This window comes from Chenopodium album, chromosome 11 (genome assembly GCF_948465745.1).
Source record: "Chenopodium album chromosome 11, dcCheAlbu1.1, whole genome shotgun sequence".
NCBI lineage: Eukaryota > Viridiplantae > Streptophyta > Magnoliopsida > Caryophyllales > Amaranthaceae > Chenopodium > Chenopodium album.
In genome coordinates, this window is record NC_137844.1 from 59,694,849 (window position 1) to 59,804,277 (window position 109,429).

General features: G+C 34.5%; 10 protein-coding genes, 1 long non-coding RNA gene, 1 other non-coding gene and 1 pseudogene across 15 annotated transcripts; 4 read left to right on the forward strand and 9 right to left on the reverse strand.

Annotated features, from left to right (window-relative positions):
• Positions 1 to 709: 709 nt before the first annotated feature.
• On the reverse strand, positions 710 to 3,332 carry LOC145569493 (thylakoid lumenal protein TL20.3, chloroplastic-like). The gene is made up of 7 exons (XM_081628832.1): positions 3,037 to 3,332; positions 2,748 to 2,913; positions 2,600 to 2,629; positions 2,205 to 2,311; positions 1,560 to 1,594; positions 1,218 to 1,346; positions 710 to 1,079 (listed from the first exon to the last, which is right to left on the reverse strand). Exons 1-7 carry the CDS (start codon positions 3,170 to 3,172, stop codon positions 888 to 890), a joined length of 795 nt encoding a protein of 264 aa, XP_081484958.1. The 5' UTR covers positions 3,173 to 3,332; the 3' UTR covers positions 710 to 887.
• Positions 3,333 to 3,871: 539 nt separating this feature from the next.
• On the reverse strand, positions 3,872 to 3,943 carry TRNAD-GUC (transfer RNA aspartic acid (anticodon GUC)). The gene has a single exon. It is a non-coding gene; the product is annotated as a tRNA-Asp (tRNA).
• A 19,563-nt stretch (positions 3,944 to 23,506) lies between these two features.
• LOC145569494 (axial regulator YABBY 5-like) lies at positions 23,507 to 27,125 on the forward strand (annotated as a pseudogene). The gene is made up of 7 exons (XR_014096117.1): positions 23,507 to 24,016; positions 24,175 to 24,345; positions 24,426 to 24,552; positions 25,831 to 25,879; positions 25,993 to 26,068; positions 26,560 to 26,645; positions 26,813 to 27,125. The product of XR_014096117.1 is annotated as an axial regulator YABBY 5-like (transcript).
• Positions 27,126 to 32,138: 5,013 nt separating this feature from the next.
• Positions 32,139 to 36,512, reverse strand: LOC145569495 (monocopper oxidase-like protein SKU5). Its single transcript, XM_081628833.1, has 9 exons — positions 36,198 to 36,512; positions 35,769 to 35,878; positions 35,403 to 35,673; positions 35,191 to 35,326; positions 34,048 to 34,414; positions 33,493 to 33,858; positions 33,171 to 33,249; positions 32,795 to 33,012; positions 32,139 to 32,530 (listed from the first exon to the last, which is right to left on the reverse strand). Exons 1-9 carry the CDS (start codon positions 36,339 to 36,341, stop codon positions 32,440 to 32,442), a joined length of 1,782 nt encoding a protein of 593 aa, XP_081484959.1. The 5' UTR covers positions 36,342 to 36,512; the 3' UTR covers positions 32,139 to 32,439.
• An 8,739-nt stretch (positions 36,513 to 45,251) lies between these two features.
• LOC145567993 (acid beta-fructofuranosidase 2, vacuolar-like) lies at positions 45,252 to 49,682 on the reverse strand. The gene is made up of 8 exons (XM_081627432.1): positions 49,173 to 49,682; positions 48,454 to 48,462; positions 46,858 to 47,714; positions 46,593 to 46,754; positions 46,038 to 46,273; positions 45,842 to 45,929; positions 45,591 to 45,759; positions 45,252 to 45,454 (listed from the first exon to the last, which is right to left on the reverse strand). Coding segments are annotated over exons 1-8 (1,980 nt in total). The 5' UTR covers positions 49,630 to 49,682; the 3' UTR covers positions 45,252 to 45,452.
• Positions 49,683 to 52,716: 3,034 nt separating this feature from the next.
• LOC145569496 (uncharacterized) lies at positions 52,717 to 58,561 on the reverse strand. Of its 2 annotated transcripts, none has more exons than XM_081628836.1 (13): positions 58,430 to 58,561; positions 58,228 to 58,345; positions 58,072 to 58,150; positions 57,904 to 57,979; positions 57,718 to 57,801; positions 57,522 to 57,626; positions 56,126 to 56,206; positions 55,954 to 56,018; positions 55,264 to 55,333; positions 55,105 to 55,182; positions 54,333 to 54,430; positions 54,099 to 54,234; positions 52,717 to 53,206 (listed from the first exon to the last, which is right to left on the reverse strand). In XM_081628836.1, the coding sequence occupies exons 1-13, from the start codon at positions 58,481 to 58,483 to the stop codon at positions 53,060 to 53,062; spliced, it is 1,191 nt and encodes a 396-aa protein (XP_081484962.1). In that variant the 5' UTR covers positions 58,484 to 58,561; the 3' UTR covers positions 52,717 to 53,059. The 2 variants fall into 2 exon arrangements, with proteins under 2 accessions (XP_081484962.1, XP_081484961.1); XM_081628835.1 differs by having other exon boundaries at positions 58,228 to 58,348; positions 58,430 to 58,543.
• A 1,302-nt stretch (positions 58,562 to 59,863) lies between these two features.
• On the forward strand, positions 59,864 to 60,474 carry LOC145567029 (uncharacterized). Its single transcript, XM_081626258.1, has 2 exons — positions 59,864 to 60,058; positions 60,145 to 60,474. Exons 1-2 carry the CDS (start codon positions 59,864 to 59,866, stop codon positions 60,472 to 60,474), a joined length of 525 nt encoding a protein of 174 aa, XP_081482384.1.
• Positions 60,475 to 61,157: 683 nt separating this feature from the next.
• On the reverse strand, positions 61,158 to 62,988 carry LOC145569497 (uncharacterized). Its single transcript, XR_014096118.1, has 2 exons — positions 62,704 to 62,988; positions 61,158 to 61,665 (listed from the first exon to the last, which is right to left on the reverse strand). It is a non-coding gene; the product is annotated as an uncharacterized LOC145569497 (long non-coding RNA).
• Positions 62,989 to 66,724: 3,736 nt separating this feature from the next.
• Positions 66,725 to 73,392, reverse strand: LOC145569498 (putative trehalose-phosphate phosphatase G). Of its 2 annotated transcripts, none has more exons than XM_081628837.1 (13): positions 73,194 to 73,392; positions 69,725 to 69,824; positions 69,103 to 69,620; positions 68,641 to 68,781; positions 68,471 to 68,542; positions 68,264 to 68,386; positions 68,123 to 68,179; positions 67,930 to 68,031; positions 67,763 to 67,840; positions 67,579 to 67,648; positions 67,344 to 67,414; positions 67,163 to 67,255; positions 66,725 to 67,049 (listed from the first exon to the last, which is right to left on the reverse strand). In XM_081628837.1, exons 3-13 carry the CDS (start codon positions 69,385 to 69,387, stop codon positions 66,981 to 66,983), a joined length of 1,161 nt encoding a protein of 386 aa, XP_081484963.1. In that variant the 5' UTR covers positions 69,388 to 69,620; positions 69,725 to 69,824; positions 73,194 to 73,392; the 3' UTR covers positions 66,725 to 66,980. The 2 variants fall into 2 exon arrangements, with proteins under 2 accessions (XP_081484963.1, XP_081484964.1); XM_081628838.1 differs by lacking the exon at positions 73,194 to 73,392 and adding an exon at positions 70,347 to 70,483.
• Positions 73,393 to 91,370: 17,978 nt separating this feature from the next.
• LOC145569499 (protein INAPERTURATE POLLEN1-like) lies at positions 91,371 to 92,765 on the reverse strand. Its single transcript, XM_081628839.1, has one exon. It carries the CDS (start codon positions 92,686 to 92,688, stop codon positions 91,936 to 91,938), a length of 753 nt encoding a protein of 250 aa, XP_081484965.1. The 5' UTR covers positions 92,689 to 92,765; the 3' UTR covers positions 91,371 to 91,935.
• Positions 92,766 to 93,327: 562 nt separating this feature from the next.
• LOC145569500 (putative xyloglucan galactosyltransferase GT19) lies at positions 93,328 to 95,872 on the forward strand. Its single transcript, XM_081628840.1, has 2 exons — positions 93,328 to 94,358; positions 95,254 to 95,872. The coding sequence occupies exons 1-2, from the start codon at positions 93,427 to 93,429 to the stop codon at positions 95,675 to 95,677; spliced, it is 1,356 nt and encodes a 451-aa protein (XP_081484966.1). The 5' UTR covers positions 93,328 to 93,426; the 3' UTR covers positions 95,678 to 95,872.
• Positions 95,873 to 96,205: 333 nt separating this feature from the next.
• On the reverse strand, positions 96,206 to 102,453 carry LOC145569501 (beta-ketoacyl-[acyl-carrier-protein] synthase III, chloroplastic). The gene is made up of 8 exons (XM_081628841.1): positions 102,039 to 102,453; positions 100,089 to 100,237; positions 99,586 to 99,722; positions 98,473 to 98,578; positions 98,263 to 98,381; positions 97,438 to 97,502; positions 97,055 to 97,277; positions 96,206 to 96,884 (listed from the first exon to the last, which is right to left on the reverse strand). Exons 1-8 carry the CDS (start codon positions 102,236 to 102,238, stop codon positions 96,663 to 96,665), a joined length of 1,221 nt encoding a protein of 406 aa, XP_081484967.1. The 5' UTR covers positions 102,239 to 102,453; the 3' UTR covers positions 96,206 to 96,662.
• A 2,758-nt stretch (positions 102,454 to 105,211) lies between these two features.
• On the forward strand, positions 105,212 to 106,850 carry LOC145567030 (uncharacterized). Its single transcript, XM_081626259.1, has 4 exons — positions 105,212 to 105,811; positions 106,009 to 106,140; positions 106,456 to 106,475; positions 106,577 to 106,850. The coding sequence occupies exons 1-4, from the start codon at positions 105,212 to 105,214 to the stop codon at positions 106,848 to 106,850; spliced, it is 1,026 nt and encodes a 341-aa protein (XP_081482385.1).
• The last annotated feature ends 2,579 nt before the right edge of the window (positions 106,851 to 109,429 follow it).

The window sequence follows — 109,429 nt, forward strand, 5'->3', positions numbered from 1 at the left end:
AAGACAAAGTGAATATTGTTGCATGTGTGTTGGATTTGAAGCTTATGCTCTTCTATTTATTTTAAGTTTTGAAATTATGGATTCAATTAATGATCAAGATCGAATCCATCAAAGTCTCTCTCTCAAAAAAGTATCCAATAGATCATGATTGAAAAATGGAGCATATGTTTGGCACGATGGTAGAGAAGTGTGGTAGGTTAAGAGGAGAGGTTGACCTCATGTTCTCTTGGATGAGTAAAATGTTGCAATTTATATTGTTTTAAGACAATAAAAGTTGGGGCTCAACTAACTGTGCCTTTCACTAGGAAACAAGGTGTACGATACTGAAGAAGAGAGTGAGTACAATTCTGCTGAGGCGCAAGGTGGTGAACAAAACTACGTTAACGTTGTTGTCAATACCCCTTGCAAGATCTCTCTCAAGAACCTTGTAGACCTTTTCAACAGTCCTTTGAATAAGAAACGAAGGACAAAGAAAAAACATGAGGTCAAGAGGGTGGAAAAAAGTGTGGCACGTGATGAAGATGTGGAGGACAAAGGGGAGAAAATTCATGAGAATCTATTCTATTGTATTAGTTGCATCTAGACTTGTTAAAACTATTGTAATGGTTGTAGTTTTTGCGTCTTAAGACTTGTGTTACCACATTATTCCGGCCTCACAATTCTATTCTATTGTATTGTTAACTATGTTAGTGTTTTAAAGTTTCGATCAGAAGTAATACTTTGTATTGAACATATGATTTGCAGTTTGAATTAGTCTCTAAAAGAGATTGCTACAAATTATCTGAACTACATATGCTCCACATGAAAATTTTGGTCTTTCTAACAAAGCAACCTATATTTACATATTAAAACAGAATTCTTGCTCTTGTACTCTGAAAATTACCAGATTATTTTGCATCACAAAGGCCAGTTTCAGAATCACAGAATCCATCGCGGTCAAGCATCTTTTGAGGAGGAGCGCTTAGTAATGGAGAAGATGGACTACCATATGCATTTCTTCTCTTGTTTCCGCAACCTAGGCTTACCCTCGTGTTTACTCCTGTCATGGGATTCGTTCCACTTGCATACTTGCATAAAGCCTGTACACGACACATAGAAATTAAGCAATATTCAACCATTAAATAAACTCAAAAGAAACCTTTAGAAGCATAAGCATGTAATGTTTGCCGCCGGCTCTTCCTTCATTTGAGTCCTTTGGTGTGAAAAAGGAGGTTTACCAGTTTCTGAGGTAAGTCTAGAACAGCATCGCTAAAATCAGCACCTTCAATGATGGCACCAGCAAGGTCACTTCGAGTAAGGACTGATCTTACAAGGACAGCATTTGTAAGATTTGCATCATTTAGGACCTGAAATTTTAGGAAAACCTGCTTGAGTATGCAGAGAATAACTTCATCCTTACTAAATCAAGTTTTAATCAATGAAATTAAAAGCTAAATCTAAAGTAATTAGCATGATTTAGATAACTGTCAGATTTCTGAAACAGAACAAGGTGACAAGTTTATAGTAGGTATGCTCATAGAGATTATAAACAGTCCATGATCAGTAAGACAGTAGCTTACCATACGATCCATCAACGTATCACTAAAATCAGCACCTGGAAATTGGGAAAATTTTGACATCAGTTTATCAAAATCTACCAAGGAGCATTATACTAAACAATGTCTAATTCAAGAAAGCCGGAAATTCTTGTCTGATCTGGGAGGTTCTTAATGTCTATAGCTATTGGTAAGACCATTATTACTTGTTTTAATCATCCAATGGGCTACTTATAATGTCTTGCAAACAACTAATTAAGATAGAATCACCTTAAGATAGCCAATGCAGGGTGATTGGATTTGAATAAGTTGTAAAAGGTGACCATGTCCATTAGTCCAAGTAAACATCTTTAGTAATTGAGAAGACTATAATTGCTTTTCTTTTGATGATTTTATGGGAGGGAAGACATTGAGTTTATCTCTACAAACAGCATTCACACTACACTGAATTCACACCAGATAGCTTAAGCAGGGTGATTGAGTTCAAATAAGTTGTAAAAGGTACAAGTACGACCGCGTCAATCAGTCCAATTGAACATACACCAGTTTGTGATTTATTAGTTAACTGGTTCACTAGGACTAGATACTGCAAGTTCAATACAATGAAGTAGTAATGTATGTAAGATTGTATCCTTAATGTGGTAAAGCAATTGATGAATTGAACCATACCAGTGAAATTGGCTTTGTAAGCAACAGCTTTCTCAAGGTAAGCACCATTAAATGTCGATCCACTAAAATCTGATTCCCTCATATCAGCTGATGTGAAATTTGCCCTTCTGCAAAGTATACATTATAACATCATCAGTATCACATTTTTTCCACTTCTCCTGCTTAAGGTTTATAGTCTTGAATAATCACTTGTATTACAATCACAGATTATAATGTACACTTAAAAAAAGAAAAGATCAAATCTTTTGAGTAAAGCTTATAAGAGTTAACAATGAATGATCCCACTAACTGAATGCAACTAACCATTCGTCAAAAATTAATAGTCATGTCCATAGTGTAATTTGAACACTACAAGTCTACAATTATATTCAGACAGAAAGATAGATTTTTGTTACCTGAAATTTTCGTTGACATGAACCGCTTTCCTGCAACCAACCAAAACAAAAAGAGGAAGATCTCAATTAATTCAACCAACTCCAAATTTGTAAGAATTGACAGTAAAAATTGCAAGTGAAAAAATATGATCAAAGAAGAAAAGCAGACTTTAAATCAGCAGAACCATATTGAGCAGCAGAGCCAATCCCGAATTCGCCTCGCATTTCGGCTTCAAACTTGTTCAAATCAGCCAAAGCAGGGAAGCTAGTACTCAAACTCACAACTGCAGCAGCTGCTAATGCTGTAGAAACCCATGCTTTTAACCTCTTTGACTCTGCATTTACCAACTAACAATAATCAATTTATCTTTTATGCAACACCCAATTAAAAATAAGTGATCCCAATTCAAAATATAATTTTTTTAAAGCATTCATAAAATCAAAAAAATTTAAATTACCTGATAAAAGTACATTCTTGGGATTTTTTTGTTCCAATTGACAAATAATTGGAATTGAGGAATTTGAATTTTTGTGAGAAATTTTTTTTATGTAATTTGATTTAAGTGGTAATAAGGAAAACGAACAAGTTGCCATAATTTTTTGATTTGTACTAAATTCAAGCTTTATGATTTAAAATTTGAGTTTGATTGGAGAAGTATTAGAGAAGAAGGTTTGTTAATTTTCCCTCCAAACAATATCTGATTGTCTTAGGATGATGAATATGATTGGATTATTGGATGAGAAGAAGACACGTTTTACCATTCCCTTTTTCTCATTTTTGATTTTATATTCACTTTGCAAATATCAAATGATTTTAGTGAAGTTCACTGGGCTTTATTTGGGCCTATGCATTTTATTACAGTGGTATGATAGCCTTTTTGGAGACTGGGCTTGTATTCACAAGGCTTGGCCCAGCTTGGTTTTATACTGTAGATCCAAAAGGTTTACAATAGGCAGATTAATGTCAAAATTCAACTAGGTTCTACTTCTTATGTTCATCCATAAATTTTAATATAATTGGTTGAGTTTTCGAGTATAGAAGCAAAGAAATTTACGTTTTCAAAACAAAAAATTACTTGAATTTACTTAAAAATACCAATTTTTACGAAGAATGTGGATGCAATTGCTTAGCAGGACGTATTAGACTGCTGATACAGTCTGAATTCTCCAATTTGAGCATATTGTTAACATCCTAAATGAGTAAATTCATATTATTATGCAGTATTAGGTATAAAACAGTAATCTATGATAGTATGTTCCAACGAAAAAATAAAAAATAAAATAAAAACAAAGCGCCGTTGCCGGGGATCGAACCCGGGTCACCCGCGTGACAGGCGGGAATACTTACCACTATACTACAACGACCTGTTTGAACATAAGAGACCAATTTAAATATTTGTATTTTAAAATGTTTTACAGTAAGAATAACAGTCGCCTTGTCAGATTGGTTCGTAGAATACTTTTAGTTGTATCATTTTAATAGAAATAATTAGCAAAAAATTGTAAATATTTTGAGTATAGAATTATAATTTGTGTATCTGGGTGTCCAGTTGAAGTTATTGAATTAATACTTTACTCACTTAATATTATTAAGTCAGATGAATTTGTCCTATTCAACCACAATAATAAGATAGATTGTTAGATCACACGGCAAAATTCCTTTGTGTGCAACCATTTTGGGTTATTATTAGACATATATTCTTGTGTTTTAGGCTTACTTTGCTCGTATGTATATATTCACATTTTGTGTAAGAAACAAAATGCGAAGTATAATTTAAGATAGGTTGTCATGAAAATCCAAAATGATACATCAAGTTAATGGAATGGTCGACAAATTTGGCATTGCAAGCAGCAAACAACAGTGGGGTTATGCATAACATTCTTGTGGCTCTGGTTTCAGGCAACATGCTAAGATATACATTCTCATTATCTTCAATTATCCTTTCTTATATTATTTGTCCAAATAATATTTCAATTCCTCTATCGTCACATAGAATCTCATACTTAAATCTTCAAGCATAATAATGTGCTAGATGCTACTTGTAATTTTTAAGTTTTCTTTTCTTTAATTTAACAAACAAAATGTATGTTACACCTCACTATATACCAATTATTTTTTTTTAATTTTATTTTAATCAATGTTAACGATTAATTATATATCTGTAGCATGCATATGAACTAATTATATAACGATCTACTGAATAATATCAACCTTTATCTATTATTATCATTGGGTGGATGATTATGTTAGCAAATTCTACAAATGTATACGAATAATGAAAGCTGATTATTGCTAGAAGACGTTTCAATCTCACACACAGTTAAAATAAATTAGTAAAATGTAGATTGGCCCAGATGATATAGATCGAGGATTTGAGCCCGAAAACCTAGAAAAAAGAAGACGGATATCTCTAAACTAACCATTCAATCCTATATTATTGGTTTTGGACATAAGCTACTAATAAGGCCATTGAAGGCCGCCCTTACACGAATGGGTCTACTTTACTGAACTAAATTACTACGTACTCCGTAGCTCTTATAAATTAAAGTACTCCCCATAAACCAAGGTAAACATTAAAAGTCGATTAAATAATGATCGATATATGTTATTCTTGTTGGGCCTCGATTGTTGGAATCACCTTGTAGATTATATACGGAGTATTAGCTATAGCATGCCCATCCTCTATCATAAACACAAGGAGTGAATCCAATCAAAAAATTGATCGTGACAACAACTAATAGTACACACGCTAAGCACCAGAATTCCAACGCTAATACGAGTAAAATTTAGATTAGGTATCGAGAATACATAGAAAAGACAGTAGTCACATAGTCAAACAAACAAGGTGGTACAAACGTAGCTAATATTACTCGTAATATCCAAAGTATGAATATAACAAGTCAAACTAGAGAAAAAGCCAAAACTGAAAAAGGCTAATTAATTTAAGTTAAGATTCTCTGATAAATCTATGCACTGTTAAAGAAGGATGCATATGTTAATTTAGACCTACTTATGCCAAGACAATTTTTAGGCTGTAGCTAGGTATGCATGCATACATGCATGCTTCTGTTCATAGATCAATATTTTGTACTGTCAGCAAATTAAGCTTTATTTGGAGTCGCTTTCATAATTAAAAAGATGTATTAGTGTTACTACTTTATACTTGGTTTTATAATCCCTATGATTTATGTCATTTTATCCTTCATATTTAGCTCCCTATAAGAGGAACATTAGGAATACCTAGTATGGTACTTAATACTACTAGTTTTGTCATAAGTTTAAAAGCACTCCTTTTAATTACTAGTTTTGACTAGCTAGTACAAAGTATGTGAATTAGTATTAGGATTGTTCTTTTGAGCTAATGTGGTATGCTATGTTTTGCTAAAAATTACTATGCTCTATTCAGAAGCTCAAAAGAACGGAGTCTTACTCTATATGTCAGAAACTTCTGAACAAGTTATCACTTTTGTAAAATAAATAATTATGATTAGTAATTGAATTTATTTTTTAATATGTATTTGAAATATAAAATAATAAAGTATATTACCTACATATAATATAGGTGTGTAAATCCAAAATTATTTCGTATATATATGCAACACTAGGCACTGTACAAGAGTAATAAATCTTTATTATTGATCTTTCATATGAAATCAAAGCCTTAGGATTTTATTGATTAGGGAGATCATCTTGTACTTGTACATGTAAGAATTCATTTAAACTTATTAATTGATACATGGAAAAAAATGGTACTTTTTGATAGATATTATAGGATAATTATAATATTTGTCGCAGAGTAGGATATATTTGTATATATTTGTGATATAGTTTGTATTCTTATCGTACTAGGTTTCCTAACAAGATTAGGACTAGTATTGTAACACTATATATATTATTCAATGGTACACACTCCAACCCAAGGAGTTTTCCCGAAATCTAACATGGTATCACAGCCAAGATTTTTTAGAGTTCCACAAAATTAATTTTTTCTAAAAAATCCGATCCTCTTTTTCTTTCTTCCGCAACCTCTATTCTCACGTGGTAATTCATCACCTAAAATTGCTACTTTTATTTTGGTCCACTTTGCTGCAACATTAAGTTTTTAATTTGCACTTTAGTTTACAGTAGCATCCTTGTTTTGTTTTTATACTATCAATGGCCAAGGATGATGACCAACCTTCCACGCCTCCTCCTACTCCTCCCCCCTCAAACGACTACCACCCTGCCAACTCCATCAGCAATATCAGGAACGAAGTTCCAGAAATTCTTGACCGTGACAAAGGGAATTATGGTAGTTGGGTTGAGCTCTTCGAGATACATTGCCATTCCTGCAATGTTATTGATCATATATATCCCAAATCACCTCGTCCTACGGACCTCACCTCGGCGCAGTGGAACCGCCTTGACTCAATTGTGAAAAAGTGGATTTATAATACGATTTCTGCAGACCTACGAAGCACGGTGTTGTACAAGAACGCTACGGCACAGGAAACTTGGGATAGACTCGCTAATATATTCCAAGATAATGGTGAAATTCGTGCGATCTATCTTGAAAATCAATTTAACAATCTCTTTGTTGAAAATTTTCCGGATGTATCTTCCTACTGCCAGAAATTGAAGGAATTAAAAGACCAACTAGCTAATGTCGGTCAACCTGTGTCTGAAAGAACCTTGGTTCTTCGTCTATGTGCTGGTTCAATTGACTCCGACTACGATGGGGTGGCTCAATCCATCACTCAAATTCGACCTCTTCCCGGGTTTGATGAAGCACGATCAAGAATCTTGCTCGAGGAGTCCCGTAAATCTGTCAAAGACAACTCTGGACAGGCGTTTGTCACTCAGGCAAACAACAACACCACCACCACCACGGCAGCCGCTCACCAACAGCAGCAGCCGTCGCAACAACAGGGCAGGGGTGGTGGTGGTGGTGGGCGTAACAGTAAAGCAAGGGGTGGAAAGTCCAAGCCTAAAGGCCGTGGACGTGGCCAGCAGCAGAACCAGCAGCAGGCCCAGTCCGCCACTTCGAATCAGACTGGCCCAACCCAGCAGCAGCTTTGGGCCAGCTTCCAGCAGTGGGCTCAGCAAGCCACATGGGCTAGGCCCCCTGCTTCATTCCCTGTTCAACAGCAGCAATCAATCTTCGGCCAGCCCAAGTCGCAGCAGGCCTACACAGCCCAATTCGGACAGCCCATGACTCCTACGGACTTGGCAGCTTCGTTCTCAACAATGACTTTCCAAATCCCGACAATCAGTGGTACGTGGATTCGGGTGCCACATCTCACATGACGAATAATGCTGGTAATCTCTTACCCCTGTTTAATTTAAGCACTAAAAATCATATTTTAGTTGGTAATGGTCATCGTATTCCAGTAACAGGTTATGGTCATGGCACCCTTCCCCATACTAAAACACCTCTTGTCCTTCGTGACGTCCTCCTAGCACCTAAACTCATAAAGAACCTTATTTCAGTTCGTAAATTTACCTCTGATAATTCTGTATCTATTGAGTTTGATCCTTTTGGTTTTTCTGTGAAGGATCTTCGTACGGGGAACATAATAACGAGATGTGATAGTTCGGGAGACCTATATCCGGTCAAAACCACCAAGTCCACTCCGTCAACCCATCTTGCTACTTCTCTCACTGCTGTTTCTCCATCTACTTGGCATAGTCGTCTAGGACACCCTAGGGCTCAAGTTTTTAGCCATCTTAAGTCTAAAAATTATATTTATTGTAATAAGGAGCAAGCCTCCAATTTTTGCAATTCATGTGATCAATTAGGAAAACATACTCGTCTCCCCTTTGATAATTCTAATAATACTACTATTTGTGCTTTTGATATTATACATGCCGATTTATGGACTTCCCCTATTCGTAGTGTTCAAGGTCACAAATATTATCTAGTTTTATTAGATGATCATACTCATTTTGTGTGGACAATTCCTCTTAAATACAAGTCACAAGCTTTTCAATCATTTATCGATTTCCGAAAATATGTTGAAACCCAATTTGAACGTCAAATTAAATGCTTTCAATGTGATCATGGTAGGGAATTTGACAATGACCCTTTTAAGCAAAAATGTATTGACCATGGAATGCTTTTCCGCTTTTCTTGTCCACACACATCCTCACAAAATGGCAAAGCCGAGCGCATGATTCGCACTCTTAATAATATTAAGCGTACAATTCTTTTTCATGCGTCTCTTCCCCCCTCGTATTGGTTTTATGCTCTTGAAACGGCCACTTATCTTCTAAATATTTTGCCAACAAAAGCCCTTAAACACAATACTCCTGCTTTCGCCTTATTTGGAAAAACTCCTTCGTATGATCATATCCGTGTCTTTGGGTGTCTATGTTTTCCTAATTTGTCTGCAACAGCTCCACATAAATTAGCTCCTCGGTCAACACCGTGTGTGTTTTTGGGTTATCCTATTGACCATAGAGGGTATAGGTGTCTTGATCTTATCACTAATAAAATAATCATATCGCATCATGTCACTTTTGATGAAGCGACTTTCCCATTTCGAAATCTAGCCAATTTTCGTACCCAAGATTATGAGTTTTTATGTGATGAAGATCCCCCACCTCACTTGTTGCATCCCATTATCCACAATCCGCAACAACTAAGCCCACACTCTCCTCCTCTACAAAACAGCGGCCCACTTACAAGAGGCCCATCGGTCACCCCACAAAGCCCACAAAGCAGCAGCCCACACACTCCACACTCCACGTCTACCCAGCTCACACATCAGTCCACACCGCAAGTCACACCCACCCACCAGTCCACTCCGCGGCCTGGCTGCGGCAGCCCAGCGTCAGCCGCGGGTGGGCTGCGGACCCCACTGCACACACCATTTCCGGACAGCAGCCCAGCCACGCTTAGTCCAACTTATACACCGCCACCTTTGCGTGGCATTCCACCCATTCAACCCACTCGGCCACCACCTCCCTCTCCCCGAGTCACCCGTAGTCAACGGAGTATATTTAAGCCAAACCCGAAATATTGTAACCTCACCGTTCAACCTTCGGGTCCCCTTCACCATAAATCACCACTTCCAAAGTCCTATAAACAAGCTTTAAATGACCATAATTGGAATGCGGCGATGAATGATGAATATAGTGCTTTAATTAAAACAGGGACATGGGAATTGGTGCCTAGGCCTGCGGGGTTGAATATTGTTAATTGTATGTGGCTATTTAAGCATAAATACAAGTCTAATGGTGACCTTGAAAGGCACAAAGCTCGTCTTGTATGTGATGGCAGGTCGCAGGAAATTGGTGTGGATTGTGATGAGACTTTCAGTCCGGTAGTTAAACCGGCCACTATTCGTACTGTTCTCAGTTTAGCCATGGCTAAAAAGTGGTCGATACATCAACTAGATGTCAAAAATGCATTTTTACATGGTGACTTGCAGGAAACTGTTTACATGCACCAACCTCCGGGTTTTATTGATCAGAAAGCACCCACTCATGTTTGTCGACTCCGCAGGGCTCTCTATGGTTTGAAACAAGCTCCCAGAGCTTGGTACCAACGCTTTGCTAATTTTCTCATCAAACTAGGCTTTGTCATCTCTCAGAGTGACAACTCTCTGTTTATTTTTCGACAGGGTGATGATATGGCATATTTGCTTCTATATGTTGATGATATTATATTAACTACCTCTTCTGACAAGTTGCGTACAGGGATCATATCTCAGTTACAAACTGAGTTCCCTATGACTGATTTGGGTCCGTTGAGTTATTTTTTAGGGATTGCGGTAACCCGTACTCCCTCTTATTTGCTACTTTCACAGGAAAAGTATGCACAGGAGATTTTAGAGCGTGCAGGTATGGGCTCATGTAAACCTGCAGCTACTCCAGTTGACACTAAGTCAAAACTTAGTGCAGATGCAGGACCACCATTTCGGGATCCGACTTTGTATCGCAGTTTAGCAGGTGCTCTTCAGTACCTCACTTTCACTAGGCCAGATATTGCCTATGCGGTACAACAGGTGTGTCTTTTTATGCATGATCCTCGGGAACCTCACTTTGAGGCATTGAAACGCATTCTGCGTTATGTTTAGGGTACCATTGATCACGGCTTACATTTATATCCGACTGTTTCTCATCGACTTATTACTTACACTGACGCTGACTGGGGAGGTTGTCCTGATACCCGACGTTCCACTTCGGGCTATTGTTGTTTCCTTGGGGACAACCTCGTGTCTTGGTCATCTAAGCGTCAGCATACTTTGTCTAAGTCGAGTGCAGAAGCAGAATATCGAGGCGTCGCGAATGTTGTCTCAGAGGCATGTTGGCTTCGTAATCTTTTACTTGAGTTACATTGTCCTCTACGGCAGACTACTATTGTTTATTGTGATAATGTCAGTGCTATCTACCTTTCTGGCAACCCGGTACAACACCAACGCACCAAACATGTGGAGATGGATATTCATTTTGTTCGAGAAAAGGTTGCTTTGGGACAAGTTCGGGTTTTGCATGTTCCTACTAGATATCAGTTTGCAGACATTTTCACCAAAGGCCTACCACGAGATTTATTTCTGGAATTTAGGTCCAGTCTTAGCGTACGCCCTCCTCCCGCTACGACTGCGGGGGTGTGATAGATATTATAGGATAATTATAATATTTGTCGCAGAGTAGGATATATTTGTATATATTTGTGATATAGTTTGTATTCTTATCGTACTAGGTTTCGTAACAAGATTAGGACTAGTATTGTAACACTATATATATTATTCAATGGTACACACTCCAACCCAAGGAGTTTTCCCGAAATCTAACACTTTTATTAGTAGAAGACAACACAACATATACTTCGTACATAATAAGACAAAAACACATATGGAATTCCTATTTGTGCAACAATTTGATCATCATATAGGTTAAATTTCAAGGTATCAAAATGAAAATCTCTTTTCTCCTCTTTAATGTGGAGATCATGGAATCGAGTAAGTGAATTCGATTTAAGTTGACGACATGTTGAGTGGAAGAATAATCAAGGTATGTGAGGACTGAGAAAGGTGTGGTATATGATTCATATTGATCAAATAAACTCCAGTAACGTAATTGTTTGATTGCACTTTGGAATCAATTCACTATTTTAATTGCACGAAATTCTCCAAAAATGACAGATTTGTATTCTGTAATAAGCTAATAAAAGAAGCTAATGCAAAAATCAAAACTTTCACATCTATGTTCTCCAAAAGCCAAACAATTCCAAAATTTCATAGGTTGTCAGAATATATACCTATCTTATTAGTTGGGTTTGCTAAAACCATAAACTGTGAAGTTGAAGTTCTCAACAAAATCTGATAGACAACATCGCATTTTAAATAAGACGGTCAGCCATTTTTTTTACCTGCCTCCTTAGCCCTTACCCAAACAGAAATAATAATAATAGTAAAAATTGAATTAACCAATTGGTTTAGTGCAATAGTGATTGAGACTGCACTTGATAGGGAGGATCGTGTGTTCGATCTCCCGTAACAACAATTGAGATAGGACTGTAAGCTAACACCCAAGAACTGAACCTCGAATTCGGATTATCCCAAAGAGTGAACCAAGTGGAACACCAAACATTATGCTTAGATTAATAACCTCATTTAACTTATTTTCTATAACGCAGATAGCATAGTACACTGTACCACCATAAAAAATAAAAAAAAAATTATATTATATTTGTATCATATTGAAGTATATAAACAAAGTTGACTTAAGCTATGTATATTTACCAATCAAGGAACTATAACCATTCAAACACGTTGAAGATTAGTGAGTAGTTAGATGTTACTTCATAAAACTCACATTAATTAATAGATATCAATCTTTTAAATTAAACCGTTTTCCTTTTTTGTCTATACCTATTCCTTGAGTCACTCCGATTAGTTGCTATAAATATATACTCAAAAATCTCAATATAATTGCCCCTAGAGGGTGAATTGAATTGAAGAAGCTTTTGTTTCAATTTAATCATTCACGTAGCATATAGCTAGAGAGAGATGGCTAGCATTGGTGGTTCATTCGTGTTTGTCTATATATATGTTGGGTGTTCCTTGAAAATTGGGGTTGAAAAAAAAAAAAGGTTTGCTAATCTTGTTTGTAACTTTTCACAACATTAAATTTAGCATGGGTTAGACAGCACATAAATAAAATCCATCTAATGTTTTAAATGTCCCACATTGTCCTAATAAAGTAGATAAGATGCTGAGGACCACTTGTTGACAGCATTCAAGGAAAACGATTAAAATTGACTCATAATATCAAGGAAAACGATTAAAATTGACTCATAATATAATTAGTTTGGCTATACTATGGTCAAGTGGAGTGTGATAAGCCATGCCTTTAGATGATTTATAAATGGGGCGCCACACAGTGGCCAAATAATGTACAAACATGCACTTTCAGATGAAGGCCTAGGGTAAAAAAAAAAAAAGGTGGTTACATTACATAGTTCTGAGTTTACGATTTTACATTACTACCAAAAGTCTTCTGGTTCTGTTCGTGTGAGACGGATTAAAAACCAAAGTGTAAGGACTTAGGGCCTGTTCTGATTGACTGAGCTGAGCTGAACTGAACTGAACTGAACTGAACTGAGTTGAAATGAACTTATTGGAGCTGAACTGAACTGAATATTTTATGAGAGAAGAAAATTAAGATAAGAACTTAACTTAACTGAACTGCACTGCACTGAACTAATTGGAGCTGAACTGAACTGAACTAAAAATAAGCTGAAGAGAACAGACCCTTAGTGATTTACTACTTCCGTCTAAATTTAGTTTTGAGATGATTTATGGAGGAGTTTTATACAATATTTTATTTTATTTTATTTATTTATTTATTTTTTTAATATTGTAGGGAAAGATAATCTATCTTATATATGGTTTGGAATCTATATTCAGTTGTATTTGAAAGATAAAGATTGTGAGACTTAGATAAGATCGGACTAATTATTGTTCAATATATACCCGTACCCATACACGTTAACATACACAATGCATCTCTGCTATCATATCAACTTCTTACGGAGTAATTATTATGCTCTTTCTTCCATTTTAAAATTCTAAATTATATAATAGTACTAACCGATTCAAATTTCCGTCCAATAGACTTCTCTTTATGAAGTTAAAGACGACTCTCTACAATAATTGTACAATAACTCAGTCGCTACTCTCCATTGGACCCCATGACATCCCATTAGGTCATTTGGACATTTGGTAGTTGGAATTGCCAATTTAGTCATTTTCATGTACATTTTCTCAATTCTTTCATTAACTCAAGGTCACCACGAACCTTTAAGTGATCAACTATTGATCATATATGGTTCCAAAATGTCATATGATCCCGAGATGCATCCTCACAAATTTAAAAGTTTTGACATCAAGTCCTTAATAAAACGTCTAAAATTGGTGCTATTTCGTGTATTAGCCTCTAAGTTTGGCCTATAAATTAAAGAACATTTTGAACTCGAAAAGATCATGCATTAAGGTGATTCTAAGGATTTCCGAAAAGGATCCCAAAAGATCTACTTGGTGTTTGGAATCACGAAATAATGCACCAAATGGTACTCTATGTCATTACGTTTACTCCGAGTTAGCCTAAATATTCAAGATTATGGTTAATACTTAAGAGGAAAGGACTCAAACCAAATCTTTACATACACTCACACATAATACAAAATCCTCCGGTTAGCCTTCTCATGGAAAAAACAAATAAATAATCATATTGTCTATGAACGTTTAGATAGATGTTTAGTAAGTACTTCGTGGTTACAAAATTACCCGTATGCAACTTTATCTTACGAATATTTCTCTTGTTCAGATCATAGCCCTATTTGCCTATATGTGGACAATTATAGTACACATCAGCTATCTTCTTTTCGTTTCCAAAATGCTTGGACATTGGACCCTGAGGTAAAAAATTTGACTATTAAGAATTGGAAACAAAAATATTCAGGATCTCGTTTTTACTGTATCATGCAGAAATTATCACGGCTAAAAATTGATTTAAAACATTGGAATTTCCATAAGTATGGGAACATTCAAAATAAATTGACTATTAACCAAGAAAAATTACAAAATGTGGAACTACAACTTCAACAATTTCCCGGAAATCATCATATTGAACAACATCTAAATCGTCTAATTAAACAACGTGAAAAACTACTCCTTTTTGGCCAAAAATACTGGGGTAAATATGCTAGAAAAAATTGGTTAACACAAGGGGATTGAAATACAAGATTTTTTCACGAAACAATGAAAATACGAAAAAGAAAAACTCAAATTTTCAGGCTATGTAATGAACTAGATCAATGGGTTGAGAACCCAACAGATATTACTCGTTTATTTTTTAAGGAATTTTCAAATAGATTCAACTCAGATCATACTTGCGCTCGTAATATTTCCATTCCTTGGATACAACCATGTATTACTAGTGAAGACAATCTAACCTTGACACAACCTTTTTTAGATGAAGAAATCAAACAAGTCTTCTTCGATATGTCTCCGTATAAAGCTCCAGGTTCAGATGGTTTTGGGCCTAAATTTTTCCAATATTATTGGCCTATCATTGGAATGGATTTTTGTAAAGCAATAAAAGGTTTTTTTCATAATGGTATTTTATTAAGACAATCATACGATTATTACACTAATTCCAAAAACCGACAATCCAAATAAGGCACATCATTTTCGCCCTATTAGTCTTTGTACTACAATTTATAAAGTAATAGCTAAACTTCTAGTAAATAGAATTAAACCATTCCTAAAGAAAGTTATAGGACCATATCAAAATGTTTTTGCCCCGGAAAGAGCAATCCAAGATAACGTTTTGTTGGTCCAAGAAATCTTAAATATGTTTAATAAATCCAAAAATAAGTCAGGATGGTTAGCCTTGAAATTAGATATGGAAAAAGCCTATGATCGGGTTGAATGGGATTTCCTATGGGCTACTTTAAAAGCTTTTGGTTTTAATGAAACTTTGATTACATGGATTAAGTCTTGTGTTACTACGGTTTCTTACTCGATTTCTGTAAATAACAACTCCACAGAATTAATCACTCCTACTCGAGGCCTACGTCAGGGGGATCCTTTGTCCCCAGTTCTCTTTGTTATTTGTATGGAAGTTATTGCTCGAAAATTACTGCATCAATCATTAGATAAATCTTCTGGCATTGGTCTCAAAGTTAGCCCATCTGCTCCGATCATCCCTTGTTTACTGTTTGCAGACGATAGTTTATTATTTTGTCAGGCAAAATCTGGAGTATGTGCTAATCTTAGGGATATCCTTAATGAATTTTCTTTAATGTCCGGTCAATTGATCAATTTCCATAAGTCCTCTATCGTCTTTTCAAAGCTAGTAAATAACTCTAGAAAAGTTAATTTAGCAAGTTATTTCAATATGACTCCGAAATCATTCCTTGGCCGTTATTTAGGGGTCCTTTTTAATTCCTCGTCTTTTACTAAGCAGAATTTTCATCACCTTTTAGCAAAAGCAGAAAACAAATTGAATAATTGGTCTGTCAACTCAGTTTCTAAGGCAGGTAAAACTGTTTTAATTCAAAGTCATTTGGAAGCTCTTCCTTATTATGCTATGACTACTGCGCGTCTTCCTAAAACAATCACTAAATCTTTGGATCAAATTAACCGTAATTTTTTTTGGAAACAATCTCCGGATAAGAATGGCCTCCCCATGATTTCTTGGGACAAAATTTGTCAACCCAAAAGTCAGGGAGGTTTAGGTTTAAGGAAAACGGAAGCAATCAACTCTGCTCTCCTTGCCAAATTAGGATGGAAATTAATCTCGAATCATAATAATTTATGGGTTCGTAGTATTCGGGCTAAATATTTAAAACATAGCTCTTTTTTTGAATGTAAACCCCACACTAAGGACTCCTGGATTTGGAGAAAAATTTTACAAGTTCGCCCTCTTCTTCTTAAGGGGCTGAGATGGAAAGTTGGTTCGGGCTCTAATATTCTTTTTTGGCTAGATAATTGGTGTTCTTCTACGAATTTAATTACTTTATTAGATTTAAATATTTCTGATATTCAAAATCTAGACCTTACAGTTGATCAATTTATTACTGAAGATCATTCTTGGGATATTGCAGCTCTATCTTTAGTGGTACCTCCTCACATAGTTCAGACCATTAAAGGTATTCCTTTGCCAGTTAATGATACTTTTGATGAACCCTGTTGGGGTTTTTCTGGTAATGGAGAGTTTACGGTAAAGTCAGCAACCTGGTTAGCTCATAACTTTAGTTCTCCTGCAAAATGGGAATTTTCTTGGATTTGGAAACTTGATATTGCTCCAAAACTAAAGATATTTATTTGGCAACTGCTACTTAATGGTCTTCCAACTAGAAATAATTTGATTTACCATAATATTAATGTCCCTCATATTTGCCCCTTTTGTAATTCACATGCTGAAACACAGGATCATCTGTTTCTAAATTGTCCATTTATTAGACAGTATTGGGATGCAGATATCGTTAGTCATTGGATGGGAACTCAAGTTAATACCCCGAATCTCCTTACTCTTTTTCGGGACATTCGTCATAATGTTAACCTTCCTGTAAAAAAGATTATTGTTTCTTTATGGAGTATATGGAAAGGTCGTAATGCTCTTATTTTTAGTCATATCCCCTCTACTATAATGAGTATTTATTCTAGAGCTTTCAAAATATTTACAGAATGGAATATTCGTTCTCATCTTGATTCTTTTAATGACATTGTTCCCAAGACCCATTCTCCTCTTTACCATAAAATCATCCAAGTAGCTTGGTCCCCTCCTGCCCCTGGTGTTTTCAAAATTAATTTTGATGGTTCTGTTTGTAATAACTTTGGGTCAGCCGGAGTTGTTATTAGAGATTATACAGGAAATAATGTTGTTAGTCGTGCTTATAATCTTGGTACCTCGACTCCTATTATTGCAGAAGCTACAGCTCTGCGTAACAGTCTTCTCTTAGCTATTGAACATAATATACAAAAAAATTTTATTGAAGGTGATAACCTGTTAATTATAAATATTTTGCAGAATAAAGCACGCTGTCCTTAGAAAATTCAATTGCTAATGAATGACATTAAGAAGTTGTTGGCTCACTTTGAGGTTGTTTCTTCTTGCCATGTGTATCGAGAAGCTAATCGTGCAGCAGATTATGTTGCAACTATAGGTCATCAAATTTCAGGCTATGTAAACATTGACCCTAATGTAGATGTTAATTTTTCTTATTTTATTTCTTTAGATAAGTTAGGGTATAGTCTTGAGAGAAGACTTACCTAACTTTTGTATTTTTCTTATCAAAAAAAAAAAAAAAAAAAAAATAATAATACAAAATCCTCCAATGCTTTTCCAAAAGTGTTGGCATTTGTTTCCATATCTCAACGTATATCCTAACTTAGGTCAACATAATTACGTAGTTATGTAACATACACTTTTTGTCATTGTCCATCAAATCACTTCTTATAGTTCTCAAGGTACGTACCTTGCTTGTCGTCTGTCTTCTTTTGACTAATAAATGTCATTTCTTGCCTTCCATTACCAATTAGATTTATAAGAATGATTTATAAGCATACGTTTATAAATAAAAGTAAACGGAGGTCGGGAGTATAAAGTATAAACGATACAGGCAAATTAAAACATCAGTATTTCATAATTTTTCTTTTAAAAAAAATCACTTTATTGTTATTCGAGTGCGTATTAATTTTAATTTTTATTTATGGATAAAAGAGTAGTATAGTGGTAGAAAAGAATTAATAGGACAAAGCTGAGACAGGAAGGCAGATATTTGGCTTTACTGAATTAAATTCACATCTGCATGCAAAAGTAGAGAGTGATTGAGTGGTCAAATCGTAAAAAGTAAAATTAAAAGGAAAAAAAAAAACATAATATCCTAAGATTATTAAATTAAATAAGAGTAGTGTATAATGTATGATTGTATAGCCCAGATGAGGCGGAGACGGATCCGGAGGTTTAAAAATTAAAATGAATGAATGTAGGCTTTTTATCCGCGGGTTTTTGCTTCCGCATCAAACGCTTTCTGATCCAACTAATTAATTACCACTCGTACGTTTTTCTTTCTTTCTTTTTTATTTATTTTTTTTTATAAAATTCACCGTACACCAATACATCGTATATTCGTTATGAGGTGTAATGTTTATGTGTATAGCGGATAGCCCTAAAGTGGAATAAGAAATGTGAGATTTCAAATTCATTTGACTATTTAAGCATATGAGTGCCCATTATCTTAGGTATTTACTTTTTTTTGAATAGCATCTTAGGTATTTACTTTGTCTTTCTTTGCCTAATCAAAAATTTTAAAACACAAATTCTTGATTAAGTGGACTTTCGCTAAGACCCGATTTGATTTGATTTACAATATTTTCATCGAAAATGATTTTTTCATTATTTTCCATTTCCCTTTGTTTCAGCTGTGACAGGCGAAACTTAACATCCATAATGGTAGAAAACATATTTTTACCATTTTCCTTTGTTTCAACTGTGACAGGTGAAACTTAGCATCCATAATGGTAGAAAACATATTTTTTACAAAACAAGGGAAACCATAGTTTCTTTTTATTTTTCTCTTATTCATCTCCATGTTTCACTCCTATATTAGATTTTTCTTTAACTTTTCTTGTAAGAACAAAACAAAGGAAAGCTATCTTATTAATGTGTTTTCCTTGAAAACTAAATTTTCATTGAAAATATTTTACATCAAACCAAACGGGGTTTAAGTTATTGTAAAACGGGTTAAAGTTATTACCCTAAAACTATTTAAAGTTACCCTTATATTACGAAAATTACTATTTTCTAACATAAATTTTATCCTCAGAAAACACTTATAATGTATTACATTAATCATATCAGCCCTCATAGCATGTATGCATTAGAATTTACACATTAAAATACAATCAAACTCATTACAAATTTTTACCCTTAAAGGGAGTTAACATAAAAATTGTTATAGTTATCCTCAAACTGACTATCTTACAATCAGACATATTTTTTTTTTAAAAAAATTGTTAAAAGAACATTAAAATTCCAATAAATAACTATAAGGTTTTTGTTCCTCATTATGTTTTATTCCAATAATTGATTATGGATAGTTCATGATATAAAATTAATCATGTTTTCCATGATCCAAAATATTGAATATACAACCGAGTCTATTAAAATCAGATCGGATGTTCGAATCCAATACATTTATGTCTCTTGAGAGGATAAGGCATGTGAATGGGATCTCAAGACAAATAAGTCTTGCGAGGGAATGTGATGTATTGATATTGCTTATTAATGGTTATGAATTGATTAGTAACTTTATGGATTTGGTGGTTTCTTCTCTACTTGCTTGATATTTTTCAAATGGTTATACAAAAAATTATACTATACAAAACTTAATGAAACCTAGCTATATATAGCATATAAGACCAATTTAAGATTACAAGAAGTTCCATTGTTACCACATCTGGTACTAATATCTATATCAGCCAAGTAAATAATATTTGATTATTTCTTCAATTAGTTGTTAATCGTTTAGATGTTAGTCTTTCCTCTCGAATCTCCTTAACTCCCTTAGCTTGTCGAGCTTAGCTGATTCATCTAAATCAGCAATAAAATACACTCTCTTGCAACTATATATGAATCTAAATGACATATGCATGCTTATTGATAAATTGGTAATCTTAGAGTCCGTTCTGATTGACTGAACTAAAGTGAACTGAATATTTTACGAGAGAAGAAAATTAAGAACTGAACTGAACTGAAAATAATCTGAAGAGAACATGCCCTTAGAATGTGATGCAAACACTTGTTTGTGATAGATGATAAAATGTGACATATATGCATATAATCATAGTAAGACACATCATGTAACTACTTCGCATGTAAGAGGCCTCTTCCCTCGACATTTATCAACTTAGGTGTTTCTTGACTAATGTAACTATCTACAAATAATATACAATCGTACATACCAATGAAATCAAAAGAAAGTGGTAAGGCTAATTAATTGTTTGAAGTTTGGAGCTATAGTGTTACTACTTTACAAGTCGTCAGGTAAGGTATTATAAAGTAATAGTGTAAACTTGCCCATATTATAGAAATTACAGCGGGTTGACCTATTGAAAAAAAGAGTCATATATTGTTTTATCATCCCTAAGATTAATAAATTAATAAATAAAGGACGAAAAAAAGGGAGAAGAAAATAAGAACCACATAGAATTGAAGAAGCAAATAAAAGTAAGGTGGGGTGGTAGCCCCTAATTAATAAGTATGAAAGCAACAAGTGAATGATCAAAACATTATGCAAATGTCACTTTCTAAGTCTTCTCCCATATCTGCCGCTTCTGCTTCTTCTTCATTTTCTTCATCTCTCAATTCACACAAATACATGCTATTCTATAATCTATACTTGGATACTTTGGGAATACCGCTCTAACCTTCACATACTTCTATGGATCCAACTTCTTACTTGCTTGTTACAATCCCTAGATACATGTTTTCACATACTCTCTATCCCATCCATCTTCTGTTGTTTAGGGATCCCATGTAATCATGTGTCTTCTCTACCAATCTTCACTTTTTCTTATGTTCTTGTGTAGTTTCTCACCATTTCCCAATTTCTTAATGGTGCGTTCACTTCAATTGACGTCTTATGAACTTATCTGAAGTTATTAGATATGGTTGAAGCTTGTTGAATCTAGCTGATTGGATCTTATTAGATCGACCTGATTGCACCTTATAGCTTACTAGAATTCAATGAATTGAACCCATTTGCACTTGTATATTGGACTTGTTTCTTATTTTATAAGGTTAAAAGAGTGACACCTCGAGACATATACACAATTTAATTTGAAATGGCAACATTTTTTTTTTCTTTTTGTTTGGTCAGTTATCCCTTTAGTTAGCAAATAATCGACATAAGACTATTTGGAATGTTGAAAAAGATCATATATTCTGAATAGCATGCACTAGTTATGATTGGATTCAAAGATATTATGCAGAACAATGATTGTGTTAAAAAAATCAATATTGTTAATTAATGAGTTAGGACAATTTATACAATGGCATTAAGGATTCGCTAGAAATTTTTGGCATACAAAGGAAAGTAGAAGATCGTATATGTCATTACTATTGTCCATAAAACCATAATAAGTGTCTTCTCTGACTATACACAACTAGCACATCAGTTATAGCCACATCTCTAACACTAATATAAATGAGTAAAAGGTACTGTTATAACAATTGTTACAAATTATTAAATTTGGGATCAATCGGATAGTAGTCCGAAAACGTAGAGGTCATTTTATAGTGAGATTGAGTAAAGTAACTCACATACGTAATGTTAGATAAACTGAAGTATACACCATATGCATAACATTAGACAGAATGAATGAAGTAGTATACACCAGGGCCAGGCCACATACATAATGTTAAACACAATGGAAGAATACATCACAATATCACATACTAGAGAAGTGAATAATACGTCACATACATAATGTTTAGACCAATGAAAACTACGAGTTAATCACATACACAATCTTTGACAGAATGAAGAGTATATTACATTCATAGCTTTAGACAGAATGAAGTGTACATCACATACATAAACATAACAAGAGACGAAATGAAGTGTACATCACATACATAACATTAGACTGAATGAAGAGTACATCATATACACAATCTTAGGCAGAATGAAATGTACATCACATACATAGGCTTAGGCCGAATGAAGTGTATATATGATTTTAGGGAAAAAATGAGGTTTACGTCACATACATAACGTTAGACAAAATTAATTGTACATCACATAAATAGCTTTTAGGCTGAATGAAGTGTTTGTCGCATACATAACATTAGATGGAATAAAGCATACATAAGTAAAAAAAAAAGGTTTAATTTAGGGCCTGTTCTGATTGACTGAAATCAACTGAACTGAACTGAACTGAACTGAACTGAGCTGAGCTGAGCTGAGCTGAGCTGAACTGAACTGAACTGAACTGAACTGAACTGAACTAAACTTATTAATTAGTGATTTTTAACTACGGATTAGTGGTCTTTGATTATATATTACTATACCTATGTGTATATACAAATGTACTATTTCATATGACATAATTATAAAATTTATAATATAATTATAAATTTATGGAAAATATATTAAAAACTTGAAACCTCTAAATATTTTAAACACATATACTATTTAATTTTAAAATAAAATAGTATTATGACAAAAGAACACAAAACACTTACATGTAGCAGAAAAGCAGCTATGGATATTGTCCGACAAGAAATAACTGATCAGATATGGGAGTCAGTTCAGAGGAATGCCGAGGTAATGGAGGAGCTTGGTGGACAAGAAGAAGACGAAGAACTAACTGATTATGAAAATTAGTTTAAGTTGTGTAGTACTCTAATTTTCTCAATAAGATTAACAATAGAAATGTGTATCAAAAAAATAGAACCATTTGAACAATGAATTGTATCGGTATTATTATTATTATTAATAATATTAATTATTGTTATTATTATTATTATAATTAATTATTGATTATTATTATTAGTATTATTGTTATTATTATTATTATTATTTATTCATGATTATTATTATTATTATTATTTATTGATACTAATAATAATAATAATAATAATAATAATTATTATTATTATTATTTGTTGCGTCGTTGTAATAAGAGTTTAAAAGAATGAAATTTGGTTTTATATCATTAGCAATATCATTAGACATAAGAGCTGAACTGAACTGAACTGAACTGAATTTCAACGGAAGAGAACATGCCCTTAATTTACATCACGTATATAATGTTAGACAAAATGAAGCGTACACCACATACATAACGTATGTTTGAGAAATGAATCAAAGTACATGACATTTATAGTGGTAGACATGACATGCATTAAGATAATATACAAGTAGAGGGAAATGGGTTATAAAAGGAAACATAAAGGAACAAATTAGAGAATAGGGATGAATGGAAAATGAAGGAGAGATAACCAACTATCTACTTCTCTCTCTTATAATTAAGTAGTACTCCGTAGATGAAGAACATCTCTTGAATTCCCACTATCTACTTCTCTCTCTTCCCACTCAGATCACCTGTCTTTGATTTTGAGCAGAAAATTAAAAGAAACACAAAGCTGAAAAACAGTACTGGTACTGTAATAATAAGCTCAAAAGAAAAGGGAAATTAATAAATAGAAAGGATCCAAGGTGTTGGGGTTTTATCTGTCAAAGCAATCAAATCAAATCAAATCAAATCAAAGGATTGATCAAATTTCAAATCAATTTAAAAAGAAAGAGATCCAAGGAAATGTCAAGCTCTAATACTTCAACAACAACAACAACAACAAGCTTGTCATTGGACCACTTCCAACCTTCTGAGCAACTCTGTTATCTCCAATGCACTCGCTGTGAGACCGTCCTTGCGGTATTCTTTCTCCTCGCTCTTTTCATCAATCATCATTCCCTTCCATCAATTTCTTCATCACCTCAATATCTATACTAGTTGATTTTATTTTAGGGTTTTAATTTATGATGAAAACTATTAAACTAACTATAAGAAAATAAAAATTGTAATTTGGACAGGTAAGCGTGCCATCAAGCAGCTTGTACAAGACGGTGACGGTTCGATGTGGGCACTGCACGCATCTCCTGCCGGTGAACACACGATCTCTACTACTTCAGCCGCCGCCGGCTAGTCAGTATCACTTGCCTCATCATCATAACTACTACTCTCCCAACTCCCATTATCGTCTGGTATTACTACTATCAAATTTATTAGCTAGGGTTTCTATTTTTAGTAATTCTTCGTTGATTATATTTTATTGTTATTATAGGGGGAGATGCCAAGTCAAGCACCAAATTTCTCACTAACACAAGCAAATGGTGCATCCAGCTACATGAATCCATCATCAAGCCGAGGCGGTCCAAACGAGCTTCCGAGGGCTCCTACCACTAACAGACGTAATTCATCTATCACAACTAGTACATACTCCATGTTAGTTAATTAATTAATTTAATTTTGTTTAAGGAGGAGCTGAGAAAAGGGGGGTGGGGATATGGATGGATGTTCTTTTAATGCCTATGTCAACTTTTTGCAGCAACTTTGTCATTGATTCAGTGTTTATTTCAGCACTGGATCAACACTTTGTTACTCTCTACTTTGGCCTAGCTATTGCTCCATAATCAATTTTTTGAAATTTAAAGCAACAACGAACTTGTTTTTGGTCAATTTCATATTTTGATTTCTATACATATATATTTTTATATATATATAAATGTCGCAAACTACTATATACTAGCTAGTGGTCGCTGATATGCAATATATATCATCAGTCACAATTTTTATTTTTATATGAGTACTGAATTTTTCTTATGATAAATTGTACTCTGTAGTGAAATGTGTGAAAAGTCTGGGCAAGGTACAAACGTTTAATCTATTTTTATTTACATAGATGAAGTCTCTCTCTTTTTTTTTTTCAAAATCGGAATTCTTAATTGATTGCTTCAATAAATGAATTGGTTAGGGCACATGTCAATTATTAGTTTGTTCACATTGATCGGATCAAATGAAGAAGACATATGAAAGAGCAAAGAAACATGGATGTTTCTTTTAGAGATGATAGAGGGGTTTGTTTGAGGTTCATAACAAATGAGTTAACATGATAGAAAAGGATAATACTGTAATTAATACCTTCTTTAACCAATAAACCATGGACAGGTTATAAAGATGATATTGTTTTTGTGTTTGTCTTTATATGTCGATCAGTGAGTGAATGAAAGAGATATTACTATCATTGTCATCCGGAAGATTAGGGTAAAGTATTAATCATTTACTTGTACAGTTGTATGTGTCTATACAATCATCATTGCATAAACTTAATATAACAAAGTTAGTTTTGCAATATTCCTATAAGTTTAGGAAGTTTATGATAGGAAAATTGTAAAAAAAATAAAAAAATTAGATTTTCTAAAGGTCTCAATACGGAGTATATTGAAAATTATGCATGATTTGTTATTATTAACAACTTTATACTTTAAACATGTTATGCATATAACATATTAAGAAAATATCCATATGTTTGAACTCTAGAAATTAATTTTTTATTTTTATCTTTTGGTTAACTATTTTGTCATATTTAAAGTGTTTCTGTTGCTATTCATATATAAACTTATTGATTGAATAAAAAAAAAAAAGTTAGTAAATATTTTTTGCTAAAATTTGCATTTGGTTTACAACAGCACCGGAAAAAAGACAAAGAGTGCCTTCAGCTTACAACCGATTCATCAAGTGAGTAATCAATCGTTCTCTTTCAATTTAACTCTTTAATACGAGTAATTTGTTTTTCGATTAAATACGTGTATGTCTGAAACCTCAAAATGAATTGTACTTCATATGTGCAGAGAGGAAATCCAGCGTATTAAGGCCGAAAATCCTGATATTTCTCATAGAGAAGCTTTCAGTGCTGCTGCCAAGAATGTAAGTTTACTTATTGTACTCTTCACTAATCATCTATGTTGCTCTTGGCTTAGTATAACATGCTTCAAGCATTGTACTGTATTCATTTTCTGCTGTAATTTGTGAAAAAGATCCCTAGTTTCATAGATTTTTATGGTTATTGATTTTGCTAGCTAGTCTTATTGGATTCTGATTCCTAATATTTTTTTGTATATATATAACTCAATTCTATAACGAAACTAATAAAACCCCTTCTTGGCTTCATTTACATGCTAAATAGTAAATGAAAATAAGTGATGTAAACAAGATTTGATAACGAATTCTCGGAACCAACCCTGTGACTTTAACTGCCAAATAAAAAATGCTGGATTATTGCTAGCATCTACTTAATTGTGTTAAGTTCCAAAGTCAAATGTTAGGGTTTCATGGCAGTTAACTGTAATGTATGAGTAAATTTTTTTTTGCAAAATAAATGGCTGAAAAATATATTCTGGATATGTTAAATCAAACAGTGGGCCCACTTTCCCCACATCCATTTTGGATTGATGCCGGAACGACGGTGAAAAGGACAAGTAACATGCGCCTTCACCATCCCCAGGTAATTCTTCATACCAGTCATCATTCTCATTTTTAGGGCAAAAAAAATATAAAACCACACTTTAAAAAAAAAAAAAATTATTTTCTAGATTCTTTTATTTTATTTATGAATAATTTTTTTTTTAAACTGAAACTTTGGCTATTTATGTTATTAATGGAAGTAGCTAGGAAGCTGGAGAAGATATCCTCCTAAGGAGTGGATTTTTGGCTGCTCAAGCTAAAGTTGGCATCGTCTCTCCTTAGTAAAACCAAAACTTATATATGCTGATTATGCTTTTTAATTTCTGTAGCTAGCTAGGCTACTTCTTCTGTATGTTCTTCATAAGAGTCGCCATCGTTGTCGTTAATGAATGTAATTAGGTGGGTTATTAATTTTGATATCCAGATGATTGGCTTATTATTAAGCTCTCTCAGCTTTTGTGATATCTTCATAACCCACCAGTAATATTCAATGAAATCTGTTTGATGTTGTATAATAGTACACCTTTGCTTTATTAAAATTGACCTATTACTCTTTAATTCCATGAATTATTTGTTCGTTGTACTTGTTAATATTATTGTTTAATAATTCACGCTACAATAACGTATGTAGATATTGTGGTGTGATTGTAAGGGTATCAATTAATCAAAAACATTTGCTAGTACAAAACAACCTTCCTTAATAAGAATTGATACATAATTAGGAAAGTAATTGTACGTGGTAGTTGGTTTAGGGTGTTTCTCAATTTCAAATAGATGCATGTTGGTTTGTACTTGAACTAGCTTGTGTGTTTTGCTAACTTATAGGAGAAATTGGTGTATATAAAAATCAATTTTGTCAACTAATAAACACCACACATTACGTGCATCTATACGTAGTGCCATTCTTTTTGTCATCTTGAATAACAAAGAACTTAACATGTGTTGAACCAAAATAAATTACAAACATTTGAACTAACAATGCAAAGGTTTAAAAAAACAAGTTTTATGAACATAAAATAACACAAATTTTAATTATGTTTCTTGAAATTAACTAGTTGCAAGTACAATGCGGGCGTGTTCATTCACCTGATTTTCACTTATCTGAACTTAACTAAATTTATTTGAACTTATTAACTTAACTTATCAAAACTTATCTGAACATAACTGAACTTATTATAACTTGTCAACAACAATGTGATTTTTTTTGTTTATAACAATATACTACGTATCATTTTATATTCAACAACATGTTATTTACTGACACTGTACATCGTCGTGTTAGTTATTTATTTTTGTTTTTATAATTTTTTTGCTACATCAAGTTGGGAAGTGTAGAGTAGGATGCTCTCAAGAGCATTATTTAAAATTTGTAGATGTTACAACTGATCGATGTTAAAAATTCGAAAAGAAATTATTCACCACATGTAGGTTAAAGTGATCAACCTAATATATAAGGTATCCTTGCTCATAGAACACATGAATATGACTCTACTCTTCCTAGCTACATTTACTTCTTTTTATTTTGGTCTTTTAAAAAAAATCCTAATCAAAGAAGTAAAGAACAATAATGGAACAAAGTGAGTGTATAAAACTATTATTCGGATATCTTATTTCTTAATCCATATATAAATTATATAAAAAAAAAAAAAAAAAAAAAAAAAAAAAAAAAAAAAAAAGGAAATTCATATATATGTGGGCTATCCCCATTACTCCTATATATATTCAAATGTGATATGATCCTTTTTCTACAAGGACATCCTAATTAAAGATTTCTCAACAAGCCTTATTGGTAGTCCTACCTCCTACTGAGTGCCTATTAGGGTTCTAACTCTAATGCAATCTTATCAAATCCTCCTTTTCAAGACTGATAGATAAGCCATGATGTACACCTGCAACTTTAATGAAGTTAATTTTTTCAAAGGGCTTACACTCAAAATCATCCAGGAGGAGAATGAAATTAGCCTAATGACGTTCTAAATCGAATATTGTTCCATCTTACAAACAATTAGGTTTCCATTATTATAAGAACTTCAACCAACAAGGTAATGAACAATTGCTGATCATTCAGGTTTAGATTAAATACACTAAGAAACTATCAAACCCTAACTATTAATTTACTTTATGAATATGCAAATATCAATTGTAATACCTCGATCAATATCTCACATTTGATTTATAACAAAAATGTAATGATACTTCATATAATTCGAATTGTAAGGGTTCGACCAATAGTTCTTAGCTTATTAAGCATATTAATACACATATTAGATCTTATTATCAAGAGCAAAAAGACATTTGTAAATAATTGTATTTTAAAATGAAAGCTCGTCAACGAAAACATGGCAAAAGCTAATAAGAGAGCAAAAACACACACACAATTATTATTATTATTATTATTATTATTATTATTATTATTATTATTATTATTATTATTATTATTATTATTATTATTATTATTATTATTATTATTATTATTATTATTATTTTTAAATGGCATTTGCATGCCTACCATTAAGCAATAAAATAGTTTGCATAGTCAATAATTTTCTTATTTATTTTGCTTCAAAGTTTGTTGAAAAAGAATGTGTCTTTTGCCAGGGAGACCTAAAAGTAGAAGTGGAAAAGGAAAAAGGCATTCACAAAGAATGATGGCATGATAAAGATGGTTTAAATGAATTTGGTTCTGCAGGTGCTCAGGGAGCAAAGACAAATGCACTATTCCCACTATTCATAAATAGTACTCCAATTTAGTTTTTTAAATCCATACTGGAAACTTTGATCATACCACTATAATTAAGACATAAATTCTTTTAAATGTGGATAGATAGAATAGTGAAGTAATACAAATTATATGATCAAGAATCCATCTCACAAATCGCAACTAAAGGAAAAAAATTATTAAGCACTTCGTATTTCCTATATTAAATAAACTTTAATCATACCACTATAAGACATAAATTCTTTGTAATGCAGATAGAATAGTGAATTAATACAAATTATATGATCAAGAATCCATCTCGCAAATCGCAACTAAAGGATTTAAATTATTAAGCACTTCTTATTCCCTATTTCAAATTAACTAGTATAGACCCCTTAGATGAGACTAACAAGGACTACACGTATGTAACAACTAGTTGCTTTTTTTGCTATATTTCATAAATAACTTGTCATTAATATAACAAGTACGTCAATGTAGTCAACTTTCAACAATACCACAACAAAAACAATTATATTAATACATTTCCATAAAACATTATTGATTTGCATGAAACAACAGTATATCTTCTGTGGCTACTTAATCAATTAAGTCCAATTAGATTTCTCTGGACTCCTTAAAAAGTCATTTGGTCGCAATAAAGCATTAGTTATAAAATTGTTAGGAATCACTAGTCCATATGATTTGCGGAGGGAGGGTAGAATGAATACTTTACATGATTACCTGAAGATATTGTGTGTGTGGCTAGCTTTGTTTTTTTGGATGGGGTCAATATGAAGCTTTTGATAATAGAGTAGACAGTAGCCATATATTTGACATGACCTATAAAGTCCATCCAAAGTCATTTGCAAACCTGTTTTTTTTATTTTTTGGTTGCATTGGATGCTTACCACTACTCTCATCTATCCAAAAAAAAAAAAAACTTCTTACTTGTATGCTTGTATGAAGCAGTTTTTTTTTTTTTTTTTTTTTTTTTTTTTTTTTTTTTTTTTTTTTTTGTGTCATTTGAACAATTGAGAGAAAAAAATAGTTTTATCATGAATACTTATCAATATATAATAAAATTCGATTCAATATGTGTAAGTATTAATGTTGGAGTAGATTAGTAGATATAATTGCTCAAATATGCATAAACAAAAAAAAGTTTGTATAGGAGTATAGGACAAAGATTTAGGATTGATTAAAATTACAAAAAGCTTGTTTGGGGATCACCTTTTACTTTGATAAAGGTTGGCCAACATAAATGAAGGGAGAATAACACACAACTTGTCAAACATGATCCAGTCATCCAGTGACAAAGTAACGGCCCAACAGATAAATACCCTGGGCCCAAATTATCCATCGCACCCAGATTATGCGAGTCCAGTATGTTGGCTATCAATTTCTAACGCTTACATGTTTTTTGTTAAGCTCTTGAGCTTCTTGTCTTTGGCTCTTGATGAATGTTTTAATTCATTTTTTTAGTGCATAGAAAGTCACAAAGGCATTGCCAGAAAAAATCAACAAGAGTTGGTTCATGTCGTTTAAGGAGGTCTTGGGTTCGAGTCTCACCGTATGCAAAAACTCTTGTTGGGAGATTCACCCACCATAAGCCAAGTGTGCGACCCTGGTTGGATTCGGATATAGTTGGTGCTAAGTTCCGGTGAAACAGATAGACATCCTTAAAACAAAAAAAAAAAAAAAAAAAAAAAAAAAAAAGGCATTGCCAGAAAAACCAATACAAAATTTTTTTAATGCCACTACGTAAAACTTTAATCACAATTTTTTATATGTGGCGAGCCTTCACATAAGGCCTAGCTCCTTCTAAGGCCCAAAAAATCATAGACCCAAACTTCTGATCCCATTTCTTGTTGTTGTTGAATTTTATTTTATTTTATTTTTTTTTAGCAGGAGTTGTTGAAATTGAACCATTTTATTTCGAACTTTAATGGTTACACATTCACTTAACCATTAGTATTTCTGTATTTAGAACATTAAAGATATGATTTTTAATTTTTAATTTATTTTTTGTACTTTGAAAATTAAAGTTCTGGTGATAGCTTTTTTAGGCTCTTCTTAGAACTCCAGATTTAACCTAGAACCATAATCTTGCCGGAATTGAAAGCTATTACGTGAAATAGGACCCACTTTCGGAGCTTTTGGGATCCAAAGTCAAAAAATCTCAAGACTATAGAATTGTATCTTGAAGTCATATAATTACTGTTTTCATTAATCGGTCACATAAAGGTCCATGGCGGCCTTGAGTCAATGAAAAGAGACTTATACGTAAACGGTATAAAGGCAGACTACAATTCCAACAATCCAAGTGGCCACCCAGAGTGTTATGGTTCATAGGAAGCGCCCAGGCTTATTTCTTTTTCGGATTAGGAAAAATAAAAAATTGTCCAAAGCTAAAGGTTAGGTTAATCCACAAAATCAAAGCAATTTCAATGGTTGTTGAATTTCGTGAGGCTGTCACAAATGGTGGAAAATTGTTCTACTGTTTCATAATTTATGTCTTTACATTTTGTTATGGTCACTGATGTGTAGGACAGAAGACATCGAAAAACTCTAATTCAAACGAGAAATTGCAGATTTGCAGTACATTAGAAAATAAAGGGGCTGTTCAGCTTCTTTCGGACTTCTGCAGGAATACATTATACTTGTATAAGGTTGTTACAGCATGATAGATAGTATCTCTGATTTCTGACAACTATAGTCAGGACTAGATGTATGCTTCCCAATGCATCGCGACAAGAATACAAACAGTTAGGGATGTTGTATCCAGAACCTTCTTCAAGAATGACAAGAAACTTATAAATAAACATGACATCTTGGTGACAAGGAGAAGAACTCTATTGAGTATTGAAATTTAGAAAAATAAATAGTCATGATTACATTTGATAAATAAATCGTGGAATAGAAAGAATGATTACTCTCATGAATTAGGCTACTACAGAGACTCTGGGAGCATTAAGAGTATTAAAAATCTAAGATGTAAAAAAAGGGGGGCCGAAGAAATGTGGATATCCATATTGACAAACCTTAAAAAGAAAACATGCACACTCTAGAAGCAAACCTCACCAACAGTCCATGCTCCCGAAAACTAAACAATCACATCCATCCGGGTTATAATGCCTCAATGGAAATGAAATATGGTCGCGCATATCATCAACAACGTAAAGATGAGCTGGATAGGATTTATTGCTGCAGAAGAGATATCTTGAGGCCTGTACAGAAACAAACAGCCAAAAAAAAAACAAAAAAAACTTATGAGTCTCCTTGTACATTCAGATAAGCAGACAACGAGAGTCTGGCATTGCCCAACAGTAGGACAACAAACAGGCCGGGGCAAAATGTTGATAATACCCTCACTTGAATCCAACAACAATTAGCTCATTCAAGGTATCTAAGACATTTTGCCCCATTGGTTTGCTGAATTGTTGGGCAAATACGGAGTTAAATTTAAGGGACATCGAGGTACAAGAACATACTTCTGCAACTTCTTGAGTGCACCGCAGAACAGGACATTGTCAGGAGCAGGCAGCTCAGTTTTCAACGCCAACTGTGGATTGCCTGCAGTTTCTGGATTGACTACCCTGATATAGGTCTCTTGTCCAAGATACCACGAGTCAAGATTGGTAGTTCTCAAATTCCAAACACCGACATTGTCGAGTGAAACCAAAATAGCAGTCCAAGCCCCAGGATAAACCTACAGAAGGGAATTTCAAGGTTTAGTATTTTCATAAGATGAACTTTTTTTGAACTTACTGGTAGCTTTCAAGTTTTCCACAGCTTACTTGATTGATTTCAAAATGGAGTAAGATGAAAAAGGAAGCATGGATTAGTAGAATAAAACAAGATCGATACCTGTGCTGTGGTGCGAGCAATTCCATCCCATTTGTTGTATGTTCCTCTACTGTTATTCGACCACTCACCATAATCCATACTGTATAGAAAACATCCAAAAAAAAAATTAAGAATGATTAGTACAGATAATATATAATCACATAGCTGTGTTCTCTTCACTTGAAAGATTAAGGGTTAAATTAAGATGAACCAATAAGCTCAGATGAAGGGCAAGGCTACTCAACTTCAATTCAAAATTTTCAAAAGTTCAAATAAGTTGAGGGCTTAGCAACAAATTAAACGGTGACATAATTCAAAAGGCTACAGAAGTGAGGATCCTTACCCAACCACGAAAAAGTTGTATCCATCAAGGTGGTAAGTGTGGACCTTGGACGCATTGTTTTGAAGGATGATCTCCAAAAATCCCCTGTAAGTACCATTGATAATTGATGTTTCCATGCGAGGGGCACCTGTCAAGGGTTTGTGGGGAAAGTCCATCTTATAGATGCCTTTCAAATGATGCTTATCAGCAAGCCTCATTGGTGTGGTAGGATTGACAAACGAAACCCCATTAAGTGCAGTGCGTTTTTTCCCACCTATCTTCACTGGGGGCTTGTTTTGTATGAGGAAAACATCAGTCACATTTATGTCACCATATCTGAAGGAACCCTGTGGGTTAGGACGGGCACCACTAGCAGACACATTCCACCTACACAATATGACCACAGAACATTTCAGCTCACATACATGGTATAGAAAGAATAACAAATTATCTAATCATTTCCTAACACAGTAATGCTCTAGGTAGAATTAATTTTTATATGTACCCAAATCTAAAAAACTGAAAAGATCCGACATCTGAAGCGTATCACATTTAAAATTAACTTTAAGGGCAAACCTGATTGATCTGGCCTGGTTCATGGAGAATGTCTTATCATTTTCATCTTGTGGAGGGTCTGGGAGGGGGCCGTGTGCCTTTCCTTTGGAATTTGAGTAACGCAAGATTGCAACACCAGTAACTTTCTGCCAAGTCGTTTGATTGACCATCCGAGCACTGGCGACTATGTAGTAATCAGAGCTGGCATTTTGATCAGTCGTTAGCAAAAATGAGTAAGATTGTCCCGCATGAATGTCCAAGCTAGTGTAATTTTGCTGCACAGTGTAGGATCCCTCAACTTCTGCCAAAAGCAGATTGTGGCTCTGAATTCTGAAGTTCAAGCTAGTTGAGACTCCAACATTGTGTACACGAAGACGGTATGTTTTCCCTGAATATTGTTGTTTGATGTTAAGCTAAAATAAATAATCATTTGGACTTAATCCGACACTGGTGTAGATAAATCAAATACAGAAAAAACAAGCAAGAGCATTCCCAAGAACATATAATTTCTATAATCCTCGTGCAATTAGTGAGTGAATTTTTTCCTAATTATTTTGGTTTATAGGAAGCCTCAAAAGATCGTGATGAGACAGGACGCACTTCGAAGTCCTGGATACAACCCCCCAAAATCTTAACTAGCTCCGATAATTAAATATACAAGTTTAAACAATTTTTTAAAAAGCTTCAATAAGATTATCTTAGTTGTCATGACAGCAAAAAAGTTGAAAATTTAAATTATGGTGCAGGCAAATAGGGTCCAAAACACAAAGAAGGAAGACAATATAACCATAAGCAACAACAATAACCCCACCAAAGAAATAAAATTACCATTATAATGAGGTTTAGTCAGCAAAAGAGTTATTACATTCAAATTAAATATAATAGGATTCATTTATACAGTGTATGAAGCACATGGCTTCTGAATTAAGCAAGTGAGGCACAAACTTAGTCAACACATTATGTGGAAAACACTAAAAGCAAAAGAACAACTCTAACCCAGCAAGCAGAAATCTTGACCAGCCAAATAAGGTTAAACTCTCAAGTAAGCTGTTTTAATTAACATTATTCACAATTAAATATAGTAATAACATTCAATCAAATATAACATGCAATGAACTTAAATTTCCAAAAATAGAACTTAAAAACTAAGATCTTATGATTTACCTGGATGAACATCTATAGTTTCATAATCAATGCCATCGGGAACACTGTTATTATATTTGTAAGGACCTTTTCCATTAATAAGAACACCATCTGGCATTCCTAGAGATTTGCCTCCATTAAGGGTTTTCCTCAAATCCTGAAAAATTCGAAGTTTTCACTCAGAAAAATGCATACATTACCAAGATTACATTAAGGGTATTTGTAACACTAACCGAGTGGCTCTTAGAGTACCAATCTCCGATCATGAGGATGATATCGGCCTCGGGCGTGGCGAAAGGAATCGGAATAACTGGACGATTGTTAATAATAATTCCACCATAACCACCAGAAGCTCTTTGGAAATTGAGAGAAGGGAAGTAAAAGAAACTCCCAATTTGATCCTTAACTTGGAATTGGTAAGTCCAATTCCACTTTGGAGGAATTGGGCAATTAGTTCCTAATACTCCATCTTGCCAGTGAGTTCTCCTTTGAAATACTCCTGCCCTGTAATGTTGCCAATATTATACATCTTTTTGAATATATGGTACTGATATTCACTCAAATTATAACCAAAAAATGAAATGAAATTGAAATGTTACCATGTCATTAAGAGTCCTTCATCCAATTTGTTGTGCACATTAACAACTACATTGTTGTTAGTAGTGACATTGATGGGAGGTCCTGGAAATTTACCATTAATAGCAATGACCTACATGCAAAAACAAAAAAAAAGCCAAAAAATTTCAAAAATTTTCATATAAAAAAAAAAAAAAAAAAAAAAGCTAAGAACTTTAGCAAAATTGCAAATCATGAACATGAACAGTTCAATACAAAAGATTGCAACTTTAGATGTTTAATGGTACAAATTAAAGCACATTTTATAGATCTAGAAGAAAGACTACTTATTTTTACATAAATTTGAGTAAAACCTATCATTTAATACAAAATTAAAGCAATACCCAGATAATTAAATGACCAAAAAATTGAAAATTTTAAGCAAGAAATTAGAAGATCTGAAGAATGTAAACCTGCTCAGGAACACCCAATGGAGAAGCAGTGATGTATGAGACTTCAAAATCATAGTAAACAAAGGCATCACCAGCTGAAGATAAGCTCACTAACACTGATATTAGGAGCCCAATTAACACTATTGTAGTGCTAGCTGAAACCATTTTATTTTTCTGTGTTCAGAAAAAATGGAGGTTTTTCTTTGATGTTTTTAAGAGTTTAATGCCAAATTTATTTGAGTTTTGTGTGTTTACATTATCAGCTTTTGGAGAGAGAAAAGCAGAGGCAGGGGAGCAAGAGAGAGAAAGAGACAATGATGAAATTGTTATTTACAGAATATGAGGTTTTTATTATGGGGCAGAAATAAATAATCGTTTTTTTCTTCTTTTTTTAGGAAGAAACATTTTTTAATAATGAAAATGCTACACCTCATTTTTTTTAAAATTATAATTTGAAGTATGGTATAAGTTCACGTAAGCATAAACTTTAGATATACTAGTCTCTTCTGATATCTAAATTTTTGTTTAGAAAATTTTAAGCATATGTGTTTTGTTTTCACATTTGTGTTTGGTAGTTTTGGGAATAAATGAATATTGAAATTCATGCAATTTATAGCAAAAGGGAATTGAGATCAATTGTGCATTGTGGTACATTTTACAACAAATTGTATACTTGTTTATCATTACGATAATTTTTACAATTCTTGTTCACGAATTAGCTAGAATTATCTTTACAAAATATTTTAAATTATATAGTATATCTAAATGAGGAGTACAATAGCTTTTTAGCTAAAGAAGTAAAGGTGACATTTACATGCACCAAAAAATTAAATAAGTTGCAAAGTTTTTTTTAAAAAAGTAAAATGTTATGCATAGCCCGTTCTTAGGGCTACATATAAGCATTAAATACACATTAGAAAATCGTAAAAGGTAAGGAAATCATAAGAATGAAACACTAGTTACACTGATTTACACGTGTTTTTGTCATGAATTCCTTATATATATATATACTTCCTCCATCCCCAAAATTTCGACCCTTTTGGCCTAATTCTAGTCCTAAAATGATCGACCCATTTGCATTAAAATACCCACCAATTTACAACAATATTTGTGCAAAATTAGATTCCCCATATAAAAGTTTGTAAATTTATCTTTCCAATATGTTTTTATTTTTTTTATTTAAGTTTCTTAATAACCGCGAAATCAACCCAAAAGGGTCGAGTATATATATATTATACACATTATTTACTAGAAATTCACAAACTTAAAAAAACAGCAATGTTTCTATAGATAAAATAAAATAAATGCATTTTTGATCTATGAGGTAAATGAAAAGCATTTTGTTACTAAAGTAATTTAATTATGACTCTTTCTTAATTATGATACTTTTTAAACAATATGCTATGCTTTTAGCATAAAAAGGTATATATCCTTGTTTAGTAATTACCTTTCCAATTAGCTTTTGACATATTCATATAACCATACATCAATATTATGTTAGTAACAAGTTTTTTCACACAAAATGAATTAGCAAAATGGGCAATTTTTGTCATTGTCTTATGGTTTAATTTGGCGTTTGGTCCACAAATTGATAATTTTTAATCTTAAATGAAAAATATACATTTACATTTATATAATCCATAATTTTTAATCTTAAATGAAAAATATACATTTTCATTTATATAATCCATTAAATATTCCAACAATTAAATACATAAGAAACATCTGATTTGTTAAACAAGGTTATCTTGCACAGTACATTGCTTAATTACTAGTTTATGTTAATTAATATAATTACAATACCGGCTAATTATAATTATTAAAATGATCAAAAACCTTATCGGAATAAGGAAATGAATCAACATGTCAATAGAGAAAATTACGCCGGAGCAAGAGCAAACACATCGAGAAGAAGATATAATTAAGAAAAAAAGTTAGTGATTATAAAACCATAATTATGATTTAATTAAATATTAAAACAAATAAGGGTAGTTGGATATAGGCTAGCATTTGTCGGTCATGATATAAGACTATCTTGATGGAAGAATAATGAGAGAGAAAGTAGCATGGCCATTGTTAATTGACAGCAAATTGACAGGTCAGATACTGTTTTTTTTTTATTATTATTATTATTATTTACTTTTTTTTAATTTTTTTTATTTACTATCTCTATTTTATATTATTTATAATGTTTAGACACTTTACCTCTATTATTATATTTTGACTATACTGGTATCGGTGTTATTAGATTCGTCTTGAATTGAATTTGCTATATACTTCATATCAATATTACAAAGTATTTATAATTACGAGTATTATTCAATACTCAAATTATATTGAATATATTTGTGGTTAAAAATGTATATCGAAGACGGTAAAGTTGAAGTGTGCTCCCTACTAGAAAAAATGGGAGAGAAAATAGGTAAAGCACACGCGCACTTACCTGATTGACCGTTGCTTCCTAGCAAAAGGGGACCTTTTTAAAAACAGTAGAGCCTTTTCTATTTTGTTTGTTAAATAATGAGCTGTATTATTATACATGCGCCCTCATTCATTTCCTCCTGTTGCATCATGCACTGATCATCAGCTATTATATTTGTTATTATCCGTCCACCTTTAATTTCCTTTTTTTTTGTGCATGCATTGCTTTTCATCTTTTCACTGTTAGCTCAACGGTCGAGCTAACTGTCAGTTTATGGAATACTCGTATTTGAATGTAACTGTAATTTTTAAGAATGTAACTCAGCAAGTTGCCAGGAGGGAAAGGCATAAGCCCTATATATATTGCCTTGCTACTAATAAAATCAGGCGAAGATAAACTCATACTTGGTATAAGGGCTAGTGTCTAGTGAGGATTATTTAATTTAAATTTAAGATGTGTTTTATTCACCTAATTTTTACTTATGTGAATTTATTAAAACTTATTTAGTTGTAATTTGTACTTTAGTAACCCTTGTTAGAACTTATTATTCCTGACTTATTTGAATATATTACACCTGAAATAAGTGAAAATAAGGTGAATTGATCAGATCTTTAGGGCCTGTTCACTTCAGCTTAATTTCAATTTAGTTCATTTCAGTTCAGTTTAGCTCCAATCAGTTTAGCTCTTAATTTCCTTCTTTCATAAAATATTCATTTCAACTCTATTCAGTTCAGATCAGTTTAGCTCTAATCAGTTCAGTTCAGTAAACATAGTTTAATTTGATAATTTCAGATAAATTTAGTTAATAAAATTAGGTGAACCGTTTGTCGGGAAAACATGAGGTCGCTAACGATCATCAACAACAACAACAAAAAATTGTCACAAAAATGATGTAGTGGTAAAAAAAATTTGGAGAATGAAATTTTAATTTACAATTGCTTGGTACCATTTAATGAGTGTCACATCATTTGAATACTGCTCTTTGTAGTTTGCGTTTGTGACCTTTTAACATTTTTGTGTGAAATTATTTCTCCCTTCCTTTTTGAGCAAGTTATAATTGCAATGAATTTTAGTGGCTTATTTTATTTCCCTTTTTATAACAAAATTAAATTAGAGAAACTCTAATAAAGAGACAACTTTAGTGATAGTTGAGACTTTTTCCCCTTTGTTCTTAATTATATGTCTTTATCCACTGATTATGACTATATAATTAATGGAAAAGTATTATATCAAATAATTAATACTCCGTATTATGGAATAGAGGCCATCACTTGAAAGAGAAGCATCAAAGTTGCGAAGAAGAATTAAATTGACCATTTCATGCCAAATTAATGCATAAAGCTACAAATTGAGGTTATAAAGAATAAAAGATTATGTATAATAAAGAATTAGATGGACAACGAAATTTTTGGTACAAGATTAATAATGCATGTAATATTTTGTCTATTTTTTGAGGCATATCCATATGATGATGCAAAAAGTGTAGAGAAGCAGATAGCCAGACATTGGCAACAAGGTCCAGCCAATTAGCCAACGCGACGAGCCCACCATACATGCAACCCTCTTCTCATTTTTAATTTTATTTTTATAGTCTTAATTTTATTATTTTCATACAATGATAATTAATGTATGCGGTGATTGGCTTTGAGTTAAACTAATTAATTACAATCATGTGGTTTAAATTAGGTGATTGAGAGTGAATAAATAGCAACGAGGTTTGATTGAAAGGCAGAAATGAGAGTTACGGTTGGAGAACAATGAATAGAAAAGCATGAAATAAAAGAGTAATGATCATAGACTCATAGTAGTATATCTTTGCTGTTGATTGATGAATAGGGTATAGGGGGACGCGGAAACATGTGGGTACTACTGGAATAATTTCTCTTCACATGCTCTCTATTTCTGGCATTTTTTCATTTCATTGGCAACTCATTCATATTCACTCAATTTTTGGGTTTTTTTTTTTATTTTTTTATTTTTTTTATTTATTCCAATCTGTATTCTTTTTGAGGAAAATTCCAATCTGTATTCCATACATCATTATGGAGTCATTAATTTCTTTATTATTAATATAAGTCAACATTCTAATGTATGGACTCAGTTTCTAGAATTTGACTTGCTGCATCTCGTACATAACATTGGCCAACAACAGTCTACAGTTGCCAGTACATACATTCATATGTTGGCCCAAAACTCACCTTACATACACGGCTAGTTTAACTTGAGTTTGTTAATTTATATACATGTTTTTAGTTATAAAATACAGTAAGTATTTTCTGACAATCTTTCTGACATACTAAATGAAATTTTTTTTTTGAAAACAAAATTAATATGAAAATGGCGAACCTAAGGTAATATGTGAATTCTTTAAATTTAAATTTTGCAAGTACATTAAGTTTTCATTTTATTTACTCCGTATTTATTAAAATAATTTAATTACACAGCAATAGAAATCTTATATTACTTCTGCTTCTTATTACAGAGGTAGTAATACTAAAGTGGGTCTACATTAGAAAAATCCTTTTTTTTTTGGATACGTAGAAAAATCCATTTAAGAATTGTATAAAATGCTTCCTTTTATCATTAAAAGTAATAAAAGACCTATTAAAAAAAAAAAAAAGGTAAGATAAAACCGCAATTTCTATAGTACTCCTGGAGTATCGTGAGCATGGTACTCCAGGGGTCAAATACTAGCTTTTTATTTAAAAAATCCTTCCTCTATTTTTGTTTTTCTGCTCTTCTTTTTGTCTTACTTTATTTTTCAAAATTCTTCAAATAATTACTCTATTATTAAGAAATTTTGTTGAATTGAAGAGCTAATTGTTCAAATTATCAAAACAGAAAAATTAAAACCCTAAAAATCAAATTAAGTGTTTTATATTTGTGAGAATCTGATAAAATTTGAACAGCAATTTGAATGAAGATGATTATATTTAAAGAAGAGAAAAATAATCGAACAAATTTATGAGAATTTTCTGAAGAAATTTTACGTAGAAATTAATTTACTTGAAAATTAATTGAGCTCATTTTTTCGGAGAGGGTTATTAACATATTGTTCTGTAAAAGTAACATACATTTGAAAATAACAAAAAGTTCAAGTAAGATAACACAATAATCTTTTAGTAAAATAACAAATGAATTAAGTGAAATAACACAAGGTTTGTGTGAAACAACACATGTAACACTAGAAATTATCAAAATAACACATGGTTTACGTAAAGTAACACAATATTTTAGCAAAATAACATAAGGTTACTTTAGCAAAAATAACATAAGATTATTTTAGCAAACAACAACACAAGATTTGCGTAAAATAACATAATGTTTTAGCAGAACTACATAGTATTTTAGGGTGTGTTCTATTCACCTGATTTTTACTTATCTTAACTTATCTGAACTTATTTTAGTTATATATTAAACTTGGCAGCCCTGATTTAACTCTTATCACAACTTATTTGAACTTATTTTTCCTGAACTTATCTTATCTGAACTTATTAACCCTTATCTGAACTTATTAACCCTGAAATAAGTGAAAATAAAGTGAACATAACAGGGTCTTAATTAGTAAAATAACATAAAGTTTTCATAAAATAACACAACATTTTGGAAAATTCAAAAATAACATAGCTTCGATTGAATCAAATCAAATTAACATATTTAGTTCAAATTAACGATATCATTTTCAATTAATTAAATTAAAAACAAAACAAATTAAATCTACTTACTTTGTTTTGCTTATTCTTGTTCATGATTGTCGTTTCTTTATATTTTTCATGAATATAAACCATTTTTTATGTAGTGAAATTGATTTTCAACATTGATTGAGCAATTTTGTGCTTGTTTGAGTGGTTAAAATAATAATCAAAAGGAATTTTGTGATTTTTGTTGAGAAGAATGAAGGATTTGATGATGCTAAAACGGTGGGTTGGGAAATTAGAGAGAGAAAAGGTGGGGAGAGAGAAAGTGGAGAGAGAAATGAAATTGAAATTTTGCTTATTTTAGATTTATATTCATTTATATACCCTTACAGCTTTTTATATTATTTTGTTTTAAAGATATGTTATTTTATTTAACACAAATATTTAAAAACATCCGGTTTACACTAATTAGTGTAAATCAGGCTGAAACTCACACCGCCAAACCACCACTCCCTTAGCTTCTCCCAAGAATCCGGCGTCCCCCTCCGATTTCGACCTTGCTGACCACCCCAATTCCAACGCTTCTGACCTCCTCCCATCCCCCGATTTGTCGAGTTTGAAGTCCGGGATTACAACAACTCCGAATGCCTCGACCCCAGTTGCATATACAGTATACCTTATTGTGGGTATCTATCATTTCACCTCATCTACTTTGATGGTGGCAAACATGGCAGCGTCGGAGGTGGTGATGACTATGGCGGCAGAGGTGACGATGACGACAACTATGAAGGGAAAAATATGAGGACTTGCAGTTGGTAACGGAGAGGGAGATGGGGGTTGAGGTTTTGATGGAGGAGAGAGAATTTGAAGGTTTGTTAATGGTGGAAATGTTTAGTTTTGAGGAGAGATAAAGATACGGGATGAAAGTAGAGCCATTGGGTTACCTTTTGCATTTTGTGTTTATTTTTTTTTATTTTGATACTCTGTTTTTGTGAAAAAAAAGGGTCACTTTTGTGTAAAAAAAGGGTCACTTTTGTGTAAAAAAAGGGTAACTTTTGTAAAAAAAAGGTCACTTTTGTAAAAAAAGGTCACTTTTGTGAAAATAGGGGTCACTTTTGTAATAAAAAGGGTCACTTTTGTAAAGAAAAAAGGTCACTTTTATAAAGAAAAAGGGTCACTTTTCGCAAAAATGTTCGATGTACAATAAAATTATTGTAAACCGGGGGCATGCAAAAGGAGTTGTTTATTTAATATGTTAGTAACTAATACTAATCGGATAAAACAGAGATAATTAGGTAAAAGAAGGATTATTGACAGTTTGACACCATAAATCTTGCAGAGATTATAACCGATGGTGTTTAACAAATGTAATCATGCATGCAAATCTAACGTGGGAAGCACCGAAACTTGCTTTGCAAACGCCACAAATTTCGCAAAAGAGCCGTTATATAGTAGAGTAACTAACCACGCAATCTTTCTCGTAAATGCTAAACTTCTTGTCGAGTCTTAAATGACATCCAAACACTATTAATCCTTGTTTATCTAACAGTAATTGGGTAATCTTCTCCTCTCATGCTTAAATTTGCTTTAAAGAAATTATTGGACTAGGGGTTATGTTACTTATGTATTGATTAGCAGGATAATAATGTCTATCACTACGTATTGTTTTTCAAAAGTCTGAAACTTCAAACTATATACTTCCTCCGTTCTTTTTTTATTGCACCATAAGGGATTTCACGCTTGTCAATATATTTCTTTAGCTATTAATATCTTCAATTATACTTTTGTAAAAATTATAAAAATTTGATATTTGAAAAGTAGAATTCGATACGAATCTAATTAGATCCCACATGACAATATTTTTCCTAATGTATAAATCACAAATGATGATCAAAGAAGATTAAGTGAATAGTGTAAAAATTCTAATGGTGCAATAAAATAAAAATGGAAGAAGTATTTATTTAAAGATTGTAGCCTCTTACACGATCAATTTAAATTATCAAAAGAGTTATGCAAATTATATATAAGATAGATGAACTTTTTAATGATCACTTAATTTATGACAAAAACACGGCTCCCAAAGTTGAGGAGAGTATAATATACTACGAGTAAAACAATCAGGTAGTAGTGTAGTACTAGAACAAACGTATTAATTAAATAACAATGTAAACCAAAATGTAGCATGGTCCATTATATTTTAATGCAGGCGCTAAATTTGGGTGTAAAAGGACCACCACATGGTAGTTGTTATATCACTATATCGTATATACCCATCTTAATTCAACTAGAAATTTGTAACAATTATTTTCTAAATTAATGAAGACTTTGAAGAAACTATACCAACTAATCTCTCCTACCTACCGACGAATCCAATGATCAGCAGACCTCAACTCAATTTTAGTATGGCCCGCATTTGGGTTGGGCTCTGTCAATGGCTCCGAAAGCATATTCAGCATTTTTGTGTGTCTTGTTATGTGAATGAAATATTGACACTTGGTTGCGTATAATAACTTTTAATACTACTTCCGTTCCTGAAATTAATCTCACTAGTCACTAATCACATTACATAAATAAGGGTAGTCACTCAACTGCTCAAGTAGCTAGGAGTCGGTATGTATTAGGGAATAATGGGGATCACGTACATGTCTCTACACATAATGACTTATGTAGGAAGAGAGTTTAGTCATTGTCATTTGTCAAACATATATCGGAGAAAAATTCAAGAGAGATCCATCGAAAGTTAAATCATCAAACGAGCTTTAATTTATGAGCAATGGGCTTCTTGTTATTATTAATATCAAGTCTTTGTAATAGGAAGCTGATAAAGAAACAAAATTTGCTATTTCTAATTCTCAAACAATGAAATAAATAAAGGATGAATGAACATCAATTTAATGAGCTGATTTAAGAGATTGAGTAATGGGGGGAGCCATCGAAACTAGTGTGGGACAAACGATCACACCATTTAACCAAAATCTCAACGATTATGGAGAATATGTTTATTAATTTTTCCCCCAAAATTGTGATTTTCTTGTGACCAAGAAGCATATGTATGTGTATGATGATTGCTGTATAATGAATAAATGAATGAATGAACGGCATTGCATGGCATGGCTTGTGATTGACTCAACTCGACTCGACTTCACTCCACTTCCATTGCTTATCCTCTTCCATCAAATGAATTGCAGACTCTCTTTTCTTCTATATGTTATGGTTTCCTACATACATAAACACGATATAATGATTAAAACAAAACGAAAAGAAAGGAAATTGTAAGAGCCTATGTTCCGTAAAGAGAGACCAATAAAGAAGAATGTGGATGAAATTTTCATAAATTGGAATAGTAGAACGTACATGCAGAACTTATTTGCCAGGTCTTGACAGATGCTGTCACACTGGCCTCAGTTGCATTGTTGAATACGTATAGCTTTGCGTCTTTGTATATTGCGTGTGTTGGGTAAACCCGGGATGTGATGCAGGTTCTACCTCCTTGAGCAAAGGCTTCTACTATTGAATGATCCACCTGTTTCCAAATGACATGATGTTAGATTTTGGCTAGAAGCCTGAAGGGGAGCTTTAACACAGAGTAAATCAGGTCAGCGTACAAGAATTCTCATGGATAATTTTTCGCCTTTGAGTACTGGTACTGTGCTACCTAAGATGTCTTTGGCAACATCAGTTGCTATAGATGACCTGCATATATATCGTCAACCAAAGAAGAGCTTAGACATGTTCACAATTTAAGAAGAAATGATCAAGAACAATCAGAGAAATGATAGGTTTTTCTAAAGATGTACCGACCTTGATAAATCAGTGCAGAAGAAAGTTTTGAAGTTGCCACTAGAGGTTTTGACCACATAGAAATAGATGGGAGTCTGTTCAGAGAGATCATTATCAGAAAGAACCAATAACCCGAAAGGACCAAGAGCACCCCTCTGAGCGGCTCCCTTGCTAGCAGGGCAGCTATACTTCTCTCCTGTAACAGGTAAGCTTTCCAATGCCTCTTTTTCAATGTCGAATTCTGCAGTTATATCCATCTGTAGAGTAACCAAAGCATGAGATTATAAGTTTTTGAAGCAAGGCAAGATTTTATCTAATTGGCTCTACAATATAACCTATGTTACTCGGACTCGGGTACCCATGTCCGACACGGGTACGTGTCCAAGTGTCCGACTCGGCTATTTTGTGAAAAAATTCTATGATTTTCAACTAAAATGAAGTGTCCATGTGTCATACCCATGTCCGAGGGTCGAGGGTCCGACACGGGTACTTGAGGTAAAATGAAGAGTCCAAGTAACATAGAATATAACAAAACAAATGAGCTGATAAAAAAAAGGGTTAAAGAATGATCAGAACCTCTGTAGCTGCGCTGACATCCAGTTGCACAACAGATCCTGCAGTAACTTCAACCCTGTCAAATTCCTTGCTGTTGTGTCTAAGGGTTTCTAATTCCTCCACAGGCCATTGAACTAAATTGGTTTTAGTCTTCTGGTCGTACAGAACAGTTCTTGGAATTCCCTGTATAATCATCAAGCAATATAAATTACAAAATTGACTTATAATTCTTGTTAGTAAAACTAAAACAGAAAAAATAAATTTGTAGAAGATACTTTGAATGTACCTGGAGAGATGCCCATCCTTTCTTTACATCAGCTGCTTCACTGTCACCTTCTGTGATCCAACCCCACAAGATCCTTCTCTTCTTTTCTTGGTCGTAAAATGTCTTGGAAGCATAAAATCTTCCATAGTCATACCTTAGTCCAATGCCAACATCAATGGCACCATTATCAGGAACCCATGTACCATTGGCCTCACTATAGGTTCCCAACGCATAATAATCATTCCTATCATCATCCATGCTTGCCTTGAGCACATGTTTCACTAATGGACCGTTAATGGAGGTATCAAGCCCATTTGTCTCAGTCAGTGAGACTGGATAGAAGTCAACACACTCCCACATACCAGTGGTTGGCACAGCATGGAGAATGTTATCCAAGAGCTCAAAGTTCTTAAAGTCAGTGGTCTCATACACAAGAGAAATGCCTGTTTTGTTGATCTTGGACCCGATTGTGATCCTCCATTTTCCCTCCGAGGTCAACCAGGCAGTTGTAGGGTCACGGAAATCCAATTTGCCAATTCCTGGGGGAGGAACGAGAACTGGGTTACCAGGGTACTTGACCCATTCCAGGAGAAGTGGGTCAGACAAGTTGGCTGGATAGGCAAGATTTTGGACTTGAACTGACTCGTTGGTAGATCCAGTGTAGAGCATCATGATTTGACCATCAGGAAGGATGGTGGCTGAACCAGTCCACACGCCGTTGAAGTCATACCAGCGATCTGCCACCATGGCTATAGGAAGGTGGATCCACTGTATGAGGTCCTTGGACACAGCGTGGCCCCAAACAATGTTACCCCAGACTGCACCTTCAGGGTTGTACTGGTAGAAGAAATGGTACCACCCATTGTAGTATAATGGACCTGTTTAATAGTTTTAACTTCATCAGATTTGGGATGCAATTTTCAATATAAGTTTGCAAGTAATTTAATCATGTTTTTGAATGAAATTCGGGACATCTGTGCAAATATCTCTAGCCTTGCAGCCCTTGCTAGTGCAATCTAAGTGAAAACAATGAAGACTTGCATATGCTAATTTGATCATAGGGAAAAAGGGTAGTCACTTTGGTTACAGCATATATTTAATAGTTCTAATTTGAAGTATCTACTTTTGTCAGGTGAATATTATCCTTGTTGGATAAAGTATGACACTGATGTCATGATCTATTTAACTAAACTCAACTGATTATACTCAAACCAAAAATTAAATTCCTAGCTAATTGTTGCTCATTAACTAAAACTAAAATTTTTACTGACTATATCTGATAAATTCTGATTGTAAAAGATGTTTGTAAACCGAGAGAACAAGGTTTTCAGAGGGTTCAAACAATGACAACAGTGAAAAAAAAAAAAAAATATTCATTTTTGAAGCTATGCAATGATAGGTTACAACATATGCTACAAACGATTCAGATTGGAGGATATTTCTAACTTGTTAGTACTCATACTTATGAAGTTTCAACACAATCAAAATAATGCATATTGCACAAATATATTAAGCTGTAATCCATCATGCAGGCAGCTGCTATATTATAAACCTTAATTCTTTGTCAAGCAAATTGAATACATGACAGATCATAACTTAAAGGAGGAGCAACTTTACCGTTTGGATCTGATGGCGAACAATTCAACATCCACAACAAGACCAATCATCAACAGCGAAGATTAAGAAAAGGAAAAAGATAATGTTAGAAAGTCCAAAGTTAAAAAATCATTAGAGCCATACATTGGCATTATGCAGTTTAGAGATTATATACCATACTTTAGTGTTTTTATTTGTATATAATATGCTTATACCGTTATGCCAGATAGTAATGCAACAGAGCCAATGAAGCAGGACACTTCTTCTTTTTGGTATTTTTGATCCAAGAATATACTTCCACTTATAACATCATGGTGTATTATGTCAATCTAAACCTAAAGTACTAAACAAATCATTTTTTTAAGATCATACACTGTCATATAGATTTTGTGACACCCCCTTTTTTTTTCTTCTTTTTTTTTTTTTTTTTTTTTTTTTCACTTTTCTATGATCTGACTACCTTTTTAAAAGTATTATTAAAACCCTACCATTTCCCTAGTTACATTGTCACATGATTGCATTGCTAGCTGTTAGAGCTTATTCCCATTGGCCGGCTCATGTCCATTTCAATAAATTAATTTCGTAATGAATTAAAATTAATCAGGGAAAAATCAGTTTATGGCTTATTAAGTCTCAGTTTTGACAGGTCTATCAGCTATTACAGATTATGATCGTATTATGTTAGCAGTATTAAAAATATATATATATAATATTAAGTTAATAAGATTAAAAAAAAGTACCATTCATCCAATTCTTCTGTGGTTGAAAGTGAAAAGAAGTTTTCTGCCAAGCTAACTGGAGATCATTCCAATCAAAGAAAGGCAGCCTAAGGCCGCGCAATGGAAACCCATTAGCCTTCTCCGAGACACCATGAGGCTTACCACGCGTAACCTTAAACAACAACTCCTCTGACCCCGGCACAACTTCTACACCAGCCAAATTCTCAGGTGGTGGCCTCGACAACTTTAAATCATTAGGCTTCACACCTTCATTGTCGACCACAATGGGCTGATTATTGTAATCCAGAAAACTGACGATCAATGCACATATCATTAGGCCGGAAAAGATGAGCACCCCGATCTTTAAGGACCGTCTCCTTCGTTGTTTATCATCAGCCGAACCAATGTCACATTGGTCATGGCTAGGGGCCAATGGTGCGTAGGAGTAGGGGAGGGTAGAATCCGAGGATTCAACCATTGTAGTGTTGCTTAGATTTGTAAGGTTTGTTATACAAAGTATTTGGATATTGCTAGGAGTTTGAAAGAAAGAGCAAAAATAAATAAAAAAAAGACAGGATGACAAATATAGGTGATTTGCCAACAAGTAATAATGAATGTGAATGAGAGGAAAAGTTGGTTTATTTATAGTGTATGTTTGCTTGAGATTTGAGAATCACATAAAATATTAATTTACCTAAAGAATGGCCGCTTCTTCCCGCTTGATTAGAGAGAGAAATGGAGACATTGATCCATGTTAGGGAAGTTGCATTATATTATTGATTATAATGTAACAATGAAAATCTTAGATTCTATTGCTTCTGTTTTGTGTGCATGAATATAACCCAGGAACAACTGTAAACTTTCAGAATATTCAATATATTTAATTCACTGCCCATTAGGCCAATTGTATATGCCTTACTTTTTTTTTCGATTTTTTTGCGTCATTTTTGTTACTATGAAAAAGGTTTATTTATCCTTTAAAAAAAAAAAGAGGTTGATTTATCCCTTCATAAAAGTTCCATATAGCCCAAAAAGGTTTAAGTTATATAAAACTACATAAAAGTTTTCATTTGGAGTTGCAATTCTAGAGGATAAAATTTTGAAGAGGAGACAAATTTGAGTAAGTAAGGACTCTTCATTGATAGCAATTATTCTCAAAAACCCCTTTAGATAAGGTATGTAGCTCCTCCACACAATTTTCCAGTTATCTTAATAATGATAATGACAATTTATAAATTTATATACACGTGCAACTCCGGATTTGTATAATGTTCAAATTAGGTTTTAGATGCAAATAATGTACAGTGTTTTAAAACATTTACCAAACGGAGTACTCTCTCAATGTTTTGTTAAGGTAACAAGAAGTTAATTATTAAAAACGAGTACAATATAGATAAAAATCAAATCCTCAACCTCATAATAGAAGGGACATTACTTGATCACAACCACTATCGACCACTTGATTCTTCTTTCAATATATTACAAAATATTAGTTAATTGAAAGAAAATCATGGCCAAAAAGGTTAATCTTAGACTAATAAAGTAATAAACTAATAGTATTCTGCATTACCAAATAATTCAAATAATTTGGAATTGGTAAAACCAAAGCAAAAAATATAAATTTTGGCGATCTACAGTATCAAAAAACATGCTATGTATTGTGATGAATGTGGTTAATATTGAAGAAGACAAAAGGAAAAGAATAACATAATCCAAAACCACCAATGAAGCCAAAGGTAGCCAGTATGAATAGTAAGTAGACAGGTTGAATGATTGATGGGGTGGCCTGGGTTTTTTAAGTTGGTATTAATAATTGATAATAAGGGCAGACAAACCATGTTAATATTGGGTCCTATTATGCACATGTTTGCTGTGCACAACTCTCTAATTCCTAATTTCTTAGCTCCCTCACATCACATGCCCCTCTCATTTTCTATCCATAATTGTAGCAATCAACGTACATGATACATCAACAGCAGAACGTGATCTGGATTATGGATCCACCCACCTTATTACGAACTCGGAACTCCTACTATTAACTTACACGTATTGCTTTGTGGTTAATTTATCTCCTAATCCCTTGATAATCGCCTTATTTTATTGTGTATGTTGTACTTGTGTTATTTTAGGAGTAAAATGGGGAGGGAATAGAGAAAAGGACTTTCAATCAATCTGAGCTTTAAGGTGTTTTAGTGTAGAGTGCCCTGTTCGACAACTGGTAATTGGAATTTAACTGGTTTACTTAGCATGTTTGACTAACGCGTGTAAGCTAATATCAACTTAAATCTTTGTTTTTAAGATGTTTTGGGTATTAAGACATCAAGGTGCTATATAAACCTTCTCATGTTAAGCAGGCCTGTCTTATTTGTTTAAGTCAGATGCAGTCACTAAGACCATGTTAAAACTTGCAAGTAGTTTTAATGTCAGTAAATCTTTCACAGAGAATAAAGATGGGGAATGTGGAAACAAGTTGTTCAAAATAAAAGAGGATATTTATATTTATGTCAGCTAAAAATGATTACTGCAAGTTTCTTATCCTAGTTAAATGATCAGACACAGCTCAGATTATAGTAGTCAGTGGATTTCGTTCAGATAAATTATTTCTACAGAATGAATCTCATAGCTGGGATAGTAGGTCTTAAACCAATACAAACAATACTGATGAGCAGTGAGGGGTGAGCAAACCGGGTACCCAGTCAAATTTTTAGAAACTGGACCCGGAATTGGTTGGTACCAGGTCCTAAAATTCGAAGTTGGAATTGAAACCACTTCAACCGGATCCTAAACTTTAGGAATTGGAATTGGAACCTCCGTGTACCGGATCCGGTTCCGAATACCCGCACATAATTATTAAATTTTAATACAAATTTAATACTTATTTGATCTATTTTCATTTTTAGCGTTTAATATTTATATATGCATGAAACTATTTTATTTAAGTTAGATATTAATAATATAATATTTTTTTATTTTACTAACTAGATATATTTAACACATCTTTTTTTTAAAAAAAGTATATTCAGTTTAATGTATATTGGGTAACTGGGTACCCAACCGGCTCTGGTCCAAAAAAAATTGGGAATTGGAATTGGAACCGGTTGCAACCGATTTCTAAATTTATTACCCAGAATTCGAACCACCGGGTCCAATTCCAAATCCGGACCCGCCGGTTGCTAACCAATTCCAGTTCCAATTCTGGGTACCCGGACTTTTTGCTCACCCCCTCCAAATAATGGATCTCCCTTTCTCTATCTCTCTCAACAAGATCCCTTCCACATCTTTATCCCCAAAAACTCTATTTTCATGTACATACACCATATCACGGTCACCTAAAATTTGACGTGCTATGAAGACTCGTCAAATATATTAAGTGGCTCTTGGCCAAGAGTCATCTACTCGACCACCAAGATAAATCTCACCGCTACATGGTTAAAAGACTACCAGACTAGACGTATAGAGTTAATATAGTGAATTAAATTCTTCCAAGTACCATCACGGATGTTTTTCCAATCTAAGTAAATTTAAGACCACAAGCTGAGGATAAGAAGCCGAGGGAACTCATTCATTGTATATCACAAATATTTTCCTTGAAATTAATGAACAGTAAACCATTTATGTTTGTGTCAAATGACATTCAAGAGATGCCCCCCAACTGGCCATCCCCAAAGCATAAAGAAACAAGATAAGTCTTCTAGTTAATATTTGACAAGCCAACAGTCTAGATAAGTAGAAAGGATAATATTGTTTATTCGAGATAGCATACCATCTCTCATCCAATAGAGGAAAAGAAAGGGAAGGCTGTTTATTTCCAGAGATCAAAAGGTTAGCCAAGTCAAGTGGTGAATGCATCATTTTACTCTTTTGGAAGAGAAATTTAGTCCTCACTTGCGAGCAAGAGCATCGAATATTCACACATTCGGGGGTGGCCAAATCTTTCCGAATAACTCCTCAACTCTGTTTGCTTGATTAGAATAACCATCAATCCCGGCAGTGAGAAGCTCAACTGCAGCAGGCCCCATCGCTGATGCCAAGCTTCTTTGGTCCCACTTCACAAGCTGACATAAAAGAAAAGATCAGCATCTCCACCCTCAAGTGTGCTAATCAAGATGTAAAAATTTAATTTATTGGTAGCAAATAGCAATGCTAATACAGCCTTTGGGGGGTGGATTTAAATAATAATACCTTCAGGGAATCCTACATACAATGATCCCTTTTGATATATAATACAGAGTACTTCGTATGTCTTTACCACATAAGACTTTCTGATTTTCTAGATGGGGTCTTACTGTCTCATCTAAGATTATTCTTCTTATATTTCTAAGTTCTATCTATTACTTTCACTGAAATTTACGAGTTCAGATTTACTAGGTTAACGCAGGGCACTTTTCATTGACTAGGGCTTTTGGAAACCAGCTCCAATTTGACCACCAAAGATCAATAACAAGGTCAACCAAACATAATGGGATAGCTAAGGTCTAAGGCTGGAGGAAAAGAAAACCTAGCCCACCTAACCCAAAGTCCTAGGCTTCCTAGCTCACCAATCAATAAGTCTATAATGGCTAAAAGCAGGGGTCAATTCCACAGTACCACTAAGATTTAAACATTTGTCTTGGTGGGTTTGTGACATACAATCACCAACAATGAACCAACTCAGCTTATATAAGATGAATATTCCTACTAATTTAAAGTGAAAAAATCAGCCCAAATTGCCTTTTATTTTTCTTTTATTATAAGAATGCAGCAGAGACATATTAGAAAGGCCACATAATTACTATACAACAAGATCTCATCAAGCAATTACTTCATCCTTAAATTCATAGATTTGGATTAAGCAAAAAAATGTTAGATTCATTTCAGATCACAAGCACTCTACTACAGAACCGTTATAATTTGAAGATCTCATCAAAAGCTCAACAAGTACATATGCAAGCAAAGATGGAAGCAAACCTCTTCTTTGCTGAACTCATATGTAGCAGCAGATTGTGGGGATAGCCTCCTCGTGAAAGCATATTTCTCATCAGGAGAGGTTATAGATTCTTTTAGCGACCCCAGTACCTTAAGAGGTGCTATAACGTAATCAACCCTGAAGATTGAGAATAGGAAACAGAGTAAAAACAGGAAGTACTTCAGAACTCAAACATTTAACAGGTTTAGCATTTTAAGGCTAGTAGGTACTCCTACCCAAGAAGACTATAGAGGTCCTGCTTGTTGCGAACTGCAGCTGCCATTAGCTTTGACTTGTGACCATATTTATGAATATAATTGTATGCTTTTGTCACCTGTAACGGTTCCATATAATGAGACAAGGCTTAGTGTTCATCTTTACCTTTAACAAGTGAACATCAGTAACATATTGTTCCAAAAGACCCAACATGGTAATGTATAATTACAAACCTAGGTTAATCCAAATTTCATAAACTACTTTTATGAGAGCACAAGGCAAAACAAGATTGTCCACTCAACTGCAGACGAGCTTAATGATAAACTGCTTTTACAACATGAACTGTACGGTAAATGACATGAGGGCAGCTTTGCTAGGCATGTAATAAAAAAAAATTGTGTAAGAGTGGAGGCAAAAGTGTAATTGTAAAGATTCAAGAAAGCAAAACAAATCATTCGATTTCTTCCCAAGCATCATTGACATTTAGTGATACAGAGCTGACATCCCCCACCCCCCCTCTCGTTCAGGAACACAACTACACAAGGTTATACAATACCAATCACTAGGTTCAGTAAAGATAATAATCCCCCCCACCCCCCCTCTCGTTCAAGGTAAAATCCGTCAAGTCTAATTGTATCAGTGGCAGCTCATTCACACGTCTCAAAGGATATTCTTTCGTAGTTCAAAGATCAAATGTCTCATTTCAAATAAAACTAATCAGTTTTGAAATCACTACACATGTAGACATTAGCAGAATGGAAGCAGTAATTTAGGAAGTCATTTGTAACTCACCAAAGCCAACCCAGGATCTTCCCCTCTTTTAAGAGCAGCATCAATCTCAGAGTCACCGGAATGATTACGTGCCCAATCCTGAATAACTACACAATATTAACAAAGAAACGAGACACAAAATTGCATCCAGCTCAATGCTTCCTTCTGGCGGAAATTTACCCTTACGCGACCAACAAAAATCTGAATAACAGATGCTCCAGCTTGGGCTGCTGCAGATGCTTGGGCAAAGCTGAATGATCACAAAAAAAACAAAATAAAAAAAAAAACTCATAAGCAACATGTAGCAGCAGCCACATGCATAGATTTGTATATCATGAAAATCATGCATACCTAAGTACTAACCAGAAAAAATCAACCTAATAAATCCGTCAATCAGAATATTTACCACCTTTGGAATCAGCGATTTACAAGGTGGCAACAATTGAGAGGTGGAAGGATTGATATACACCCCCCAAGATAATTAAATCCGAAACAAATAGAGTTTCTTTTTTCCTAGCTTCACACATGAGTAACTCTATAGTCCTAGGATTTTATTATTTTAATTTTAATTTAAAGCTTGAACTCAATTAGAATGAAATCAGTTACTGTGGAGGTGGTGCATGAAATATGTATTAGCACAGTGGATTTAAAACGACACAATATGAGATATTGACGAGATTTAAGACAAACAATTTGCAACTTTGGAGATGGATAACATGGTTGTAAACTTATAATTCAGTCAGCTTATATCCATTACTTACAAGAGAAACAATCTAAATTTTCCCAAGTGGTGGAAAAAAAAGAACTATCATATAAAATATTTGATCCCTACAAATCACCAAAAATGCATGAGTTGTTATATATCCATGCCTGTAAACACAAGTCAAGTGGGTTTGTATGCCCTCAGATTCCAGCACCCTTGCAGCCTCTATTCCCTGAGAGCATAAAATCAACAATTGTAACATTAGTTACTAACAATTGGTAGGTTCACACTTACACAGTGAATGGATCAAACAGATTAAAAGATATTGCTTCTAAAAACCTGCCATGTTGAAGGAATCTTAAACAGCAAACGCTCTGCGGGGACCTCAACATCATTGTATAGCTTCAAAAGTTTGTGCACCTGAAATTTTGATAGCAAAATAGTTGTGATTTTGAACTAGAAGAATTATTTCATGAATGACAATCTAATGTTATTGAAATCTACTGCTCCCTATATTCAACACTGTTTGCAAGGTTTGGAATCTGAGACTTTAGTTTGAGTCAATTTACAAAGCAGCTCGAAATTGATTTGTGATGGAGCAGATTTCATTTACAAAGTTGTATTTTCAAAGGAAATCATACCATGTCAGAGGTTCACTCCTTCCAACATAAACAAAAAAAATGATAAAAATGAAAGTAATCCCTCATTTATCACAAAGGTGTCTTTTCTAGTTGTGCATAGTCAAAAAATTGTATGGCTCCGTTACATCACATTAAGTTGGTATAAGATACAATAAGGATATCAAAGTTCAAGTCACAACTACAATAAATTCAGACAAATCAAATTCAAGCGAATAGAACATACCCGAATTATTTTATTGGCACTCTAAGCTGACATATAAAATTACAATGATACTTTTAAACTGCCATGTAAAGTGCATCAATATGAGTAACATGCAATGTGATTTTTCTGTTTTTTTTTGTCTGTTAGGTGGACATATAACAAGAAATGAAGGAAGTGCATTTCATAAACAATGTAGCATAGATAAGTTCAAATGGCACAGTGATGAGATGGCTGGATGCCTGAATGGCCATCAAAGCTTAAAGTGGTATAGCACTTCCACCTCTTGCCCACAACAGCTGTACATCATAAGTTGATGTTTTTTCTCTTAAGACACCTTGAGGAAGACATCAAGAATGGGGAATGGATGATTTACCTTTTTAGTGCAAAAAGGATGTACTATGTACAGATAATTTGAACCCAGTATTCCATATATTAAAATATCAGATGCTTGACCGATTGTAAAACATTACCTAGGTTTTTGCAGTAACTTAGCACTCCCCAATACTTTTATCAGCTCATGCCACGCAAAGACACTCAGTGTTGAGAATTCTTTCCTTTATTGAATTATTGTAATGCTTTGAAGATTTGGAAGACATGTATGCTTGTCAAAGGAATAGTTTCTTTGTTTGGGGGGGGGGGGGGGGGTTGGTAAGACTGTGCTAGAAAGTGACAGTTCATAAGGAATGAAAAGATCGAAAAAAGGTTTGTCAATTACTGCAAAAAACAAATATATTCCATTCACAAAGAAGAATTGTTGATGCTCATCCATTAAAAGCACTCCAATGGAGCAGAACAACTTTATTCATATTGCTACATTAAAAGGCATTGACAAGTTTAATTGAACTTTATTGATGCACCATTCAAAGAAGCTCAGAGTATGCAAGTAAGTAACCTTGTGAACTATCCCATGAGTGTCGTAGGCTAGACGAGAATCCACTTCAGTCGACACCCTACCAGGCACTAGCTTAGCCAAATCAGCACCACAATTGACCAGGGCCTATACATCCCCAAACAATCACAAATCATAAACTTGATCCAGCAAAAATATTCAAAAATTTTCATATGATATTAAAGGAAATAGGTGAAACCTTGTCGTAAAAACATGACAATCTAGCATCCGACTTGCCAATACTAGCACACTCAGAATCTGCCAAGGCAGTATCAACAGCACTCTACAATCAAATTAAACAAACATTTTCAAATTAATCACATAATCAACAATTCAATTTTCTTTAAATCTTCTCCAAATTTTCGAAATACTATAACCTTCATACCTTGAAAATTGTATCAGGAAGACTCAAAATACCTAGCAAAAGCGATGAACTAACAGTAGCAGCAGTAGGTGGAAACCTATGATTACACATTTAATCAAAATCAAAGATAATTATACAATCGAAACGGAAAAAAAAAAGGCAAAAACAATAATTTAAAAAGTAAATAACCTTTGGAAATCATCGAAAATGACGGTGTCGGGAACAATCTCACTGAACCTCGAAACAGCATCAAGTTCAGAGTTCAAACCTACAAATCAACACAAAACAACCATAATCACAAACTGATTCAAAGCATCAAAAAGATGAGCAAAAAAGATGAATTACCAGAATCGAGAGAAGAAGAGAGATTGTTAGCAGAAGCACGAAGTTGAGGAAATGCAATTGATGATCGTCGGAAGTTGAAGGTGAGATTAGGACGAAGAGGCAGCTTGGATCCTAACCCCTGCTGCCATTGAGATTGCAGAGATGTTGATGAAAATGGAAATGGAGAAGAGGAGAGAGAAAATGAAGAGAAGAGAAGAATTACCTGAAGAGGAGAGGAGAGAGATGATGGCGGAGAAGACAAAGTTGTTGCAGACATTTCTCTTTCTGTGTGCGCGCTAACTCTGATACTGTGTTAGTGAGTGAGTGAGTAATAAATTTGTCAAGAGGTTTTTTTGGTCATTTTGGCCGATTTTGGGTAAATATTTTCTTGATTGAATAATGAAACCAAATGATCAATAGGTAATTGGACATGTCAAAAGCATACCTGATCCAATTCGATTTGAAACTGATTTGGTATGACTTAATTTTAAAAATTGACTCGGTCTCACCAAACTTGATTCGATCTTTCGAATTGACACCTCTAATGATAAGAGTGGTTTTGTAATCTTTTATTAAGATGATAATTGAATATGTTACTTAGACTCGTGTGTTTATGTCTGACACGAGTATGTGTCCAAGTGTCTAACTCGGTTATTTCATGAAAATTTCAATAATTTTAGTTTAAAATGAAGTGTCAAGGTGTTATACTCATGTTCGAATGTTGTGGATCCATTAACCTAACATAGGTTTTTGAGATGAAATGAAAAAATCGGGTAACATAGTGGATTGATACATACCTTATAAGCTATTGATCTATTACATGCTTTGTTTGTAACTAAGTTTGAACTATGACATGGTTTGATCAGTAACTATTTATTAAAGAGTAACATAATTTCATTCATAAAAAGAAAAACCTTATGAAATTTATCATGTGTTATAAGAATTCACCAAATCAGCTTGCATATGGTTCTTTAATAAGGAAAAGGGAAAAACATTCAAATCTGATGAAACCCCACCAATCTACAATATTCAATAGATAGGCTGAACTACATATGAAAGATACTTGTTGTAAAACTAACTCATATCATTTTGAAAGACCAGTACAAAAGAAAGATTGTTTTAAGGGAAGCACTTCTGAACTATTAGCATATGTCAATGTGTAGCTGTAATTAATATCATTGTTTAATCATTCCCTAGGAACTTTGTATATATACTCCTATACTAAGCAATGATAGACCGCGAAACATATTCCTACATGGTACTACACTAGGTTAGGGTTTCTGTCCTTTCATCTCCCATCTCTCTTCTCCTCTCTTCTCCTCTCTTCGTCTTCTGCCCTTTCTTCTCCCCTGTCTCAATTCGCTGCCATGGCAGACTAGCCCAAATCCCCTGCTTTCCACCCTACAACCGCAATGAACAAAATTAAAAGTCTTATTCTTATCACATTAGAGATGAAAACGTGCTATACTCCTCTTGGGCTGAGTTATTCAAAATTCAAGCACGAGCTTATGATGTTATCGACCACATCATCCCTCCCTCTAACAAAGAAGAACCAACCGACCCGGCTCTTTGGACTCGTCTCGATGCTATTGTGCTTCAATGGATATATGGCACCATATCCAATGATCTCCTCCAAACAATTCTTGGACCCGACTCCATGGCACAACAAGCGTGGGAACGTCTTCGGGACATCTTCCAAGATAACAAAAGCTCTCGTGCGGTGCAATTGGAAGGTTTGTTCTCCAATGTCGAAATGAAAGATTTCCCTAATGTCTCTACTTACTATCAAAAGGTAAAAATGCTCGCCGACCAACTAGCCAACGTTGGTGCACCGGTTAACAATCACAGATTGGTATTAACCCTCATTTGCGGCCTTTAAAAATCGTTTGATGGCGTGGCTACTGTCCTCCATCAATCTAACCTCTGCCTTCCTTCTAGAAAGCAAGGTCCATGCTCACCCTTGAAGAGTCCCGTCTTGCGGATCAGGCTGCCAATGAAGCCATCACAGCAGGCTCCGCTTTGATTGCTACCGGAAACGAAGCCGCTCTCTATAATGATGACTCATCCTCTGCTCATGAGACAAACAACCGATCTTCTCACCGCGGTAACAAACCACAGGGCCGTGGGGGCTGCAACCGCTGCGGCGACGGCCGTGGTCGAGGTCGCAACAACAACAACCGCGGGGGTGGGTCGAACCAAGGCAACAATCAGCAGCAATGCAACCCTCAAAACTCTCAAAACTGGAACTCCTGGGCGCCTTGGTCGTAATATCCTCCCCCTGGTCCATGGGGCCCCTAGGCTCAGCAAGCGTGGGCTATCCCACCTTGCCCCTACCCCACTGCCAATTGGACCCGTCCCCCTGGCCCACGACAACAAGGCGTGCTAGGGCCTACACCACTGAATCAGGCTTACTCGGCACATGTTCCCCCCCTCCAGTTATGCTCCAACTGACATTGATCATGCCCTCCACACACTCTCTCTCACTCCACCGGATGATGGGTGGTATATGGATACCGGCGCCACCTCCCACATGACTGCAAATTCAAGTACTCTCTCGTCTTATTTTAATTTGAGCAATAATCAACGTAGTATCATTGTTGGCAGTGGACATAAAATTCCAATTCATGGCATCGGTAGCACCTCTCTCCCTTCACCTCACTACAAGAAAAACATTTATTTACAGCGGTTGAAAATGATTTATTTGTTGCGTTTTTAGAGGGGCTGCAAACGCCAGGGCAGCAAATCAATTGAATAATTTGCTGCGGTTAACAGCTGCAGCAAATCAATTCATTGATTTGCAGCGGTTAATGCCATTAACCCCTGCTAATAAATATTTTTTTACAATTAAAATAGCTGGATTTTTATTTATCAAACCTGCTGTCAATCTGATATTCAACTACTAGAAAAGAAGAAAAAAAAAAAAAAAAAAAAGACTGAAATCTTATTTGCAATTGTGTAAAAAAATTATATTTCCATTAATTATAGCCTGTATAAGTACACTTTCATCATAAAAATAAAAATTACAATTGGACAGCATTAGAAATTACAGAAGCTTAACATAATACAGCAAGAGCACAGCCACAACAGACAATATTACGAACTCTGAGATCTAATAACCAAAGAAGTATGGAAGGCCACAGCAACAATGGTGTCGATTGGGCAGTAACGGCTAAGGCGTCAAGTAGGCAGCAACATAAATAGCGTTAAGTAGGCAGCAATAGCACGAGCAGCAGCAACAGCAGCAGCAGCACAAGTAGCAGCAACAGCAGCAATAACACGAGCAGCACCAACTACAACGACACAAGCAACAGCAGCAGCACCTCTGAGATAGAAGACTGTAGCAACTACCTTTTATAGATGTTCAATTGCCCTTGAGTGAAGGATTCCACCTGCTACTAAAGGAAAACTTCTATGAGATCATCGTTTGACACTATCACTTCAAAATTTATATCTTTTATCCTGCATATAATTAGCAAAATTCTAAATTAAATTTGGTTAAATTAAAACAAAACCTTAAAGTTATCATATGCAACAAGTTTGAGCAGCACATTATATTATTACATCAATGAGCTTTCCTTTACCCTCCCATCCCACAAGTCTAATGCTCTCAAATCCTCCTTATTTCACTCTCTCAAACACATTCTTTGTCCTCCATCTCTCCTCCCACTAACACAAACCCATTTTAGCTTATCTGCAACAAACCCAACCCAAATTAAAATAAAAGCATAAAAATCTCGGCAAAACAAATACTAATTCACCACCAAAATAAACTTATTTAATCACTACAGAAAAATTTCCCAATTAAATAACACACACCCAAATAAATTTCAAATTAAAGAAAATCAATTCACTACAAAGAAGCATAAAATAATGTTATAATTTTATACCATGAAAAAAATGGGGTGACAACTATACTATCGCATATCTTCATCAATCCAGGTACAACAAAATTCCAGTAACAATTAGCTTCGTCGGTTCATCTTACTTGAACTAGGAACCATAATAACAGAGGTAATAAGTGCTCTATGACCTTCCGATTTAGTTTCCAGAAAAAAATGAGATAAACAGCACAACAAAGTATCATATTATTATTACTACAAGTGAACAATCAGCCTCCAAAAATGCCAAAGCAAGACACAATTAAATGGGTGCATGACAAAGAATTGACAAACAAGGAAAATTGCTAAATATTAAATTGAAACATAATACGAGTACATATGAATGGCATAAAATTCAAAAATCTATTTAAAAATTGGAAAAATCGATTATCTTTTCGAAACTTGAGCACACTAAAGCAGTCGTATTCATCAAGCTAAGTTAACCCATTAGAATTTCAAACATGCTGAAATCAAATTCTTCACAAACTCAAATCAACATTCACCTCCTCAATTATCACAAGCAGTAATACCCAAATCGCATTTCGGAAAGGAATTCCTCAAAAAATTCCGACTCCCTATTTCGTTCTCAATTAAGGAAATAAAATATACAATTAATTACCTTAGCTTTGAGAGTGATAGTCGGCGAGTGAAGGTGGTGGTGAGCACATAGGTTAGCCGTTAGATCGGTGGAACGGTGAGACTTTTGGTTGAACCTAGACCCGAACACTGACAAGGGTGAGTAGGTGATGAGTGGGTACTGGGGTGAGTGAGTGAGAAACTAGAAGTGTCGATGAGAGTGAGTGACAAAGTAGAATCTCTGGTGAGATTGGTGAGCAATCAGCCGGTGAGGTAAGTGAGAGAAGATGAAGGTGGAAGAGGGAGAAAGAGTGTAATGAATGAATTGGGCGGCTAAGGAATAAAGGGGCTAGGGTAAATGTAGGATAATTGATTTGCAGCGGTTTAATAGAAAAACCCCTGCTAATTAATAATATTCATAGTACCTATGTGTAAAACCCACTTTAATTTGCAGCGAAATGCATAAAATGCAGCAAATTAATAGCAACAAATTAATTTTTTTTTCTAGTAGTGCCTCATCATCCCCTATCCTTAAATGATGTACTTCAAGCCCTGAAACTTATTAAAAATCTGATTTCTATTAAAAAGTTCACATATGATAATTGGGCTTCCGTTGAGTTTGACCCGTTTGGTTTTTCTGTGAAGGACCTTCCGACGGGGACAACAATTTTGCGATATGATAGCTCCGGCGAACTCTATCCCCTCACCAATGCCGCACATCCAGTCCACTCTCCCTCTACTTTTGTTGCTCTTTCCCCTTCTCTATGGCATGATAGGCTTGGCCACCTCGGCGCTAATATTTTGCATACTCTTAGAAAGAACAATTTTGTTGAATGTAATAGACGCTTAAGTTCTTCTATTTGCTCCTCATGCCCTCTTGGTAAACATGTGAAATTTCCATTTTATGCTTCTATGTCTAATACTCTCATGCCATTTGACATTTCCATAGGGAAGTTTGGACCTCGCCGAAAATGAGTTCGGCAGGACATATTTATTATGTTCTATTTTTGGATGATTTTAGTAACTTTCTATGGACTTTCCCTCTATGCAAAAAGTCACAAGTCTACTCCTTCTTTATGCAATTTCGTGCTTATGTGTCTATCCAATTCGAAAAACAAATTAAATGTTTTCAATGTGAAAATGGTAAAGAATATGATAATGGCCCGTTCCGTACCTTTTGTGACAAAATGGTATGCTCTTCCGTTTCTCTTGCCCTCACACCTCTTCTCAAAATGGCAAAGTGGAACGAAAAATACGAACCATCAATAATATGGTTCGTACCCTTCTTGCTCAATCCTCCATGCCTCCCTCTTTTTGGCATCACGCCTTACAAATGGCCACCTATCTCCACAATATACTTCCATCAAAGACAATTGCCTCCAAATCCCCCACTCAAATGCTATTTCACAAGGATCCCTCTTACTCTCATCTTCGTGTCTTCGGGTGCCTTTGCTATCCCCTCTTTCCCTCTACCTCCATCAACAAGCTTCAAGCTAGGTCTACTCCTTGTGTCTTCTTAGGTTACCCACCCAATCATCGAGGTTACAAGTGCTACGATATGTCAAGTCACAAAATTTTTGTTTCTAGACACGTTATATTCGATGAGACACAATTCCCATTTGCAAAAGTTCATACTCTAGCAGCTCATACATATGATTTCTTAGACATTGGGCTTTCTCCTACTATTCTCCATCAACTAAGTGCACAATCTGCTACTCCTCCTAACCCACAAGTGGACGCGGCCCATATGCCGACCTCACCTGGCCCAGCTCGCACTCCAGCCCGTCCCTCCCCTCCACCAACCGTGGGCTCCCCAAATCAGCCCACTCCCCTATCTACTCCTCACCAGCTCGTGGGCTCCCCCAGTCAGCCCACTACTTCACCTCATCCCACAAATCACCACCCTATTTCCCCATCTACTGTTCAAGCCCAGGCCCAACCTCAACAACATCCCCAACCCACCAAAATGGCCACCAGAAGTTCCCATGGCATTTTCAAACCAAAACGCCACTTCAATCTCACTGCCTCCTCTCTACCATCACCCCTTCCCCGCAACTCAATTGCCGATCTATCCGGATCGAATTGGTAAAATGCTATGCTTGATGAATTTATTGCTCTAATTAAAACTAAGACGTGGGAGTTGGTGCCCCGCCCTTCTAATGTCAATGTTATTCCTTGTATGTGGCTCTACCGCCATAAGAAAAATGCTAACGGTGATTTTGAGAGGCACAAAGCCCGTCTTGTTGTTAATAGCAGGAATCAACAGGTTGGTGTCGATTGTGATGAAACGTTTAGCCCCGTGGTCAAACCGGCAACTATCTGCACCGTTCTTAGCAATGCTCTCTCCAAGTCATGGTCCATCCACCAAATGGACGTAAAAAATGCCTTCTTGAATGGTACTCTCAATGAAACCGTCTACATGCACCAACCACCCGGGTTTAGGGACCCCGAAAAACCTTCTCATGTATGCCTTCTCAATAAGGCTCTTTATGGTCTCAAGCAAGCCCCAAGGGCTTGGTATCGCCGGTTCGCTAACTTCATCTCCACCATTGGCTTCATTCATAGCAAGTCTGATCACTCACTTTTCTTATATTGTCATGGCAAAGAGGTTGCATACATTCTCCTCTACGTCGACGACATTATTCTCACGGCCTCATCTCAATCTCTTCTGTTATCCATCATGGTCAAACTCAAGTCCGAATTTGCAATGAAGGACCTCGGTTTACTCAATTCTTTTCTTGGCATTTCGGTTACACACACAACAATGGTCTCTTTCTCTCTCAAAAATCCTATGCTGAAGAAATTATTGCAAGGGCAAACATGTCATCTTGCAAACCATCTTCGACCCCGGTGGACTCCAAGGCCAAGCTCAGTGCTACTTCGGGTTCCCCCATTGAGGACCCTACTCTCTACCATAGCCTTGCCGGAGCCTTACAATACCTCACTTTCACTCGCCTCGACATCTCATACGCCGTCCAACAAGTCTGCCTCTTTATGCACGATCCACGATAGGAACACATGCAAGCTCTTCGCCGAATTCTTCGCTACCTGCAAGGCACACTCAAGCTCGGGCTGCATCTTTACCCCTCCTCCATTTCAGCTTTAATCTCATACACCGACGCCGATTGGGGTGGCTGCCTGGACACAAGACGCTCCACCTCTGGCTATTGTGTGTTCCTCGGCGACAACCTCATCTCTTGGTCTGCAAAACACTAGCTAACATTATCCAGATCAAGCGCTGAGACGGAATACCGCGGCGTTGCGAATGTGGTGGCAGAATCGTGCTGGCTCCGCAACCTACTCTTCGAGTTAAGATGCCCCATTCGGAAGGCAACTGTGGTCTATTGCGATAATGTAAGTGTCGTCTATCTCTTCGGCAATCCCGTTCAACACCAACGAACAAAACACATCGAAATGGACATACATTTCATTCGAGAGAAGGTTAGCCGTGGCCAAGTTAGAGTTCTTCATGTTCCCTCTCGCTACCAAATAGCTGAAATATTTACAAAAGGGCTGTCGTAACTCCTATTCGAAGATTTTCGTGACAGCCTTAGCATTCGTTTACCTCCCGCTAAGACTGCGGGGGTGTATTAGCATATGTCAATGTGTAGCTGTAATTAAGATCATTGTGTAATCATTCCCTAGGAAATTTGTATATATACTCCTATACTAAGCAATGATAGACCACGGAACATATTCCTACATGAGCAAAAGCATCAATTTAGTCAATCCCTATATACAAAGTGTTTGGGAAAATTGGCTCACCCTCAATAGAGTCTCTTGGCAATGTATATATAGATAAATACATAAGACTTACTACACTAGAAATACTATTATGTCCTTTACATGTATAAATACCCTAACACAATAGATTAATAAAACCACAATCTTGAATAGAAAAGGTTTATGGTGGTGTTGTAGGGTAGTTGGGTTGTACAAATTTTGGAACCTTTATAATGGTTTCAAATACAACGCTCTAGAAAAATTGTTATGCACTTTAGAATGCGAACGCTCCATATGAGAGGTGGGGTGACTGAGGGGACGAGGCAGAAACAGAACACTACAACGAACACAAAAGCCTTGGGATTAATCACTTGACAAAGATTATAATTGAGATTGCTCTCCACCCTTGAACATACATTTACTTGTGAAGGTGGGAAAGACAAGGAAAATTTTCGTAAAAAATAAAAGCTTAGAAAAGAAGAAGAAACTAAAATTACAGGTTCAACTGGAACTTGTGAAAAATGCAGGCAGCCTTTGCTGCATATAATGAAAATTCTTATCACTAGCCTAAAAATATATAATCATAAAGCCTATAAATTAATTTGTGCTGCTCTTTGTACTGTGCTGCTCCTTCCACTGCACTAAAGCCTCCAAAAATTGCTTAACCTGCTCATCCCAAGTAGTATGGAATATACAAAGATCAGATGCATGTTGTCTAAATGAACATAATCTGAGTTTCACATAAGTAAATAACAAATTTAAGGCAAAAGATTAACTACCTCTGAAGTGTCCCTGAGAGAATAAAATGCTTTGGTTTCTTTTGGGATTGGGGATACTAGAATACCATAACCTTGGTTTCCATTCCGTAGCACCTAGCAAAAATTAAAGCAGACATTTACTACGACATTGTTTAACAGTAAAAATTTGAGGATAAAATGTGTAGCAAAATTATATGCACACCTTAAATGCATCTTCATCAGTCTTGTCATCTCCTATGAAAATTGGCAGCACATCGTCACAATCACTTAGGCCTGCATTATATTTGTTCAAAAGATACAAGAATTTTTAACAAAACATTTCACAATGCAGACATTTAGCCAACAGAAGAGGGGCTTGACCTCGCCTGAGGCAGCCAGGCCTGGGGGTGGGGGAAAAAGACATAAAAAAGAAGCATAGTGAGAGAGGCGGAAAGTACCAAGGGATTCAAGCAGAAATTCGACTGCTTTCCCCTTATCCCAATCAATAACGGGTCGAACCTCTAAAACCTGCATATTATAAATCAGTTGCCAAACACACATCAAATCCCACATAGCTCACTTCTGCCAAAAGTCTCTAATACAGAAAACTAGAGAAGAAATTGCTGAGATGCCTGCCAGTACCTTTCGCCCGTGAGTTAAGTGTAACCGAGGATAACTTTTGAGAATGTCATGAACAAGCTGAGCAATAGTAGGCCAATTCTGCAGTTCAGATTACAAAGCAGATACAGTAAGGTAATGTCATAATTAGAGAGTCATTTGTTTAAAAAAAATCAATGTAATTTACTCACTTTCTCATCAACATTACGGTAATGTACAGATGCACAAAACTTGTGATTCTCAACTTTTGCTCCTTTAATATCCTTAGTCATGTCAACAAGGTTTTTAAAAACCTGAAACGATGGATGACAAACGTTAGCTGCATATTCAATAACATGTTAACCCAAGTGGCAAGAAAAATTTTAAATGCAAGAGATAACCCACCTTATCGATCATGGGTAAAAATTCACTAGCAGGCTGAAACAAACTAACTTCCTTATCCTGCAAAAGCAAAACAGATGGATATAAATAAAATTGATACCATACATGTCAATTTTACATTGAAGTAAAGGCTCCAAATCTCACCTGCTTGTCGGTAGAGTTATTAGTGTTAGAATTGCCATCAGACACTTTGTGCACTGGGCTCATTATATCCATCCCATGACTACCGGCATAGTGTAATTCGGATAGACCTACCAACTCACATACCTGAGGAAATGCATAAGGAAGACTATACATTAATCTCAATAGCACCGGAGCATGTCTGAAAAGAGATATGGCTTTGTTAATTACCTTGTCACGATTTCTTCCACTGATTATCGCTGTTGGAAAATACTTGGCAACATTTCTCACAGCAGAGCGCATCTGGTTATTTGACAAATTTTGCAGAGATGATTTAGACAAAGCTATAAATACAAATAAAGTAAAATAACAATAGATTACCAACAATTAGAGATCCTTACATCATCAGACATAAGTGCACGATCAGGGTCGTCGACAATGGGAGAAAGGGTCCCATCATAGTCCAAAAAAATTGCAATCTTCTTACCCTCAGCAGAATCGAAGATTTGCTCAAATGAAGTTAAGGCGGATGGATGCTTCTTCTATAGAATAAGAAAAACAAAAACAAATTTTAAACTTATTATAATAAAGCCAATGCACACTTGCTACTAATATACTACCTCCGTTTTTATATAATTGACACATTTCTTTTATATATTACGCTTGTCAAAACAATATTTTAACGATTAATATCTCTAATTCTCGACATTGAAAAATTATAAAAAATGGATATTAATAAAATATATTTTGAGATGATTCAAACAAGATCTCGCTTGAGTATGTTTTATCGCAGCTATAAATCAAAAGCTAGTCAAAGCATAGTTTGTAAATGTCAAATAGTGTCAACTAAAAAAATGTGTTACCATCCAAGAAGAGTAAACAAAATCAGTGTCATCTGAAGCAACCCCAATATTGAAGTCCTTTAGCAGCTTCTTGCGAGGAGGGGACGAAGACTTCATGGCATCTAACCAACCACTAGACATAGCATCTTCAAGCTTGCCAGATTTTTTCTTAGGAATTGGTATATACAACCCCTTTGAGAACGATGTTCCAGTATGTGAGTAAGGCATTAGGCTTGGATGAATACCTACTCTCTCATTGATGGGAGTGGGATCAGCTAGAACAGGTGAGGTTTGGCCTGAAATCATGTCCAACGAATCCAGTTTCGGTAGTAAAGGGTACCTTAAAACTGGAGACTAACTTGGCTTGCTTCTTATATGAATGTATTAACTAATCAGAATTTAGAAATTGAGCTATGAAAATGATGATTTAGCTAAAAGCTCAACTATCCGACCCTCTTATCGATGAAAAACCACTTCTTTAACGTTTTCTTATCGCTGCAACTTGAAGAACTGTCCATCAAGCAAACATTCCCTGGAGACTAGTAAAAGCAATAAACATATCTATCAATTCCAAATTGTTAAATGCATAAAAGCAAAAAAATAACATAATACAATACAATGTGAAATCTGCACAATAAAGTACCTTGTCATCTCGAATACTAGGCTGCATTTACACAAGATAGCTGCAAATCATTTCCTCCCAGCTTAAATAACACAGGGAAGTTTAATTTCTTTGTCTGATCCTGAAGCAACATGCAATTAGCTTAACTAAGTGCACGCTTAAAAGTCGCAATCACACACAATGTGGTTATCATAATATATTGTTTTGTTTTGTCAATCCTTACATTGTCACTTCTTGCAATGGAAGTGGCACCAACAAAGGAAAGATAAGTTGTAGGGAGGGGACAACTTTGTAGATTGGGGAAACATGCAAAAAGTTATGGGGCTAGCAACCAAGTAGTGACCATCATTTATTCAGCAATAAATTAATTAATGACCATCACCTTTCTAAGCTTGGTTTATTTCTCCTATTCTACTCATTTATACAAACCCATATATATATACGCTCAACTACCGATGACACGCACAATCTAAATGACCATGTAACTATGATACACCATATCATAAACTTGACATAAACAATGCTTTTTTTTTGTGTAAATTTCCAAGTTTCAAAGCAGAGTTGGATCACTACTAGCTAAAAGAAATTAACTAAATAAGACGTACTAGCTTACAAAAGCATGTAATCATGTAAATGTACTTACTTACATACGAGGAAGTAAATCTTCTCAAAGATTTCAAAGTATTGGCAAAAAAAATCCAATGTCACATGCCAGTTGGTAGGATTATAAAGTTTAGAGTAAAATTTTTAATGGACCAAACATGTGGAAAAGAAAGAGGAAAGCCCTCAATACCCTTATTATAAAAAAAGTAAGGTACACATTTAATATGCTACTCTTAATAATTTGGTCCACTTTGTCCCAAAGAAACTATTCACAGCTATGTCACCAGAACTCAAGCAGTCGGCACATTAATACACACTACAGAAAAATTATGGAATTACTTCATATGAATTGTCATTGTAGGTTGTAACGAAACAAAGTTGATTGTACAAAAAAAATTTATAAAAGACAACAAAAAATAACATATAAGAAATAAATGGACCACTTATAAATCCCCACCCTCTGTGTTAAAACAGAATAAATCCTGAGAAATTAAAGAGTTAGACTCAAAGAATTATGCAGTGAAATTTTAATTTCATCTGTAATGTGGTAAGAAAAGCCAACATAGCATATTATTATACATTATATATAAACTTCCAATATAGTGTTGATACTTGATATACATACGTTAAAAGTTTCCAGCTGGTATTCAAGAAAAAAACAACACCTTCAATTCCTACATCTAGTTTAAAACCACAACAAGCTAAGAGACACCAACACAGTGGAAAGTATCCTTGGACTAACCTCTTCCTATAGCCATACCATTAGGAAATAGAAAAGGCCAAGATGGAAGACAGTTCAGCAGAAAATATCGTAATCTCTCCAACCTAAAATAAGCCTCCACATTATGGTTATACGAACTATGGAAGTATTATTAGGGTTTAAATTGTCGGGTTCTCCAAAACAAGATTTCAATTTCCTTTTTTTTGTTTTTTTTTTTTTTTTTTTTTTTTTTTTTTTTTTTTTTGGGGGGGGGGGGGGGGGGTGTTAGACGAGGGGCTAAGCAGCTTTCAGTTTCCTTTGTATTGCAAAGGAGATTTGATATGCAGTTTTTTCCAAATCTATCCAAGTCATAGAAAGGCCATTCGTATCAACCGTATGTGGATAGCTAGCAATTTGGGATGGACGGAGTGCATACTAATTTATTGACACCATAAATAATAGGAAGTATAACAACTGAAATGTGCATGCTTGAGAATAAGACAAGGCAGGTATATATGCATATCATCACAGCAGCCCTTGAGTTGGAAAGGCTTTACAAATAATTAAACATGACAATCACACATATAAAGTTGAAATTCAAGATAGACCAAACTTTTGACAATGTAACTTGGCTGAAAGTCAATAACACCCAAGAAATTTTTGAAACATCTTGTACAAAGTCTTCTCCTTTATAAACTTTTTCCAATAAGTAGTACACTCCTACAGTCAAAAAGGCGTCTAAAATTCTATTGCCAAACAATTACAATTACGATTGGTGCACAAACTTATTAGAAGATGCAGCATGATTTGATAACTAATTCATATTTTAAAATTGATATTAACCATTAATATATACTTGTATAATATAAAATCAAATAATATTAGCTAGACTTGAGTGTGACATAAATTAGGTGAAGCATAAAAGGCTACAGCTAGCAATTAGTTTAATGCTCTATTTAATTAATTAACTAATTAATACTCACAAAACGTATTAATTAAGAAAGAAAATAACAGCTGACTAAATTAATAATGTAAAATTTTAATGATTAAGACATGAATGTTTGTGGAAACTTGGTCATTTTCAAGCAATGTCCAAGAACAAACTTCCAAACTTATGCAAATGAGGAGTACTAAACTAAACCCTTTCTATGGACCGACCCGTATCAGGTCACTGTAATAACATACATGTATGATGTATGGCTCTTGGAACAATAACAAAGACCACCTGAAATAAATACATTTTTTTTTTCTAATGTAATTGGGGGTTGGGTAAACTATCATTTTCCATGACTAAAAAATTGCAAGTACTAATTGTCATTTTCTTAGTCGTTTATAAGAAATGGGACCCACTTTTTATATCCCAGTTATTAATGGTAAAGACTAAAACTTGCAAGACTAAATTAATCAAAGAAATCAACAAACTCTCACGGGTAGTGATCTTCGACCATGCAATAATTGCTTGTGATTAAGACGCTATTAATTTTTCAATTGCATTTTATATTGATGTAGCCAAGAATATTTTCAAGAAAGAATTAATTTTTGACAAGTTAGTTAAAAACAAATTTACAAGAAAAGGTCAAGCTTCTACCTTTAGAAGCACCCAAATAAACAAATTAACTCATTAATTCAACGACCAAATTTCCGGGGGGAAAATAAAGTTTAGAACTACCACCACAAAATTAATACTTTATTGAGTTATTCTATACATCTATGAAACATAGAACCAAAAATTAATTAAATAAAAAAAGGTATGAATAATAATAAATCACCCAACATGCGCCACGTTCACCGCCAAAATGCACAAATCAATTACTTCTTCATAAGTTAAACAAAAGGGCATAGATTTCACCATTAATGAAAGTCAGCTGATTTGCATGTTTCACCAAAAATAAATTAATCTTTATTAATTTTATGAATCACGGAAATAATTAAAAGAAATTAAATCAACAGCTGTCATTATTAACCATCAACAACAACCATAAACATGATTAGAAAATTGCATCAACAAAAATGAAAAAAAAAAAAAAATTAAGATCTAAAATTGATTAAAACATAATTACAATGCCAAATTCAACATCAGTTTATCGATAATCAAACAACATTGGATCATAAAATATATACAAATTATCAAAAAGATTAAAACTTTCAAGAACATTAAAGAAGAAAACAAAATTTGCACCATTTTACCTGAATCAATTGAGGCCGGAAATGCAGAGTTAATCTGAAAGACAGGAAATTTGAGAACGAAGCCTTTAAGGAAAAGCCTTATAATCTGAAAGAAACGGGAGGAGAAACGGGAATGAAGGAGAAAAAAACGAGCTTTTGAAGCGACGGAAAGACGGCAGAAGAAAAAAGAAAATAGACAGCAAGAAATGAGTTGAGGGAAGAGAGAGAAATTTTGCAAAAAACTCTTTGTATTTATAGACTTTCATAGGTTTTCTAGAAGACGTGCTTTACAAGGAAATTTGGACGGGGTATTTTTGCTCCAATTAGAAAGAATATTTTTCACATTAGTTTTTATCGGTTTTTAATTTCAATATTATATGTGTATATATATATTTCAATCTTTGCTACTTGTATTAAAATTATAATTATGATTTATGATTATAAAATATTCATCACTCCTAAAAAAATATGACTGATATGAGTGTCACCATGTACTTCACCAACTTTAGGGTTAAATTAGCATAATATTCTATCATAGCTAGGCTAAACACATGAATAGAAGATTTCAAATTGTTGCATTGATTTTCAATCTCATGAATTATATGATGTGATTAGGATGGTTGCATCGTGTTTGAATAATGAGGTGGACATTAGTAAGAAATGAGTTTTTTTTTTTTTTTTTTGATTTGATTGGTTGCCTTTTCATAAATTTACTACTTCGTATTATTCTTTAATAGTAATTTTTTTTAATACATTAAAGATGCTAATTAATGTAAGAAGATGTGATTCTTATTTCATGTGAGTAAATATTTTGGATACTTTAGTTTGTATATATTATACTCTTTAAGTCGTAGCAATCACTTTTATAAATTATATCGGATAACAATGTTGAAAGGAAAAAAAAAAAATTATGGTCTTATTCATGAATCATCACAACACTTTTAATGATTTAACATTTATGCATCTTTCTTTGCAAAAGTGATGCCAAAACACGGAAACTTAGCTGATAGCTATACGCAATCTTAAACATATATATTTCTTCACAATACTTTTGATATGAGTACAGCGTGTACTGTTCTAGTTTGCTTTATCGTGACTTCATAAGATATCATTTTCTTGTAGGTGTTTTTTTTTTAATATATAAATTACCTTATACATTATATGTTGTGTTTCACCTTAGAGTCACTCTAGCTTCTTTATACGTAGTATATAAGTGGTCCAAATTAAGAGTCACTTTGATTGTATCAATTATTTGGTACATGAGGAATTGGCCCAATTAGAGAGTAGAGGAGCAATAATAATTTGGCCCTAAAATAATTATGACTTATTTAATTTGATTCAATTGAGAGAAAAATTAATTTGAATAGCATAAAAAAAATAATATTTAGCTATGAATTGAAATAAACATACAATAACTCATCAGTAATTCTTACAAACTTATAAGAACTAAAATGAATGAATTTAATACGATTGGAGTATCTATTTTGTTTGTAATAGTCAATATTTAATTATCAATTACGAAGTATGACTTAAGTCAACTATTAATGTGAGATAATTGATGTAGTGTCTAGTGATACTTTCTTAATGTTGGTCAGTTATATTTACTGATTTACACAATACTTGTACGAAATATAATATTGGTATGCTGCATGACATTTTTGCTACATGTATCATTAGAGGGAAAAAAGTACTCTGTTACAACTAAATCAATCGTACCACATGACCATAACGACCAAAAGGCTCAAATAAACAAATTACTCCGTAAGAAAGATGACGATTAAGACTTGAATGCAAAATGGGCAAATATCCTGATTACTATGGAGTATTTATTACCATAAATAAATAAAAAAAAAATATACAAAAATTGGCATAAAGGTGCAGGAGTAGTTAATGTAATTAAGAATTTACTTTTGCATATTAGGCCCCATTTTTGAAAATAGTTTTCATGTACGAGTACTTTTTATTACTCCGTACTAGATGTCAGTTAAAGAACTTAACAACTACTTCGTACGGAGTAGTAAATTATGGTACGAGTAAATTAAAGTAAACTACGTAGAATTTTTTTAAAAAAACTTTTTAATTTCACTACTCTTGGAATGAAAATTTAACATTGCCAAAGTAATTTCTTCTGGCTGATGAACGAGTAATTAAAAAAAAAAAAAAAAAAACACCTGTAAATGAGAAAGAGGAATGCGAAAGCAATGGAGGAGCACAATAATGCGTGATGTGGTCTAGTGTCAGACGATATTAACACCTTTGACTTTTCAGTTTTCACCATCGACGACCGACGTTGCCTCCCTCTAAGAATGTTCATAAATCGGTCCGGACCGAAAAAATGGATCGGACCACCTCAGACCGAATCTGGACCGAATTAATCGGTCCGATCTTCGGATCTTGAAATTTATTTTTCCGGTCTTCGGTTCGATCCGGTCCAAAACCCTATAAAAACCGGTCTTGAATCGGACCGATTTTTTTATTAAATGCGTGAAACCTTAAATAATGGTTAAAATTATTCTTATTAAACTTAGAAAACTTTAATTTTATAAGTTTTTAGGTACTAAACATACAAAAAAAAAGACGTAAAAATGATGTTAAAATATAGTTTTTCCTTTACTTTTTTCGTGTTTTCCATAACTTTTATTAAAAGTTTAGTATTTTTTTAAAAAAATTCTTAAATCGGTCCAAAGCGATTCGGTCTGCGTTTTGGACCGATTCTTTTGGTCCGGTCCGGGTTCGGTCCTAGCTTAATCGGTCCGGTCTTCGGTTGTTAAAATTCTATTTTTCGGTGTTCGGTCCGGTCCGATCTTGGACCGATGAACAGCCCTACCTCCCTCCACAAAACCAACCGAAAGCTGGTGTCTTTGCCAACCGACGACGTCGTTTCTTTCACATCTTTAATGGTACGGTGTCTCTCCCTCTTTCCACGTCAAGTCATAACTAACTCATCATCATACGATCCAACATTCACTCTTATTGCAGTATCAGATCTCACTTGTCACTTAAAAGACCATATAATAATTAAAGTTGCGCTAATATATATTGTCTAATAATGGATAAATGCATATATAACATTTGTTGTTTTGTGTTACAATTCCATTCTCACTCCAAACCCCAAAGCATGCATCTCATTTGGTCATTTCTCTCTCATTTACATTTAATTTGATGCAAGAATCTAATTCCTTATTGGCTCATTGATTATCTCTATTCGAAATGGTTTTTTATTTTTATATATAATACTGTATCACCTTTATTCAATGGTCGCGTGTTAATATTTTTATAAGATTTTAAATGTCATTAATATTGTGAGGTTTAAGTAGTTAAATTGATTTTTGCCTAAAAAAAAAAAAAGTAGTTAAATTGATTTTGTCAAAAAAAAAAGTAGTTTTTTTTTTTTTTTTTTTTTTTTTTTTTTTTTTTTTTTTTTTTTTTTATGAAAAGGGTAAAAAAAAATAGTTAAATTGATAGTTTGTGTAATCTAAACACCTATATAAACTAAAGAAAGGGGGAGTATATTGTATTGATTTATTCAAATTAAAGTACTTGGAGGTAAAAAAAAACATTGAAACATATTGCAAAGGAGAAAAAACTTAAGTAAAAAGAATGATTGATTATATTATATTCTAAATTTTTTATATAATTGGAAGAGTTTCAAGGAGGAAAAAAAAAGAAATTCCAAGGTGTAGCTAGGTGAACTATAGTGATAAGCAAATTTAAGGATTTATTTATTCAATATTATTTTTTAAAAAATTAAAAATTTTCCGCGTTTATTAAAGATAATAAAAATAATAGTTCTTTCGATCTTGCTATGTTATCATAGATAGAGTGATGTGTGTGTAATGACATTTGTATATGTGTTTAACTTGCAGAGATGTAATAAGGCTTTGTTATTAGTTTTTGTTTTGCATTAGTATATAGATTGTGGTAAATATTCGTTTCAAATTATAGGTTTCTTGTTCAAACCATGCAGTGACAATAAATATTTAAAACAATTATTTTCCTTGTTTCTTTTATTATTCGACCTATTTTTAACGAATAATAATTTTATCAAAGTATCAATTATAGAAATTAGATAAGTTGATAATATTTATTAGATATATATTACACGATTTCATGTGGTTATGTTTAATCTTTTCACATAATTATGGGTTAAAAGGAGAGCAAATGATAGAAATAGTGCATATTGCATATAATATATAAGTCGTAACAAGTCAAGTATAAAAAATAAAAAATAAATAAAAAATGAAAAAAGTATATATTTTTTGTATAATGATTTTATGATCGAAATACTTAGGGTCTGTTCTCTTCAGATTATTTTCAGTTCAGTTCTTAATTTTCTTCTCTCATAAAATATTCAGTTCAGTTCAGTTCTTAATTTCCTTCTCTTATAAAATATTCAGTTCAATTCAGCTCTAATAAGTTTAGTTCAGTTCACTTCATTTCAGTTCAATTCAGTCAATCTGAACAGGCCCTTACTTATTTGGATCAATGTGAAAAGTATGCCTTTACTAAAAATTGCCTATCATTTGGTTTTTGTTTTAAGTCAATGCTAAAATTTCTTTCAATATTATTAAGGGAATCTTGCTACATGCCTACATGTATTATAATTCTATGTATACCAACCGGTCCAATAAACAATAGGTCGGCGAAAAAATGGCACCTTGACCTAAAACAAATACGTACAGGTACAGTAATAAAAACAAGGCTCTAGGAAAATGCGATTGGAGTTCCTTGATACAAGATATTCTCACCTGCTTTTCCTAGGTTGGAGAATAATGATGCATAATTCTATATATAGATCGAATGACTCACTAAACGATGGACTTCGTCGAACATGGTGAAAGGGCATTATTTTTGGTAGGTTTTGTAGAATTTGTTGATCTTCTCTATCAACCACCGACAATCAACTAGAGATCATTTAGTTAGTTAACTATTTAAGTTAAAATATATTACCAGTCTCTAATTTTTATTCATATTGATGTTTTTTTTATAATCACTTATTGATTGTTAGCTTGTTATATATTTGCTCATTTGATGACTAAATAGTATGTTAATAGTGTTAGTTGTTTGCCTTGAATATTTTAGCTAACAGGTAGCGTGATAGTAGTCCGATATTATTGATTAGCACGAAAAAAAAAACAAAAAAAAAATATCTATTTTAATACATAGTGAGTACATAAAAGCATCAAGTACCATGTATTGATTTAAAAATTTAAATGGAATATTCCATAAAACATTGTAAATTCAATACTAGTATGATTCCCTTTTATGTGAATCATTAAAGTATAGAAGACAAGTATTACTTAAGGATTGAAATAAACCCAAAAAGCTGATGAATTTGGAAAAGGAAATTATAAAAAGATGATCCTAAAAAGGGTTTGACTTTAATTAGTTTTACCCTGAAATTAAAAGTAATGCATGTATCATGCATGTATTGCGCTGAGCCGTATGAGTCGAAAAATTGAGCTGACAACTAATTACGTACTACCTTTGAAAATTGTCTTTTGAGAATCCCACTATTACCGTGGATTTGGATTACTTTTATTCTCGGGTGATGATTACTGAAATATAATAATATGAAAACTTGATCACCATTATTCTTAATCAACTATATAATTATATATACATATATCAACTTTGGGTAAGGTATGCATGTTCATATGATACACATTGCTATAAATGGAGCACCTTTTTAAGAAAGGATATTTTGTTATACTACTTGTATGTAAAGGCTAAAACAATTCTAGTTGAATACATAAAACTTTTAAATTATATTTGTCCTTATATTATTATAATATACTCTGATTACTTTGATAGATTTGTTTCAAATTAAATTAGGTAATCATAAATAACAATCAAAGATTTCTATTAAGCACCTAAAAAAAATACTACACTGTTTATTAGAAGTTAAGTGTACAAAGTAATTTCATATTTTGATTAGCCTAGAAGGATAAACGAGACAAAGTCTCCGTCATACATACTTCTCTATCTCTCCCACTTTGTGGTTTGCTTGTAAATAATAATATTGCATGCATAAAGCTAAGATAGATCTCCAAAAAAGGAAATTGATGAAAATTGAAGTAATTTTTTTTTTTCTTTTCTTATCGTGACACAAGTTTCAATCTTAAACTAATTAGTCTTAGGTCTTTAAGGACTACTACAACAACAATAATACTCTATATACATATTTCTCAAAGTTGACAATACTATATGGTGTGTTCTATTCACCTAATTTTTAGTTATCTGAACTTATCTGGACTTATCAGAACTTATCTAAACTTATTAACCCTTATTAGAACTTATTTTAGTTATAAATTAAACTTGAGTAGCGCTAATTAACCCTTATCACAACTTATCTAAATTTATTTTATTTGAACTTATCTTATCTGAACTTATTAACCCTTATCTGAACTTATTAACCCTGAAATAAGTGGAATAAGGTGAACAGAATAGGGCCTACTCCCAATTCTAATTAATTTTAATTATCTTTTACGGAGTATATGACTTAATTACTTACGAAGTATATAGTTGTATTATAGTAACAAAAAATCAAGGAGAATTTGAGAAATGCACCTCTCGATCTTATATAGTTATATGTGGGTAGAATATGAAAATAACAAGGGAGTAACTGAAAGCAAATGTATTATACGGAGTATTATATTCATTTGTTATAAATGACTATAATATCCTTCAACCTCAAGCCCTAACTTTTAGCGCTTAAAAAGTCGATTTAATTTGCATAACTCACAATAAATATAAATAGTACAAGATAATAAATAATTTGACATCGGATTTATGTTAGAAATTAGGTTAGGAATTATTTCCTCCTCTTTTCTCTCTCTAGAAACCTCTCTCTCCCTCTCCCAAAAACCGCCGTCCCCCTCTTTTTTCTCCGGCTATGAGGCTCGCCGGCGGGCGTGTGGCTCACCGCCCATGCCACAGCGTCGGCGAGCCTCCGATCTACCCCTTTAGTTTGTTTCTTTCCTTTTCCGTTATGGTTTTTCGTTTTTTCAGCCTTTCGTCTTGCGCCGCGCCGCTTCTTCGTCCGCCGCCGCTGTTCTTCTTCGACCGTGCGGCCGGCCAGCCGTCGTTTCTTTGTACCGCCTCCCCGCCGCGCCTACGCCCCACCCCCTTGTTCGTTGCCGCGACGTTGAGTACGAGAACGGGGAGGGGGAGTTTTCTCCCTCTGTGTCCCTCGTGTAGGGCCGTTCTAAGTCCCTCGTGTAGGGTTGTCGTTGCCGCGGCTCAGGGGCGTGTGGGGTTCGGGCTTCTCAGGCGGGCCTCGGCGGTCCGTGCGTTTCTTTCCGGCGGTTCGTGGGCTGGGTCGGTGAATCCCGGAGCGTTGATGGTGGGGCTCGGTTTGGCGGCGGGGTGGGATGTTAGCGTTTCGTTTTTTGTTTTAGGTTTTAGTTTTCTTTCTGTTTTTCCTTTTAGAAGTCGTTGTGTGCTATTTAGTTTTATTATTTTTTCTGTTTGTGTGGTGTGTTGGGGTGATATGGGGCTTGCAGATCGGTGTACCGATCTTCTGGTGCAGGATTTAAGCCGGGTTTTTTGGCTATGGGGCTTCGGTTTGATCTTCTGTTGGTTTGGGCTAAAGGGTTTTGCTTCCATGCCGATATCCGTGTTTGAATCGGAGTTTGCCTTGTCTATGGTGAAGTGTACGACACCAATTTTGATTTCAGGTCGAGGAGTACGGGATTCTGAGCCAATGAACGTTCTCGTCAGAAATTACATCATATTGCCAGACCCCCTTGCAAGAGGCTGCATAGGACAGCGTTATATGAGCCAAGGGTACTTAAGAAAGTCATTTTGCCCGAGCAATTGTAGTTTCTTTTATTTCGAACTTGTAATTGGTTCGGTTGTCTTTGTATTGTTCGATTACGATCTCTTATGTAAGTGCCGTATGGCTTTTTATTAATGAATTTAATCTCCCCCCTTCAAAAAAAAAAAAAAAATAATTTGACATCGACAAGCAAAAGTAGTCACTATCTTGTTTCCAAACAAATTATGGACTAGAATCCCATTCAAAAGTACTAGCATTTTTATTTATTTTTTTTAATTTTTTTTTTCACTTCCTTTTTAGTTTTCTTCCCTACATTGATGTAAACACGGTTACAATACAATAAAATGGGTTACATCTGAGTCAGCTCCTCATCACTTATCATTTTCATTTCATAAGGTCCACATCAATTTTGTAGTTTCTTACTACGAAGTAGTTTAATTAATTATTAGTGGGACCTTTTAGATTTGTAAAGGAAAAAAAAGAAGTTCCATCAATCTCTTAGAAAAGCACTAACGTTTGTTTAAATTGGTGCCCATTTTTGATGGGTTTGCTTTTAGGTTTTTTGTTCCACACGATAACATTTCGCCTCATATCATATTTATTTTTTTGCAATTGGCTGCCTTGATTTTGTGCTGCGACTCTCTAATCTATATTGCTGTCTTCTACTACCACTACAATTATTTACGTACTGCCCTAAACTGTTGAAAACAACAAAAAAAGGAAACTATTCTGAAATGAGCATTAATCTTTCAAAGTATATAATGTGCCATGTTAACGTAGGTTAACAACTTTACCCACCTTAATAATGGACCATATGTATATATATGTCTCTTTTTATTTATAGACGAGTTAACAGTATGTCTCTATTATTAAGCCATTTTTTATAAGTAGTATTTCGTTGCATATTAATTTACTTATTGCGCAAATGTCTTGAATGAAGAATTAAGACTTTAATTTGATTATGTGTATTCATTGATTGATTATAAAGAAGATTTTTTTTAAATAAAATATATATGGTACATACAATGATATTAATCACATAGTACTCGTTTAATTGAGCTAGACAACGCGCAAGGGGACAATTAGACTAGCAAATATGGTAATATTACATCACTATATATATCAGCTCCGTGGCTCCTAACTTCTAAGCATCAAAGGTATAAGTGTAACGTAAGAAATGGCTTAATTGGCACCCCTTCAATCTCAAGCTAAGGTTTACAACTCCACCAACTTCAATTCATGTGTTGTACTGCACGCTACTACGGGTACAACATCATAGTAATAGGCCAACAACGCAACACTAATATCTCTATCATAATCACTTGATACACCATGTATGTATGACTACCCGTGAAGACTATTTCTAGCACAACACTATTATTCCATGCATTTGTACGTCATAATTTATATTTATAATTGGAAGTTGCCTAGTACGAGTAATGAGTTGAAGAAGTTCAAAAATATTGATTTGATATAAATAATTATAATGTACAAATTCAAGATGTATGTATATTTTACTACTGTAAAAAACACGATCATAACATTAAACATTAAACATTAAATTCTAAGAGCGAGAGCTATTGAAGTCTTTCGTAATCACTAATTTATTATTAAAATTGTCTTGATCCAGAACCTATTTAGCAGTCAAGTCCAAGTAATAATGTAATGGTTAAACAAGTAAGCTTTAACCGTCACAATTTGCCAAAGGACAACATCTTAATAATTCTTATTTCTTAATGATGTCAATATCATGTTACACGCTTACACCAAACAACCTAGCTAGTGCTAGTCGTTTCTTAACGTTGTCAATGACTTTTGTTACATTGAACAATATAAAGAGAAAATGGTTATGATTGTACCTTACATGCACTATTTCATAGAAATAATTGGTCATTTTTTTGCGTAAAATCATGCACGTCTAATGATTTGTCCATGTCGGTGCCTAATTACACTTTCAGGTAATTGTCGGCGGAGATGGACTTGCTTAGTTGTTTTTGCTTTGATTTGTCATATATACTCTCCTTTAACTCCTTTTATTTAAAAGTTTTTCTCTACGACAAACCTTAATACCTTATGTAATCCGAGTCTCCATCCCTACATGTTCTTTTCATTTAGACGTGTATGTTTATCAATGCAAATCTTTGATCATAAATTAAATATCATTAGTTGCTTATTAGGAAAAAAATATATAATAATTAAATATTTATAAATTATTTATTGTATGAGACGAATTAAATATAGACTCCACATGAGTATATTATGTCTTATATATTAAGAGTAATTTAGAAAATTCTCTCAACTTATAAATAGTATCAAAATTACAGATGGAAGAACACAAAGGAGCAGAAGGAGTACAAGTATACTATTTTCATCAATCAATTAATAAAAAAGAACAATACTAAAGTTCGTATTATGTTCTTCCATGCAATATAAAATGCCATCGTATAAAATCAATACTCCATTACTCCGTGCAACTTGGAGAATAATGCATGAGAAGTTGAGCTTGTTTTTTTTTTTTTATTTTTTTATTTTTTTTTTTAATTCTCATTTTAAGTAAAAAAGATGTAACATATCAAAATAGTCAACATATGCGTATTTTTAGTTAGTTTTTATGTTCGTAATTTATTTTTCTTATGATTACAATATCGAAATTAAATAAAATATAATAGGTAATTTTGAACAGATTGTTTGATATGAAATTGAGCCGCACCCATTTTCAAAAAGAAAAAGTCTACTTTATAAACCCAAAGGAAGTTTCACCAAAAATTACTATGACAGTATGCAAAATAGAATAAACAAGCTTTCACATGCTTATAAAGCTATTAACTTTGCCTTCTTTTATAGACGTGTGAGACATAGCTCTAAAATCTTTAATGTGTACTTCGTATGAACTAAGAAGCAGTAAGAGTTGTTAGATATAAAATTATATTACAGTTAATAAACTACTTCCTCCGTTTTTTTATAGTTGCAACACTTTTCTAAAATGAAAATGTCATAATAATTACAACACACTATAATGGAAAAGTATTTTATGTCAAAAGTTATACTATTACCCTTAATAATCTCGTGAAACCCACTTTCTTAATAATCTCTCTCCTCCATCTTAATTGTTTTAAATCACATGAATACCACTTTCTTAAATACCGTGAAAAATGATGTGTTACAACTATTAAAAAACGGAGGAAGTAACTTGTTAGCAACTAGTGTTTATCACGACCAAACTACAAAAATAAAAATTAAATTAATAAGCTTTTATCACACAAATTATTTTGTTGAGGATTGAAAACTTGGTCAAAACTCTAAAAACTACTTTTACAAAACGTTGTTTAGGCGGGGCGTGGGGGTGGGCCTGGAGGGATGCATTGATTATCCCAGCTTGATTGAAGAATCAACAGCCATGCAGATTTGATGAGTGGGTGGTAACACACGTTGGCCAACTTGTAGTGAGGAATACATTAATTTTTGAATTGGACTCCTTTGGATCAGTTACTACATACAGTGATGATACTGACACAGTAACACTTGGTAGCCTAAGTAGTACACTCCCAGATGAACTCAAACGCAGAAACAACAACAGACAACAACCAAATCGCAGAACCTAAGCAACTAACAAACAAGGCAAAAGAGATCTCATCATGTCTACTGTCTTCAAGTTCAAAAACTTCCACAATAAGCCCAATACTAGAAACAAACTTTTATTTTATGAGCATGCATGTTGCTGATCATCTGACAAATCTATGTAACATTATTCTATTGTTATTATTATCAACCTGCAGGAATCTGATATCCAAATCTCTGTATATATGACAACAAAAATTACAAACACATGATCTGGAAAAATATACATCTTAAATTGTTGACCTACTTTTACTAGACATACTAGCCAAATACCAATGAACAATTTTAACCATAAAATTCTTTTACCATATGTGAATCCAGTAATATTCTACTACGTATATTGTAATATTTGTTTTCAATTATTAATAAAATTTATGGTCAAAATGGAATTTACTTCTATATAATTAGTGCAAAAGGTCAAAATGAAGTACGATTTAGGATAACTTCTAAGAGTAATGTCAAGTTTACCTATTACTAGATCCAATTTCAGGCATATACTGATACTTTATCTATATACCTAGTAACTTCAGAGCTAGGGACTTGGTGTTGCTGGCTTACTTCTGTCAGGTTCAAGTATGCACGGCGTGTAAAGCTGGAGCAACATGCATCAGTCTAAGTCTCTGTAAGAACCATTGCTCTCGCATTCTCGGAGTGCACTGTAATATGCTTGCAGAATTATGTATTATATCCACAATAGTTCAAAATCATGAAACCATTTACCATAGCAACCACAGATTTCGGACTTAAATCATATGTCCAGAGTCATTTTACATTCTGGCAGCTAATACTAATCTAATCAGGTAAGGGCGTCTGATCAATCTCTCAGCTAGCTCTTTCAGGGTGTGTTTTGACCCTATTTAGGGCACCCATTTGTTGTTTCAAAGGTCACGCTCAAACAGCAAAAAGAAGATAACATATGATAAATACACACAGGAGTTTCTCTTCAGGTTAATGAGGAGACAGCAGGAACTGGATAACATAGAAAAGCTCCACTTGAAAATTATCACATCGAGAAGGCATCGTTTCATAGTGTTTCTATTATCACTCTTAATGATGAAATTACTACAAAAATTGCAAGTGGCAAGCTTAAGAAAACACATGTTCTATGAGCTGTACTTTCACATTATTGTATCGATGTTTAAGGCAAGTCTAAGGATTCTCATAGACAATGTGGAAAGCTCTGCAAATCATGGGGTTTTTGTAATGCAGATCTAAATACCTAATGTTTAAACTAAACCTTAATGTGAAACAAACAGCATAAAACTCGGTGCAAGCAGGCAGTCATCTCAAGAAGCAGATGATATTATATAATAGCTGGTGGTAAAGACTGTACCAATTACTAACTACGCTATGGGCATATAATTCAATTAAGAGGCACTATAGATCCAAGGGAAAACATTGCAAGATCGATATACAAACAACCCTTACTTCGCAAGTTGCACATAAAATACTCAACTGAACAGAGTAAACCGAATATCAGCATTAGGATAAAAGTTGATCACATCAGATATCAAGCTCAGATTGCTGAAGTATGTTCAATTTTCTGAATCTAAAAGCCACGTAGAAGAGCTAACGGCCCATCTCAGATGAGATGATTAAATGACAATGATAAACGGAATTTCTACTGATATTGGGAAATCTTATCCTAAAAAGTATAGCACTACAGGTAGTTCTTTTTAACGAATGAGATACAGTTACCATGGTTCTATCAGAACAAATGAGTGAAAAGGGGTGAAAGAAGTTCAATAGAGACAATCCCTTACAGAGTTATACATCTGATAAGCAGTAAATGACTATCTTAAGATAATGCTTTTCATATAATCCTAAATCAAAGCTTAGATCATGTGTGAGAAAAGGCACTCATGCTGTCACGCAGTTAATGGTAAATATATTAACAAAATGGACATAACTCAGATAAGTTAGCCTAAGCAGAAATGATTGGTCAACGGTAGCTTTTTAATGCCACTTGCGCAAAGTGTATTATGAACATGTAAACATGTTGATTATATCCATTCTAACAAAACAGGAAATTTCATGCAGTACACTTCATAAATTTCAGTCTTTCAAGGTAAAGTCCATTCTATTTCACAGATGAGTTGTACTTAAAAGTTTCTCTATTTAGAATTGTAAATCAGGTACAAGTCAAGTACAGTCATACAGTAATTATCATTACAATAAACAATGAAATTCGACAAGAAAAGAGAATCTATTTGGACTAGATCGAACAATTACGGACATAAAATCAATGCATGCATGAGATGCGGCATGCAGGGCATGGTCATAATTTTCTCGCAGAAGGTGTAAATTGATTAAGGTAAGACAACAAGTACAAATTTCCATGTTTGGTAATGACAACATTGATATGCAATGAAAAATCCAAGGAGACAAAATTGCTTTGACTGAAATACAAAAAAGCAACTAGGTTTAGCCCAAATCTAAATAATTAAAAAAGTAGCCACTAGCGTAGAAGCCTTCATGACAAGAAAACAATTAGTCATCTGGCACTTGATATATTATTATGATTGTCACTACTATAATTAGTCCAGAGTCCCTCTGAGGGAGCTGAGATGCAGGTGGTAAGCATATTTTTTATACTTCAATTGCTAAGCAAGAATTTATATAATCTGTCCAGTGTCCACTATTGGCTTTTACACTATGTTAATAAGTATTTTCACACATGACATTTTGACGAAAGGATTATATCTCTGATGACAAGTATCCTAACTTAGTTCTGTATCAGGCAAAGAGCAAACTCTACAGCAATAGACCACTTATTCCAGAAAATATTTATAATTAGTATAACAGTGATATGTAGCTGATATGCATAAACACAAAAATATGAGAGCCAATATGCACAAACATAACCTGATATGTAGCTGTGTAAGTGTGTGTTCCTTAATTCTATACAAGCCACCAATGAAAAGAGGACCCTGTTCAGAAACCACGAAATATCAGGAAATATGAACAGTACAACTTGCAGATTTCAGATAATGTTTACTATTAACTACAAATTGCTCCACTTGTACTTTCTTAATCTCGTACAACAATATCAAGAACAAGCAACTACCTTGTTCAGATGGCATTATTAGCTTATCTTTACGTGCTCACATGATTAATTACACAAATTTATTAACACTGAGATTCAACCATAACCTAGATACGGATCGGCATAAAGCATATACTGTGCCCCTACATTGTATGGAAACACCGGAGGAGGTGGGAGGCAATGCCTCTCAAACACCTGGGGAAGGCCTTATCTGACACGTCTTAGAGGATAAACAAGTTTTTAAATGACTAATGAAACATGATTAAGACGAAAGTACACACGAAAGGGTAGCTCTATGTTTCAGCCATGCATTTCAATGATGTGATCTGCACAAAGAATACACCTATACATTCTGAAGAACTCATGCACAGGTTGCTTTATGGAAAACAATTCATATAATGTCGAAAATAATACTGTCTTAAAGAAAATCTTGTACTGATACAACCTTCAAGTGGAACTAATTTGAGTTCAAATGCAGCTTGCCAGCTCAAGCCTCAGATAAAAGTATGGTGTAACTTCTTCACTCACTTGACTTAACATAATCATGTACTACGTAGTAATTTAGAATGAAAAAAGAAAATTGCAACATCTTGTTACTAAAGCTGATGAACAACCGGTTGTATTATAATAACAAGATCATTCCAATTTACTGCTTCATCTTCAAAACAGCTAATTATGTCTGCGATTATGTTATGGCTTATGAATCCTAACTAAAATAACACATAATACATGAATACAAGATAATAAGATGCCATATGTTCTCTTAATGATCTTAGGGCTTATGTAATCCAAAATACATATTTAAGACACTACAGCACAAAATACTGCACAGTGATCCTTATCAATAAGGCTCACATGGTCACACCTAGAGCAGGGTGAGGTTCATATGTATTTTGCACCACTTAGCCCAGGCAGAGATGTTAGCTTTGGCAGAGCATTGATTGGAAGTACAATTAACAGACCTACTACTTCAAAGCAGACTACAAATCTATAAAAGGCATTGAACAGCAGCACAACAAATAATTGAGGATCAATCCAAAGCTGAAATTTACCAAAAATATTTCACTTCGCTGAATATAGCAGCACATGAAAAGAGTTCAATTTCTTTTTTCGAAAAAGAACTGCTAAATTACATGGAAACATTAGTTTATTGTACACAAATCATTTCTTCAATCTTTTTTATATTTTGCACAGAAATAATTGACACTGACTTTGGTTTATCCTTAATGAAAACTCTTTCTTCCTTGGGATTTTCATCAATTCATCGACATCTTCACTCAACAATTGATTGAACATACTGAGGATACCATCTAACGATAGTGAACTCACAGAATTTTCAGTATTTAAAATCAATGTTGCAAATCCTGCCTCAGCTACAGTCGTAGTGCTACATAAATTTAGCTTTGGCCGAATCCCATCACCAGAAGCTCATAGACAGGATTGATAGTCAGGTTCCAAGCAATCCAAAGCACACATGATTCCAGCATGACTAAAGGCAAAAGATCTTGAAATACAATTAGCATTCTCAAGCATTTACCCTGACCTAATAAAGCGTATATAATCAACTACTCATCATGAGTTCATGACCAAACAGGACAAACTATCTTTTGGAATATAAATATAGCATTATAAATAGGTCTCTAGTCAAATCATGCAGCAGAATAAATAGGCTTAGGGCACAAAATGACAAAGTAACCGGCCATGAAGCATAAAAAAGATAGAGAGCGGGAAAGTGGAAGAGCAATAAATGAAAATTTTGTGGGATCGGTCATTTACATCAAGCCTCTCTATAGAAAAAGATAGCATATCATTTAAAAAGGCGAGAACTAAAACACTATAATATGCCTCTTCATGTACTGATCAAAAGTTGGACTTCATTTATAGACAAATGAAACAAAAGGACACCATGTTTGAAGGTTACATGTAGCAGATGTTGATAAGTTAATGCATATGCGGCCACACCAGAAAGGATATAATTTGGACTTTGGATAAGGTGTTCAAAAACAGAGGCCCATAAGGAATAAATTAAAAGATACATAGTTGAAAAAGACATCAGAATGTAACAGTAGGAGATGTGAGAAGCTCGTATCATCAGCTCAAAGAGCAGATAAAGGCCCAAAAAAAAAAAAAACACTTGAGAGAAGCAATAAACATGATCTGAAAAACAAAATCTCTTTCTTTAGAATTTAGTCCGCATAATTGCCATGTTGATTTGAGCTAATGTCATGATTATAAGTGTCAACTATGAGCCTCAAAAGACTCAAAAATGTTGTTGAGATCTGTTGGATTTGATTAAAGACAGTAACATTCCAGAAACTAAAATTTGAAGCCTTTTGAAAATATCTGAATTGAAGTAACCACTGCACCCCTACAAGAATTGAAGATTCGTTTTATACAGCTAATTCATAATCTCATCAAGTTCCTGCAGTCAAGTCTTTGTTAAAAAGTCTTACCTTAGTTCCATTTTTTTTTCTTTTTTTTTTTTTTGGCTTAACTAGATCATACATACTTCATACATAAAATGCTTACAAAACTCTTAACATTTACCGGAAGAGAAGCACAATAACACCGAAAACTGGCAAAGGGCTGTCAAATTTAACTTACACGAAACCAAACTTATGTAAAGTTGCTCGTTTCTTAATAATTCCAGAGGAACAATTTGCTGATCATGTATGTACATAAATGATAACAATTAGTCTATGCTTCATTTCAGCATAAAGGGAACCCACAAATCCCAGAGAGCACTAAGGAGTATATATATTGCTCTCTGAATTCAGGAAGAGAAGAAACACGAATCTCAGTCCAATGAATGCCAAATTCTATGAATCTATGAGAATCATAAAATGTGAACTATATAAAATTTCATGGTTTTTGATTTCAAAATACCTCTAAAAATCAGCCTATAATTCATATGGAGTCATATGCAATAATACTACATCGTCCTTGAATATAGTCACAGAAACTTTGGAGTTCATAATGACCCTTAATCAACTTATGAACTTCAAAAAGTAATGTTAGTAGGTAGCAGTTTACAAGAACCTTTTCTTTTCCCCCTAAGCTTATTATCAGCCACTGCTCCATGCAGCTGTTACAACAAGTGTGAACATACCCTTATAAATGGAAATGAACCAGGCTGCTTTACATGACAAGGATCAGAACATCTCTAGACTGCCTGTCTATACCTGAGCATCCATCCCACCCTCTTGGCCCCAAGCCGATCTTTGAAGAATTTCACATCTAGTCATCTATTTGTTGATTGGTGATCCCATAGATGAAGTTCCACACGATATCATCTTACTCACAAGGGGGGACATCCAATGAGGCAAATGAAAAAAAAAAAAAAAAAATACAAGTATAATAAAATGTGAACTTGAAACCCCCTCCAGCCCTCCTCCCATCCTCCAACCTTACCAGCCTCCTATTTCTACGGAGTATTACTTAAGTAAATTACTTACAGCATCTTTGGTAAGCGGTCCTATATAGTGGGAATGGTAATGGATTTGTATGCAATTTTGCTAGAAAATCTTATTTCCATTACAATGCCAATGGAAATCACCTCCAAATATGTGTTTTTGTTCCTCCAAAATAAGCAATATAATATTTACTGTGTGGCATAGCTATCCAACATTGCAATATCTCTAACTAGTCTTATACATCCCTTTTAATATTAGCAAAGTACCAATCACAAAGGCAGGAACAGAAAACTTGCATAGTTTTATAGAGAACTTACTTACTTACAATCTTACATAGGTAATTCAGTAACATCTACTCGTATTTTCATTAATAATTCAATTCATTTGAGACAAATATTGCTAACAAGAAGCCGTTTCCTTAGTGACTAGCCACCATAAAAGCAATAAAAGATGAGAAAAGAACATTGCAAGCAACAAGAAGTGAAGAACTAGTTTAACGGAAAATTTGAAATTGGTTTATGCAATATAATTGCTATGAAGAGCAAAGTTTGTACAACAGAACTTACGACGCAAAGTCCTGGAATGTTTTCTTTCCAGATGAAGAATTCACAAGCAGAACATTTACAAGAAAAAAACAGTCTTCCTCTACATAATTAACCAATCATTATCAGCCTGATAATTTCCTGCAATCAAAAGAAAAGGAAAAAAAAAAAAATAACTCAGCATAACTTTCACATTAATGTAAGCAAATAATATCAAGATAATAAAGACTACAATGATGAGACCAACTCACCAAAAGAAGTAAAAAATTCCAAGGCAGGCCCTTCAATATTATCCAATTCACCAAAAAGTAAGAAATTTGTGACATAAGAAACCAGAATTCCATGAAAATAAACCTTAAACCATTCAATCCACAGGGTTCTTAAAGTGGGCAAGTAACGTAGGATCCCAAAACCCAGCGTAGAATTTGGCAAGACCTTCAAGAAAAGAAGCAGCTTGATAAACATTCAAAGTCCCCATGATATCAGCAAGAACGCTTCTTCTTAACCTATTAGCATCCAAGAAAACACAAGTCATCTTGTCAACCAATTCTCCGACAACCTCATCAACCTCGAAATTCTCACCATTTTTTCTCCACCCAACACCCAATTTCTCAAGCAAATCAGCCTGAGTATCCCTAGAACGCGCGACAACAGAAGGAACCATCAATCTCAAACCGCACTCCACCTGTTCGACAAAATGCGCCAATGAAACATCAACATTTTTCCAGACATTCCAAGGCTTACCCAGAAAAGCATTATCAGTCTCATCACTATCATCATCATCATCATCGAGAAAAGAACGAAGGAGATTAGTGAAGACATAAGGGTGGAAATCTCCGAACCAAAGAAAGGGTTTTTCAAGAGGGTTTCGCCAATCTGGGAAGAGGAGCTGAGAAACGTCGTCGTTTGAAGCGAGATCGAGGGCAGCGAAGTAAGAATTGAAATGGGAGTGAAGCAGTTCGACCTGGGTAGCAAGAAGAAGAGGGTCTGGAGAAGGGGAGGAGAGAGAACGAGAGAGAAGAGGAAGAAGGCTGGATTTGAGGGTGTTAATCCAATCTGCGTAGAATTCTTTGAAAGGGCGACAGTTTTTTAATCGGTTGATTAAAGCTTTCATCATGGTTGCTAATGGAGTTTTCTTGATTTTCTACGAAGAGAAAGAGACAAAAACAGGGGAGTGTGGAGTATGATTGGTTGCAGAGGTTGGAAGGAGGGAGAGATGTTAATTGACCGTTGATTAGGGCGTTTTAAATAGGTAAAGTAGGCTTGTTGGAGGGAATTGTTTGGTGCCTTTTTCAAAAACTACTAGTAGTCTAGTAGATTAAGAGCATGTTTCCTTCTGCTTAATTTCAAACTTTTAGATCAGTTTTTAATTTACTAGGTTAAATAAACGCACATTTGATTTGTGTTATGTCCAAATTATATAACCAATTAACCACTAAATCATTAAATAAGCTTAATGAAAACAATAGAAAAATAATATGGAGTACAATAATCATGTTAAAGTTAATAAGCTTGATTTCTTCAAAAAAAAGAAAAAAAAAAGTTAACACTCTTGATTTGTAATTCAGTGATAGACTTAAACATAAATTTGAGGAAAATTAAAGCCATCAAATTAAAGCAAATTCACCCCTTAGAAAACAAATGGAGTTTACGAGTATAATCTGTAGTTCCTCCCAAACCATAATCTAGTCAAAATTACAAACCCAACCCAATCTAAAACAACGCTACTTGAATCAATCTAACACTATTTTAAATTCTGAATACAAAAGGCAAAAAAAACAAAACGTAGATAGTATACTGCAACCCTTCACTCCAAAACACCATCTCACTTCCTAGATTAACAACAACAACAACCATGGAATCCACCGCAACAACCACCGTCATCCTCTTCTTCCTGACATTCTCTCTCCTCAAAACCACCGCAACCTCCGATTCTGACTGCACAGGCCGTCGGATCCACATCAGAAAACTCCCAACAAGATTCAACCTTGAGCTTCTCAGTAACTGCTCATCTTTCTTCCCATTATACCCTGATTTCTGCCCTCATTTAGCCAATCACGGCCTCGGCCCCAAAACCCATAACCGCTCTCATTCATGGTATCGAACCGACACTCATCTCCTCGAACTCTTCTTCCATCGTCGTCTTCTCGAATACCCTTGTCTCTCTCCTAACCCTCTTCAATCCGACGCCGTTTTTCTCCCTTACTATTCTTCTCTTGATTCTCTGCGATATTTGTACGGTCCTGATTACAATGTCAGTCATCTTCACGGCCTTGATTTGTTCTCCTATCTTCAATCCAACGATCCAGATATCTGGGGTCGAAACAACGGTCATGATCACTTCCTTATTATGGCTCGCACTTCATGGGATTTCTCCCAGCCTTTGCCGGAAAAATCAAGTGATGAAAATGGTGAAGAAATCGAGAGGTTATGGGGGACGTCATTTTTGATGTTGCCGGAGTTTTTTAATTTGACGGTTTTGACCTTGGAGTCTAGAGCTTGGCCATGGCAGGAACAAGCGATTCCTCATCCGACGTCGTTTCATCCTTCCAGTTTGGGCTTTTTGGATTCGTGGATTTTGCGGGTTCGGAAGTCTCGCCGGAGTACGCTTATGTTTTTCGCCGGCGGTGGTGGGACGTCGCCGACGGGGAATCCGAATGTGAGGCGGAGTATTCGGGAGGAATGTGGGGCGGTTCAGAATTCGTCGGTGGTTGATGGAAGAAGGTTCCAGAAGTTGTGTGAGATTGTTGATTGTTCTAATGGAATTTGCGAGCATGATCCTATTAGGTAATATTCTCGTAATTTTGTCATAAATTAAAGCTTGATTGTATGATTTAAGAGTGCTAGTTTCCTAGTTTAGGTACTAGATTTTATGTTTTTGTGATAATATTTACCTTGGAATGAGAATGGAAACAATCTATTTAATAATCTGTGTTAGATACACTAAGGAATACATTATGTATGAACAAGTTGTCATCTAATTGTTTGTGCTGAAGTACCAAGGGATGATAATAAGCCCTGCATTTTGGTGCTTGCAATTAGGCAAATTATTTGTGCTTGGCTTGGGACAGTAGTGTGAGCTAATCCCGGTCCAAGCTTTGATTAAATAACTCGATGATAAAGCACTTATTTACAAATGAAGGAGAATAACTGAGTTGCGATTTCTACATTAAAAAGTGAGGATTGGTGTATCTGAACCTGAAAGATTGTAGGCTTAGTTGGAGCTTTCATTTGAGCTGTCATAAATCATAAGTCGATTGAGCTTTCCAAACTCGAGCTTCTCTACTCTGTACCATACACATATCTTTGCATAAAAAAGATGATGCTACTTTGTAGACATTGTTCCATGTTAGAGTACAATACTTGGAGAGGGTACAACTCACACAAGTATATCTTGAAAATTTGAGCTCACTATAAAATTGATTGTTGAATACCTCATTCTTTCCATTGGTGCAAAAGCATAGTTTCCTTTTTATTCCAAGTGGTTGAGAGTTGAGACTGGCATTTCGCCATTTTAGGTATGTTAGATGCACTTGCTGACTTGCACCTCCTATGAAGTATGAAACCCATAGAAGCCTATTTGTTTAAGAGGGGCACTACCTCCTTCAGCTGTCATGTAATTTTAAATGCTTATCGAAATTTAGATATGCTCATTATTAATGATACTTTATCCTTTGATTAGGTACATGAAGCCAATGCTGCAGGCTAGCTTCTGCTTGCAACCTCCAGGGGAGACTCCGTCAAGGAGATCAACTTTCGATGGGATACTTGCAGGGTGCATACCTGTTTTCTTTGAAGATCAATCGGCCAAGAATCAATTTCAATGGCATCTTCCGCCTGCTGAGTATGAGGAGTTCTCGGTGACAATACCGAAGGAGGATGTTGTATTTAAAGGTTTGAAAGTGGTTGATGTGCTGATGGGGATCCCTCGAGCAGAAGTGAGGAGAATGAGGGAGAAGGTGATGGAGTTGATTCCTAAGGTTATGTATAGGAAGCATGGGAGTTCTTTGGGACTAAGGGTTAAGAAGGATGCCTTTGATATTGCAATTGAAGGCACCTTGCAGAGAATCAAGGATAGACTGAAGGATGTTTCGGCTGCTGGCTGATTGCTGCTGCAACATTTTTGCACCCCCCCCCCCCCCCCTCCTCTCTTTTTTCCCCTAATTTCAGGCACCAATTGTGTATTTATATTTGTCTTTCCATTCTTTTAAAGGGTATATACACAGTATATTAGTATATGATGAACTATTAGTCACCTTTGTATACTACTCGTAGATATTTATGCATAATTTTGCTAATAAATGCTAGAGTAATCTTTCACTTTCTTTTGCTGTATTTTTACCGTTGTATTGCAATACTTGTATGAATCTAGATTTTACAATAACATTGCTTTAGCATAACCAACATTTTTTTTGGTGCGTTTTATGTTTTATACTTTGTATTATAAAAAAAATAAAAAAAAATAAAAAATCCTCTTTTATTTTATAGGAATTTGTTAGTACAACAGGAAAGAAATATTGAAATTTATAGTTTCCCCTAAAATAGATTCAACCAAGTTCAAAAGACAATTTATCCTTTTCAAAGAAACATTTTTAATGTGCTCTGCAACTCAGAAAAATTAGTAATGTCAATGACTTATTCAATGAAGATGAAGTACTTAACAATCGTTCAACATACAAGGTTAAAGCTAAACAAATAGGGAAAGCAAGCCTGTCTAGAGAAGCTATTGTTTGAATCACTCATTCACTCGACTGACAAAAAAATCCTAGCTCTGCTAAACTCTGACTGACAAAAAAAAAAAAAAAAAATGAATAACAGCTCAGGAATTTTTATTTTTCTAAGTAAATAAATACATCTAATGTAGAAATATGAAGAAGAAAAAAATAGAGCTTTTTCAGGTGATTTACACATGAAGGGGGCCTCTTTGATGGAGCTTTTTGAATTCTCAGAAGCTGCAGCTCCTCAATCATCTACAACCAGAGGGAACTAATTCTTCAAGTATGACCTCAAAGTGATGAACAACATTTTTCGGATCCTCCCCCAAACACCTTCATCTTTAGCATTAAGATGATTTCGCAACATCTTTTTTCTCTAACCCCATCTAATAATGGAAGAACCCCAAGTAAGACCAGCACCAAATCCGGATGCAGCAATGATATGTCCTGGCTGAACTTTTCCACTTCGAACAGCTTCATCCAATGCCAAGGGGATCGATGCGGCACTGGTGTTACCATAATGTGCCAAATTAGACAAAACTTGCTCTGGAGGAACCTTCAAACGTGTTGCAACAGCATCAATGATCCTCTGGTTTGCCTGCACTTACAATTTTAGGGCTTCTATGTATGGCCAAATAATCACCATAGTTTTACTTGCAAGCTAAGACTGGTAAAAGAGAATTGAATATCCCCCCCAATTTCATACATTAAAATACATAATAGTTTACTTCAGAAAATACATTCTCAGATAAAAACTGTGCACAATACCTGATGCAATAGTAACCAATCAATATTAGAACCATTTAGACCAGCTTTTTGAAGTGCAGCCTCAATTGACTGGGGTACACACTTAACAGCAAAGCGAAAGACCTCTTTTCCGTTCATATTGATACATGAATAAGATTGGCGCCTTGGGGGGAAACCTGTCACAGCACCGTTGCTACCTATTGCTGCATCGATTGTATCATGTCCCAGGGATAAATTTAAGTGCCTGCATGTACGAAAAGTGCCTGAGAAAATGACTTCCAGCAACTTCACATTTAGTCCAAGTATAACTCAGTAATGATCCTGCTGGCAGGGTCTGGAGATGTCCAAGTGTACATAGCATAATGACATCTAGTCCAGTGAAACATTGAAACTCAAATGCATACCTTGCACCATCGCCGTCACTGTGCAGATCAAAAGCAAACATGCCATCTTCTTCACTGTTACAGGCCTAGCTGGTCCAATAAAAATGCCAGATAAATTTGAGTATGTACAGAACTCCTTGAGGTGTAAGAAATAAATGCCACTCAAGAGTCAAGTCTACACAGAGTCATCAAATAGCCCTATCTTATTTGCTAGTTTTCTCTCCTCTTTCAGACAAAATTTGATCAAAAAGAGAATATACAAGGGATGTACCTCAAAGAGAATGTCGTAAGTTCTCAAAACCCAAAAGATGAAGGATTGAGATAGTTGGTATTTGATAACGCAATTCAAGGGAAACACTAATAAACATGTTACAAATTTGCTACAGCATCTCTATACATATGTGTTTCATAATTTGGTGCACAAAGATGACAAAGCACAATATAGATGTTATCGTCAAAACTCAAAACATTCATCTAGCGTTTAGAAATTGCCTTGAATTTACTCAATAATAGAAGAATTTTATTAAAAGCCCATTTTCCACTATAAACAAGAAAAACAGTTGCACATTTGTTTGCTTGAAAAAAATAAAATTCCAACAGATAGCAGGCGAGGAAATTAGTAGTTATCATTTGATATTAAACAGTAAAAAAAGGGTAATTCTCACCCAAACCTTGCACCTTTTCCTAGAATCTTTGTTTCGTAAGTGTATAGGTAAACAATACTACAAGCACTTTCACAATTTCAAAATGAAAATGCTTAAGGAGAGAGCCTTAGGAGTCGTAAAACAGAAAATTAATTCATATAAAAAAAAAAAAAAAAGATCCAAAAGAATATTGGCAGCTCACCTGCACTACTACAGCACCAGCAGCATCACCAAAAAGTATGCAGGTCCCTCTATCAGTCCAATCAACGAAACGAGAAAGAGCATCAGCACCTATAACTAACACATTCTGAAATCCACCACCTGCAATTTATAAAGCAAACAATTAAATGCCTTATTTTAGAGATTAAAGGATACAAAAACTTTATGAGAGCAAAGATAACAAAGTCAATACCCCTTACGTGACAGGCAGCTGACACCAAGCCCATCAGAAATCCACTGCAAGCTGCGGTAATATCATAAGACAAAGGACTTCGGGTGCATCCCAATGCTCTTTGTATCTGATTAAGGACACATTAATTGAATGGTTCACAAGGCAATATAAAATTATGTGTGCAAGATATGCATCTGCATGTAGGAATTAAATTTTTGCCCATACCAATACTATTATCATTATCAACCATTATCTATTACAAGCATTCAGCTTCATTACTTTCCATTTTTTTTTTTAATCTTGACTGCTTAGTAGTATTGAATCTACAAAAATCATTAAGATATGTTCATGTCATCATGAGCATTGGGACACAAAGGAATTCAGCAGTTTCACTTGAAAAATTATACAATAAACAAGCATTAGGTACAATTATATTTGATTGATCTAATCTAAGTTAAATTGTTGATAAACATCTGTTCATATCCTTAGCTTTCCGTATTTATATTTTATGTAAAATAGGGCAACTAAAGAATTCAACAGTTCCACTAAGTTGAATGTTAGGAATTTACACAAGCAGTAAGCATTAGGCAAAATTATATTTGATTGATGGGGGTGATCTCATTTAAGTTGAATGCAAGTAATATTGGTTTATATCCTAAGCTTTCTATATTTAAACTCAACTTTCTCATGCCTTTTCAGCAAAAGAAAAAGTTTCAAGACACTAATATGTAGAAAATCTGCTCCTGGGCACAATAACTAATTTTTATCCAAGATGTTTTCAACCAAAAAAATAATAATAATAATAAAATAAAAAGACATCCACACACTGACACACAAGTTCGTGACCAGCTGAGACTCTAAGAAGCCGTTTCTAGAATTAACAAAAATAACAGCTGAAGCACCTGGATCAGTGGATCGCATAAAACCCATTGCTTTAACATTTACAAAGTCAACTGGCAGCATGAGACATATATAGAAATTATCATGCTCTGTTTGAAATTATTTACATTTGCAGAAAACACACATATGTAGTGTAGTCGATGTAGATGGTTTCTTTGTGGGGGATGGGGGTGGGTAAGGAATCTAAAAGCTGAAATACATAAAATCAAGAGTAGTTGACATCAAGAAAGTTACCTGAGGAGCACTGCCAAAGAGGTCCTCGGGTGTAGAGGTGCACATCAAGACAAGATCAATATCATCAGGCTCAACATTGGCCATCTGAAGAGCATTCCTTGCTGCTTCAGTGGCCAAGCCCACCAAGCTATCCTCACCTGTTATACAACAAAACCTAAAAATCGGACAGGCACATAAACTAAGCAAAGAATAAATCGTAGGCAGAAAACTAGAATCCATATCTCTCTCAGTTGGTTTGGTTTGATATATAACGTACAAGTTTGAAAGAAGTGAATAAACCTACTGAAATTCAGTTTACAATCAGATCAAGGGTGTTGATGACCTCGCACTGTTTAGTTAGACATACATAATAGCAAGTCCGACCCAAAAGACAAGCCATGACAGCCACCGATGACAGGCTTATGAAGGTCACTATGAGTTTTCGAATATACAGGAACCAACAAGAGACAGTAGCACAACCCTTTCCAAAGTTCCATATAATGTACAAGTGAATAGACACTGACCTGAAAGAACATGTCGATTGCGAATCCCAGTTCGAGTAGATATCCATTCATCCGAAGTTTCGACAATTTTAGAAAGGTCGTCATTAGAAACTTGCAGCTTGGGTACAGCAGAACCACAACCCACAAGCTTACAACCCCTATTTATTAGCCTGCATTAAGAACCAAAAAAACAGCAAATTCAATAATAGCTCGTGAGAGAAAATAGAAGGCAAACACTTAAGAAACTTGACTTAAACAACCCCCAAAGGAAAAAATATTAAGGAAAAGAAATCTTCAGTTAGAATGAAACGATGAATACTGACTTACAGACTACCACATAGAAACCCACAAGAAGTATGACCCATCCTAAAGCTCATAGGACATAGAAGAAAGCAAAGACCAGCTTCATACTCAACTATGTAATGATCTTGCCAAAACTACAATAATTCTAATTAAAACTCAGATAAATTCATGGAATGTTGAAGCAGTTGGAAGTATTAACAGCAAATTGCAATCCCACTACACAAACACCATTCTATTGGCATATCCCACACCCAACAACCCAAACCTTAGTCAATTATGCAAATTTAATATCCAATGGTAAATACAGTCAGAAGTTCGAATGCTTCTTAAGAGGGATGACGAAGCCAAAGGAACAGACAGGTCATTTTATTCACTATTTGACTCCAGTAGAAGGCCCTAAAAGTCAAGCACAAAAGCAATGTGCCTTTATTCTCAATGCTTAACCCAAATGCTACCTGAAGCTGATAATGGCTAGCGCTGCTAGCCACTTCATCAAATACTTTCAATATATCAACCAAATCTATAGATACCGGCTCAAACACGCATAAATAGCAAGAATTGCTAGGAAACCAATTTATCCAAATGACAATCTCAGGTTTTTAATAAGGTGGAAAAGTGGGAACAATATTTAGGAATATAAATGCAAGTTTGGAATGTATATAGGATAAAAAATAAGTAGGAACCAAAGAAGAAGAAAGGGTTATGTTAACAACTATTATTATTTGTTGTTTGATATACAATTATACATACAGAAATGGATCCCTTGTATGTAGTAGTAAATTGGAAATTGAAGAGAGAGACAGTTTTGTCACCACAAAGTTGGGAAAGGTAGCAATAGGGTAGTAATGGTTAGCTTTAGAACATAGATTTGTTACCACACCTCTCATACCAAACATTAGGTAATGGAATCGGCTGATTGATTCCATTCCACAGTTGAATAATACTATACAAAAACAAGCTATAAGTGTTTTGGACATATCACATTGTTAGTCTTGTAGTATAGCTGAAAGAAAAGCATGTCCCACACAATTGCTTTGTCTTCTAAATAGGAAGACATGAGCAAGGGGCTCAACACTAGTCTGGACCAACAGTGAAAAATTCAACATTGGTTCCTTACAAATTGAGCTTGATAAGATTTCCACTGCACATCCTAGATAGCCCAAGTGAAGTTTCATCCTAAAGGCAATAGAAATCACAACCCATAACCTCATTCAGGTTATATTAATCGTTCAAGGCCAATAATTTTTTTTGGTGCAGAACCACTATCCAATTGACAATTTTACATTCACAACAATGATTGTTTACAGTATCTTTTAGCTGCCTCATTCAGAGCCGTATACACATTGATCATCCATCAAATTAAATACACATAACCATCATCATTTTTTTTTTTTTTTTGAAAAACATAAAAATCATCATATCATTCATATGCACTTCATAAGATCAATCAAATGTCACATATTTCACTATCTCCTCAAATATAGAAGCAGATTCCAGTGCAAGTCTCGCACAGTACCACATTCGGATCTTAAGATTAAATGTTCAATAAGAAAACCCCATCACATTGAATTAATTAATAAACATTGCATGAATTAGCAAATCAAATTGATCACTCGTAATATTTTGATAAATACAGAAATATAAAAACCAGTGATAGATGAAGAATACCTAGAAGCTCTTGATTCAGTAGAAGAAACACCAGCAGCAGCATGTTTCTCAGCACCTTCAATGGAAGAACAAAAAACCCTTTTGCTGATACCCAAATAAGAACAAAACCCAGATCCATTTAAGCTTAAAGATGGAGAAATTCTGTTGTTGAGAGTTGAAGAAGGTACAGAAGGTGAAAAAAAAACATAAGAAGCCGCCATTTGTTGTTCTTAAAAGAAGATGAGAGAGAAAAAGAGATTGAAAAGGAGAGATCTTTAGCTGGGAAGAATGTGAAAGATGATAATTTGGGAGTAATTTATGCCCATTGACAGAAAAATTAGAAGATTTATTGAGAAGAAAAAAAATATGAGGAGGAAATACTGTAGGTGAACTATTAACGGGAAATTCAATATTTCGGAGACTCCAAAGAAGAGAAGAGTTTGGTGAAGTGATGGGAGATTTTGTGACAATTTGCAAAAATTAAATTAATTGCGTATACAAATATAATAATGACGTCTTTATTACTCTGTGACTCTGTCACAAATGTTCAATGTACGTTCCAAGAAAAAACCATTACTCGTAAAAAAACACCGAGTTGTGTCAAAAACTTTTTCCTAACCGGGTAAATTCAAGTTGATCTCTGAGATAAATGATGTGAATAAATCTCCTCTCACAATTTATTAATTTTCTTTTATTTTTTAAATGATAAAAGTAAAATAATAAAGTGGCACAAATTTCAACACATAAAGTTGTGAGAGGAGATAAATTAGATTGTTAATCTCTGATATCAACTGGGGCTCCTATCTTTTCCTCTCTTTTTTCTCTTTACGATCCTTTAAAAATAGGAAAATTCCCAACGGTAACCCCCAACTTATGCTACGCATCAACGGTAACCCCATTTATTTTATATTATACAAAATGACACTAATAATTTATTCTGTCCTAATGATGACATTAATGATGATGTTTTAACTTAAATTTAAACCATGGTTAAGCAAAATAGCAAAATGACAAAATTACCCCCTTTTTTATTTCACCCAACCACCCGATTTTAAATTTTAATTCCCTCTATTTATCTCTCTCCCTCCTTCTTTCTCCCTCTTCATTACTCTTCATCTTCTTTCTTCTCGTAGCTTTCCCATCAAACTATTCATCGAGACGCAAAACACACAGAGCATTGAATTCGACCCTAATAATTCCATCAAAAATAGACGGTGATAATCATTTTTCTTCTGGGTTGAAGTGAAGGGGGATTCAAAATTGTTGGTTTTAGAACTTACGACTAGGGTATTCAAAGTTGGGCTAAGAATCGGTGGTACATGGTGAAAGATCGAATCTTTCTGTACCATCTACCTAAAAAGAAGTTTAGATATGCACCCAAAACCCTAATTTTTAAATAAGTTTTGAATTTTGCATGTTATGCACTCTGTTTTGTCATGATCATTCTTCTGCTTGTTTTATGGGGTTGTGTTGTAGTGTTTTGTTGCTTTGATTACTGATTATGTGTTATGAACTTGCTTGTCTGTGTTTGTGCTTGGAATATGTTATGGTGATAGAATGAGTGATGCGGTGGTATTGAGGTTTCAGTATAAGGGTGTGGATGTTGATGTTGTAGTTGAGGATATTTACACAGTCAATCTAGTTGACCTAGTGATAGAGTACTGGGATAAGGCTGTTGAAAGTAAGAAACCTATTCCAAAACATGCTAGTTTTGCTTATGTTCACAAAATGAAGCATGTAGAATTGGTTAATGATAGAGACTTGATGAAAATGTTTACCAACTTACCTGGAAAAGACCTTATATATATATGGGTAGGTGAGGCTAATTCACCAAATGAGTTACTGAAGGCTGCTAGGACTTTGAGGGCAAGTAGGATAGCTGATGAGTTGAAGAATAGTGTGGGACAATTGGGTCAGACAAAATGTGATCCTGAAAAGGGAATCCCTAGGAGAAGTCTAAGGAAGCTAGAGGGTAATTCAAGTCAAGTTGAGATAGATGTTGAGAGACCTAAGAAACTAACCCCTAGGAGAAACACTTCATCTAATGTTATAGAACCTGTAGTCTTAGTTCCAAACCCTATTCCTAAACCTGTTAATGAGGGAGATAATGAAGCTGATGTTGAAAGTGATGGTAAACCTGTTGCAAACCCTTGTGTTGAAATATATAATTGCATACCTTCTGATGATACATGGGATGATTTGATGAGGGAAATGGAAGAAGAACAAGAGTACATGAATATAGGGAGAGGAAGAGGGAAGGGGAAACCTAGAGGGAGAGATAGGGGGAGAGGTAGGGGGAGAGCCAGGGGCAAAGAAGCACCTGTGAGACTGCAAGGAGGTAGGATTTGGCACAGTGGACCTGGAAGAGACTTGAAGAAATGGTATAGGAAGCAAATAGAGGATACAGTAGAGACTAAGGCTAAGAGGCTAGCTAGGGAGAGGTATGAGAAGAGAGAAGAAGAAATAAGGAAAGAGTTAGGGTTGCCACCTATACAACAAGCACAACCAGTCTAGGTACTCAGAAGAAGTCCAAGAAAAAGGTTCCAAAGTGAGGGCCACACAGAAGCTAGGACAGATGTGATTGCACCACCTGTGGCAGAAATGAATGTTATCACAGGGCAAGCTTCAGGATCTTCTAGGGATAGAGTGACATCTTCCAAATCATCCAAGACCTCTGTCACTGTTGGTAAAAGGATTCCTACTACTACAACTAGGAGGAGGGGATTGATTATCAAAACAAGTTCTGATGAAGCAACTGAGCCATCTACCCAACTTGCTGTTAGTTTGGGTGAAGATGAGGCCACTGTGAGTTTGATGAATGTGGACAAGGATGAGCTGGATAGAGGGGATGAAGGTAATGGAGTGAATGGAGGGGATGGTGATGGTGATGAGTATGATTCTGAAGAAGGGGAAGACCAAGAAGATGAACAAGATAGTGGAGACCAAGAAGATGAGTTTGAACCAGTTGAGGATCACTTTGATCCTTGGGAGGATTTATGTGGGAGAATGACAAAGATGCTAAAGACTACTTTGCCACATTGTACAAAAATGGGGATTTGTACAATGATGAAGAGTTTGGCAAAATTGTCATCAAACCATGGCAATTATTCACAAATAAACAACATCTGAGAGATGTTGTCAGAGATTACTGCATACAAAGTGGGTTTTCTGTTGTTGTTCTTAAGGCATCTAACATGAGATGGACTGTTAAATGTTCTTCTAGTAACTGTGAATGGAGGCTGCATGCATCTAGGCTTCCTGATGGTGTCACCTGGGCAATCAAGTCAATTCAAAACATGGAGCACACTTGTTCTGGAATAGAGGTGAAGAATCCTATGGTGTCTACCAAGTGGGCTGCAAGGGTGTTGCTTGAGGATATTAGAGCCAATAATGATATCCCTGGCAAGTCATTAAACTTGCTACCCTGGCAAAGATATGGAGTACAAATGGCTGCAAGTTCTCTATACAGGATGAGGTCTAAGACTTTAAGGGGGATAAATGGGGGTAATGACATATCCTATGCCCAACTTCTTGATTATTGTGAAATGATCAGATCAACAAACCCAGGATCCTCTGCCTTCTGTTCTTGGACACCTCATGACCATATTGATAGGCCTCTGCAGTTCCTAAACATATTCATATCATTCAAAGGCTGTATAGATGGGTTGATAGCTGGCTATAGGAGCTTCATAGGGGTAGATGGGGCTCACTTAAAGGGGAATTATGGTGGTGTCCTGTTATCTGCAGTTGCATTGGATGCAAATAATGAGTTATTCCCCTTTGCTTGGGCAATTGTATCAGCTGAGGACATATAGAATTGAAAGTTCTTTGTGTGGCATTTGAAGAACTTACTAAATGACAGTGGGAGAGGTGATGGGTGGTGCATTATCTCAGACAGACAGAAAGTATGACACTCAACCATCTATCATTCTTCACTTAACTTCTGCAATTTTCCCTTTTTTTTACTTACATTTGTCTTAAATTTGCATAGGGTATTGAAGCTGCATTAACTGAGTCGTGGCCAAAGGCTGACAGAAGATATTGCTGCAAGCACCTAGTAAAGAATTGGAAGAAGCCATTCCATGGTCCTTTGATGTTTAGCCTGTTCTGGTTGGCTGATGGGGCATATTCTAAGTTCACTTTCAAGAAGGCCATGGACCAACTATAGAAGGTCAATCCAGCAGCCTTAATATGGCTTTCTAAAGTTGGAGATCAATCAACATGGACCATTCCCAAATTCAATGAGGCTATCAAATGTGATGTAAATAAAAGCAACTTTGTGGAAAGCTTTAATGCCACATTGGGTATGGACAGAGCAAGACCTGTTCTAACATAGCTAGAAGGTAACATTCTCAGAAGGTAACATTCTCTATTTTTTACATGTGTTGTGTCTATTTTGCTATGAGTTATCACTGACATTTGTGGTTGTTATTGTTAGGAATTAGAAGAACAACAATGGTCAGGATGTGCACTAGGAAGCAAGCTTCTAAGAACTAGACAGATGATGATATTTGCCCAAGAATCAAGGCCAGACTTAAAGTGTTAACTCAAGAGTCCAGGGCCTGCAAGGCATACCCTAGTGCTGATGGGTATGAGGTAACTGATGGCAAATCAGTGCTTCCTGTGAGTTTTGCAGAAAGAAGGTGCCTTTGTGGGAGATGGCAGATTTTTGGAATCCCTTGTAGGCATGCCATTAAAGCAATCTTGCATGCAAGGCTTGATCCAAAAAACTTTGTCCATGAATGGTATTCAGTGAGAAAATCCAAAGCTGCATATGCTGATGGAATCAAGTCCATCCCTGACAGTGATCAATGGCCAGAATTTGATGCCTAAAATTAAACCTCCTACCATGAAGAGAGGAGTAGGCAGGCCTTGTAGAGAGAGAAGAAGGGATGAAGATGAAGACATGAAGGGCAAGAGGAGCAAAACCATTAAATGCAGCAACTGTGGAAGCTATGGGCATAACTTATTAACATGCAAAGGAGGCCCCACTGCAAAGCAAGTTGTTGCTGCTTCTGCCTCTACAAGGGGTAAGGGGAAGCAGGTTGGTGTTGCTTCTGGTTCTGCAAAGGCTCAAGGCAAAGCACTTGCTGGTGCTTCAGCTTCTGCAAAGAGTAAAGGGAAAGGACCATCTGCAAAAGATAAAGGAAAGCAAGCCATGTCTTACTCACAGCCTGCACCAAAATTGAAGAAGCTTGGTGGAATTAGGTTCTCAACCCAGCCTGACACCTGATTTATATGGTTAAGTAGCATAAGTATATAAGACTGTCACCTGTTTTTTTGAATATTTGAATCAGATTTTTTTGGGCACTTTGGGGGGAACAGGACATGTTAGGAAAATAGCACTGGCCCCTGTTTTTTTGGGTATTTGTATCAGCTTGCATTGTTTTGGATATTTGGAGGGAACAGGGCAGGGCATCTTTTGATAGTACTTGTATGAAACTAATTATCTGCTTAAATTGTGAACAATTGATTAAGTGTTAATCACCAACTACTGTTCCTTTATGTATATATTGTGTCCTGCCATAATACATTACAATTCAATGATAGAGTTGAATAACAGAGCAACAAAACATAAGAAAATGGATGTAAACAAAGTTCTGATTCTTATTGAATAAGGATCATTAGTATATCATTTAACTAGATTGTTAAGGACTAAGTACAACCATCTCAATTTCCCTTACATGAAACCCTAATTTCAGCTAATTTCCCCCAAATTAACAATCTAGGGTTTACAAATTCTTTCAATTAATTAAAGTACAGAAAACCCAAATTAAAACCATCCCAATTGCAATCTTCGTCATCTTCTTGCCAAAGCCATCGCAAAAACCTTCATCACTAACCCCATCCTCAACAATCCTCACCATATTTTCTTCAGGAACCCACGCAAAAAAGTGACAGCTGCTGCATTTGTAGTAGGGCCTGTTAGGGTTGGAGCGTGTGTCAGAAAATCGCACATCACAATATCGCTTGAATGAACATTCGCACTGGCGAAGCTTGATTGCTCGAGCTCTTCCCATAGTGGCTGCGTACAATTGAATGAGGAAGAAGACAACAATGGAGAAAGTTGGGGAAATTAAAGGAGAAAGGGTTTTTATATCCTGTTGTCTGACTTTTGGGGGGAAAAGTTAACCATGGTTAACTTTAATAATAATATTTAAGTTAAAACATTATCATTAATGTCATCATTAGGACAGAATAGATTATTAGTGTCATTTTGTATAATAAAAAAAATTAGGGTTACTGTTGGTGCGTAGCATAAGTCGGGGGTTACCGTTGGGAATTTCCCTAAAAAAAATATTGTATAGGCTTAAAATAGACAAACTTTTCTGAAAATTTCGCTACTTCCAACCCTTTTCCTTTAGGTTATTTATGTTTTCATTATCGAATTCAATAAAACTACACTATTTGAAGGTTCCAACTACCCCTATAGTGGGTTTGAATGTAGTAAGTGCCCCTACGGCTTTATTTTTGTTTTGTTTTTGTTTTTTGAATTTAGTATGGTACAATTTGTTTCATGGGTAAAGATTTGTGTGAGATCAAAAAAAGAAGTTAATCCTTTGATTACAATCAGATGAATCAAACGAAAAAAATTCACGCCTACAACAGATCGAGAAACCCCTCGTTGAAGAAAATTGTAAATCATAACGATATGAAAGAGGGCATGAAAAATATACGATTTGCAACATCGATCGTAACTCTGCTGAAAGAATTTTTTATTTTTTTTATTCTATTGTCATGTATTTATTAGATATAAATCTCTTTGTAAAAGCCATATGACTTTTTATTTATGAATCAACCTTACTAAACCGTCATTTCTTAAAGGAGACTAAGGGAAACCCCACGAATCAAATTCATTTGAGGATTCTGTGTGTGTTTTCTAGGAATGCTATACATGATACAAAAAGTTGCATAACAACTAAGGGAACTCCTACACCCAAGCAAATGCACTTGGTGGGGCTCGAATGTGTGATTTTAAAGTCATGAAGTGAGTTTCGCACCAACTCCATCAAGTAAGCTTGGTTTAGTATAAACGCTAAATGATTTAATTTTGTCAGTTAGACCCTGCTATAATATTTCAATTAAATTACTATTGCCAATTAGAAAAGGATTTTTTTTTTTTTTATGTAATTATTATGCGACTTTATCCGTTGAGATTAGTTATCTGAAAATGACATTTATTAAAATACATAAATTGTAGTTTCGTTATCTCATTGGTAGGATATTAGGATAAAGAGTAGTTAGTAATGTGAAAAGATGTATTTTTTTAATTTTTTAAAATGATTTTAATTCTAAACCACTATTTGTAGTTTTTTACCTAGTACTTGAGATTAAACCCTCAAATCTCATTTGTGAATTTTGTTGATAAGATGATTGGATTTTTTTATTCTAAAATAAAATGTAAATCTCTT

Coding starts and splice junctions, on each gene's coding strand:
- LOC145569493 (XM_081628832.1), bottom strand. CDS start 3,172: ATGGCAACTTGTTCGTTTTCCTTATTACCACTTAAATCAAATTACATA. Junction 1,347..1,559: donor ATACGTTGATGGATCGTATG/GTAAGCTACTGT, acceptor CTAAAATTTCAG/GTCCTAAATGATGCAAATCT. Junction 1,080..1,217: donor TAGACTTACCTCAGAAACTG/GTAAACCTCCTT, acceptor TGTCGTGTACAG/GCTTTATGCAAGTATGCAAG.
- LOC145569500 (XM_081628840.1), top strand. CDS start 93,427: ATGGAATCCACCGCAACAACCACCGTCATCCTCTTCTTCCTGACATTC. Junction 94,359..95,253: donor TGCGAGCATGATCCTATTAG/GTAATATTCTCG, acceptor TCCTTTGATTAG/GTACATGAAGCCAATGCTGC.
- LOC145567029 (XM_081626258.1), top strand. CDS start 59,864: ATGGCACAACAAGCGTGGGAACGTCTTCGGGACATCTTCCAAGATAAC. Junction 60,059..60,144: donor CGGTTAACAATCACAGATTG/GTATTAACCCTC, acceptor CCTTCCTTCTAG/AAAGCAAGGTCCATGCTCAC.
- LOC145569501 (XM_081628841.1), bottom strand. CDS start 102,238: ATGGCGGCTTCTTATGTTTTTTTTTCACCTTCTGTACCTTCTTCAACT. Junction 98,579..99,585: donor TCTTTGGCAGTGCTCCTCAG/GTAACTTTCTTG, acceptor GTCCTTAATCAG/ATACAAAGAGCATTGGGATG. Junction 97,278..97,437: donor AGTGACGGCGATGGTGCAAG/GTATGCATTTGA, acceptor TCGTACATGCAG/GCACTTAAATTTATCCCTGG.
- LOC145567993 (XM_081627432.1), bottom strand. CDS start 49,629: ATGGTTGAATCCTCGGATTCTACCCTCCCCTACTCCTACGCACCATTG. Junction 46,755..46,857: donor AAGGATGGGCATCTCTCCAG/GTACATTCAAAG, acceptor ATGATTATACAG/GGAATTCCAAGAACTGTTCT. Junction 46,274..46,592: donor ATGTCAGCGCAGCTACAGAG/GTTCTGATCATT, acceptor GTTACTCTACAG/ATGGATATAACTGCAGAATT.
- LOC145569495 (XM_081628833.1), bottom strand. CDS start 36,341: ATGGTTTCAGCTAGCACTACAATAGTGTTAATTGGGCTCCTAATATCA. Junction 33,859..34,047: donor AACCAGGCCAGATCAATCAG/GTTTGCCCTTAA, acceptor CATATTGTGTAG/GTGGAATGTGTCTGCTAGTG. Junction 33,250..33,492: donor TACAACTTTTTCGTGGTTGG/GTAAGGATCCTC, acceptor TTTTCTATACAG/TATGGATTATGGTGAGTGGT.
- LOC145569498 (XM_081628837.1), bottom strand. CDS start 69,387: ATGATTTCAGGCCAAACCTCACCTGTTCTAGCTGATCCCACTCCCATC. Junction 68,180..68,263: donor ATAACTCTACCGACAAGCAG/GTGAGATTTGGA, acceptor TTGCTTTTGCAG/GATAAGGAAGTTAGTTTGTT. Junction 67,050..67,162: donor CTCTCAGGGACACTTCAGAG/GTAGTTAATCTT, acceptor TGGGATGAGCAG/GTTAAGCAATTTTTGGAGGC.
- LOC145569499 (XM_081628839.1), bottom strand. CDS start 92,688: ATGATGAAAGCTTTAATCAACCGATTAAAAAACTGTCGCCCTTTCAAA.
- LOC145567030 (XM_081626259.1), top strand. CDS start 105,212: ATGAGATGGACTGTTAAATGTTCTTCTAGTAACTGTGAATGGAGGCTG. Junction 106,141..106,455: donor TGTTCTGGTTGGCTGATGGG/GCATATTCTAAG, acceptor TGTTATTGTTAG/GAATTAGAAGAACAACAATG. Junction 106,476..106,576: donor GAATTAGAAGAACAACAATG/GTCAGGATGTGC, acceptor TCAAGAGTCCAG/GGCCTGCAAGGCATACCCTA.
- LOC145569496 (XM_081628835.1), bottom strand. CDS start 58,483: ATGTCTGCAACAACTTTGTCTTCTCCGCCATCATCTCTCTCCTCTCCT. Junction 57,627..57,717: donor TGTCATGTTTTTACGACAAG/GTTTCACCTATT, acceptor GGGGATGTATAG/GCCCTGGTCAATTGTGGTGC. Junction 53,207..54,098: donor ATGAGTTCAGCAAAGAAGAG/GTTTGCTTCCAT, acceptor CTTTTATGTCAG/CTTGTGAAGTGGGACCAAAG.